Below are 125,173 nucleotides of genomic sequence, written 5' to 3' on the forward strand. Positions count from 1 at the left end.
TCTCAGGAAAAAATGACGTATAGTTTCTACGAATGTTACACGGTATAAGCCTATGGCTTACTGTGTATATGTGAAAGAAAATAAACACGTTTAAACAAAAAGAAAATAACACGGATTTGTGCAAATAGTTAGCAAACTCCTTCCGTCTATAAAGACAAGAGAGCTGTACTCGTTGTGAAATTTAAGAAACGAAGCGTTGGCTATATAGGAAGTTGGAAAATCACTCGGCAGGAATGTGGATGCAGAATACCGTGAGACAGCGGAAATATTGTAGCATCGGTGACAATCACATCTTCCTCTTCGGAAATCGTAAATCGAGAAACAGGAGTAGGTAGCTCCCTGAATCAAATATGACGCTTTTCTAAGCACTGATGTGGAAAATTCCCGTGCTTCCCTTGTTCTTATGATCGTGATTGGTGGCAAGAAACAGAATTGGTAGCCAGAAGCAGTCGTCTGTGCTCTTATATGTCGCCGTACATGAAGTTCGTCGGAGATCTCTGCCATTTTATCAATGTAAACTATGTAAAACTTGGGAAACTTTGCCAGTAACTTTCCGAAGGTGCTTTAGGCACACCGATTTTTTTCCACAAATATAAATGACCGTCATCGTCAAACTGAAAAAGGTTAATGAACACTGCATTGATAAACAATAAAAAAAATCAAATAAATCAGATGTGACACTCATATGATGAGGGCGTGATCTTGCCTGTTTCAACACTGTAGGGTAAAACAGGCCATCACTTCCAATCTTATCCGTATATTTTGTAGACTAACAACTAAAGATTATCACTATTTTTTCAGGTGTATAAGGTAATGAATATTGGTGAGCATGTTACCTAAGGGTGATTGAGAAACCCCTAAGCCCCGGATACGTCATTTCCTGTCACGAGCAGTGAACACTACGTGCCCTGATTGGCTAATATTTATAAGACCTCAGATCTAGTGACTCTCCCAAATGTATTTTTTTTCTGTGATTTATGTCTCGAAACCATGAGTTTCAAAATTCGTTTAGTTTTTGAAAAGTGAACATAAATCATCGCAGCTATTGCATATTCGTGCATATACTTATGAATTCTTTGTTGTACACTGTACACCCTAGGGAACATTTCCTGACTAAAGTGATGAAGGCCAAAGCTGGGTAGCCTGCCGCTCATTTCTCTCTTTGCAATGAACATCTGCTGGCAAACCGGCTCCGTAACAGACTACTCATGGATTACCGGAAAACAATAAGTATTCTGGGTTGGAGCCGAAGCGCCATTGGGCTAGGTATCCATTACCTATACTGCATTCCTTCTAACCAGATGTTTCACGGATGTATGTATCTATGTATAGTTGGGTTTTACGTCATCCTTAACATTTTTTTAGTCATATGACGACAATGAGTCATTAGGTGTGTGTACATATGCTGTGTCTTCTTGTTGCAGGTTGAGTCTAAGCTGCCCGATTGCTGCCGCCATTGAAGTATCGTGCCGAAGACACCAGACATGACACCACAACCAGTCACATTGTACTGACACTGGGACGAACAGTGCTGCTTCCTAATTGTGCTAACCTCTCAGTGCAGAGCGCCATGCCAGGCAGCAACAAGTACCATTTTTATAAAGCCTTTAGCTTGACCGCAGGTCTCCCGACTTCAGTTTATTTCATTGGTATTTTACGCCGTACCCAAGAGCCTCAAAAATGTGTTTTCGCAACAATTTTCTTTAATGTGTTTTTTTTCCTGAAGACAATGGAATTTTAAAAAGAAGTAAAAAACAACAAAAAATGATTCACGAGAAATGGTGACCTTTTCCGGCTAAAGTGACTGATTCTAATTTTCACGTTTGGAAGTCGTGTATACCACACGGAAACCATTAAGAGCCGTTCCCCCTGGATAATCTCAAGACCCATTGCCAAACAACCTAAAGCACCACTTCCCAAAGGAATAACATATGCAATAATAAGTAATCGGCCCCGCGATGTATGTTGTACATTCTCGCTTTTCCGATGAGGCTTTGTGGACAAACTGGTGACGTTTTGTGGGCAAACTGGTGATGTTTTGTGGGCAATCTGGTGACGTTTTACTGCACATTATTCATCCATTGCAAGATAGCAATGGCTAATTCAGCTAGGACCCGAATCGCCATTGTGCAGTAAATGTATATGAGGACATTGTGGAAATAAGACAACTCGTACCGCTCACATATCTAACGACAACGTGGATTTTCATATTGGAAATTCCATATTATTACAGGGATATGTTGAATTAAAAGTGGTAATGCTTCCTCTCTAATGTGATGCTGTGTTATTTATGAGGTGACAAGGACACCTGATGAGTTTACACAAGCCTGATGATGAATTCATGACGAGTGGAAATTGAAAAACTAGTTTTTCTAATGAAGTAATTTGGCCCTGTTACAAGGAGAGGTATTATGTCAGCGTTCAAACCATTCATAATTATCCTCAAATCCTGTGCAAAATGCGGTGTTGAAATCACTGGTCTTCTATAAACTCTGCTTCTAGCTTCTCATGCATCATTAATGATGGATATAGTCGTATCTACAACAAGCCATTATCATGATATTGTACAAAGAAGAACGAATGATATAAAAGATTCTAAACATATAACTGGTTATACAATGTTAACACATAGAATGACCAGAACGGTTATTCTGTGAGGATCCAAAATGAAAAATGGTTTCAACTCTCCTGATGAAACCTCATCCCAGGTAACGATAAGGCCCTCTGGTGTTAATTTACAACACACTTAATCATAACCACACATTACGTAATTTGCGTCAGCCAGGTTTTTAAAACATTCCAGCGAAACAATTTTCTCTCAAAACTGTCCACGTAGAAAACGAGACAAAGGCGCTCCCGCGTGCGTGCAGTAACATTTACTGAAAAACTCTGAGTCAAACATGGTATATAAGAGGAATGCAAAACGCAGACTGAAGCTGTGAGCGAATTCCACATGTACTAAATATAAATACAGAATGTTGAGCCTCTTTGTAAAAAGATTGTTTTCTGGTAATACATGACTACAATCGTCATCGGAAGGGTAGGACTGAACAATAGAAAATACCTAACTTTGACCAGTATTAAATTAGCCAGTAGAGGTACCTTATTATATATACCAGAGAAGGCCGAAGCATCCTTTTTTCGAACATACTACACCAAGTTCGAAGAGTGATATAAAATGTGGGTGTTTAAATATCAGCCAATCAGGACACCGCCGTGCCGAGTTCTTCTGACATGAGGAAATAATGTAACATAAATTCATACTGTATGAAGTAGTTCCTTCGAATTTTCTGACGGGACTTATGCATTTAGACCATTAGTCTTGTCCTTCTGATTAAGATGTATAGAGATTTGTGGGTACTTTAGCCTTAATGTGTACAGTTTAGTTCTGGTATAGGAATCTAATCCCATGCTATAGCCAGCCAGTTCTATATGTATTTTTATAACCGAACACTTATGACCTCATATTACACCCCCCCACCCCGGCTCTGGTTGGCTTCCGTACTTTTCCTTGAGACAGTTGATGATGTAATGATGATGGACACGTTATATAGGATCCGCATCCGCAATTATCATCATTGATCAGTCAACGTTGATCAGAAATGACAGCAAATCAAAGACAAAGGGATTGTTTTATAGGGCGCACAAAATCCACAACGAGTCAGGGGGCGAGTCGGCTTTCTGTACAAGCCTTGTCATATAGGATAGGTATATTAGTCACAGAAACCAATCAATAAATCAATCACCTCGGAACAAGTAGGAACAAGTAGGCAAACCATTCACTCACCTTTTTCTTCCTCACGTCCAGATCAACCAGAGCTTTGTCACAAGTTCCTTTTGCAAATCCAGATAGGCCTGCTTAATTTCGTGTTTATTTAAGTTTTTTGACCCAGTTAAAATAAAAATATCCAATACGTTTTCTGTGGGGTTTCTTTCTGTCGATGTAAAAAATAAAAATAGGAATAAAACTGTAGAATATTTAATCAGATCAAGTGATGATAGTGTGATGTTTGGAATAAATATAGTTTCGTTGTTGACTTGGGCAAACTCTTTTAAATTCAAGGCTGAAAAAATTGTTACGAAAATTGTGAAATTCTCGACTTTGGACTGCAAAATGTCTTTTGGCAAATATGCCGAGTATGGGTAGCTCGGGTAAGTTTCACTCTCCTCTCATAAGATACGTACATGTAGTTTAGTTGAACATTCTTCATTCAACCCCAGCATCTTTCTGTGGACTTACTTCCGGCAAATGCAATCATCCGATGTTCAAAGGATTGTGGAATTAGTGCACACTTTTCTTGTTGTCCATGATACTAAATGGATAACGCTAAATTGTAAAGCGTAAAGAATCAGGGGGCGGCTTCGGGGGTCGCATGGGCTCAAGGAGGCGGAAAAAGTCAGCGTTTTACGGCTGAAGGACGACAAGAAAACCCTCTCTACTAGTGCTGTGTATAGAGTCACCGGAGACCAGACAGGGCTAATCAATACTTTTATAGCTGACTGTCCCTGGTAGCCAAAAGGAGGGCTGTGTGAAAGGGAAAAACACAAGCATGGTCTTTCCAATATACTGCTGACTTATGGAAAAGTCACGTTTTAATAAGAAGATATTGTAGTCTATAGTATTTTTGGCGAACACAGATTTCTATTGGAAAATGTAGGCGTATTTCCCTAACATGTTTATGCACTGAGCTGTACAGGTCAATATCGACCTTAGAAATACACCACTCAATTATTCTTCAGAAAGTAAACACAGAAGGATGTAAAGAGTATTAAGCATGACATCAGCAAAGCTGATTTTTACCTCTCAAAATCTTCGTACAAGATGGTTGGTAGATTAGTTACCGTACACTAGTAACAACGGTTCTGTTTTGTGTGTATATATAGCAAAAAATGTACCATCCACCAACGGAACTAGCTGCTTACTAAGATTGTAAATGTAAGCCGAGTCCATTATTGCTTAATAACCGTGGAACCGAGAGCTCACGTCATTTGAAAATTCTTCTAATAATATATTTCTGAGAAATGTGTATAAAACATACCGTTCCTTGATCTATTTTTACGGCGAAAATGTCATAACGTCTCGACTGGGTTATCGAGATAGTTAACGTGTACAGTGGAATGAACATACAACCTTCAGGTGTGTCATCCTCGGGGATTAAGTATTCGCCATCGAGATTACACAGTCTCTATTATTACTACCCGTGTAACTCTGACGCTAACCTTTCCAACTGTTCTGATGTTTTCTGTTCCTAATGAGATCCAGTGTGAAGAAATTGACCACACGAATCTCTCTGGACACTAAGATATACATTATTATGACAAAGGCCACTTAGATCTCTCCTGGGTGTCTACTAATACGCTATGGGTAAGAGAAGTTCCGAATTAGATATGTTCTTGAGTGACAAGTTATCAGCGCCCATGTTGAAAAGACGCAAAGTATGTTCCAGGTCACTGAATGAAATCAGTATTCAAATCGTCTACCATGGTAGAATAGAAGTTGTCGATAACAAAATATGTATCTCAGTTGCGCTTTGATTTCAACTGTTCATATATTCAATGCGGCACTCTAACTTAACACGATAAACCCTTGTCCCGGGTTTAAGCGGAATTAGACAATCATGAAGCAGAGCGCTAGAGATTCTGGGCGGTCTGTCCATATTTACTAACAAGAGAATTATACTCATTGTAAAACTAAGAAACTTGGAGTGAAGGTGTTTACTGGAATAACCTTGACACACCAGCTTTTGCCGTGATAATTTGTGACGTTGATTGAAATCGTCACACAACACACAGGATCTAACAAATGGTACAAGGCGAGACATGTACACGCCATATGCAGTACTTGGGTATATTGCTATCCAACTTCGAATAATTTACAATGTAAAAAGCGAAACTATCCCTCTTGTAATAAAGTCTAGGAGAGACTAAACCGTTTTGGTCTTTGTACGAATATAGGTCCAGCTAGCATGAAGCATCTGTACAGTCTGTGGTTTCCTTTAACTCCGGCGAAGGTGGGTAAATCTCTTTCACAGCCTTTGGTATATATGGATTGTTTAAAGCCAGCAGATCATCAATTTACCTTTTCGTGGCAGAGAAAGATCGGGCCTGGTGAGGATTACTCCTTAATAGTTTCTGCATATATTATTCATATGAGAACAGGTATAGGTCAACCAAAAGGGGGCAGAATTTCTACCCATCAGAATGCCTATACACTGTTCATATATGGTTTCCACGAATTTCAAATAAATGTTATTGATGAGAAATTCAAGCAACTCAATGAACATGGAAACATCCCGTGAATGGTAACCCTTGTATGTAGTGGAACTCAAGGATTTGTTGTCTCTGACGCAATATAGCGGTGACCGATTTGATTAAACTCCGAAACAATTAGTGACGAAATTCTATCTATTACATCTGTGTGAGGAATCGTAGTATAGAGAGTGGAGAAATTCCAAGTAAATATGTTCATATACTATACTTGTCTTCGAGCGTCTAGTTCTTCAATGAGACGTTTAGAGTTTTTAAGTATCCACATACAGTTGACGTCTTAAATTTTGGCAAGTGCACGACAGTAGCGGTTTCAAAACTACTGTATTTCTTAAAGTGCGTTCGTTATGAGAGTGGATACACGTTTGGTGGTACAGCTTTTTGATCCTGTAATATAGCGAGCTATCCAGGGGACTTGAATCATTTTTGGAATCCAGTGTTATGTTAAGTTGTGGCATGTCAGTGTGTCGGGAAGGCTATTTGAGGAAAGACTCAAAAGTTGAGGAAAGTTTTTACAATAGTTCCTCCAGAGTATACGTCTTTATGGAATATGTCGATATTGCTGCAGTTCTTGTGATATTAAAGGAGAAGAAAACTTAAAAACATGGCACTATAGGCTGAAAAAAGCACATTTTTTGCTATCTGGTGGTGCCTGCTGCATAATTTTGCGATTTTTCCTCGCCATACACGTAAAGTCTGAAAACTGCAAAGCTGGCATAAATCGTCGATCCCGTCCGAGGGCTAGTAATTACTGCACGTGGACGTGGTGTCGGAAAAAGGATCCTAATTACTGCACGTGGACGTGGTGTCGGAAAAAGGATCCTAATTACTGCACGTGGACTAGGTGTCGGAAGAAGGATTCCTCACAGAGCCAACTCTTCAACCGTTTGAACGAGCGAGCCTCCCGGATTTTGGACGTGTAGATACTTGTGTTTTACACAAAGAGGTGCATGTCAAATAACTTGACGTTAAACCGCTGCTTTGTCCAGCAATGTCTGGACTGGAAAACACAACAGCTGTCAAAACAACAACACGTCAAATAACTTGTTAAACCGCTGCTTGGTCCAGTAAGATCTGGACTGGAAAACACAACGGCTGTCAAAACAACAACACGTCAAATAACTTGACGTTAAACCGCTGCTTGGTCCAGTAAGATCTGGACTGGAAAACACAACAGCTGTCAAAACAACAACATGTCATATAACTTGATGTTAAACCGCTGCTTGGTCCAGTAATGTCTCGACTGGAAAACACAACGGCTGTCAAAACAATAACATGTCAAATAACTTGATGTTAAGCCGCTGCTTGATCCAGCAATGTCTGGACTGGAAAACACAACAGCTGTCAACACAACAACATGTCAAATAACTAGACGTTAAACCGCTGTTTGGTCCAGGAAGATCTGGACTGGAAAACACAACAGCTGTCAAAACAATAACATGTCAAATAACCTGGCGTTAAACCGCTGCTTGGTCCGGTAAGATCTGGACTTGAAAACACACCAGCTGTGGTTGTGTGCTTGGGGGGGGGGGGGGGGGGGAGGTACACTGCGAATTTGAAGCATTTACATGAACAGTTAGGGAAAACCCTAACTCAGGTAAACTGACAGTTGTTCGTACAGTTGTTCGTTCGTTTTTTTATGTAGTTTTGGTGCAATACACATTAAATTAAACTAGCTTAAACACTTTTATGTAACACAGCTATCTGTTCTGGGACACCTATTGAAGTTTAAATTTTCATTATTTTTCTTTCGTATTTTTGAAAGCTGTGAAAAGAAAAGTTTTTATTGGATGTTGTTCAAATTTGGTGATTTAAGGAACAAGGTCGCCATGCAAACTTTGGCCGTTTTTGGTTAAGTTTGGTGACGCGACATGTTCGGCCATCTGAATTTTAATCAAAACCTTTAAAATTCTTCCTCTCAAGAACCAACAAACGGACTCTTTTGGAATTTAATATATTTGTAGCGTGATCCCAGATAGACCAAGTTTGACATGCACTGAAAAACTTTGGACGTTTGCCATTGGTTGAGCTTATGATGTCATAAACAGTGTCAAAGTTTGATAATGTTTTAATGTATCCCGAATCTGCTTTCTGATTTTGCCTATCTTTGTAACTTTTTGAGATATGGTCAAAACCTTTTTTTAGTCAGGTAATTTCAATGGCCTCAAAAACTACGAAAGCTACAAATCTGATCTGAGGCTTCACCAAATTGTAACCTAAGACATATAGTTTCTGGTGCATGCCAACGAATTTGAGCCACGATTTATAGTTTTCTCGCTAGAAATATTTAAATGACACCATCCTATTTCCGAAATAGAAATGTAAGCCTGTGCATTTAACATCCACGATGGACGTAACTGTGTACTGTGTGCTGTAGGTAACCTACCGTACAGGTTGGCCACCTCTTGCTCAAACCGAGAAATAAACAACTCTCGCTCCTCTCCACACCAATCAACGGACAACTTTGAATGTTTGCACGCAAAGCCAGCCCTGTTCACAATGCATCATGGGTAATCCTCAACAATCCCGACTGCATTCCCCCATACCCCCTTCTTTCAAAGCCATGGCGAAATATACCAAAAATGTCAATCCACACATGTATCTTGAGTCATGACGAGCCCAAAACATGTTACTCTTATTAGGTCAAATTTAACCGTTAAAGAAATTTCGCGGTTTCCAGTTTCTATTCAGGTCTAGACCTTACGTGCCCGGAAGGAAGAGACGCCGCAAAGAAAAGACCATGCGAAACTGTGCGGCATGGCTTTGGACTGATGATCATTTTCAAAGAAAAGAACACACAATCTTTAACTATTTAGACCAAAATTTCATATCTTTATAGTCTCCTAACATTTCCTGTCACCTACATACACTCTGTCCTCGGCCGCTCTCAAAACTGAATTGAGCCCTTACTCGATGAAGACGTTGTGGTGGTTTTCAACACTAGACGCAGTGTAAATGATATCTGGTAGTGTGAGGTTCAAACCCAGTTGATTATTTTCATTTTGTCATGCTCTTTCTCCATGTTGCATGTTTTGTAAATACTGTTACAATTTGTACATGCAGGCTGAAAGTGTTGAATTGTCCATATTTGTCTGTGAACTTCGACAGTTGAATAAAGCTGTTCGTCGTTACGTGTGTTAACATCTTTTGGTAAAACAGATGTTTTCCAAAGCTTACTTTTTCCGATCATGGCAATTTAGTTCATTGCATTACTTTCATAGCGCTTTCTTATTTGACATTCAATTGGGTCTAAGGAATCTAACAGCTTTAATTATATCTGCTACTGTAAATCACAATTAAATTAAACGGATTGATGAAACTAAATCTTGCTGCTCTTAAGCTGACAACAGATTGTGTCATGCTCCTGGCCTGTCCATGGTCAATGATGGAAAACCCTCAAATACAAATTACTCCCGTTTTACCGGAGGACTGGAGTTGATATCAGGAAATTGACTCTTCCGAAAAAGCAGGGTTACGATTCCGCACATAAGGTGAGATTCTTTCATTTATACACCGAGCCCAGAGACGCTGTAGACTTTCTGAGGATTGGATCCTGAAAGAAACAAGAAAGCAACAGTTGTTCAAAGAATTTGAAGTCCAACTTCCCAGGTGGATGTGGTGTGGTGATCAGCTATACCTTTGACAACACAGAAATGCAAAGGTCACAACCTGCATCACACTTTCCATCAAACTGGCTATTTCTATGTTTTATCCGAGTCTTCGCAAAACTGTAGAATATCTTGAATTAAGAGTAGTTTCCTCGCTGAGGTAATACTGTGTTATTTATGAGTTATCATGGACACCTGATGACTTTACACAAGGTCGATAATGAATTCAAGCCGAGTGGAAATTGAAAAACTAGTTTTCCTAATGAAGTAATTTGGTCCTGTTACAAGGAGAGGTATTATGTCAGCGTTCAAACCATTCATAATTCTCCTCAAATCCTGTGCAAAATGCGGTGTTGAAATCACTGGTCTTCTATAAACTCTACTTCTAGCTTCTCATGCATCATTAATGATGGATATAGTCGTATCTACAACAAGCCATTATCATGATATTGTACAAAGAAGAACGAATGATATAAAAGATTCTAAACATACAATTGGTTATACAATGTTACCCTATATAATGACGCGAACGGTTTGACGATGCGAAACGAAAGATGGTTGATTTCAACTCTCCATCTGACTTCTGTTTAAACAATTTGGAGAGAAAATACCAAGCAAAGTTTCCAGGCGTTAATACACAGGGTGCGCTGTAAGGCTTGTATCCTGCTATAAATGGGGGCCTCATCCGATGTGATGATAATTCCTTCTGGTGATAATTTAAAACACAATCAATCGCAACGACAGTTTCCGTAATAGCACCAGCCGGGGGTTAAAACTCTCCAGCAAAACAATTTTCTCTCAAAAATGTCCACGTGAAAAACAGGACAAACGCGCTCTCGCGGGCGTGCAGTAACATTTAAAGAAATTGAATTTTTGCCTGGTTTGTTATACTCTGACCTAGCTTGCTCTCGTGCCACAGCATTTCGATATAAAAACTATAAAGTTCTGTGTCAAACACAGTATGTAAAGTTGGAAGTGGATAGCCGCAAATCGCGGGCTGAACGTGTGGGCGAGATTTACATGTGCGAAATATAAATACACAATGTTGAACTTCCTTGTGAAAAGATAATACAGTATATAATGTGAGGTCAAGCAAGAGTGCTTTTTGACTGTTGTTTTCTGGTTTATGAAACTTTAAAAAACTAATTAAGAAATCCATGGTTTCGGAATTTAAATTACAAAGTTCGGACAGTCACATGCCTTGTGGCTCTGCAAATATCAGGCAATCAGCCAGGACGCCGCAGTGTCAACAATCTGGTCGTCTTCTGAGAGAAAGCAGTCAATCGGCTCGTGGGGGCCAGCGCAGTCTCTCACCAATGCGGTCGCTGTGAGTTCAAGTCCAGCTCATGCTGTCTTCCTCTCCGGCCGTAAGTAGGAAGGTCTGCCAACAACATGCGGATGGTCGTGGGTTTCCCCCGGGCTCTGCCCGGTTTCCACCCACCATAATGCTGGCCGCCGTCGTATAAGTGAAATATTCTTGTGTATGGCGTAAAACACCAATCAAATAAATAATTAATAAATCTGCTCTTCTAGCTAGATATCCGTATAACTGCATAGGCCTATAAATGGTTACCGAAGATGCTTAACTGAATTATTTACCATGAAGAAATTTCCTTTAATGGATTTTCTTCTCTGTAATAAAACATAAATTCATACTTGGAATGCTTGGTAGACTTGAGTTCTTCAGTTGCATCGTAGAAGCGTGGAGGACATTACTTACCATGCACGTAGTTTTTTCGGATTTTCTAAAGGTACTTATGCCTTTAGACCGTTGGTATTGTCCTTTTGATCAACATGTACACAGATCTGCGGATATTAATAGCTTTAATATTTACTTGTGTTATAGAGATCTTATCCTGCATACTACCGTGAGACAGTTCTATAAGTATTTTTATAACCGAACATAGATCCCCTTATATTTGCTCCCCCGTTTGGCGCTGGTTGGTGTCCGTACTTTTCCTAGGAACAGTTGATAATGTAATGGTGAACACGTTCTATGGGAACCGCTTCAGCAATGAGAGACATGAATCAGGAATTCTCTCAGACTGTCGTCTCGCGTTTCTGTCAACAGTTAATTACCGGTGACTTATAAAGCGCAGTGACTGACTCACAGTATGCAAGGTAAATTATAGGTGACTTACAAAGCACAGTGACTTATTCATAGTGTGCCAGGTAAATTACAGGTGACTTACAAAACGCAGTGACTTATCAACAGTGTACCAGGTAAATTATAGATGACTTATAAAGCGCAGTGACTTATTCACAGTGTGCCAGGTAAATTATAGGTGACTTATAAAGCGCAGGGGCTTGTCAACAGTGTGCCAGGTACATTATAGGTGGCTTACAAACAAACAGGGACTTGTACACAATGTACCAGGTAAATTATAGATGACTTAACATAAAACATAGATTACCTTCTTGTTAATTGGTGTAAAGAGTGGGATGTGCATTGGATAGGTCGTAAGTGGGATCCTAATCACAGCAAAGAGGTGTCGGAAATTGAATCCTAAGTACGGCGCGCAGAGCAGAGGTGTCGGAAGTTGCATTCTAAGTACTGCAAGGGTAGCGGAAATGCCGGAAATGGCATGCTGATCACTGCAAAAGTAGTGCACTTGTCTAAAATGGGCTTCTAACTACTGCATGTGCACACTAGTTGACGCAGGTGGAATCCTAATTACTTAGTGGTGGCGTCGACAGTGGAAAGCTAGTTATACAGAACGCACCTCATAGTCCAAGGAGAGCAGAAACAGAGAAACAAATGGAGAATTCCAGAGAGCTCTGGGTAAGGTTTCTGTGTTCCGCGTTTCCACACAGTAAACACAAAAGAGGCCTGTTGACTGAAGAGCCCTCCAGGGCCCACAACTCTTCGTCTGATGCATTATTTCAGCTCTATCTCTGAAAGCCTGTCTTGCCTCCGGCCCAAATATTAGACAGCCATAAATTCGGATTGTCCTCCCCGGCGCTGGTTCTCGTCACAGCTGTAGGAAAAGAAAATGAGGTTAGCTTAGATTCATGACTTTTATTAGCTACCCGTAACTCAGTGGATGTAATCCTGACGTCATGCGATAATGCTCCCATGAATCTTAATCGCAGAAAAAAATAGCGGCCATATAAAACTTTGTTTTGGCGTTCATTTCATGATGACATAGAAGAGAGAGGGGATAGAAGGAAATACTGTCTTGATTTCTTTGAAATATTGTTATAGACAACGTGAAACACAAACATGCAGAAATAAACACTGACAGACCATATATAAGGGAAGAAATGTGAGTTCGCCTTGGTACCAACATACTGTCCCTTTACACAAATAAATAAACAAGGTCCACGTAAGGTCAAGGCTTTTTGCCCCCCCCCCCCCCCCCCATTAGTTGTGAGGTTCCAGGAACATTAATTTACAATGAGTTCGATTACCACTATTATTTTATGTGGCCTGTATCTGTCTCACGTGTTAATTCAACGATATCACAAATGTACATATTTTCACGAACAGTTATACGTTAGCCTCAAATTTCATATATCAAAGTCGCCCCTATATTATATGGTTGGCCATCATGTAACCTGAGTCTGTCTGGAATATTAATTACGTGTTTTCTGACACCAGGGGCTTTGTGTTCAAGAACTTCTTTATGTATAAGACGGCATTCAGGCTAATACATGAGTGGAGTCCACAAGGTAAATCAACGCCCTTCGACGTAGCAGAACCGGCGAGAGAATAATAAGTAATGGAGCCCGCTATGCGTGTTGTCCATTCTCGCCTTTCCGCTTTGTGGGCAAACTGGTGACGTTTTACCATACATTACTCGTCCATTGTAAGGGAGCAGTGATTTATACAGCTTGGACCCGACTCGCCATTGTGCGGTTAATGTATAGACCTACCTGATTGTGGAAAGGCGACAACTCGTACCGCTCACATATCTAACGACAGCGTTTTTATATTAGAAATTCCACATTTTTACAGTGACCTCTTCAAGTAAAAATGATCAGTTTTCCTGGCTGAGTGATGCTGTGTTATTTATAAGTTATCAAGGTTGATGACTTTACACAAGGCTGATAATAAATTCATGTCGAGTGGAAATTGAAAAACTAGTTTTTCTAATGAAGCAATTTGGTTCTGTTGCAAGGAGAGGTATTATGTTAGCGTTCAAACCATTCATAATTCTCCTCAAATCCTGTGCAAAATGCGGTGTTGAAATCATTGGTCTTCTTCTAGCTTCTCATGCCTCATTAATGGCGGATATAGTCGTATCTATCTCAAGCTATTATCATCATCTCGGACATAGAAGGTCGAATGATATGAAAGATTCTAAACATATAACTGGTTATACAATGTTAACCCATATAATGACCACTACAGGTGATTCTGTGAGGATCCAGAATGATAAATGGTCGATTTTAGCTCTCCATTTGACTTCTGCTCAAACAATTTGGAGAGGAAATGTCAACACAAAAATCCAAGGGTTAATACACAGGTGCGCTGTCAGGTTTGTGACTGCTCCGAAGATTTACTCGCCATTTAGTCGGACCATGTTATAAATTGAGGACCTCAGTTGAGGTAATGATAAGGCCCTCTGGTGTTAATTTAAAACACAATCAATCACAACCGCACAATCCATAATGGCGTCAGCCAGGGTTTTAAAACTTTCCAGCGAAACAATTTTCTCGCAAAATTGCCCAAGTAAAAAACAGGACAAATGCTCTCCCGCAGGCGTGCAGTAACATTTACAGAAAACAATCTATGTCAGACATGGTACATAAGCGGAAATGTGAAACGCAGATTAAAGCTGTATGTGAATTGGGCATGTACTAAATATAAATGTACAATGTTGAACCTCATTGTTAAAAGATAAGGCCATGGGTGTCCTCCGTGCTCTGCTCGGCTTACTCCCACCATAATGCTGGTCACCGTCGTATAAGTGAGATATTTTTGAGTACGGCGTAAAGCATCAATCAAATAAATTGTATAAAGATAATGTATTAAATAATGTGATGTAGTAAATAATGTGTTTTCTGGGAATACATGACTACAATCGTCATCGGAAAAGTAGAGCTGAACAATAGAATGCCTACCTTTGACCAGTATTAAAAATTTGGCAAGAGAGGTACCTTATTATATATACGAGAAAAGACCGAAGCATCCATTTTCGAACATACTATAGCTACGGTATATTTTTACAATTCTGAAAAGTGAAGAAGGAATTATGAAATCTGTGGTTAGAACACCATGTTCGAAGAGTCAACTCTCTGGGTCTGTAAATATCAGCAAGTCAGGGTAACACAGTGTCGAATGTTTCTGACGTGAGGAAACGGGGGTTAGATCACGTGTGCGGGCACATAACTGTTGATCAAGATTTTAGTTGTCTTCTGAGAAAAGGCACACAGTCTGCTCTCCTAGCTACATGTAGACAGCCGTATAACTGCATAGGCCTATAACTGGTAACTGAAAATGTTGCTGAACGCCTGGAAGTTGAAGAAAAATTATTTGCGTGGTAGCCATGAACTCTTCAGAGTTACGCCGTGAATAACAGCAGAATGAATTATTTACGATGAACACATATAACCTTACATTTGCCCCCACCCCCACCCCACCCCCTGTGTTCTGCGCTGGTTGGCTTCTGTACTTTTCCTTGAGACAGTTGATGATGTAATGATGATGGACACGTTATATAGGATCCGCTTCCGCAATTATAAACATGAATCAGGACTGTCGTCTCGAATTTCTGTCAACGCTGATCCGAAATGACAGCGAATCAAAGACAAAGGGATAATTTTACAGGAAGCAGAAAATCCACAACGAATCAGATAAATTATAGGTGACTAACAAACAAACAGTGACTTATCCACAGTGTGACAGGTAAATTATAGGTGACTTACAAATCACGATTACCGCTTTCCTCTCTGAGAATCCCTGATTTAATTTTGAGTTATCACATCGGTGTCAGTTTGAGTCAATAAGGAGAGAGCCGCGGCAGGGGGCGAGTCGGCTTTCTGTACAAGCCTTGTCATATAGTATAGGTATATTAGTCACAGAAACCAATCAATAAATCAATCACCTCGTTCGTCAGGTACAAGTAGGCAAACATTCACTCATATTTGCTATTTTCTTGACATGTTAGGCCTACACTGCCAATCAAAAACCTGACCCACAAAGTATATAAATACTTTTTCTCCTTTCACGTCCAGACCGGCCAAAGCTTTGTCACAAGTTCCTTTTGGAAATCCAGATTAATTTGGCGTTTATTTAGGTTTTTGACCCAGTTAAAATGAAAACTTCAAATACGTTTTCTGTGGGGTTTCTTTCTGTCGATGTAAAGAATAAAAACTTGTAGAAAAGTTAATCAGACAAAGTGAGGACAGTGTGATGTTTGGAAATAAATGTAGTTTCGTTGTTGACTGGGGCACATTCTAAATTGAAGGCAGTAAAATGGCTCTTGGCGAAAACATCGAGATCTGTTTGCCTGGGTGAGTTTTAATCTCCTTTTATAGGATAGGCCTACTCAGTTTGGTTGAGAGACATTCTTCATTCAACCCCAACTTCTTTCAGTCTGTGTTCAAAGGATTTTGAAATTAATGGCGGTGAATTGACAATCGCAGCTTTGACGGCGCGGAAGAATACATTTCCCGCCGTCCATGATATTAACACCCAAGAATGAAGCGTAAAAAGTCAGAGAGCGGCTTCGGGGGTAAGATGAGGTGAAGTAGGCGGAAAAAGTCTCAGTTCTACGGCCGAAGGATAACAAGACAATCCCGTCTATGACTGATGTCTAGTCACTGGAGATCAGACAAGGCTAATCCCGTTTATTGCTGATGTCTAGTCACTGGAGATCAGACAAACCTAATCCCGTCTATGACTGATGTGTAGTCACTGGAGATCAGACAAACCTAATCCCGTCTATGACTGATGTGTAGTCACTGGAGATCAGACAAACCTAATCCCTTTTATGACTGATGTCTAGTCACTGGAGATCAGACAAGGCTAATCCCGTTTATTGCTGATGTGTAGTCACTGGAGATCAGACAAACCTAATCCCGTCTATGACTGATGTGTAGTCACTGGGGATCAGACAAACCTAATCCCGTCTATGACTGATGTGTAGTCACTAGAGATCAGACAAGGCTAATCCCGTCTATGACTGATGTGTAGTCACTGGAGATCAGACAAGGCTAATTCATACCTCTCTAACTCAGTATTCCTCAGTATCACTCAGTATGAAAGAGAATCACTGTGCAATATACTGACTGTTGGCGAGAGGGTTGTGGCTGTTGCATGATGCGGCCGGAGTAAGCAATTATTTTCTCTTGTATGAAAATCTTTTCTTTTTACAGAGATATTGAAATCTGTCGTATTTTGGGAGGACAGAGGTTTCCATTGGAAAGTGCAGATATCTTCTCCCGAAACCGTTATAATTTGATATTGGCCAAACCATTACTCTTCAACACTCATAATGAAGTGAAGAGTAACAAACACGATGTCAAGATGTCTCATAAGCTCCTTACTATCAGACAAACTTCGTATAAGATGGTTGACCGATATTAGTTACTGCACACAAACAATAATCATTCGGTTTTGCGTACGTATGGCATCGTCCGCTGAGGAAGCTTGTGACGGTGAACAAAACAGCTGGTTTTCTCTATAATGATGTAAACGCAAGCGGGCTCCATCAGCAAACTCTACTATTATATTTCTGGGAAAGCTGCAATTAACATCACTACATTTTTTAACCTAATTCTGCTTAAGCCATGGTGCTAGGGAGCGTGTAATTTGCTACTATTTATGCATTTACATGAACAGTAAGAATAAAACCCAGACTGAGGTAAATTCACAAGAGACCATATTTCACCGGTTACGTGTGACCATTTGCCAGCCGTCACACTGCTGTCACTGCTCTGGTTTCACTCTCTTTGCTCTACGTCTTATTATATTCTAAAGCATACAGGTCCTGGAGCTATTTTTACGGCGACAATGTCATAACGTCTCGACTGTACTGGGAGATAGTTAATATTTACAATTTGAGTAAACAGACGACCTTCAGATGTGTCATCCTCGGGGATTAAGCATTCCATAGTCTCAATTACTATGTCCGTGTAACTATAACGCTTTCCTTTTCAGCCGTTGCGATGTTTTCTGTTCATAATGGGGATCCAGTGTGAATAAATCGACGACACGAATCTCTCTGGGCGCTGAGATATACATTATTATGACAAAGGCCACTGAGATCTCTCCTGGGTGTCTGCTAATACGCCAAGGGTAATAGTTCCGAATTAGATATGTTCTAGAGAGACAAACTGTCGGCTTCCAGAGAGGAACAAATCTATGGCTAAGTGTTATCAATTAGTGAGCAAAAAGTGGATTGCGCGTACCCGGAGGAAATAACTCCGCCTTGTAAAATATGCGCTGTAAGCGTGAGTAGACTACGGGTGCCAAATAAATAAACAATTAGCCAGCTTCTCTAAATGCCAAACGGGATTTTGGAGGAGGTATAATTGGAGGAGGTATAATTGAGGTGAATCCGTGACAAGCTAAAGTATTAACACCTTTGATTGAATAAGAATAAAATCACACTGACTGATGTCACAGAAGCGTACATGGGGTTAGGAGTTGTGCTTAATTGGATGTGTCGTAAGTGGAATCCTAATTAGGGCGTAGAAAAGTAGGATATTAGTTACTGCACGTAAAAGAGGATCTTACTAACTGCGTCCGCAGTAGTGGCGTCCAAAGTGAAAGCCTCGCAGCGGAGAATAAGGAGAGATATATCTAGCCCGGAGACGTCAAACAAATCAAAGGATTTCTTTAGTAAGGTTTCTTTGTTAATAAAGACAGACGAGGCCTGCTGACTAAAGAATCTTCCAAGACTTATGTGAGTGAAATTATTTCCCAGTTCCCAGTTCCTGGTTCGACATTCAGATGTGAACATATCTCCCAGTTCCCTTGTCCCGGTTCGACATTCAGATGTGAACATATCTCTCAGTTCCCAGTTCCCGGTTCGACATTCAGATGTGAACATATCTCTCAGTTCCCTTGTCCCGGTTCGATATTCAGATGTGAACATATCTCCCAGTTCCAAGTTCCCGGTTCGACATTCAGAATGAACATATCTCCCAGTTCCCTTGTCCCGGTTCGACATTCAGATGTGAACATATCTCCCAGTTCCCAGTTCCTGGTTCGACATTCAGAGTGAACATATCTCCCAGTTCCCTTGTCCCGGTTCGACATTCAGATGTGAACATATCTCCCAGTTCCCAGTTCCCGGTTCGACATTCAGAGTGAACATATCCCCTCAATTCCCTGTTCCAGGTTCGACATTCTGATGTGAACATATCTCCCAGTTCCCAGTTCCCGGTTCGACATTCAGAGTAAACATGTCCCCTCAATTCCCTGTTCCAGGTTCGACATTCAGATGTGAACATATCTCCCATTTCCCGGATCGACATTCAGATGTAAACACATCTTCCAGTTCCCTGTTGCCTGTTCGACATTCAGATGTGAACATATCTCCCATTTCCCGGTTCGACATTCAGATGTGAACATATCTCCCAGTATCCGGTTCCCGGTTCGACATTCAGATGCGAACATATCTCCCAGTTCCCTTGTCCCGGTTCGACATTCAGATGTGAACATATCTGTCAGTTTCCAGTTCACAGTTCCCAGATCGACATTCAGAGTGAACATATCCCCTCAGTCCCAAGTTCCAGGTTCGACATTCAGATGTGAACATATCTCTCAATTCCAGGTTCGACATTCAGAGTGAACATATCTCCCAGTTCCCGGTTCGACACTCAGATGTGAACATATCTCCCAGTATCCGGTTCCCGGTTCGACATTCAGATGTGAACATGTCTCCCAGTTCCCGGTTCCTGGCTCGACATTCAGATGTGAACATATCTCCCATTTCCCGGTTCGACATTCAGATGTGAACATATCTCCCAGTTCACGTTTCCCGGTTCGACATTCAGATGTGAACATATCTCCCAGTTCCCGGTTGCCGGTTCGATATTAAGATGTGAACATATCTCCCAGTTCCGATTTGCCGGTTCGACATTCAGGTGTGAACATATCTCCCAGTTCCCGGTTGCCGGTTCGATATTAAGATGTGAACATATCTCCCAGTTCCGTTTTGCCGGTTCGACATTCAGATGTGAACATATCTCCCAGTTTCCGGTTCCTGGTTCCATATTCAAAGCTGAATATCGAACTCAGAACTGGGAGCTAACTTCAAACATATTTCTTGTAAAATTTCGCTCTTAATTTTGCATAGTCTAGTCGAGGACTGCAAAATTGTCGAAGCTAACCAGAGCTTTAAATCTCTGAGCCAGCGAGGCTCTTGCATTTTGAACTCGGTACATTTTATAATTAGACGTAGTTGGCAAGTATCTTGACGTACACCGCTTGCTGTTCCAGGAAGAGCTGGACAGGGGTAAATCAAGCAAAGGTAATGATTTTTATATCTGCTATTGTAAATCACAACTTATTCATCAAATTAAATTACGCTGCGTTTAGGTAGACAGCATATACCGGAATTCCAATGTGCTGTTTAATGATGATATATCATCAGATCCAAATTACTCCTGTGTCACCGACGGTTTGATCAAAATTACTCCTGTGTCACCAACGATTTGATCAAAATTACTCCTGTGTCACCGACGGCTTGATCAAATTTACTCCTGTGTCACCGACGGTTTGATCAAAATCACTCCTGTGTCACCGAAGGTTTGGAATTAGTATCAGGAAATTGACACATCTTTTAAAAAAAGAAAGTCTGTTTCCGCAACAAGAGGTGATATTGGCTGATTTATACACCGAGTTCAGAGACAAGGGTGACTACGTGCGGGTGGCTGTGGGTTTCCCCCGGGCTCGAGACTCCACAATGCTCGCCAACCTCTTGTAATGTACACAAATGATGGAGAAGTCTGTCAGCAACATGCGGGTGGGTGTGGGTTTCCCCTGGGCTGGTGACTCCACAATGCTTGCCACCCTTTTATAATGTACACAAATGATGTTAAGGTCTGAAGGCAACATGCGGGTGGTTGTGGGTTTCCCCTGGCACGTGAGTCCACAATGCTTGCCACTCTCTTATAATGTACACAAATGATGGAAAGGCCTATCAGCAACATGCGGGTGGTTGTGGGTTTCCCCTGGTACGTGACTCCACAATGCTTACCACTCTCTTATAACGTACACAAATGATAGAGAAGTCTGTCAGCAACATGCGGGTGGGTGTGGGTTTCCCCCAGGCTGGTGACTCCACAATGCTCGCCACCCTCTTAGAATGTATACAAATGATGTAAACAGATCAGGATGTAGTTTCGGTCAGCGATTTTATTGACCTGTTTTTTTGACGTACAGAACATGTGTGCTGAAAATTGGACGTATTAAAAAGTCTTTTTTTTTGCTTTTTGAAATGACCTTCTTTATTGTGTATGCATCAGTAGTTACCAGCAGATGAGAAGCATTGGGTATTGAGCGTCATTAATTCATAATTAAAATTTATGACTTCGAATTTAGACCGTGATCATGATACACGATACGATTTGCCTCCGTGATATACAGCACGGCATGTGAGTGTGATATCCTGTGCGGCATGTGATCCTGATACACTGTACGACATGTGATCGTGATATACGATCATGGCGGTACGGCATGTGAGTGTGATATACCATCATGGCGGCACGACATGTGATCGTGATATACGATCATGGCGGTACGACATGTGATCGTGATATACGATCATGGCGGTACGGCATGTGAGCGTGATATACGATCATGGCTGTACGACATGTGATCGTGATATACGATCATGGCGGTACGACATGTGATCGTGATATACGATCATGGCGGTTCCGGCATGTGAGCGTGATATACGGAACGGCATGCTATCGTGATATGCAAAGTGTCATATGCAGTGCATGCGAGTGTGATATACTGTACGGTATGCTATCGTCATATACTGTACGGCATGCTATCGTGATATACTCGACGGCATGCTATCGTGATATACTGACATGCGATTGTGATATACTGTATGACATGCAATCGTGATATACTGAACGGCATGAGATCATGATATACGGTCATTACGGTACTGCAAATGAGTGTGATATACAATAGGGCACGCGATCGTGATATACAAAGTGTGCTATATATATATACGACAGGGCATGCGATCGTGATATACAGTATGGCATGTGAGTGTGATATACGGCACGGCATGCGATCGTGATATATACATTACGACATGCGACCATGATATACTGTACGGCATGCTATTGTGATACATTACGTCATACGATTGTGATATACGGTACGGCATGCAATAGTGATATACTGTACGACATGCGATCGTGATATACTGAACGGCATGCGATCGTGATACATTACGGCAAGTGATTGTGATATACGATAGGGCGATCGTGAAATACAAAGTGATATGCATGTACGACAGAGCATGCAATCGTGATATACAGTATGGCATGTGAGTGTGATATACGCTAAAACAAGCAATCGTGATATACAGTACAGCATGCAATCGTGATATATACAGTACGGAATGTGATCGTGATATATACAATACGGAATGTGATCGTGATATAAACGGTACGGCTTGCGATTGTGATCTATACGTTAAGGCATACGAGCTTGATACATACGGTACAGTATGCGGCGTGACATGTGAACAGAATTCAACCATTTTCTGTTCCTTTTGGTTCCTTGGAGAATCACCATTGTGGTCATTATAGGGTAACATTGTATAACCACTTATATCTTTAGGATCTTGCACATCTTTCATGTTTATATGGGATTCTGATAAAAGCTTTCAATGGTGTCGACCGTCATGAAACATGAGAAGTTAGAACTGCATTCATTTCGCGCGGGATTAAAGAAGAAAATATTTTAAACGCTCAGATTTGGGCAAAATTTAGAACTCTTTTACTCTTGACTACTTTTAATTGACGATATTCTAGTAACAATACGCAATTTCTCGGGTCAAACTCCACATTTCTCATGTCAGTTGATATTCAAAGACCGACATGAGTTGCATTGTTTCCACAATGGGCTACTTATATACTGTTATCTGCTGGAAAATATAACAACCATAAGGTTGCGGCAAAGTCGAAATGGGGTAGGTCGTGGGGTAGGTGGTGGGGATATTAAGGGAATGGATTAGACCTACCCCATCCATTCCCCCAATCTCCCCACGACCTACCCCATCTATTCCCTCAATCTCCCCACGACCTACCCCGTCTATTCCCCCAATCTCCCCACGACCTACCCCATCCATTCCCCGAATCTCCCCACGACCTGCCCTGTCCATTCTCTCAATCTCCCCACCATCTACCCCATCTATTCCCCCAATCTCCCGACGACCTACCCCATCCATTCTCCGAATCTCCCCACGACCTGCCCTGTCCATTCTCCCAATCTCCGCATGACCTACCAAATCCATTCCCGCAATCTCCTCACGACCTACCCCAGCCATTCCTCCAATATCCGTGGGGGTCGTGGGGATACACGCGACATATTCAAATTTATGTTATTATATAAATCTAAAGATCATACCATGCACATGCGAAATTGGATAAGTGTTCAAACCTTTTGTCACTTAGATGAATTACATCTGTTTTGCTTTCTTCCATGAGTTTTCGGAAAGTCAGCAGTGTCTCCTGAATCGATGAATCTCACGGGATGTGGTGGGAACTAAAACCCATTTTTTTCACCTGGGTCAATTTCCTGATGTCAACTCCAAACCTCCGGCCAAGAGTAATTTGATCTGATGATATCATACCCGTAAATATGGACAGGACAGGGGAATTCCGGAATATGTTGTCAGCTTAAAAGTAGCATAGTTGAATTTAAGGAATTCGTTTAATTTACTTGTGGATAAAAAATAGAAACTGTGACGTTAACTTACGACAAAAAAGGCTACCTTACTTTTGTTGTTAACCTTTGGGCGTCAAAACATTTGCTCAGGAGGAGAAAAGAAACTTATTTTGATATCCTTGTGCTTAATGTTGGCTTTAGCAATATTTTGTTGACACCACGGCATTGGTTGGTTTTTATCATACCGTCAAATAGACGTCGAATTAGACTTTTTAAAGCCATTATAATTTACCGCGTTACGAACTGTTGAGATCTGTGGAGCACGACGTCCAGATTACATGCAATGGGTTACAGTAAGCCTGTAACGTCACTATGTTCCTGGATTATTGTCAGTGACATTTCTTATACTTGGGACAAATATAAGCGTCATGTCCGACATTCGTATACCATTCATAGTCCGTAAAGAGCGTTCCAAATCGATTATCGCAAGATCCATTTAAAAAAAACCTTTACCACTAGCTCCCAAAGACAAAGGTATGTAAGAAATTATACAAATAGAAAACAAAGCCGGTAACACACAAGAGAGAAGCGGTCATCAGTTTTCAATGGTGCCGGGCAGACAATGAATATTCCAGGCATGAATTCCATATCAACGTTCAAATTCGTAGTCCGTGAATGAGTTCCAGGTCAAATAACAATTAAACAAGTATCTCAGTTGCGCTTTAATTGCAACTGTTCATAAAGGCATCATGCTGATGTAATTAGCATGGCTGCCTGACGAGAAAAATGACGAGCATTACAGACCTAAAGCGAACAGATTGTGATTCAAAAGTCACGGACGATTACGTCTTTCCCGTTAATATGTAAGGATCTCATACTATAAGTGGCGCCATCTATGATGTTACACATGACATGATGGTCTGTATAAATGCTGTCTACAAGATAGACGGTTACACTCGGCAAGCAGCGCCTTCTATGTTGTTGAATACCATGTACGTGATAGATATGATAAGAGCCTGTGTCGGGAAGAATGTTTTTACCCTGAAGTAAGACAGGCTTTCAAAGACAGAGCTGAAATAATACATCAAACGGAAAGCGGTGGGTCCTGAAAGGTTCCTCAGTCAGAATGCCTCATTTGACTTTACGACATGAAGGCGAGTAAAACAGAAACCTTGCTCAATAACTCAGTGAAATCCCGTGGTTTATTTCACCGCATTTGTCCATTTCTTTCTATCTTTTGATTCCACTGCGCGTGTTGTGGTTAGTTTCCATTTCTTATTCCACCATTGCGAATCCGGAACTTGGGACCCCCCTTCCGACGCCTATATTTTGCGTGCAATAATGAGGATCACACTTCTGTCACCACCTCTGCGCGGGCAGAAATCAGGATTCCACCTCTGCTATGTCCTCTGCGCGGGCAGTAATCATGATCCCACTTCTGTCACCACCTCTGCACGGGTAGTAATCAGAATGTCAGGACTCCACCTCTGCCACGTCCTCTGCGCGGGCAGTAATCATGATCCCACTTCTGTCACCACCTCTGCACGGGTAGTAATCAGAATGTCAGGACTCCACCTCTGCCACGTCCTCTGCACGGGCAGTAATCATGATCCCACTTCTGTCACCACCTCTGCACGGGTAGTAATCAGAATGTCAGGATTCCACCTCTGCCACGTCCTCTGCACGGGCAGTAATCATGATCCCACTTCTGTCACCACTTCTGCACGGGTAGTAATCAGAATGTCAGGACTCCACCTCTGCCACGTCCTCTGCGCGGGCAGTAATCATGATCCCACTTCTGTCACCACCTCTGCACGGGTAGTAATCAGAATGTCAGGACTCCACCTCTGCCACGTCCTCTGCGCGGGCAGTAATCATGATCCCACTTCTGTCACCACCTCTGCACGGGTAGTAATCAGAATGTCAGGATTCCACCTCTGCCACGTCCTCTGCGCGGGCAGTAATCATGATCCCACTTCTGTCACCACTTCTGCACGGGTAGTAATCAGAATGTCAGGACTCCACCTCTGCCACGTCCTCTGCGCGGGCAGTAATCATGATCCCACTTCTGTCACCACCTCTGCACGGGTAGTAATCAGAATGTCAGGACTCCACCTCTGCCACGTCCTCTGCACGGGCAGTAATCATGATCCCACTTCTGTCACCACCTCTGCACGGGTAGTAATCAGAATGTCAGGACTCCACCTCTGCCACGTCCTCTGCACGGGCAGTAATCATGATCCCACTTCTGTCACCACCTCTGCACGGGTAGTAATCAGAATGTCAGGATTCCACCTCTGCCACGTCCTCTGCGCGGGCAGTAATCAGGATCCCACTTTCGACATGTCCCTTGCGCAGGCAGTAATCAGGGTCCCATTTCTGACATTACATTTCTTACATCAAGTAACACACAGTTAATCACTGTTAAATATCTTCATTTCCGTGTTGTACGTAACAAGAGTTGTCCAGCGCTACTGGAGAATTAGCTGGTGTAGCGGGGGAATATATACCATCCCGTACCTATACACCTGTACTGTCTTTCAGGATAGCACTTCTGACACCTCCTCTGCCCGTGCAGTAATCAGGTCCCAATTCGGACACATACACTGCGCGAGCAGTAATCAGAGTCCCACTTCTGACATCACACATCTTACATCACGTAGCACTCATTTAATCCCTCTTAAATATCTTATTCCGAATTCTACGTAACAACAGTTGTGCAGCACTACGCGAGAATTAGCGACTTTCTCCTCGCTTAATAAAACGTGTTTTCTCCTCGCTTAATAAAACGTGTTAATATTTTAGCCTCTCACAGATTCACACGTGCACCAGTTATGTCAGCACCAAAATCCTTTTGAACACTGATTGTTTATTTGTTTGGCAGCGGTAGTCTACTCACGCTTACAGGGCATATAGTACTAGAGGGCGTGATTTCCTGCAGGCCCACGGAATCCACTTTCCGCGCACTAATTGAGAACCTTTAGCGATGCCTTTCTCCTCTCTGGCCACTGACAATTTGTCACTCAAGAACATTCTAATTCGGAACTTCTCTTACCCATGCCGTATTAGCAGACACCCAGAAGAGATCTTAGTGGCGTTTGTCATAATAATGTATATCTTAGTGTCCAGAGAGATTCGTGTCGTCAATTTCTTCACACTGGATCCTCATTAGGAACAGAAAACATCTGAACGGTTGGAAAGGTTAGTGTCAGAGTTACAAGGGTAGTAACAGAGAGAGTGGTGAATACTTAATCCCCGAGGATGACATATCTAAAGGTTGCCTGTTCATTCCACTGTACACGTTAACTATCTCGATAACCCATTCGAGACCCTATAAAAAAAACTCAAGGACCAGTGTGTTTTATATACCCTTCCCAGAGTTATATGATCATAAGACTTTACAGATGACAGGGGATCGCGTTTACACTGTTGTTAAGCTTACCAGCTATTTAGTTCACCGGTACAAGTTTCCGAGGCGGATGATTTTTGCACACGAGCCTAAAATATACTCCTCAAGCATGCAGGCGTGCATATATGTCTTTTGTGTTAATTAATGGATCTGTCAGTGTTACTGTACGAAGCTTGTGTGGCAGTTAACAGCTTGTGATGTGTCTTTGTAGATCTACATGTTTATTTCTCTCACTTGATTCTGTGTGCACATTTTATAAACTGAACAATGTTTAGTATCCAAAACTATCATTGCCTTCTGTACAACACCAAATATAAACGTGTTGGGTTATGTAGACCGTATATAAAAAATGCTTAAAATATTAAAATAAAATATTTCCTATCAATGTGTCAGTCAAAAATAACGACAGACAGGCAGAGTTTTTATAAAAGAAAAACATTTTTCCCCAAGAGAAATGAATTGTTTACTCTGGACCGCCAGGTATTAGTGACCGCAACCCTCTCGGCGCCAGCTCATATATTGCAGAAGCCATACTTGTGCTTTTCTCTATCACACGTCGCCCTCTTTGATTACCAGGGATAGCGAGCTAGAGATTAGCCCTGTCTACTCCCCGGTGACTCTATACATCAGCAATAGGCAGGGTTTTCTTGTCATCCTTCAGCCGTAAAGCTGTGACTTTTTTTCCGCCTGCTTGGCCTCATCCAACCCCCGAAGACACTGTCTGATTCTTCACGCTTCATACTTAGGTGTTAATACCGTGAACAGCGGGAAATGTATTCTTCCGCGTCGTTAAGCCTCCGTCTATGTCAATTCCCCGTCATTATTTCCATAATCCTTTGAACGTAGCCTGATCTCATTTGCCTGAAATAAATCCGCAGAGGTACGCTGGGGCTGAAAGAAGGATGTCCCTCAACCGAGCTCAGCTTCCAGTCTAATAAAAGACGATCGAAAACTTACACTAGTGAACAAAACGCCAAGGGTCATTTTCTGGCCTATGTAGAGAAATTTAGAATTTTCTTGATAAAAGTGTTCTCCTTGTATTGAGGCGGATGACCTCCACCAGTCAACAGTCGAACTATATTCATAGCAATCTATGCTTCGAAGCAAACATTCGTATACCAGCCGTCAACCGCTAAGGACGTTCCAGGCCAATAATCGCATGGCCAGTTACCCAAATACCACACTGTCTCCACTGACTGTGACGGAATGTTTTGTACATTTTTGTAATGCCGTGGATGGAGAAAAAGAGAAAAACAAATGCAAAATTATAAACAAGACAAGCACAGAAGGCACAGACGGCTACAGAATGTGTGAGTCGGTCACATTAGCTTTATGGGCTTTGAAGACAGTTCACTGATTCTCTCGATCTCGTCCTAATTTCATACCTTATATACTTTCTTAGTTCTTTGGTGGTTTGTGTGAAAACTTCGTTTCGGAATTGGCCTTGCGATTACTGACCTGGAACGTCCGATTAGGTTGATGGTTCGTTAACGAATGTCTAGATTATGCATCTAGATTGGTCTTGGAAAGCCGTTGCAGGAATGATTTATTGCGAAAATTAAAATTGACAGAAAACGTATTGGATAGCTTTGTCTTGTCTGTGTGAGGAACCTTACCAAGTTTCGAAATTAGGTGGACCCGTCTAAATTTACAGGCGATGGCTGGAGTGGACATGCGTGAAGACAAAAAAGGACTGCTATATCGAACTTTGTGTGCCACTTTTCTGATGGACAATATAGTATGTCAAGAAAACGTATACACTAAGTATGAGTGAATGATCTGGTTTGAGCCTTGCTTGTACCTGGTGGGCGAGGTGACTGATTTATTGATTGGTCTCTGTGTCTGATACACAAACTCAATTTGAGGAGGGTTGTACGGAAAGCCGACCGTGTCTGTGAGACGCCAGCTGCTGCAGCTCTCTTCTTATTCACTTAGAGCGACAACAATGTAATAGCTCAAAATTAAATATAGGATTCTCAGAGGGAGAATCAGTAATCGTGGTTTGCAAGTCACCTGTAATTTACCTGACATGTTGATTTACCCTTCCTATAAAACCATTTCCCTATAGTTAATTCGTTGTCATCTCGTATCAGCATTTGTCACTTCAGTAGAAAGGAGAAAGAGACAGCCGTTAAACACGTCACTTCCTGCCAGAAGCTTTCGACAACTCGGTATCCTCATTGGGTGAGTTTTGCAGGGCCACAGATCATGTGACCCTCTCAGTTGGCGATTCACGTTCTGGAACCATAAATTCCATTGTTTAAGCTTCAGAAAATGCATGCTTCGGCCTTCTTTGGGATATAACAAAGAAATTACCCTGCCTGAAGTAACACGTGTCAAAGGTATATGTTCTGTGCGGTTCAATCCTGCGATGATGATTGCATTTTTGTGCTGCAAGAGGGCAATAAGCAATAAGCAATCTCACTGGCAATCACATTATTAACTGCATTATCTCTCAAGGATTTATTTATTTGATTTTTTTCATTGGTGTTTTATGCCGTACTAAAGAATAGTTCGCTTATACGGCGGCAGCCAGCATTATGGTGGGTGGAAACCGGGCACAACCCGGGGGAAATCCATGACCTTCCGCGGGTTGCTGTTAGACCTTCCCACTTATGGCCGGAGAGGAAGCCAGCATGAACTGGACTTGAACTCACTGCGACCGCATTGGTGAGAGGCTCTTGGGTCATTACGCTGCGCTAGGGCGCTAACCGACTGAGCCACGGAGGCCCCCATCTCTCAAGGAAGTGTTTCAACATTATACATATATTTAGCCATGTCAAACTCACTCACAGCTTCAGTTCGCGATTTGTGACGTTCCACTTCTCTTACCTACCACGTCTGACATAGAATTTTATAGTGTTTATATCGAAATGCCGCGACAGGAGAACAACCTCGGTCAGCGTTTGACAAACCAGAGAACAAATTCAATTTCTGTAAATGTTACTTCACGCCCAAGAGAGCACGTTTGTTCAGTTTTTGACGAAGACAATTTTGAGAGAAAATTGTCCTGCTGAAGATGTTTCAAAGCCTGGCTGGCACTATTACGGAAAGTGTGGTTGTGATTGATTGTGTCTTAAATTAACACACGAGGGCCTTATCATTACTTCTGATGAGGTTCCCATTCATAGCAGGATCCGACTAAATAGCGAGTAAATCTTCGGAGCAGTCACAAGTCTGAGAGCGCACCTATTTATTAACGGTAGGAATCTCTGGGCGGATTGGGAGTATCGGCGGCGTAGGTTGCTGGTGGTTTTGGGTATCACCAGGGTAAGTCATGAGCGAAGTGGGAAAAACGACGGGCGGTGTGTGTGTATGTGTGTGTGGGGGGGGGGGGGGGGGGTGACATATCACATCCAGTGCTTCGTTAACATTAACTTTTATTTTGATCATAATTTTCAGAGTCCACGTGACGAAAAGATTATTCATGAGTAACAATTGACAAGGGTGTGATTGTCGTATCGTGCATCACGGTCGTAGGCTGAAGTCGACTACACCTAAATAACCTGTTCGGTTTGAAGGGGTGATAAATTAAAAAATATATTCAAACGGTCTCATTTCTCCTTTCTACACTTCGTGTGAAGCAACAAGAATAACTAGTCAAAAAATCACCGTATATGCAGAGTTGTTAAATGTCAAGACTGTTTTTGTTAAGCCAAAAAAAAGTTTCAAGTACACCTACACATGTCCTGGGTGGATATTTAAATCTATGCGTCGAAACACACATTCGTATACCAGCCCTCAACCAATAAGGACGTTCCGGGTCAATGATCACAAAGACTGTTATAGGCCTTATGCTACATGTTGTATTTAATAGGTACATTATAGCGGTATTCTTCCACATTCAAAACTCTCCATGCTGCCCAACCCGTTCATGTGACCGACTTGCAATTAGACCTCTTCACTAAGGTGAATGCGTGTTCGAATCCAGATCTCGCACAGTTGACAAAGGCTTTGATCAAAGTGTGTTTTGTCTTTGATTTTTAGTCTGATAAACCTCTTGAGTATGAACATCCAACATATAAATATGAATTTTGGAGCCAAAGAGCAATCTTAATCACACTTAACTTTAGTTTGGTCAATACACAGAAAATAAGGTACCTGCTTCATCAAGCAGGTAAAAACAGCGGTCTTTTGTTGAAAACACATATATCCTGTAGACAACACACAGCAAGGAACAACATGTTCTTGATGCTTGATTTTCTGCACCATTCACTTCTGTCTCATAATCACGGTATAAAGTCAAGTCGACAAGAGGTATGTACGCGTCTGTCTGTGGCATATCCAAATATATGTCAGTACACAAAGTTACAGATCAAATGTACATGAGAAGTAGGACAGGTGTTGAAACTTTTCCTCACTTAAATAAACCCCTGTTGATTTATTTTTTCTTCCAGGTGTTTTTCGACAGTCATCAGTGTCTCAAGGCTATTTGTATAAATCGATAAATCTCACCTGATGCGGCGGAAACTAAAATTACCTTTTTTTGTTCAGATGAGTCAATTTCCTAATGTCAACTGCGAACCTCCGGTGACGCAAGAGGAATTTTGATCTCATCATATCACATCATTAAACATGGACCAGTCGGGGGAGTTCCAGGGTATGTTGTCAGCTTAAAAGCAGCAAAAATAAAAAAAACATTTATTTAATTTTGTTGTGGATTAAAATAACAACTCATTCAAAATTGTATCCTTAATTTACGACCCCAAAAAAACCGCTATTCCCTCTATTCTCTTCTTATCCTTTCGACGTCAGTGTATCTGTCCAAAAGAAAAACAAAATTTTTTGTGTATGTTTGTGTTAAATGTTAGTGTTCTCTGTATTACGACGATGTTACGACTGTGTCTCCTGTTGTTTTCCATCACACCATCAACAGAACTTCAAAAGAAGACTTTCTACATAGCTGTTATATTTGTCAGCGTTGGAGATTAACGAGAGGCTTGGGTTATGGTGTCAGGATGAAAAAGACCGATTACAGGTAGCCGATAATGTCGCCCTACTCCTATATCCTCCTATATATATGTCTTAATGTTAGTGTATTGTCTCATCTTTAGGACCAGAGCCAGTGTCGGAAAGGGAGAATCCGAATTTATGGCTGTCTAACATTTTCCCCTGAAGCAAGACAGGCTTTCAGAGATAGAGCTGAAATAATGCATCAGACGAAGAGTTGTTGCCCTGGGAAGCTCTTCAGTCAACAGGCCTCTTTTGTGTTTAAGGCGTGAAAAAACAGGGAACATAGAAACCTTATGAAAAACCCTCTACAAAAGTAGGATTTGTTTCACTGCTCTGGGCCGGATCTTTCTCTCCTTTGTCTGCACTGCGCATATTGTAATTAGGTTTCCACTTACGAGGCCACCGTTCGGTGGTAGGGTCCCACTTCGGACGCCTATACTGCGTGCGCACCAACTGAGATTACACTTCTGACACCGCCCACTAAATTACGTCTTATCTGCTGGAGTGATTAACATTGTGCTTCTGACATCAGAAAACACGACGTTGATCCGTGTTATCTTCATATTCTTATTCCGAATTGTGCATGCCAGCACCCGCGTAGCTTATATATCACCCCGTACTTATACACCTGCATTGTGAGTCAATGTTTTAACGGGTAGAGCGTCCGCCTCAAAGACCGCAGACCAGCGATCAAAGCCAGGTTGGGTCCTATCAAAGACTTCAAAAATGGTACATGTTATTTCTTCGATTGGCGCTCAACACTGAGAAATTTTTGGGGAGGAAACAGGACTGGTTGGTCCGGTGTCAGTATCATGTGAATGGGTAGGAGATCATGTCTGGTGTCCTCGGCACGATGCTTTAGTGGCAGCAGCACTTCGATGGCATAAACTCGCCCTGTTATAAGGAGAAACAGTATATGTACACACACCTAATATCTCCTACAACGTAATAGCTCAAGCAAACATCCATTTATTAATCAGTGTTGTTTATTCTTGCTATTTGCTTGTTTATTCTCAATACTTCGGTTTCCCACTGAGCCACTCGTGCACCAGTTTTACCTCCTCGAAAATCTTTTTCAGCATTAATTGTTTATTTTTGGGTAACGGCATTCTACTGACGCTTACAGGGCATATTGTACAAGGTAGAGTTATTTCCTCTGGGTACGAGCAATCCACTTTCTGTGGACTAAATGAGAACATCTAGCTAGGAGGAGCTTTTCTCCTCTCTGGACGACGACAATTTGTCACTCAAGAACATATCTAATTCGGAACTTCGTATTAGTGGCATTCAGGAGGAATCGTGGTGGACTTTGTAAAAATAATATATATCTTAGTGTCCAGAGAGATTCGTGTCGTCAATTTCACACTGGATCCCATTAGAAACAGAAAACATCAGAACAGCTGGAAGGTTAGCGTCAGAGTTTCAAGGCTAGTAATAGAGACTGTGTAATCTCGACGGCGAATACTTAATCCACGAGGATGACACATTTGAAGGTTGTCTATTCATTCCACTGTAAATGTTAACTATCTCCCAATCCAGTCGAGACGCCATGACAATTTTCGCAGCAAAAATAACTCAAGGCTGGATATGTTTTATATACCTTTCCCAGAAATATATTATCAGAAGAATTCGCAGATAATAGGCATTAACGTTTACAATAGTATTAAGAAAACCGGCTGTTTAGTTCACCGGATCCAGTTTCCTGGGCGGACGATGGCTTTTTGCACACGAACATAAATATAGTCGTTATACTTTGTGCGTTAATCCCCAAGCATACAGACGTTCACATATATTTTGTGTAAATTAATGAATGTGTCAGTGGCTATGTGTGACAGTTCATAGCTTATGATGTGTCTTTGTAGATCTACACTTTTATTTCTGTCACTTTGTTCTGTGTGCAAATTTTATAAACTGAGCAATGTTTATCGGCTTCCAAAACCATCATTGCCTTCTGTACACGTCCAAATATAAACGTGTTGGGGAAAAATATGTACACCGAATTTAAAAAATGCATTATCCAATCAATTTGTCCGCCAAAAATACGACAGACGGGCAATATTGTTGTACAAAAAAGAGATTTTTTACAAGAGAAATGAATTGTTTACTCCTGCCCGTCAGTTATTAGAGACGGTAACCCTCTCGACGCCAGTCAATATATTGCAGGGCCATACTTGTGCTTTCCCCTTTCACGCGTCCCGCGCTTTGGCTGACAGGTATAGCCAGCTAGTGAAGTATAGGTTCGCCTTGTCTCGTCTCAAGTGACTATACATCAGCAATAGGCAGGGTTTTCTTGTCATCTTTCAGCCGTAAAGCTGTGACTTTTTTTCCGCCTGCTTGGCCTCATCCAACCCCCGAAGACACTGTCTGATTCTTCACGCTTCATACTTAGGTGTTAATATCGTAAACGGCGGAAAATGTACTCTTCCGCGTCTTTAAGCCTCCGTCTCTGTCATTTCACCGCCATTATTTCCACAATAATTTAAACATAGTCTGATCACATTTGCAGGAATAAAATCCGCAAAGTAGACGCTGAGACCGATAGAAGGATGTCCCTCAAGTTGTTTATTCTTACTTGATAAACGTGTCAATACTTCGGCTGCTCACTGAGCCACTCGTGCACCAGTTTTACCTCCTCGAAAATCTTTTTCAGCATTAGTTGTTTATTTTTGGGCAACGGCATTCTACTGACGCTTACAGGGCATATTGTACAAGGAAGAGTTATTTCCTCCGGGTAGGCGCAATCCACTTTCTCCGCATTAATTGAGAACATCTAGCTAGGAGGAGCTTTTCTCCTCTCTGGACGACGACAATTTGTCACTCAAGAACATATCTGACTCGGAACTTCTGCTACTCATGGCGTAGTAGCGGCCATTCAGGAGAGATCGTAATGGCCTTTGTCATAATAATGTATATCGTAATAGTGTCCAGAGAGATTCTTGTCGTCAATTTCTTCACACTGGACCCCATTAGGAACAGAAAACATCAGAACAGTTGGAAAGGCTAAAGTCAGAGTTCCAATGGTAGTAATAGAGACTGTGTAATCTCGATGGCGAATACTTAATCCCCGAGGATGACACACCTGAAGGCTGTATGTTCATTCCACATAAACATAATCAGTATATTTTTTGCCTTAAACTCCAAACATATATATATATATATATATATATATATATATATATATATATATATATATATATATATATATATATATATATATATATATATATATATATATATTGTGTAAATCAATGGATCTGTCAATGTTACTGTACAAAGCTTGCGTGGCAGCTCATAGCTTGTGATGTGTCTTTGTACATTTACATGTTTATTTCTCTCACTTTATTCTGTATGCACGTTTTCTAAACTCACCAATGTTTACAGTGCTTGCAAGACCATGTCCCCCTTCTGTGCACCTCCAAGTATTAACGTGTTGGGAAAAAATAAATAGACGGTATATAAAATAGACATTTTCCAATCAATGTGTCAGTCAAAAATAAAGACAGACACACAGTATTTTTGTAAAAGAAAGACATTTTTCCCCAAGAAAAATGAATTGTTTACTCTGGACCGCCAGGTATTAGTGACCGCAACCCTCTCGGCGCCAGTTCATATATTGTAGAAGCCATACTTGTGCTTTTCTCAATCACACGTCGCCCTCTTTAATTACCAGGGATAGTGAGCTAGAGATTAGCCCTGTCTACTCCCCGGTGACTCTATACATCAGCAATAGGCAGGGTTTTCTTGTCATCCTTCAGCCGTAAAGCTGTGACTTTTTTTCCGCCTGCTTGGTCTCATCCAACCCCCGAAGACACTGTCTGATTCTTCACGCTTCACACTTAGGTGTTAATACCGTGAACGGCGGGAAATGTATTCTTCCGCGTCGTTAAGCCTCCGTCTATGTCAATTCCCCGTCATTATTTCCACAATCCTTTCAACGTAGTCTAATCCCATTTGCCGGAAATAAATCCGCAGAGGTACGCTGGGGCTGAAAGAAGAATATCCCTCAACTGAGCTCAGCTTCCTGTCTACCAAAAGACGATCGAAACTTACCCATGTAAACAAAACGCCAAGGACCATTTTTCTGCCCTTGGTCGAAATTTTTTTAATTTTCTTGATAAAATGTTCCTCCTTGAATTCAGGCGGACTATGACGGAATGTTTTGTATGTTTTTGTACATGTATAGATGGCTGCAGAATGTATGAGTCGATCACATTAGCTACATGGACTTTGGATCGGTACAGTTATGGCCCTGCATAGATAGACACAAAGTTTCCCTCGAGATTCCCGGCGAGTTGGACAAACTACGAAATGTACCTTAAGTGTTTGAAATATGGACAGAGCGTCCAGAATGTCTGGCATTGCTTCATGATTTACAACGCTTAACCCCAGTGCAATATGGACATCATGTTAATCGTGTTGAATTAGATCGCCACATTGGATTTATGACCATTTGCATTCAAACCCCAAATGAAGTACATATTTTATTATATATTGTACACTAACATGGTATCTCAATCGCCTATCACATTCCATGCGCCTTAGTATGAGATCCTTACATATTAACGGGAAAGACGTAATCGTCCGTTACTTTTGAATCACAACCTGTTCGCTTAAGGTCTGTAATGCTCGTCATTTTCGAACTGTATCTAATACCGCTTAACCTGGGGCTAGGGTCCGTAAAGGCAGCCATGCTCGTAATATCTTTATGATGCCTTTATAAACAGTTGGAATCAAAGCGCGACTGAAATACCTTGTTTAATTGTTATTTGACCTGGAGCTCATTCATGGACTAAGAATTTGAACGTCGATATGGAATTCATGCCTGCAATATCAACTGTCTGCTCGGCATTATTGAAAACTGATGACCGCTCCTCTCTTGTGTGTTACCGGCTTTATTTTCTATTTGTATAATTTTTTACATACCTTTGTCTTTGGGAGCTAGTGTTAAACCTTGTTTTGGAAATGGATCTTGCGATTATCGACTTGGAACGCCCTTTACGGACTACGAATGTTATGCGAATGTCGAACATGACGCTTATATTTCCAACATCACTGAAAACAGTGAACTGCTTCTCTCGATCTCGTCCTAGTTTCATACCTTAGATACTTTTTTAGTTCTAAGGTGGTTTGTGTTAAAAACTTCGTTTTGGGAATTGGCCTTGCGATTACAGACCTGGAACGTCCGATGAGGGTGAAGGTTGCTTTGCGCATGTCTGTCTCCACGAATCTAGATTAATCTTGGAAAGCCGTTGCAGCAATGATTTATTGCGAAAATTAAACGTGACAGAAAACGTATTGGATAGCTTTGTCTTGTCTGTGTGAGGAACCTTACCAAGTTTCGAAATTAGGTGCACCCGTCTAAATTTACAGGCGATGGCTGGAGTGGACATGCGTGAAGACAAAAAAGGACTGCTATATCGAACTTTGTGTGCCACTCTTCTGATGGACAGTATAGTATGTCAAGAAAACGTATACACTAAGTATGAGTGAATGATCTGGTTTGAGCCTTGCTTGTACCTGGTGGGTGAGGTGATTGATTTATTGATTGGCCTCTGTGTCTGATACACAAACTCAATTTGAGGAGTGTTGTACGGAAAGCCGACCGTGTCTGTGAGACGCCAGCTGCTGTAGCTCTCTTCTTATTCACTTAGAGCGACAACAATGTAATAACTCAAAATTAAATATAGGGTTCTCAGAGGGAGAATCAGTAACCGTGGTTTGCAAGTCACCTGTAATTTACCTGACATGTTGATTTACCCTTCCTCTAAAACCATTTCCCTATAGTTAATTCGTTGTCATCTCGCATCAGCATTTGTTACTTTAGTAGAAAGGAGAAAGAGACAGCCGTCAAACACGTCACTTACTGGCAGAAGGTTTCGACAATTCGGCGTCCTCATTGGCTGAGTTTTACAGGGCTACAGATCATGTGACCCTCTCAGCTGGCGATTCACCCTCTGGAACCATAAATTTTATTGTTTTAGCTTTAGAAAATGTATGCTTCGGCCTTCTTTGACCGGGAAACTATCTTGGCTGAATAACACGTCTCAAAGGTATATATATTGTGCCGTTTAATCCTACAAGAGGGCAATAAGCAATAAGCAATCTCACTGGGAATCACCTTATTTACTGCATTATCTCTCAAGGAAGTTTTTCAACATTGTACATATATTTAGTCATGCAAAACTCACTCACAGCTTCAGTTCGAGATTTGCGACGTACCACTCCTCTTACCTACCACGTTTGACAGAATTTTATAGTGTTTATGTCGAAATGCCACGGCACGAGAACAACCTCGGTCAGTGTATGATAAACCAGAGAACAAATTCAATTTCTGTAAATGTTACTTCACGCCCGAGGGGGGCGCGTTTGTTCAGAGAGAGAAAATTGTTTTGCTGAAAAGCTTCAAACCCTGGTTGGTGCTATTACGGAAAGTGTGGTTGTGATTGATTGTGTTTTAAATTAAAACCCGAGGGCCTTATCATTACCTCGAATGAGGTCCTCATTTATAGCAGGATCCCAACAAATGGCGAGTAAATCTTCTGAGCAGGCACAAGCCTGACAGCTCACCTGTGTATTCACGACTGGAAACTTTGCTTGACATTTTCTCTCCAAACTGTTTAAGCACAAGCCAGTACGAAACCTCAGATCAGCCGTTTTCTATTCATTTTGGTTCCTTGGAGAATAACCGCTGTAGTCATTATATATGCTAACATTGTATAACCAGTTATATGTTTAGAATCTTACACATCATTATATACTATCCACAGGTATATGAGATGATGGTAATGGATCATGTCCGACTATGACCGCCATTAATGAGGCACGAGGAGCTAGAGCTGCATTCGTTTTACGCAGGGTTTATGGAGAACAAAAAGGGCTTAAACACTTTCGCGCAGGATTTAGGAAGAGTTTTCGAAAGCCTAACATCCCCTTCTTGTAACTGGACTTGATCGCTTCATTAGAAAGACTAGTTTTTCGACTTCCAATCGGCATGAATTCATTATCAACCCCGCGGATTTGAGGAATCTTGGGCGGGTCGCAGAAATCAGAAGGGTAGGTCATAGGGGACATGGAAATCGGCAATATAGGTCGTGGACGAATTGAGGGAATAGGCAGAGTAGATTGTGGGCGTATTGAAGGAATTGGCGGGGTGGGTAAATGGCGGATTGCCGCAATCAGCAGGGTAGATCGTGGGTGGACTTGGGGAATCGGCAGGGTAGGTGTGGGCGGATGAGAGGAATCGGCAAGGTAGGTGTGGGTGTATGAGAGGAATCGACAGGGTAGGTGTGGGTGGATGAGAGGAATCGGCAAGGTAGGTGTGGGTGGATGAGAGGAATCGGCAAGGTAGGTGTGGGTGGATGAGAGGAATCTGCAGGGTAGGTGTGGGTGGATTAGAGGAATCTGCAGGGTAGGTGTTGGTGGATGAGAGGAATCGGTAGGGTAGGTGTGGCTGGATGAGAGGAATAGGCAAGGTAGGTGTGGGTGGATTAGAGGAATCGACAAGGTAGGTGTGGGTGGATTAGAGGAATCGACAGGGTAGGTGTGGGTGGATGAGAGGAATCGGCAAGGTAGGTGTGGGTGGATGAGAGGAATCGGCAAGGTAGGTGTGGGTGGATTAGAGGAATCGGCAAGGTAGGTGTGGGTGGATGAGAGGAATCAGCAGGGTAGGTGTGGGTGGATGAGAGAAATCGGCAAGGTAGGTGTGGGTGGATGAGGGGAATCTGCAAGGTAGGTGTGGGTGGATGAGAGGAATCGACAGGGTAGGTGTGGGTGGATGAGAGGAATCGGCAAGGTAGGTGTGGGTGGATGAGAGGAATCTGCAGAGTAGGTGTGGGTGGATTAGAGGAAACTGCAGGGTAGGTGTTGGTGGATTTGAGGAATCTGCAAGTTAGGTGTGGGTGGATTTGGGGAATCAGCAGGGTAGGTGTGGGTGGATGAGAGAAATCGGCAAGGTAGGTGTGGGTGGATGAGAGGAATCGACAGGGTAGGTGTGGGTGGATGAGAGAAATCGGCAAGGTAGGTGTGGGTGGATGAGAGGAATCGGCAAGGTAGGTGTGGGTGGATTAGAGGAATCAACAGGGTAGGTGTGGGTGGATGAGAGGAATCGGCAAGGTAGGTGTGGGTGGATGAGAGGAATCTGCAGGGTAGGTGTGGGTGGATTAGAGGAATCTGCAGGGTAGGTGTGGGTGGATTTGAGGAATCTGCAAGTTAGGTGTGGGTGGATTTGGGGAATCAGCAGGGTAGGTGTGGGTGGATGAGAGAAATCGGCAAGGTAGGTGTGGGTGGATGAGAGGAATCGACAGGGTAGGTGTGGGTGGATGAGAGGAATCGGCAAGGTAGGTGTGGGTGGATGAGAGGAATCGACAGGGTAGGTGTGGGTGGATTAGAGGAATCTGCAGGGTACGCCTTGGGTGGGTTTGGGGAATCGACAGGGTACGTTGTGGGTGGATTGGAGGAATCGACAGGCTAGGTCGTTGGCGAATTGAGGGAATGTGCAAGGTAGGTCGTGGGTGGATATGGGGGAATCGGCGGGGTAGATGTGGGTGGATCCGAGGGGTAGGACATGAGCGAGGTAGGAAATGGGCAGGTTGCGGGCAATTGGCGGGGTAGGTCATGGGCAGATTGGGAATATGGGCGGGGTAGGTTGTTGGCGGTTTTGGGTATTACCAGGGTAAGTTATGGGCGAAGTGGGAAAAACGGCAGGCGGGTGAGGTGGGGTTGGGTAGGGTGAGGGCGGGGTAGGGGACGGGACACATCACATCCAGAACTAATGTTAACATTTCGTTACTTGACTTGACCATAATTATCAGAGTTCACGTGACGAAAATATTAGCTATGAGTAACAAATGACGCGGGTGTGATTTGTCGTATCGTATATCAAGATCGTAGGCTGAAGTCGACAACACCTAAATAACCTGTTCGGTTTGAAGGGGTGATAAATTAAAAAAACATGTTTAAACGGTCTCATTTTTCCTTTTTACTTGGGTTACAGCGGTATGCTTTCATATCCCAAAATCTCCATGGTGTCCAACATGTTCCTCCCGGTAATGTGACCGACTTTGCAATTAGACCTCTACACTAAGGCGGATGCGAGTTCGAATCCAGATCTCACAAGGTGTGTTTTGTCTTTGATTCTTGGTCTGAAAAACTTCACCGATGTCTTCTACTTGAGTATGGACAACCAATAGATAAATATGAATCACGATTTTTGGAACCAAAGATCCATCTTAATTACTTTCAACTTTACTAGTGTTAATACAAAGAAAAAGAAGCCCATTTCAGCGTTTCTTTCTTGAAAACATATATATCGTGTAGATACCACACAGAGAGAAAAAACATGCCCTCAATACTTGATTGTCTTGCTCGACAAGAGGTATGCTCGCGTCAGTCTGTGGCATATCCAAATATATGTCAGTACACAAAGTTACAGATCAAATGCACATCCGAAGTGGGATAGGTGTTTAAACTTTTCCTCACTTAAATAAACCCCTGTTGATTTATTTTTTCTTCCAGGTGTTTTTCGACAGTCATCAGTGTCTCAAGGCTATTTGTATAAATCGATGAATCTCACCTGATGCGGCGGAAACTAAAATTACCTTTTTTTGTTCAGATGAGTCAATTTCCTAATGTCAACTGCGAACCTCCGGTGACACAAGAGTAATTTTGATCTCATCATATCACATCATTAAACATGGACCAGTCAGGGGAGTTCCAGGGTATGTTGTCAGCTTAAAAGCAGCAAAAATAAAAAAAAACATTTGTTTAATTTTGTTGTGGATTAAAATAACAACTCATTCAAAATTGTATCCTTACTTTACGACCAAAAAACCCCGCTATTCCCTCTATTCTCTTCTTATCCTTTCGGCGTCAATGTATCAGTCCAAAAGAAAAACAAAATTTTTTGTGTATGTTTGTGTTAAATGTTAGTGTTCTCTGTATTACGACGATGTTACGACTGTGTCTCCTGTTGTTTTCCATCACACCATCAACGGAACGTAAAAAGAAGACTTTCTACATAGCTGTTATATTTGTCAACGTTGGGAATTAACGAGAGGCTTGGGTAATTAGGTCAGGATTACGAAGAGCGGCTACAGGTAGCATCTGTCGGAAAGGGAGAATCCAAATTTATGGCTGTCTAACATTTCCCCCTGAAGCAAGAAGGCTTTCAGTGATAGAGCTGAAATAATGCACCAGACGAAGAGTTGTTGTTCTGGAAAGCTCTTCAGTCAACACGTACTTTTTGTGTTTACGGCATGAAAACGGGGAACATAGAAACATTACGAAGAACCATCTACAATCCTAGGATTTGTTTCATTGCTTTGGTCCAGATCTTAGGTTTCCACCTCCGACGCCACGTTTGGGAATGCGAATGGTAGGATCCCACTTCGGACGCCTATATTGCGTGTGCACCAACTGAGATCACACTTCTGACACCGCCCACTAAATTACGTCACATCTGCTGGAGTGATTAACATTGTGCTTCTAACATCAGAAAACACGACGTTGATCCGTGTTATCTTCATTTCCTTATTCCGAATTGTGCATGCCAGCAGCCGCGTAGCTTATATATCACCCCGTACTTACACACCTGCATTGTGAGTCAATGTTTTAACGGGTAGAGCGTCCGCCTCAAAGACCGCAGACCAGAGATCAAAGTTGAGTCCTATCAAAGACTTTAAAGATGGTACTAGTTATTGCTTCGCTTGGCGCTCAACACTGAGAGATAATGTGAATGGGTGGAATGTCAGGTCCGGTGTCTTTTGGCTTGATGCTTCAATGGCGGCAGCACTTCGACGGCATGGACTCATCCTGCAACAAGAAGAAACAGTATATGTACGCACACCTAATAACTCCTCGTCGTCATATGACAGAAAAATTGTTAAGTACAACGTAAAAGAACAAGCAATCATCCATTCAATCAATCAGTGATGTCTTATTCTTCCTTAATAAAAAGTGTTAATACTTCAGGATCTCATGGAGCCACTCGTGCACCAGTTATACCTCCTCGAAAATCTTTTACACATTAATTGTTCATGTTGGAGGGGGAAGCATTCTACTCACGCTTACAGGGCATATTGTACAAGGTGGAGTTATTTCCTCCGGGTACGCGCAATCCACTTTCTGTGGACTAAATGAGAACATCTAGCTAGGAAGAGCTTTTCTCCTCTCTGGACGCCGACAATTTGTCACTCAAGAACATATCTAATTCGGAACTTCTCTTACCCATGGCGTAGTAGCAGACACCCAGGAGAGATCTAAATGGCCTTTGTCATAATAATGTATATCTTAGTGTCCAAAAAAATTCGTGTCGTCGATTCCTTCACACTGGATCCCCATTTGGAGCAGAAAACATCGGAACAGTTGAAAAGGTTATCGTCAGAGTTCCAAGCGTAGTAAGATTGTCCGTTCATTCCATTGTAAATGTTAACTATCTCCCAATCCATTCGAGACGTTATGACATTTTTTCGGCAAAAATAACTCAATGGCGGGTATATATTATTTTGTATACCATTCCCAGAAATATATTATTAGAAGAATTTGCAGATAACAGGGACTAGCGTTTACACTGTTATTAAGAAAACCGGCTATTTAGTTCACCGGATCTAGTTTCCTGGGCGGACGATGGCTTTTTTTAAACATAGTCATTGTAGTTTGTGCGTTAAACTCCAAGCATACATACATACATATGTATTTTGTGTAAATCAATGGATCTGTCAATGTCATTGTACGAAGCTTGTGTGACAGTTCATAGCTTGTGGTGCGTCGTTGTAGATCTACACGTTTATTTCACTTACTTTATTCTTTGTGCACAGGTTATAAACTCAGTAATGTTTAATGTGCTTGCAAGACTATCACCCCCCCCCCCCCCCCCTTCTGTACACCTCCAAATATAAACGTGTTGGGGAAAATATGTAGACAGTATATCAGTGTGCCAATTAAAAATAACGACAGATTTTAGAAATAGATTTTTCTACAAGAGAAATGAATTGTTAACTCTGGCCATTCAGGTATTACAGGCCGCAACTCTATTGGCGCCAGTCAATATATCGCAGAGGCCATACCTGCGCTTCTCTCTATCACACGTCGGCCTCTTTGATTACCAGGGATAGTGAGTTAGAAATATAAGCATCATGTCCGACATTCATATACCATTCGTAGTCCGTAAAAGGCGTTCCAAGTCGATAATCGCAAGAGCCATTTCCAAAACAACGTTTAACACTAACTCCCAAAGACAAAGGTATGTGAGAAATAATACAAATAAGAAACAAAGCCGATAACACACAAGAGAGAAGCGGTCATCAGTTTTCAATGATAAAGGGCAGACAATGAATATTGCAGGCATGAATTCCATATCGACGTTCAAATTCGTAGTCCGTGAATGAGTTCCATGTCAAATAACAATTAAACCAGTATCTCAGTCGCGCTTTAATTGCAACTGTTCATCATGCTGATGTAAAGAGCATGGCTACATTAGCCATATGGTCTCAAGTGACTATAGATTAGAAGTAGACAGGATTTTCTTGCCATCCCTCAGCCGTAAAACTCTGCCTTTTTTACGCTGCTTGGTCATATCCGACCCCCGCAGCCGTTGTCTGACTCTTCATGCTTCATACTCGGGTGTTAATATCGTGAACGGCGGGAAATATATTCTTCCGCGCCGTCAAGCCTCCGACTTCGTCAATTCACCGCCATTAATTCCGCAATCCTTTAAACATCGATTGATTGCATTTGCCGGAAGTATGTCCGCAGAGGGGGGTTAGGGTTTAATGAAGAATGTCCCTCAACTAAACTCATTTGCGTGTCTTATAAAAGGATATAACATAATTAAAGAGGGGCCTCAGTTAGTGATCGCGCTAGCGCAGCGTATTGACCTCTCCTCGTAAGGAGCCTCTCCGTAATACGGTCGCTGTGAGTTCAAATCCACCTCGTGATGTCTTCCTCTCCGGCCGTACGAGGAAAGGTCTTCCAACAGCCTGCGGTAGATCGTGGGTTTCCCCCCGGGCTCTACCCGGTTTCCTCCCACCATAATGCTGGCCGCCGTCGTATAAGTGAAATATTCTTGAGTACGGTGTAAAACACCAATCACATCAATAAATATAATTAAAGAGGTACAGCACAGAGAGTAAGACCAGAGCAGCGACGACAGTGTGATAGCTGACAAATGGTAAAACGGTGAAATACGACCTTTTATCAATTTATCTCAGTTAGGGTTTTATTCTAACTGTTCATGTAAGTGCATAAACAGCAATACCACGCTGTTCGCACTAATTTTGATGAAATGTTCTCTACCTTCTTCCAATGCCGTGGATCGAGAAAAAGAAAGAACACATTCGCTACTATATGATATTAACTCATCAGGTATAATAAAGGTGGCTATAGAATGGTTCCAAATGTCAGTTATTACAAGTGTTACGGGGGCAGCTTTCCAGTGCTTATACCAGCAATATCTGGCAGGAATTTCCATTTAGGTCAGTTGGTAGAGCGCTGGACTTCGGCTGATAGACCCGAGTTCGAATCCTGGTGTGACCCACGTAGTGAAATCCTTTAACCATTATACTAGTACCAGGACCTAACAGGTTCCAAGAAGCGTGGGGCCCTGGGCTTGTGAACGTGGGTGTTTCTTGGGAGAGGGAAAGGATTTAAGTGGGGAGGAGTGTAACAGGAGCAGCTTTCCAGTGGCTTATATTAGCAGTAGCTACCGGAAATTTCCGTTTAGCTCATTTCGGCTGCAGAGACTCGAGTTCGAATCCTGGTGTGTTTAAGTAAATGTACATATGCCTATACAATCATGTGATCATTAATGAATATCATTTCTGAAGCTCATTTCAGCTGACACCGGCCCAGATAGCACAGTTGGTAGATCGTCCGCTTCTGGAGCGATAGATGCAGGGTCAATCCTTGTTCGAGTCACACCTGAGACCTTAAAAGAGGAAGTTATAATAGTGGAATAGTGGAACGACTGGTTGACCCGTGTCAGTATAATGACTCGGGCGGGGCGGCTTACTTGTCTTCGGCATCTCAGTAAAGCAGGGCTAAATAAAAGAGCGGCAGGAAATCCGTCCTGCAACACTCTAAGGATTCCTTCGTCGTCATATGACAGAAAAATTGTTAAGTAGGACGTTAAACCCCAAGCACTCACTCATTCACTCAGTTACTCATTTCTAGGTGTATTGAGAACATAGTAGTATAAGAAATGCCGGGTGTGGACCACCTGGGGCTGGGATCCCATCCCCGTCCCCCCTGGGGGTCCCCAACCCTGTTCACTGTAAACTGACTGGAGGGCTCTGCGTCCCCTAGAAGACCCCACAGCCCGTGTTGATATACGAACGATCAAGTATCTCGTTCAGCTAAATAAATAATCGCCAATCTTTGTGTAAGTCGATGCCGTTCTAGCTACTGGTCTCTAGGCCCCGATAAAAATAGGCAGCCAGCCTTTCCTCAGCGGTGGGGATTGAACCAATCCGGGCACATTTTTTCCTCCCTCGCAGAGCTACCAGAGACGTGAAAAGGACGTATTCTCACCCAGGGCGCCCAAGTTTGGAACGGGTGCCGAATTAGAGAATAATATACAATAGCCAAAAAAATGCTTCAATACTCGAAGCAACATGAAGGGCGAGGGTCGTAATAAGTGCGCATGGCTGAAAGTCGGCTCTGAGAAGCACTTTGTAAGAAACTGCCACTGGGAATACTGTAATATGCACCGCTGACGTATACGTGGGAATTTCACAATCCCAAAACACTGCCGGAGGTGTGACAAAGGGATCCAGTCCCTGGACCTAGCACAACACCAACTCGTTCGGGCCGAAAAGCGGGCGAAGTTCATCTCCCCTTGCGTTATGAGTGACTTTCGAAAGCGAGCGGCATGATGAAAGGGCAATGGTGATGTTGACGGTGCAGGCGGGCCCACAAACCTCCGAGGGACGACCGGGCAGCTACCAGAGCCGGATGCTTCCGCCTGCTGGAGACTTCAAAGGTTGCTGGAATATCTCGCAAGTTTTTATGACGGACCGGCAACTGTCGAGCGTCTACTACAGCCCCAAGGGCTACTGGAAAGGCCTTGTAGCCATACCAAAGATAGCGACCGCAACTAAAGCCTCTGTAGGCACAGGTCGCGACTGGCTCAAGAAGGAGGCCATCTGGCAGATATATTTGCCCCGACCCAAGCAGGTGCAGAAGCCCACAATCGATGTTTCGGTGCCAAATGAAGTCCTTCAGGCCGATCTTCTGTTTTTGCCGTATGATCGATCAGGTCGAGGGCGGAATCTCTACAAATTCCCTCTAACTGTTGTCGACGTGCTTCTCGGTATAAGAAGGCCGAACCCTTGGCAAAGAAGCCAAAGAGGTCGCTGACGCTCTGGCGGGGCCCCCCTTAGATGGCCAGGTCAACCCGGGGCGTAAATTCATGGGCCCGACAAGCCAGTTGCTGGTCAAACAAGGTGTGTCGACCAGGCGTGGGCGAGTGGACGTGCACTGAGACCACGGTGGAGTGTTTCAACTGCACTCTGGCTGATAGGCTCTTCGGTTATCAGTACACCCAGGCTCTTCCTCCCGCTCAACAATGAACAGAGTAGGTGGCCCGACTGCCTTCCGTGGTGTCTGTTCTCAACAATGAAGTTACCCGCCTCACTGGCAAGAAACCTAAGGATGCCATCAAAGCTCGATCTGTGACACAAAAGCCCTCCAATTTTCAGGCCGTCCTGTTGGCCTTCGTGCCAGCCAGGTGTGCTAGAAGGCGGTCGCTGTCGCGCCACAGACAATGTCTGGTCTCTACAGGTGTATCGGCTTGAACGTTCTGTCACTAAGCCTGCTGTTTCTGGAAGCGCGCCACTCTGTACTGCTCGTGTCTGATGTGCTTTTTCACTCCGACCATTCGCAAGCCCTTGACCTTCTTGATGTTCGCCTCGCCGGCCTCCAGGATAGAGTACATTTTCGGACGCTGGCCGATATACTCTGCGATGTGGTGCCCGGCGCACTCGTCCTTCGTCTTCCCCAGGACCTTCTCGTTTGCGGTGCTGTAGATCGGGTGGTCTTAGAGGTAGGTCTGAGGGTAATCGGAGGTGTCGTAGAGGCCTGGCTGCCTGGCCATGTCTTGGTACACGTCTTCAGTCTGGATCTCAAGGAGCAGGCTGTCGGTGGCCGTGTAGAGGAGCTGGCAGCGCTCGTCATACTGGACCTTCATCTGGTTGTAGAAGAAGTCGTACAGGTGTTTGGAGAGGTCCAGGAGGCTCATATCCATATAGACGGGGCGGTTCAGCACTAGACGGCTCTTATGCATCTGGACCCCGGCCATCTCGTCGTCGAAGATATTGGCTCTGGCATAGGCGGGGCTGGCGATCAGCCTGCAGAGCTTCTCTTTCTCATCTCCGCGCACCGCCTTTACATCGAACCGCTTGCGGAGGTTCTCCATCGTCCTCTCTAACAAGGAGTTGTTCATGATTGTGCTGGTACTCCGACATCCACTCCATCTGCACCAGCATGCGCTATGGAGCAAGCGGATAGGAGTTGTGCGCGTTATGCAGGTTGGCTGCGTACTCCAGGTCGTCATCGAGTATGTATCCCTCGGTGCTCTCTGCCGGATGCTCTGCGATGGTTTTTGCGCGCTGATCGCAGCTTTCCACCTACTGGAAGCTACCTGCTGGAAGAGATTGCCTTATTACAACAGCCGTACAGGCTGTTACCGTCCAGGTAGAGGATGTGGGTCTTGATGGGTCGTAACCCTCTACCCGCGGGTTGTTGGTTCTCGCATGCCAAACAGGCCCCAAGAGCAACCGAAATGGCAGCAGAAGCGACTTTCTGGGCTATGTCCGAAAAAGCCGTCGCAAGCCACCTCCTGGTGGAAAACGCCCGCGGAAGCAACCTAGTGCTGGACATAGACCCTTCCACCCACTAGAGAGCCTACTGGTTTTCGTCGTTAACATCTAAGTGTTCGGGTATCTGTGGCCGAGGATTTCGCCTCGTGCCTCAGGCGCTTATCCTGCCCCACAGGGGAGAGTGAGTCCGCCAAGTGCCTGGTCGCGCGGATAGCGACCGCCAACCGCGAGGCCTTTAGACCCAAAAGCTCCAGAGAGCCACAGAGCTAGAGCGCCTAGCCCAGCTCGCAGCCTCCAATGAGAACTACCAGGGAATCTCGAAGGACACCCGTACCAAGGTATACACCGCACTCTCGGATTGGACCTCCAAGGTGGCGGAGCTGGTAGGGGAGCGCCGGTGGGTCCTTCTAGGATACCGCAGCTTGCCTGGCCCAAACAAAAGGGCCCGTGTCATCCTGCAGAACCGATAGGAAGATGGGAGACGTCTGGGCAACACAGGGCCTTGAGCACGTGTCTGGCCGGTCCTGAACATGCTCGTCTTATACTACTACCAACTCAGTGAGAAAATAGATGATGACAAATACCCGGCTTCGGCCTACACAAAAATCAGCGAAGATCTATGTAGTTGAACGCGCTTCGACCTACACAAAGATTGGCGATTATTTATGTAGCTGAACGAGATGCTTGACCGTTCGTATATCAACCTGGGCTGAACATGTGCTGGGGGCCTTCAAGGGCACGGAGAGCCTTCCAGTCCGTTTACAGCGAACATGAACTGGGGGCCTTCAAGAGGAAGGAGAGCCCTCCAGTCCGTTTATAATGACCACCTTGGGCTGGGAGCCCCCACGTCACCTCTGGGGGCTCCCAGCCCAAGGTGGTCTAAACCCGGCATTTCTCATACTACTAACATTGTGCACTCTAATAGTTGAACATGAGTGAGCTCATCATGAATGGCTTGGCTAAAACTCTCTGTAAACAAAAAATGCCACACAAGTGTCAACACTCACACACACACGCGCACAACCCTGCATATCTTGATTGCAAATGTTTCACGACACATTCAATGGTGCACATTTACGTCCGTGAATTAGATATGCAAAATGCAACAGGTACGAACCTGAACACTTGTTGGTATTTGTACATCTGTTATTTAATACTTTATTTACTGATTTATTTATTTCATTGATGTTTTACGCCTTACTCAAAAATACTTCACTTATACAACGGCGGCCAGCATTATGGTGGGAGGAAACCGGGCAGAGCCCTGGGGAACCCACAATCATCCGCAGGTTGATGCAAGGCCTTCCCACTTACGGCCGGAGAGGAAGCCAGCATGAGCTGGACTCACAGCGACCGCATTGGTGACAGGCTCCTGGGTCAATACGCTGCGCTAGCGTGCTAACCAACTGACCCATGGAGGCCCGTTATTCAGTTTAAGTAGCAGTCGTCACAAGAAGCCTATACATGGTGAGACAAGACGCGGCACATCATCCATGAGTTAAATCCCGATTCTTAGAGTAAGAGTGTAGAATTGGTACCGTTTTACATTCCGCAGTCACCCAAAAAACATATTTGTTAAGTTTAATAGAAAGCCTGTTGCCTGAGTGATGCTAGAATGTAGGAATACTATGTGATTGCAGCAGATCATTCTGTTGGATAGTACACATACTTTCTTAATTCAACATGACTGTGTCACACTAATAGGGTATTAGGGTCAAACTAATAGGGTATTAGGGCCAAACTAATAGGTTATTAGGGTCAGATTAAAGGGGTATGAAGGTGAGACTAATAGGGTATTAGGGTCAAACTAATAGGGTATTAGGGCCAAGCTAATAGGTTATTAGGGTCAGATAAATAGGGTATTAAGGTGTGACTAATAAGGTATTAGGGTCAAACTAATAGGGTATTACGGTCAGACTAATAGGTTATTAGGGTCAAACTAATAGGGTATTACGGTCAGACTACTGTTGAACATGACACAATGCTGCATTATAACAAAAGAATATATTCTAGCACATCTCAGATAAAAGTTTTCCACAAATATGACGTGCAAGTCTGTTCGTCACAAGTGGGAATGTACTAGCGGTCCGGATCACTTTCAAACTTTAAAGGAACGGTCCTTAGCCCATTGTCAATTCATTCAGACACGTCCGTGCTTTATTTCCGTAAAGTTGCTGAGAATTAGACAAATTTATGTACTTATTTATATGATTGTTGTTTTACGCCGCACACAAGAATGTTTCCCTTATATATACGAGGGCGGCCAGCATTATGGTGGGAGGTCCAGGTGATATCAACGACCCTCCGCAGGTTGCTGCAATACCTTCCAAACAAACCCTGGCAAAAACATACTTCCTTCACCCGAGGAAATAAGAAGTTCAGATGGCGTCATTTCTTCCAAAAATGAGTCTCCTACAACACAGACATGTGGGAAGAGTCATCATGATTTGCACCTACTGTGAGGGAGGAATTCCAAGCCTTGGACCTAACGACCTCTGTATGCAGATTCTGACCCCAGAGGCCCGGTCCAGCCGGAACTGACATTTCTGTCTCCAATGAATGAACGTGATGAAGTTAAGGAGTATTCCGGCAGGAATCAAACGGTCCAAAGCAACTTCAAAGAGAACGGCAATTGAGATTCCGTGCCTGGCTCAAAGTTGTGTAAACTAAATTACCAGCTTTAACTGCGACTTCAGTCCGACTGGGGGATTCCTGACAGCTCGCGGTGTTCTGTACGTGTTAAATTTCTCATCACAGATGGACACGAGTCTGACAGTTTACGGTTTGTAAGAAAGAACATAAATAATAAAATAAAGAATCATATTTTCTTCACCTCAAGAGGTAGGTTTCACAGGAACGTGTGCACTTCACTGCTAGCAGGATTTGGTCGATTGGGCCCAAACAAATTTTGATACAGACGCTTCCGACCAAAAAATGGGGCGACCAAATGTTAAAAGGTCAAAACGAACCGGTACTAGTATCTTAGGGTCAGAGTTTCTTTGGTCGCCAGAACAGGGTCAAAGTCACAATTTTGTTCATGACCGATATTTAATTATCATAATTTTATGAATACATTTACATTTTTTTTATTCATTTCTTTTTTATTATCATCGTGCATTCTATAAACCACGACGAATCTTCTTCTTGAGGTCTAACTAAATGTTGGTGTTTTGGCAAATAACCTTTACGGTTCCCATGTGAGGGAATACAGTAGTGTCGTGTTTTCGGCCTCCAGCTTTTAGGCCTAAACTTAGTTTACCAGGAGGCAATTACGCAAGACGATTGTTTACTTAAGCCAAAACTTAAAACTTAAGTGGCCCCAGAGATACTCCTTTAGAATGAATGAGTGATTACGGTTACGGCAATATCGTGGCGACATACACATTTTGATATAGGCCTCTTATTTAACATAACCCTTTTTTAAATGCTCCCAATTGAACACATACATGTATTTGGTCTTAATAGGCATATTGAATCTCATTACAAACTTTTGCTGACAGCAAACTGTTGATTCGGTCTCTGCTTTGAGTATCTGTTGATTCGGATTCTGCTTTGCGTCCCGAGAGTAAGAAACCTGGCAAAGGGCAGTGGTTGTGTCAGGCTCGGCGCAACATGACACAGTTGTATCAGCTGGCACGAAACCCCGCCTGCCTATACAATACCGACAATATATTGTGACTGATCAATCTTTCGTGATAACAATGTGTTCCATACTATGTAAAAGACTACCTGTATTATACTGGCAGCATGAAGTTTCAGCAAGGCAATAAACCTTGGGACCTATTCCAAGACGCTGTTTCTTAGTTAAAGTCAAACGTTAAAACGTAGTTAAAACGCAAAGGTTTCGATTTATTCATTTATTTGATTAGTGAATAATTACTCAAGAATATCTCGCTTATACAACGGTGGCCAGCATTATAATGGGAGGAAACCGGGCAGAGCCCGGGGGAAAACCAGCACCATCCCCAAGTTGCTTGCCATACGTGGACCTTCCCACGTATGGCAGGGGAGGAAGCTAGCACGAGCCGGACTTGAACTCACAGGGACTGCATCGGTGAGAAGACTAAGATTTTGGTAGTGGAAGACAAAATTTGGACTATACATACAATTGCTGGATTTTTTGGAGACAGGAGTCAGTGAAATGAGTCAAGGCAATAATGGTTTTGTGATTTAAGTTGATATATACACACTTTATTTACACGTCTGTAACAAATACAAATAAAGTAAACAAGACAAATACAGGCTTTCTCAGTTAACAGTTCTAATTCAGGTACAGAACTATGTGCACGCAGTATCGTAAATGAAAAAAAAAAAAAAGAAAAAAACCGCTGTTCATTTACATTATATAAAGTTTATCACAGATAGAGTAATATTTAGTTTTTAACTCTCAATGCAACTGACTTTTGCATCACACACGTTCCCACGGGTACAATGAACATGAGCTCCCATAGTGTAAATCACTTGCCCATCTTTGCTAAAATGTTTTGTAACATTTCTCATCATCTGTTGTTGTTGTTCATTATTTTGTTAATGGTTTGGTTTACAGAGAAACACGCTGTATTAACAAGTCTGCTGTGAATATACATGGATGTCAACACATAAACCGCTGGATATGAAAAAAAAAACAAAACATTCCATTCACTGGATCATATATTTCAGAACTGTTTAGAAATAAAAAGCAAATCGACATTTATGTTCATATGGCTACTAAAGGTCACAATCTTCATTCTGCCATGGCATAAAATCCCACAGAGTTTCAGGAAAGATGATTTGTTTCAATAACACCAAATCCATTTTACACTTCTGTATTATATTAAATGGTTTAATGTTAACAGTGAACAAGAAAATATGTACACATACATTTTTTGTCAAAGCAGATTGGTTTACTGCATAAGTTGTATTAAAAGAAGGTGTTCAATATGTGGCAGGGTTGGTAGTTTTCAGTAAGCATTCTGTACCTCTGGCCAATGTCTCTGTTTCTACATTCCTATATTACTTGGGCACAAGGTTCTTTGACCTGTGCATACTGTGAATAGTTTCTGTCTTCTCTTGGATCTGGGCACCCAGACGATTGTACTTCTTCCTAATGTAATACTCCAGTTCCTGCTCTCTCTTCTCCCTGATAAACATGACACCCAAAACCAGTCAGTGAACCAAGTGACAGCAAAATACACAATTTAATGCACACTTATCCCTGATAAACATGACACCCAAAACCAGTCAGTGAACCAAGTGACAGCAGAATACACAATTTAATGCACACTTATCCCTAACAAACATGACACCCAAAACCAGCTGATGCAAAACCAATTGGTGAACAATGTTTGACACCAAAATACAGGAAATACTCCACAATTTTCTGTGATAAACACTTACAATGCAAAACCAATTGGTGACTTGACACCAAAAGTACTGGAAATACTCCACAATTCTCTCAGGCAAACACCTAAAACCAATAGGTGAACAATGCTGGATACCAAAATACTGGAAATACCCCACAATTCTCTCAGGCAAACACCTAAAACCAATAGGTGAACAATGCTGGATACCAAAATACTGGAAATAGTCAATATTTCTCTCAAACGCCTAAAACCAATAGGTGAACACTTGACACCAAAATACAGAAAAGAGTCAACATTTGTCTGTGACAAGCAGGACAGCAGGACACCCAAAACCAGCTGAGGAACAATGCTTGACACCAAAACACACGAAATAAGGAAACAGTATTAAGAGCATACCTGCACATCTGTGTATACCAAAAATACAATACAACCTGTGTGAGCTTTTTTATTCATTTATTTATCTGAATATTGCTTAATGTTCAAGTTTAATCTGATTTGGTTCCAAATGTAGACATGATCAAACTACATTAACCTACTAATTACTTTAACAATCAATAACAATAATAACAGAAGAGTAAATATTTTTCTAAATGTATTTATGTTGAAATGAAAGGGAAAAACACAGTGCTGGCTATTTTAGAGTTGTACCCAAGGCAGCTTTCCTGTAGTACATAGCAAAAGTGGGAACACACACCATGTTTAAGTCAAACACATTTGGTGATTGTGTAAATCTACATGTGCTCTGAGTGTGTGTCAAAACCTACATACATATTACAAGCTACATTCTGTATACTTGGTGTTTATGTCTGAAAATCTACATAGACTTGGTTAGGTTAAATCTCCTGTGCGCAAATCATACCTGTACATACTCTAGCCAGTTGTAAATCTACTGTTAATGATAGAATGAAAGAATGGCTACAACCTTATGGCCTTGTTGGCAACATTTTAACCATAACCTGGTGCAACATCTTGGAATCAGGAATCTCACAGCAGATTAATGACAGACAATGAGCAGTTAGACATAGGATAGATGCTTCTATCAGTACATTTAAATTCAGGTCAATTAAACTGTTCAGGACAAGATGCAAATTGTATAAATCTCTACAAACAATTACTAAGAAATTAAATGATTGAACACTGGGAAATTTAGACATGAACTTTGATGATCTATACTGACCAAAAAACTACTAATGCAACTTTACATGCATGATGATGTTTTAAAGACTGAATTAGTTACTTGTAGAATCATTGAGAGTATGAAGGAAACAACTCCTCTTGATTCAGATGTTTAAATTTGTGAAACAATGATTGAACAGAGCTGAAAACTAGAAGGTGCATTAGTCTGTACTAAACTAGAGATAAGAAGATGCTAAAAATTTAAAGAAGACTTCACTCTTAACCTGTTGTTATACCACTTGTTTTCAGCTGGAATAGAAAATACATCAAACGTCTTAAAACATCACACCAATTCCAACCAAAATATCTCTTACAACAACCTGTACAAGTGTGTTTTAGATACACATGTCCATAAACTCCGGGTAATCCTGTCATAACAATAATTCAGCCCAGTAACAGTGACAGCTTCAGACTTATGGAATCATGATTGACAGCAGCATAGTAGGTTAGTCAGTTAGAAGGGGATAGTGTTTTACACATCATCACAGATATGGATGGGGATATCAATACAATACTACTATGCTACATGTATAGCTTGGATTTAGTGATGCAGCACTGAATGCGCTCTGTGGAACAGAGGTCATCAGGTGTACATGTACATGTATCTTTTTTTTTCTTAAATGTTCCGCAATTTTACACATACATGTAGACTGACAATGAGTTCAGATGACATCAATACTATTGATATTATTACTGATGATTCAGCAAGAAAAAACTTCCCCCTGTAAATGCAAGGTGTGAAGTGCAGAGAAATTTGTTAGAAGTGTTGATAGGAACTGTAACATGTACCGTATTGATATCCATATCTGTCAGGACCTCCCAGAGACTCACCTCACAGAGTGAGACCATGGATCTGAGAACTACCTACCTGTCAACAGGTCCATGTTCATTCACAGGTACGTTAGAACGAGGTAGTTTGTTACCAAAGGGGAAGAAATTGTCACTGTAAAGAAGAGGGAGGGTTAGACAGCGAGAGAGAGAGGGTCATGCAGGGAACAACAGAGTTATGAACACACACATGGTAGGTTAACAGTGTCTACATGTTAATTGTTACTGAACTGTGTAATACTGTACATAGATGGGTGGGTGGATGGTTGTTTGGGGCCGGCATAGGAGAGAGTCCAGGTCAGTGCACATGTACTTGTAACTTGTTGCCTGTACATTGGTGTACAAATAAAGGTATACAAACGGTATAACTGGAGAAGCAAGCATCTATTACCAGTATATATATATATATATATATATATATATATATATATATATATATATATATATATATATATACATTGCGGGCACACACATTGCTTACTTTATATTTTATTTATTTGATTGGTGTGCAAATACCATACTCAAGAATATTTCAACTATGCGACAGTGACCAGCATTATTGTGGGAAGAAACCATGCAGAACTTGCGGGAAACCCACAACCATATGTTAACTGATGGTTGACTGGCAAAGGGAGACGAAGCCAGCATGAACTGGACTATTTGTACAGTGAAAAAGGTTGTTTCTTTACCCTAATCTTGAAGGTTTTCATCCACCCATGAAAGAGGCTACTATATTGTATAAGTGAACATTTCTTTAGTATGAATTTTAAGACCAATGAAATCAGAAAATAAATCTATTTATACATACATGTACCAGTAACAGGTAAAACATAATCTATGTTTTGTTTCTATCAATCATCCTGATAGAACCACATTAGTAGTAATCTTAAAACGCACCAACGTGATTTTATTTTGTGGGAAACTCCAGTGGCACACTGTAATGCTGTCTTCATGGCTAGACTGGAGTGAACTGAGCTGCCACATTTAACTAAGGGGAGCCTTAAAACAGGTGTGATTCCAAGCTACACTATTTCCACCGTACTGTCTGCACTCTTCACACTATAAAAAGAGGCCCTCGAGGGAACAGTTAAGAGAGAAAGGCCCCTCATTAAATATAAATACATTTACAATTTTCCTGCATCACTTTAGGAAAAAAAAATAAGTTGCAAGCAGCATAACGTTTTTTTTCTGTTGAGTACAGATGCTTCTACCAACCCCTGGATACCACGCATGCTTGGGGGGATAGAGAATCTTGGTAATCCAAGGGAGGTAATTACTCTACTTAGGGGAGATAATAAAGCCCACACAACTAAAGGGTAAACAGTCTCTCCTAACTAGGCTCCTATATTTACTTGCTAGTTTTTTTTTTATAGACAATTTACAGGCTGTGAAAGGGTTTAAGCTGGAACTTTTACTGCACCAACTTCCTAGCAGCAATAAAATACCCGCACTTTCTGCCTTGATCAGTTCCTCAGAGATAGACACCCAGAGAGGGGCCACTAAATCGGGGATCAAACTAAAACGCCTTCAAATAATACACACTAGAAGAACAATGCTTCTTGTGGAGAAATGTTTCATGCAAGACATTCTTGGGAGAGACAAAAACACACAGAACAGTGTGTAGAAGAGAGGGAAATACCAAGCTAATACAAGCTGGTGTAACTGTTAAGGCAGAGTTCAAAGGTCCATGTGACATTTGAGGCTTTAGTGTTAACTGCCGTAAAGGTTTTCACATGCAGGGACTCGTTTTAATACAGTATAGCATTGCCTGACCACAAGATCATGAAGGTGTCTTAGACTTTAGTCACATTCAGAGTGCTTAACTGGAGGCATTATTTCTGTAGTCAGGCTTCAAACTGAACATCAAGGTCGAAGTCTAAATGCATAAATAATGCCAAAAGTTACAACTAAGTCTGACGTAGCTTAAGACAGCTTCCTGATCCTGGGACCCTGGTAGTAGTAAGCCTTACACATCATACATGTGTTATAGAATTAGGTACCTCTATTATACATGTGTATTTCATGCCATATAATATATCATGTAGTTATCCTGAACTGGGGATTGAGGGAATGACAGAAGGGTTTGGTATATTCAACAAACAGAATGAGCTTTAGAAACACCTGTTTTCAGTCCATTTTGATTATGTCAGAAGCATTTGTGCTACCTTTCACCTGAGTTTTGGCCCCAGTTTCTGATGTCAGGTATGAGAAAGTCAGCTCTCACAGACTATGCATGACATATTTAGAATGTCTAGAAAAAATGCAGCTTATAATGAAACACAAATATCAAAGGTCAACTCACAGTGTCTGTTTCTCATCTGGTGGTATTGGCGTCTGTGACATAATGAACTGAGCATTGACCATCTCTGGGGTTAAACCAATTGCATTCTCCGTCACTTCACCCTCCTCTCTGTGACACACAGTAAAAAGAACCAATCACAAAGGCTGTTTCAAATGAACCACATTGTGGCGGACATTAAAATCCATCAATGTCACATATTAAAGCATGTGGTATATGATGATAAAAGGCAATACAATGTCAAATACATCAGATTGTTTGATTTTTGTTTATAAAGCACATACTAAAAGGACTCTTCACTCGTACAATGGCAGTCAACTTTCCGGGTTATGGACACCGGGGTACCTGAAAGTAAACCACCTGAATGTGGCAAACTATTGACAAACTTTCGCAGATGTGCAGGCCATTTTGGACGTAGACAAATGTTACACCGTTCACATGGTTATTTGGGTGTCATCAACAGCTTTTTGTCACCCAGGTCTCACAAGTAACAGGAAAAATTGGTTGTACACTTGGCTCGTAGTCATGACAGTATAGAAAACACTGGATTGCTTAAGTTCCCCAATGCTAATTTCAACGTTTCAAGGAAAACATGAATGAACGAGACTTTAGGAATTTTTTTCTAAAATAGATACAGAATACTAAAAAAATGCATGTATGTGTTACTGACTCTTCCAGAATGTTGTCTTTGTCATCATCAGGCAGGCCATCCAGTAGCTGGGGCACATCATGGGGCAGAAGATCCTCCCCAAACGGGTCCTCCCTAACAGACAGACAGATGGATATATAATCATATGGATGGATATATAAGTACTCAGTAAACACAAAGACAGACAGACAGACAGACAGATATACAATCAAGTACTCAGTAAACACAAAGACACAAAGACAGACAGATGGATATACAATCAAGTACTCAGTAAACACAAAGACAGACTGACAGACAGACGGATATACAATCAAGTACTCAGTAAATACAAAGACAGACAGACAGACAGATGGATATACAATCAAGTACTCAGTAAACACAAAGACACACAGACAGACAGACAGATATACAATCAAGTGCTCAGTAAACACAAAGACAAACGGATATACAATCAAGTACTCAGTAAACACAAAGACACACAGACAGACAGACAGACAGATGGATATACAATCAAGTACTCAGTAAACACAAAGCGACCACACTTAACTATTAGTGTTTTGGGCTATACATGAGGATTTTCCAACACCAATAGGGGGCCTCTGTGGCTCAGTCGGTTAAAGCGCTAGCGCAGCGTAATGACCCAGGAGTCTCTCACCAATGCGGTCGCTGTGAGTTCAAATCCAGCTCATGCTGGCTTCCTCTCCGGCCGTACGTGAGAAGGTCTGGCTGCAACCTGCGGATGGTCGTGGGTTTCCCCCGGGCTGTGCCCGGTTTCCACCCACCATAATGCTGGCTGCCATCGTATAAGTGAAATATTCTTGAGTACGGCGTAAAACACCAATCAAATAAATAAATAAATCCAACACCAATAGGATTTATAAACTTTAAATGAAGATCTGAATCAACATTTCACACGCTTACAGCCACAGGTGTTTTTCTGAAACATTCAAATCATGTTACGTACATACATTTGTACCGTGAATACAAACATGTCATGAAATGGTTTGCCATGGGAGTTTAATCATTATCCAATCCACATTAGTCGTGTTAGGTAAACTAGCTGAATACTTTAAATGGTGAGCACTTCCCTCATGAGAAATATTTCATAAAAGATAATTTATAAAACAAAATGTTTAAAAATCTATGCAGAGTTACAACATGTACTAGTACTAACAATAATTTTAACCTATGCTTTATTCAAGATATGCCTAATTTCTGTTATATTTTGTTTATTTTATCCACGTTGAACGCCAAACTCAAGAATACATCGTGTCTACAGCAATAGTCAGATTTATGATTAGAGGGAGTCAGGTTGGATAAAACCAGCAGTCTTCACAACCTCATTGGTCAGGGGTAGCCTTGCTGATGTGATGATTTTTCACGAGCCAGTCATACCTTCTGGCACAAAGCATGGACAAAGTCGGAGCTACCAGCTGGGTTCTCAACCTCATAGCCTCTCTGATGTGCTGATTACTATGTGATGATTTTTCACAAGCCAGTCATACCTTCTGTCATAAAAGCATGGACAAAGTCGGAGCTACCAGCAGGGTTCCCAACCTCATAGCCTCGCTGATGTGCTGATTACTATGTGATGATTTTTCACAAGCCAGTCATACCTTCTGGCATAAAAGCATGGACAAAGTCGGAGCTACCAGCAGGGTTCCCAACCTCATAGCCTCGCTGATGTGCTGATTACTATGTGATGATTTTTCACAAGCCAGTCATACCTTCTGGCATAAAAGCATGGACAAAGTCGGAGGTACCGGCTGGGTTCACAACCTCATTGGTCAGGGATAGCCTCACTGATGTGCTGATTACTATGTGATGATTTTTCATGAGCCAGTCATACCTTCTGGCATAAAAGCATGGACAAAGTCGGAGCTACCAGCTGGGTTCTCAACCTCATTCATCAGGGAAAGCCTGGCTGATGTGCTGATTACTATGTGATGATTTTTCACGAGCCAGTCATACCTTCTGGCATAAAAGCATGGACAAAGTCGGAGCTACCAGCTGGGTTCCCAACCTCATTGGTCAGGGATAGCCTCGCTGATGTGCTGATTACTATGTGATGATTTTTCACGAGCCAGTCATACCTTCTGGCATAAAAGCATGGACAAAGTCGGAGCTACCAGCTGGGTTCCCAACCTCATTCGTCAGGGATAGCCTCACTGATGTGCTGATTACTATGTGATGATTTTTCACAAGCCAGTCATACCTTCTGGCATAAAAGCATGGACAAAGTCAGAGCTACCAGCTGGGTTCTCAACCTCATAGCCTCGCTGATGTGCTGATTACTATGTGATGATATTTTACAAGCCAGTCATACCTTCTGGCATAAAAGCATGGACAAAGTCGGAGGTACCAGCTGGGTTCACAACCTTATTGGTCAGGGATAGCCTCCCTGATGTGCTGATTACTATGTGATGATTTTTTACGAGCCAGTCATACCTTCCTGAGTTCAATACCTGCAGTACTTTTTAATATACTACCTCTAACACTTTGTTTAACATTGATTCTAATACATAATACACTAAGTCAGGAATTCAGTAATTTATGGTACATAATACTTACACACAGACTCGACGATGGAATATCCCTCTTGTGCTATTGTGCTCTACACATGTGCAAGCCCTGAGCTCAATACCTGCAGTTCTTTTTAAGATACCACCCGTAACACTTTGTTTAACATTGCTTCCTCTATTATAGGATGCTAATGCAGACACTGACTCTGACTCCGAAGCTGATGGTATGACAGAAGCTATGCCTGTACTTCATGCAGGCCAGCTAAAAATGTGGATTTTCTAGTTTATAATTATTCCATTTCTGGGTTTTTTAGTTTTGGCATGAATACCTTTCACACAACATTACCTCTGTATGTTTTAACATGAAGGGAATGTTTCAGGTGACAACAAGAGTGTCATTTTCACACTTACCAGCGGGGCACCCAGACGCTGGTGAGAGTAGGAGTCTGTTGTAGAGACGTCAGACCCTGGGACGGGAACTTTTTCCAAGACATAATACCCTTGATCACATCCTGAAATACGGTAACATCATATGATATAAAAAGTTGATCGAAATAAATCATGTAACAGGATAAAGACACACATGAAAAAGTAACCTGTTCTGGGAACAAATTCTACGGCAACTTGTACTCTGCCTTTACAGCAGCCACATTTACCAGGTATTTCTGTTGTGTACAGATGTGAGAGTTAGAGGCTATCTGAACATACGTACCAATTTCAGGTTACCTCTCTGTCCACGTACCCTCACACCACAGGTGGGAGGGTTAGAGGTTATGTGTCACATATGTAACTATTGCAGGTTACCTCACTGTCTATGTATTTCTGTTGTGTACAAGTGTGAGGGTTAGAGGCTATGTGTCACACATGTACCTATTTCAGGTTACCTCTCTGTCCAGGTATTTCTGCTGCGTACAGGTGTGGGGGTTGGAACCGCTGTCCTTTCTTTGGTAACATGGTATGGGACACAAGTGGAAGTCTGGGTCCACCTCAGCATATGGCATTGGGGTCTGGAACACCTGGAGGCCTGGGGCAGGGTTCTAAGGACAAGACAAACAAATATCAAGTCAAAAAATCTGTATCCAGAGATAGTTTGCCAATTAGGTTGCTGGTTTTGGTTCGAAACACCAGAATCTGTGCTATATCTACATGTAGGCAGTTTAAATCCAAACACAGATGGCACTATACACTGCTTTAGACTCATCATTGTGTATGGCTTTAAAAAAACATAATGAAGTCAAAGCATCACCACGTAAATGTAAAAGGTTTCAAAGGCTTTCAATCCACATGTCGGGATCATTATTAAGTGACTTAAGCGATTATTATTATCAAAGCTTGTGAAACCTTTACATTTACATGGTGATTCCTTGGCTCCATTATTGTTAAGGGTGGCACTACTTATACTTCAGGCAACTTTTTAAATAACATCCCTCATTCTGAGTCTTCAATGACACAAAATCGCCACTATGATCATGTCACAAAATTTTTTTTTGCAAGCACAATTAAAAGCACAGCTGAAGCCCTGAAAATAAACGTCCTATCAAGATTTAGGGAACTGGTTATCTTGCTAAGGAAACCAATATGGTGAAGAAACAGTTCAGACAAAATGATCATAAGCAGATGAAAATACATGTATGAGGATTAAGTGGAATGAAGACATGGAGAAGACAACTAGTTGAGTATTTGAGGCCATGGCTGCCACGAGTCTCAGAGCCTCAAAACGATGTCCGACATGGAAGAGTGAACATTAATACAAAATCAGATCAGGCTCAGTGATGGTGATCAAAATGGGCAGAATGCTCTGTATCAAGCTGTTAAGTGAAGCCGATCTTCAAACACAGTGATAACATGAAAACCCAATATATCACAGAGTAATTCCATAAAATTAAAAATTGATGTCACTTATTTAGAATAGATTTCTCCTCTGATTGTAGAGAGAGAAAAGGAAAACAAATTTGAATACAACTATACTGAAGTGAAGCAGTTCTATAGGCATTGCTAAAAAGGTCTCCAGATGGACGAACAAGGAATACCAATGTGAGCCGTAATAAAATGGTAATATGAGATACTCACAAAGATGTGCAAGGCTGGGTACTTGATGGGCTTGAAGAGGGCATCAGGAGGTGTGAGGGTCATGGTGGACGAGACCTCAGCTGAGGCCTGGCCGACTACCTCCTCCACCTCTACACCCCCACCCTCTGTAACCTTCTCCATGTACTCCTCTGCCAGCAGCTTCTGTGTTGGCATGGCAACAGGGGCAGGTAAGTTAATTATCTCATCCTGTGTGAACATACAGCATACATATATGTATATCACACTGAGTGAATGACTGACTTGGGTTTACACACATCCAACACACATTCTCTGTAGAACTACATTTGTATGACAACTGGTTTATTAGTTTGATTGGTGTTTTATGCCACAGAAAGTATTCTATCTATATGACGGCAACCTGTATTATGGCGAGAGGAAACCGGGGAGAGTCCATGAGTTACTGACAGACCTTTCCATGTACGACCGGTGAGGAAGCCAGCATAAACTGGACTTGAACTCACAGTGATCCCATTGGTAAAAGCTATTGCATGATAACCACTCAGCCATGATGCCCCCCATGAGACCTGAATTACACACACATGTATATTTCCAGTCAAAGTGGCACCATAATCCATTCACACTTTACAGGTGGTTCGAACTAACAAAAGAGTAAAAAAGGTAAGCTCAAATCTATCAATGGAGAAATTTCCTCTGGGAACATAATCCTTGGACAGAAAAAATAGTTAATTAGGAAAAAAAAATGTCCTGCCGCCTACCTGCAGGGCAGTCAATACTGATTCAAGAACTAAGTTGGTTTCTTTCAATCATGCTGTTGTATCGCATTTGTTGTTGTTGGAACAAAGGATACGGATGAGTAGTTTATGGGGATTATTCAGTTTGCTTTGCTACGTACGGGCTGTACAGCCATGAATACAGAATAAGGGGGACTGAAGAGAGAACAAGACAACCTGAAGAGAGAACAAGAGGACCTGACGAGAGAACAAGAGGACACAAAGAGAGAACAAGATGACCTAAAGAGAGAACAAGAGGACATGAAGAGAGAACAAGATGACCTAAAGAGAGAACAAGAGGACCTGAAAAGAGAACAAGAGGACCTGAAGAGAGAACAAGAGAGCCTGAAGACAGAATAAAGGGGCCTGAAGAGAGAACAAGAGGACACAAAGAGAGAACAAGGGGACCTGAAGAGAGAACAAGAGGACCTGAAGGGAGAACAAGAGGACCTAAAGAGAGAATAAGAGGACCTGAAGACAGAACAAGAGGACCTGAAGAGAGAACAAGAGGATCTAAAGAGAGAACAAGAGGACACAAAGACAGAACAAGAGGACACGAAGAGAGAACAAGAGGACCTGAGAAGAGAACAAAGGAACCTGAAGAGAGAACAAGAGGACCTAAACAGAGAACAAGAGGACACAAAGAGAGAACAACAGGACCTGAGAAGAGAACAAGGGAACCCGAAGAGACAACAAGAGGACCTGACGAAAGAACAAGAGGACCTGAAGAGAGAACAAGAGGACCTAAAGAGAGAACAAGAGGACATAAAGAGAGAACAAGAGGATCTGAGAAGAGAACAAGGGAACCCGAAGAGACAACAAGAGGACCTGAAGAGAGAACAACAGGACGTAAAGAGCGAAAAAGAGGGACCTGAAGAGAGAACAAGAGGACCTGAAGACAGAATAAGGGTGCCTGAAGAGAGAACAAGAGGACCTAAAAAGAGGACAAGAGGACCTAAAAAGAGGACAAGAGGACCCTAAAGAGAGTACAGGAGGACCTGAAGAGAGAACAAGAGGACCTAAAGAGAGAACAAGAGGACCTAAAGAGAGAACAAGAGAGCCTGAAGAGAGAACAACAGGACGTAAAGAGCGAAAAAGAGGGACCTGAAGAAAGAACAAGAGGACCTGAAGACAGAATAAGGGTGCCTGAAGAGATAACAAGAGGACCCAAAAAGAGGACAAGAGGACCCTAAAGAGAGTACAGGAGGACCTGAAGAGAGAACAAGAGGACCTAAACAGAGAACAAGAGGACCTAAACAGAGAACAAGAACAAGACGGCCTGAAGATAGAACAAGAGGGCCTGAAGAGAGAACAAGAGGGCCTGAAGAAACAAGTCCAGATCTAAAAGCTACTACATGTACTGCCTGCTGTCGAAATTAATTGTTGCTGAGGAAACAACCCTAACAAGATGTTCCCTATGATTAAACAAATTCTTGGTAGATACTAACATCGTTATCACTTATCAGTCTATTGGCCTTAAATTACAAACTGAAACCCCTTTCGTTCAAAACTCTCTGATGCCCCTCACCTCAGCTCCTGTCCTTAGTGGACGTATACAGGTGGCTGGGACGTAACCGCTGGAGGCGTCGTGTGTGTTGTGGGGGCGGTAACCTAACAATCGGTACTGTTGAGGTACCTGGAAATCAAAACAATAAATGTCAAAACACCACCAGTGACAAAATTTCAAATGACTATATAGTCTCTACATTTTAAGCCCATCAGTATGTTTTTTTATGCACACATTTACAAAAGTAGATGCCTAATGCCTTAGTAGAAAGATTAAATGGAGGGCATCAATGTTACATTAGAACTTCTACATCACAAAAGTGAATGTGGGCACGGGTGTGGTTGGTGATAGGGGTGTGGTTCTTACCTTGAGGTTGAAGTAGGGGACTTTCTGTTTGACTATTACAGCGGTGGGTGGGACGATGACATTGCCCAGGGCATCAGGAGCCTGTAGGTGGAACACACAAGGCCAGGGAAGCAGAGATTAACCTGAACTATGGATAATTACCAATATACATGGATACTCAAAAATGGCGGTATTAGTATCTCGGCAACTACTGGGTTACCTGAGTCATATCTATACACACATACTTCTTTCTCTTTGGGTATGTTGGAGATAAAAAAAAGAGTTGTCTACCTGTGATTCTCCTTATGGCAAGATAAAAGATTTAGTAGTATTCCAAACAAAAATTAACTTTTGTGAAAAGGTACTACTATCTACAGGGATACATTGCTGGGATATATCGCAGGGATACATTGCTGGGATATATCGCAGGGATACATCGCTGGGATACCTGATTGCAGAATTTTAGGGCTCGATCCTTTTATATTTAGCTTTCTAGACCTCGTCTTTCTTTTCTTTTGTGTTTATGGCTGCAGAACATGTCCGCAAAAAAAATAATTTGGAATCACTTCCTTTGGCAATCATGTCTTGTCAGTCACATTTACACTCACCGCAAATTTTCACACAATTTACACTCACACCAGGAGTATCCTTTGAAGCTGACAAACATGCAAGTCTGGTAAGTCCAGAATGATAGCTAGCTAGCGATGATCTAGAACTACATACAGTGCTGCTCAGTCCTAACCATATATCTGGCAGGGATTTGGGACGGAACATCTGCGTTGGAATGGTGCCATATCACAGGAAGATGTTCACATCATACGCCGATCAGACAGCCTTGGTGGGTTTACCATCTGCATATGATGATGGGCGTAGGATCCGTGTATGATGGGTATAGGATCCGTGTATGATGGGCATAGGATCCGCGTATGATGGGTATAGGATCCGTGTATGATGGGTATAGGATCCGTGTATGATGGGCACAGGATCCGCGTATGATGGGCATAGGATCCGTGTATGATGGGCGTAGGATCCGCGTATGATGGGCGTAGGATCCGAACATCATCCATGTAGGATTTTATGACATACTCTAACATTCACACATAAACTCATCTAACTTATGACAAATGCCATGTTGTTCGACACCAACCTTGTTAAAGAACATTCACAACTTCTAGTGAGAACTTACGTCATCGGTTGTCCTGAAATGCAGTTACGATTTTACATTCCACTGACACAAATTAACTTTGTCCAGAAAAGGGAAAGGCGAAACTCGAAAGTGATGCATTGGGTTAGCGCGCATTTTTACTGTCTTGAATGAGTGAGAGTTACGCAAATGATAAACCATTGACTATTACTTTTCACATCATCATGCCTGCCTTACCAGGTTAGCAAACTGAAGATACATCGTGTTATGTTTACAGCTAGCGTGTAGGCAAAGGCGAAAGTGCCGCAAAATGGCCTACACAAAACTACATGTACCGGTCGATCAAGATCCATGTAACATGCGATCAGGATGGTGCCGCGCATGGGTCGCCCATCATGGCTGTATGATCTGCTTAGCATCCGCCCCACATCCGATCAACATACATGAAGGATGGGTGGATGATATGCATAGTGTATATCGTTATGATTGGGCAGTACTGTACTTTACAAAATAGTAACAATTTTGTTGAAACTGGACAAAAAGGCCTGACATCTGAACTTTAATTATCTGACTTGTCACAGGGTTTACCATGTCATCCTTGACTTGTGGGTCAGCATAGGTGGGGAAGGCGGGCGCCCGGATGTCCTGACGGGAGATGTTAAAATTCTCCACAACATCTTCTTCCTCTTCTTCCACCTTCTCAGTTTCATCATCTGTACAAGAGAAGAATTTAGTTTTGAACTCATTATTTAATCTGAACTGAGAGAGATCTAAACACAGTTTGCTCACATCTGAAGCTTAATGAGTGCCAAATGAGGCAGCAACAAATACCATTTTTACAGTCTTTGGTATGACCTGACCCCAACATCAGGGTTGACCACTGGACCACCATCAGGTCATGAAATGTTATCTGCTTAATCTCCAACAGTCAAAAAATCATTGTGTAATGGAAGCCACTGAGCAAGAATGCACACTGGCCATGCTGGCTGCAATGACCAGTGTGTGCATCTCATTCAATCACTGTGTAATGGAAGCCACTGAGCAAGAATGCACACTGGCCATGCTGGCTGCAATGACCAGTGTGTGCATCTCATTCAATCATTGTGTAATGGAAGCCACTGAGCAAGAATGCACACTGGCCATGCTGGCTGCAATGACCAGTGTGTGCATCTCATTTAATCATTGTGTAATGGAAGCCACTGAGCAAGAATGCACACTGGCCATGCTGGCTGCAATGACCAGTGTGTGCATCTATCTACATGTTCTCTATCTGACAAATGTTTAACATAATTCCTATACTCAATAATTTGTCACTTCCATACAATTATAGTCTTGCTGATCTGCATTTGTAAACTTTCAATAACTCATGTTTTCACCACTACGGTCACAGTATGACCAGAATTTGTATGTCATAATGAAGGTCATACAATAATTTAAGAATGAGATCCATGTGCAGGCAAAAACTGCCGTCTGCACTGTTTATACCATCTACAGAAATATGGAAAATCTCTCCAAATAGAGTGTCATGAGTATTAGTTTATGTGTCTCTATTGAGACTCCTGGGCACGTTTAATGAAGTAAGCGTAGTGCTAGGTAGCCCATGGCTAAAGGCAATTTATATCTCTACAATATACGACGTAGTCTTGGTAGTCAAGGGATTACTTAACTTTTGTTATTATTAAGTCTGCTACAAGGTCCCGGGTTTACTCCTAATATGAAACAAAACTTTGAGCTCGCCAGGGCAAATCGGTGTTCTGTTTGATGAGTCTGTGTCGCTGTCTGGAGCTAACATTGGTTACGTGTACTATACAACCAAATCACATTTTTGTTTTATATCCAGGGTGAACCTTCAACTCAGCATATGAACCTACTGAGTAGGTAGCATATGAACAAAGGCTTTCAAGATCGCTCTGACATTTCTCGGCTGTCACATAAGTGTAGGACCAAGCCTAGAAAACAAGCATATCTGGAAATATGTAAAATAGTTCCCACCACATAATTACCTGTGACTTTTATGGAGTATTTTTTCTGTCTCCAGTCTGTCACAACTTTGGTCAGTGAATGAAGTTTGTCCAGGGCCCGCTTTCGTATAATAATCTGAAGAGTAGACAAATGTAGTCAGAAAAATTACCTGCCAAAAATAGTAGCATAAGAAACCCTAAAAACGGTGAGTTTAAACCATCTTGGCAAAAAACATCTGTACCACCACATATAAAGTTTGAACATGTAACTCTTTACTACAAGACAACCATAGCACAAACACGAATTGTAATACAGCAACTTGAATATGCAAGGACATTTGTTTTTTATGAGGAATTAATTGATATACATAAAATTTCTGTAAATCTCAAAAAAATTCAGTCCTTGACTAAGTAGTTCTTGATTCTTAGAGGTCTTAGTTTGCCGAGTAAACTCACCTTCCTGGCTGCCTGAGCAAATTTGTTACGAACATCTTGTCTGGCTGCCCAGTTGTCATTAGTGTACAGGTCAAACTGGACGCCCTCGGAGGCCAGCTAAAATCATAGGTAGAACTGATGGTCATTCACAATAACTAATCAATCATTACAGCATGATACATATCTTGAACAAATATTATGTGAAAATGTTCTCTCCAAATACATATAAATTCAGTTCCTGTCAAGGGTTTAAATTTGACTGACCATCTCGAAGAAAAATATTCTAAAAAAAAAAAGTCATCATTTCCACCGAATAACAGATTAGACCTACCTCTGTAGCCTTTCGTAAGGTCCTCTGAAATGTGCGTTCCGTCGTCGCTCGTGTATGCTCTTTCTCTGGTACAGGTTCACCCAATCTTTTAAACTACATCAAATATGGAAAAGCAAGTTTTATTTGAGACAACCCTTGACAAATAAAGCTATTATTATTAGTATATATGCAAAGAAAAATCCTGATTTATTACTTTTCATCAGGGTACACTGTATATAAAACACAGCAAAGAACAAACAATATTCTGTATTTGACATACAGTCAGTCAAGACCATATGTTTTACACAGTTTTATTGAGTTTATAAAAGTATTTTGAAGTTTTTTTTAAAGGCAGAATGATACATAGAGAAAAATCTACGATTCAACACCAAAAATGTACATTTGAGAAAAAAAAAAATTTGATGACCTTTAAAATGCATTTTTGTAAAGTTTTGGGATAAACAGAGTAATTGTAAGTATGGCAACCCTACAACACATGCACAGTAAAATTTATTTTGGAAAACTTCTTGTTTATTTGTTGTATTTGTGATAAAAAATGGAAAAAGACATCAAAGACAGCTAGTATCCTCTGCTAGCTGTAAGTTTAGCTACGGTACGCGTGCTAACCCTGTAGTCATGCCAGGCCAGTTTAGCTACGGTACGCGTGCTCACCCTGTAGTCAAGCCAGGCCAGTTCAGCTACAATACGTGTGCTCACCCTATAGTCAAGCCAAGCCAGTTTAGCTACAGTACGCGTGCTAACCCTGTAGTCAAGCCAGGCCAGTTCAGCTACAAATCATGTGCTCACCCTATAGTCAAGCCAAGCCAGTTTAGCTACAGTACGCGTGCTCACCCTGTAGTCATGCCAGGCCAGTTTAGCTACAGTACGCGTGCTCACCCTGTAGTCATGCCAGGCCAGTTTAGCTACAGTACGCGTGCTCACCCTGTAGTCATGCCAGGCCAGTTTAGCTACAGTACGTGTAATCACCCTATAGTCAAGCCAGGCCAGTTTAGCTACAGTACGCATGCTCACCCTGTAGTCATGCCAGGCCAGTTCAGCTACAGTACGCGTGCTCACCCTGTAGTCATGCCAGGCCAGTTTAGCTACAGTACGTGTGCTCACCTTATAGTCAAGCCAAGCCAGTTTAGCTACAGTATGCATGCTCACCCTGTAGTCGTGCCACGCCAGTTTAGCTACAGTGCGCATGCTCACCCTGTAGTCATGCCAGGCCAGTTTAGCTACAGTACGTGTGCTCACACTTTAGTCAAGCCAGGCCAGTTTAGCTACAGTACGTGTGCTCAACCTGTAGTCATGCCAGGCCAGTTTAGCTACAGTACGCGTGCTCACCCTGTAGTCATGCCAGGCCAGCTCTCTGTTATCCATTACTTGTTGTTTGGCGTCCACTGACATCTGATCCTCTCCCAACTTAACCTGCCACCTCAGCTGATTCTGCCTCTCCTCGTACACATTCTGTCTGACGGCCTGTTCAAACACCGTCTCCTGCAATCATAAACACAGACCCATATACACCAGAAGCTAACAAGCGGAGTAATGGCATAATAAATGGCATAAGAAGGACAGGCCCCTTTGGTATAACAATAAAAGTTTTATCTGTCACGCGTTATTCATCTCAAGTAAATAAAATTTGCTTTTCCCGGGAGCCCTTTAACAACAAAACATACCAAAAACATGTTCTATTATATTTAGTATTTTATCATATACTTGAAACAAAATTTTTCTTCACGTGAATTCTTATTAATCCTGTCAGAGTATTACATTATAATATGACTCTTGCAGATATATTTTCAAAAAAGTTTAAGAGAGTGTTTTTTTCCTTAGTTCTGTTAAAAAGGATAACGTCTTTTAAAATGTTCAAATGGAATAATAAATGTAAAAGTGTATTAAAGGGATAGCAATATTGGTATATTAGGACACATTCAACAGGCTGTTCCATTAACCACAAACAGTGATACAAAATACATATTTAGATGCGAAAACTATGGCATACCCTGTAGATTCCATCTGCTGATATCATGGCAACGTATAAACATGTATACGCCAACGCTAAGACCATGATGGACAATCTAATATAACACTTGCTTCTGTCAATGAAATTAGCAAGGCTTATCAGCAACCTGACAGCTTGCTGATTAGTGCTTCTGTGTGAGTGAGCGAGTGAGTCTGTGAGTGAGTCGGTGAGTGCTTTGGGTTTTTAAAGTGCAAGTAATGTAATGTCCTTGTTGCAGCACGTACATGTATATAGAAATCGACCCAAACACAAAACATTACTGTGGGACTACGAGTACATGTTTATAGAAATTGACCCAAACACAAAACATTACTGTGGGACTACACGTTCATGTATATAGAAATCGACCCAAACACAAAACCTTACTGTGGGACTACAAGTACATGTTCATAGAAATCGACCCAAACACAAAACATTACTGTGGGACTACACGTCCATGTTTATAGAAATCGACCCAAACACCAAACCTTACTGTGGGACTACACGTCCATGTATATAGAAATCGACCCAAACACAAAACCTTACTGTGGGACTACACATCCATGTATACAGAAATCGACCCAAACACCAAACCTTACTGTGGGACTACACGTCCATGTATACAGAAATCGACCCAAACACCAAACATTACTGTGGGACTACACGTATCTGTATATAGAAATCGACCCAAACACAAAACCTTACTGTGGGACTACACGTACTTGTATATAGAAATCGACCCAAACACAAAACCTTACTGTGGGACTACACGTCCATGTATATAGAAATTGACTCAAACACAAAACATTACTGTGGGACTACAAGTACATGTTTATAGAAATTGACCCAAACACAAAACCTTACTGTGGGACTACACATCCATGTATACAGAAATTGACCCAAACACCAAACCTTACTGTGGGACTACACGTCCATGTATATAGAAATCGACCCAAACACCAAACCTTACTGTGGGACTACACGTCCATGTATATAGAAATCAACCCAAACACAAAACCTTACTGTGGGACTACTCGTACTTGTATATAGAAATCGACCCAAACACAAAACCTTACTGTGGGACTACACGTACATGTATACAGAAATCCACCCAAACACAAAACCTTACTGTGGGACTACTCGTACTTGTATATAGAAATCGACCCAAACACAAAACATTACTGTGGGACTACACGTCCATATATATAGAAATCGACCCAAACACAAAACCTTAATGTGGGACTACACGTGCATGTTTATAGAAATTGACCCAAACACAAAACATTACTGTGGGACTACACGTCCATGTATATAGAAATCGACCCAAACACAAAACCTTACTGTGGGACTACACGTCCATGTATATAGAAATCGACCCAAACACAAAACATTACTGTGGGACTACACGTCCATGTATATAGAAATCGACCCAAACACAAAACCTTACCATGGGACTACATGTACTTTTATATATCTATCCAAACACAAAGCCTAACTCTGACCTTAACGCACAAAACCTTACCCTGACACTGACAACTACACTGTTTCTCACACCCCAACCCCCTAACAAACAGTACCTGGCCTTCCTTCGTGACAGCAGGCAAAAAGTGCCAAGATATTAATTACCACACAGATATTGTCAAAACAGATGTCTGAAAACACACCTTCATTTGACGAGTAGAAGGCCCGGTCACCTTTTTGGCTGTGATGGCTGAAACAAGAATAGAACTTTACTTCAGAGACTGGCTGACATGCAACAAATGGACAAATCAACATAAGAGGTCAAATTTTGTTTTCACTGTGAGTGAAAGACTGGGATGTGTTCATGGAGACACCTCTGATATGTGTACATAATGAGAAGTCCATTTAAAGCCGTTTGATTAGCCTGTATACTCTCATAGGATGCTAAGTATATTTGTTTTATTTTAATCCTAAAATATGATAGCAATATTAATAAAGGAGGGTGTTAACACTTGTAAACTGGTAAAAAATGACATGCAATACCTATTAAAGCTGATGTAACTGCTTGGATTGATTGCTTCACTTACTTAATGCCTTCCCAAAAGCTTTTCACTACTACTCTGGCAATCAGTTTTATGGGCAAAGAAAACTACCCTAGGTAAACCACTTATCTTACTCAGGTAGTAACTGCTAAGAAAACATGAAATACCTCCTTCTAAAGTGTGTATATTATATCTGATGGTGAGAGCAATTGGTCTTGTAAGCACCATGTCCTGTGTTTATTGGTTTACTAATCTGTTGATTTTCAATGAGGACTGCACCAGGCTATTATACAGACTTGGGACATGGGGAATGTCATGTGTTTCTCCTGGGCTCTGCCTGGTTTCACCATAATGCTGGCTGCCGTTGTATAAGTGAAATATGCATGGATACGGCGTGAAACACCAATCGAATAAAAAAAAAATCAAATAAATTTGGCCAGTTTGTAATTGTGTGCTTACCTTCTTTCAAGTCCTTGCGCCTCAGCCTGCCTTCCTCCTGTAGGAGCACCTGAGTGACAGCGTGGGGACAGTTGATCTGAGGAGGGAACTTTAGACCAGCGTACTCCACATCCTGAGGTTAACAGCAGTAAATGCATGAATAAATAACTATGGTTTAACATCACACCTTCAGCCATATGGTGGTGAGAGCTTGACCAAACCAGAAAACAGTTGACTTATGAAAATGAGAATGATAACATCCAGGATCAGAAGAAAAAAACAAAACAGGAATTTTTTAACAGTTTTTAAAACAGACAATAACTGCAAAACTTAAAAATCATATTCTTATACAACAATAACCTTAATGCTCACATGAAATATAGGGCCTATACAGTACAGCTAAAAATGTCTTTTAAATATTTTACTACAGTATTGCCAGCAACGCTGTCAAACAAATGAAATATACATGCCAAATGTCACTTAGAGGCCTTCATCATGGACAATATTAAACAATGTGGACATATTCTGTTTACCAGGCCCACACTGGAGAGTCCCGTGGAGTAGTCACCTTTAACTACAAGCTTGCCTAGAGGGCTAAGGTCTTCATCTGTTCACTCCAGAGACTCCAAGCGAGACCCACAAATGATACATCTAGGTAGTGCTGCACAACGACTCTATATGTACCTTCACACATCTCATAACTTTCTCATTTTCCCCCTTTCTAAGCTACATATAAATACACAACACCTTCCTATAAAAATTCTACACCAAAACAAAACAAGAAAAACAAGGCAGAATCTCTCAAAAATGAAAGAAAATCTCAAGTGCCGATCAGGGAGTTATTACACAGATGTGTGTAATTCACAGCATAGTTACACAGCACTGAGGGCCCGCAGAGATCCGTGATGTCATATACCAGTTCTTTATGCAACTTGGAATGTGAAATGGTAAAGAATGTTAACAGTTTTTCTGAAACTTACCTGGGGTTGAGTTGCCCCTGGAGGTGAAGGCTTTAACTTCTTCCTGCGATTCCGCCTGGCTCTGTCCAGTGGAGTTAGACATCTTGGGTCTAAAATATCACTGTCAGCAGTTTCTGTCTCGGTTAATGCTGATGTCTCAGTTAGCTCCCTTTTTTGATAAAGCAAAAGGATACCAAAGCACGCATAAATTGCAAGAAGATACACATATATCTCAAAGTAATGAAATAAAACAGTTCATAAATAACACTAAAACTACTGCATCTCACTAATAAGTTCAATTAAAAAAAAAAAAAAAAAATGGCACGGACATTATTGCCAACATCCTACGGGTGGTGGGCATGTCTAATGTCAACCCTACATCTATCCTTCATCATATACCTCAACATTGATCTGTACCCCAGGGCCAGCCGCTCAACTACAAACATGGGGTAATGATGTTAGTGCTGACTTGGCATGTTTTATTATTACAACAGTATGACAGTGTCAGGCTATAGTGAAACCTTAGACACTGTAGGCTTAGAACTGGACATGTTATGTGCCATATGAAATCTGCTTTCACTGAGTGACATGTAAGGTAATACAGGCTATATGTCACTTTAATTTCGAGTTTGAATGGCTGTGTGTGTTTAGGCACAAAAACTAGAGAGAATGAATGAATGAATGCATGAGATTTTATGTCTTACTTAACAATTTTTCAGTCATTTGACAACCAAAAGTCATTACGTGTGTTTAAATATACTTTGTCTTCGTAACAGGGAGAGCCCATGCCGCTAAAATGCTGCTGCCACAAAAATATCATGCCGAAGACAGCAGATATGATACCCCACCCAGTCACATTATACTGGCACTGGGCCATTCAGTCTTGTTTCCTTGCTCTAATCTCTTAGTGCAGAGCACCAAGTGAGGCAGCAACAAGTACCATTTTTAAAGTCTTTGGTATGATCCAGACTTTGAGGTGGACTCTCTAACCATTAGATGTCACTCACTGAAGCGGTCCCAAAACCTAGAGAGTACAAACACTGCGAAAGTTAAACTTTGGGTGTTGAATCTGGCATACCATATCAAATGGAAACAAAACCATGCCACAAAACCATGAAAACGTCAAATTGCAAGCAACTGCGTTATTCACATAGCATCTTACTTGAGAAGTCCAGGGGCTGAGGTGCCAGTAAATGTGCAAAGTAGAGGTTTGGTGTTAAACTGGGAGATGATCAGCAACAACTTCATGTGGGCAGTGAGGAACTCTGTTGGTGCAAATGTCACCTTGATCTGTGTCTCCCCGCAAGCAGGCACAATACCTGTAACACAACAACAACAACATACTGTAGATATTCTCCACCAATCAACAGTGCATGACTAATTCACTACTAATTACAATCCAGACAAGTGTGGATGCAGTGTTCTACAGGATGAGAGAGGTTGCCCACCATTTATTGTTAGCACCCAGTAAAAACAGAGACAGGCCCTGAACTGTCAAATCATAGTATCATTGCTGATAAATCATGACAAAACAAAGGATCACTTAACAATTTTTCAGTCATACGACGACAAAGGAATCCTTAGAGTGCATGTAATCTGCCTCCTTGTTGCAGGACGGACTTCCACCACTCTTTTATCTAGTGCTGCTTCACTGAGATGACTTACCAAAGGCAGGTAAGCCACCCAGCCCGAGTCATTATACTGACACGGGTTAACCAGTTGTTGCACTATCCCCAATGCCAAGTGAGAAAGTTACAACTTTCTCTCTTAAAGTCTTAGGTGTGACTTGACCCAAGATTGACCCTGGATCTACCACTCCCAAAGGGGACACTCTACCAACTGTGCTATCGGGGCCAGCCATTCATTAGAAGATGGCTATACCAGTGACCTGCAGCTTGCTACTTTTGTGAAAAAAAATTGAGCAGGTAGCTGCCTACTTTGACCAAATGTCATATGTTACTTCATTTAATTCTATGTCACTAATCTGGTTACTTTCCCAGGGTAGCCTTCAGCTCAAAAAGATAATGAAAGCCCTGCTAAATGAATATGTACTGTGAAGGAAGCGTAAGGGGAGATAACCCATACACAGCTTACCTGACATAGGTTCTACTGTGAAAGCTGGATGTGGCTGAGCAATGCTAAGCTCAAACTCAAAGTCTGTGGGAGCTTCACATCGTAACGGGATTGACTTTGTTCTCCTAAACAGAAAATGAGACAACATTTATTTCCAAACTTTGTTACAGATTTATCTGTATTTAACTGTCTTGAAATTAGGAACATCAGAATATTTTTTTTACTATAGCAATACGGAATATTAAGAGCCTAGTGTCAAAATTTCAACAGATGTAAAGCTTAGTACAAATCTATAAAATGTTTTAACTACAAGTTATTCATTTGAATCTAAATTTGCTGCTGTGCTGCTTTGACCATGAACGGAATGTAATACACCCAAGGATGATACAATACACATGTATACATGTAAGTATATTTTGTTGGCTCAGTCACTCTGAGGCATAAATAGTGTCTTACGAATGTCCGACTGGTACAGAAGGGAAGTCGACATGTTCAGGGAAGCAGTCTGTGATCATCACAGGGTAGGCATGGATAGGCACAATCAGGTTCTCCTCACCCTACAAACAAAGCAGCCATGCGGGTATATCAGTGGTGGTGAATACTAGCTAATATGAACACCAAACTACAGTACACATGTGCCGCATCAGCCAAATTTCAGTACACTATACTTCACCTAAACTTTGGTCTGTAAAAATGCACTTTCCGAAGCACATAAAGGTCTTATACTTTTGATGCCGAAACTTAAGTTTGTCTGATAAGAAGTTTTACAAAAAACTTTTAAGTGGTTCATTAAGGTGGATGAATCAATTAGAATATTACAAGAAAATGTGTCACTTCTAAAACACTAAACTTAAGTTGCAACACAGTAATTAGTTAATTCAACAAATAGTTGTCCTAATGGGTACATAGGAGTGTACATGTAAGTAACTGTTCTGACATGATATTCTTACACTTAAACCTATACTTCTCAGCCAAAAAGCCACATAATACACACATGGGGCAAATATAACGTACATGAGTATTGTAAATCTTCTCTCAGCATACAGAGCTTACAATGACAAAATTAGTAGACACATGTATACATGTTTATACTGGGAGAAAATCTGACCAATAGATTTCACCTTCTGACCATTCTATAATTTCTTAGCTACAAGACTGAAGGTCCAAGACCAGATTCTGTGAACTTGTGACTTCTTGTACATGTAGCTGAAAGTCTGCCAGAAATCTGACAAACGTGATGCATGTGACAAACAGTACCTTAGTCAATGGTTTCTGTCCTTTAAAGAGACGTAGCCTTGCAGCATGTAGAGGGAATTAAATGACTTACTGGACAATTGAAAGTCTGCCAGAAATCTGACAAACGTGATGCATATGACAAACAGTACCTCAGTCAGTGGTTTCTGTCCTTTAAAGAGACGTAGCCTTGCAGCATGTAGAGGGAATTAAATGACTCACCGGACAGTTGAAAGTCTGCCAGAAATCTGACAAACGTGATGCATATGACAAACAGTACCTCAGTCAGTGGTTTCTGTCCTTTAAAGAGACGTAGCCTTGCAGCATGTAGAGGGAATTAAATGACTTACTGGACAGTTGAAAGTCTGCCAGAAATCTGACAAACGTGATGCATATGACAAACAGTACCTCAGTCAGTGGTTTCTGTCCTTTAAAGAGACGTAGCCTTGCAGCATGTAGAGGGAATTAAATGACTTACTGGACAGTTGAAAGTCTGCCAGCAATCTGACAAACGTGATGCATATGACAAACAGTACCTCAGTCAATGGTTTCTGTCCTTTAAAGAGACGTAGCCTTGCAGCATGTAGAGGGAATTAAATGACTTACTGGACAATTGAAAGTCTGCCAGAAATCTGACAAACGTGATGCATATGACAAACAGTACCTCAGTCAGTGGTTTCTGTCCTTTAAAGAGACGTAGCCTTGCAGCATGTAGAGGGAATTAAATGACTTACTGGACAGTTGAAAGTCTGCCAGCAATCTGACAAACGTGATGCATATGACAAACAGTACCTCAGTCAATGGTTTTTGTCCTTTAAAGAGACGTAGCCTTGCAGCATGTAGAGGGAATTAAATGACTCACCGGACAGTTGATTCGCACAGAATCATAGTAATATCGCCACTCGTCAGGGTAAAACTCTACCTCACATTCCACAGTCAGGCCTGGCACAAACTTTTTCTGAAAAAGGATGCAACAAAGATAAAGACAATATCAGACTGTTTTGTACATACAAGTTAGTAGATAATTTAAATTTATATGCTATGATAATTTCATCAAAATAGCTGGGTACATATTTAGAGGCAAATAAAGGATGAAAGTTACATTTTCTTACTAGGATATCATCCTACATTCCAAACAAACCTCAGAACACATTTCCAATATCATTAGAACACTTTTTACTTTTAAGGAGAAGAAAACATAAACATGATGCCAAAATCAGATGAAAGAGCATCAAAACTTATGTGCAGATATGATCTTTAATATGTTTTTGGATTTATTTTTTCAAGAGAAAAGGGTATTTCTCTTAAAATGACCATTTTAAAAATATAAATATGATCCAAATTGAGGTTTAATACATTTGTTAGATGAAAAGAACAAATTCTAGAGCAAAAATATTTATTAAACCTGTGTTACATCCTCATTTATGACATTAAACAAAGACTATAAATACCAAAATGTGGTCCCAAATACCCACCATTCAAAAATTATTTTCAAGTGTCTTTTTCCCCTTAAGGAAAAATCCTTAATCCTTTATGTTTTCTCCACCTTTAAACGTTTCTAGGTAACTCCTGAAAAGCTTACAGTAGACTTAGAGTAAGTCAAGTGCAGTTTTTTACTTTACGATAGGCTAACTGCCAATATTGTCAGTATCATTCAGTGCACAAAACAAACATAAGCCTGTCCTCACCCCCTTAGTATATGTGATGTTGAAGTATCTTGTCTGTGGAGGGACGATGTGCATCCGTAGCACATCAGAAGAAACATTGACAATAGAAAATGCCAAAGTATGTTTCTTCCCAATCTCAAACCCTCCAAAGTGAACAGCTGCGGGCCGGGCTTGGACCAGGGCATTCTGTGACACTTTGTCGTAGATTTCTACAATAAGGAGAACAGTAATTCTTCACTATAAAATTGTCCCACATCTTTGCATTACAAGAAAACAACTACAAACTGCTATCGCTGGGATATCCCCCCAAAAGTTGATCTTAATTGTCTTGCACTAAAATCATACACTGAATGGCAGATCCTAAAAGACATACTGTATGTAGGGCATCAAATACATGTAACTGACCAACTAACCAACTGGCATACAGACAGATCCACTTGTACAATATAGAAGTGGCATTTAGATGTTGGTGGAGAAGTATACAAACAAGATATTCCTTACATACATGTACAACTTTTTGGTTTATTATCATGACATTTCAAAGTAGATACTAACATTGTAAATATCAGGTGTTAGTATTAACACTGAAGTGTTGTGTTAAGAAACTAAGAAGCTGTATACCAATATAAAGAAACATCTTGTTAGTGTAGAGTCACTTATACTGTCTTGTTACTGGTAAAAACTAAATGTACTGCATTACATATTTTCACACAAAAGGTCCACCTGCCAGTAGAATGCATTTTCTTCTGTGATGTGGCAGTGCAAGTTTACGTCATATATGTTTTATGAGCACGCATACAACAATAACTGTCCCATAATAACGGAAAGAACCACTTGTCACAGGTGAGAAGGAGTTTCACAAGTTCCCCATCCATCGAACATTCTGAAATACCGGGTAAGGCACGGATATTTCACTGGCTTTCAATATTACATGGCACACAGCACCTTGCAGCGATCAGTTTTTCTTCATGTCTTATCAGTTCGTAGATTCCTCTTTTTTTCCTTCTTCTTTGACTTGTACCAGGTGTAAACCACCAATCTTTGGCGCGTTGTGGCAAACTTTCTTCCATGTGACATACAGATATGCACACAGTATTGACCAGTGCAAGACAAGCGGTCATCAATGCACGTTAGACTGTGCCAGCCAAAAAGCCACATGAACTTTGATCACTTTACTGTCAAAAACATGCACAAAACCCAACATGCACTCAGAGTGGGCTGTCAACTTTACTCATGTTGAGTGAGCTAGTGCATGAAAAAGCAAATCAGACATTATTTAAATGTCTGTTTTAGATGTTTCCATGAAATCTTTGAATTCATCTTCCACTTGTCACTGCCACAATTTGAGGATATGGTTACATGTAGGTCTGGTGTGACAAACAGCCACTTTCGTTAGTTACAGGTTCTGGTCATAACAGCCTATATTATTAAACTATTTGATTTATCAAGTTAATTAACAGAGTGAAATATACATATACACTTCAATCTGCAGCCAGGAGACGTTCTTTTAGCTGATGCAGCTAGTATCCACTTAAATATGTTCATTTTGCATGTGTTTTGAAAGTGCCACAGGGCTCATGGGGTTACGTCATCAAATGTAAGGCCAATAAACCCAATTATCATTTCAGGAGTCTCGCAAGTTCACGTAAATATCAGCAAGACAGCTAAAAGACGTGATTTTACCGCCAACGGCCGATTGAGGCGGCAGATAGATGTGTATTTAATCTAGCAACTACTATAAAATAATGCCTTTTATCTACTTTAGTTTGCAAGAGCTTCCACCTGACTCGCCGATATCTGCGTGAACTCGTGAAGAGCCTGAAACAGCTATTGGGTTTATGCTCTCTGCACACATGACTGCTTTTGAATCTGCCACAAAGAATGATCTGGCCATCACACAAAAAGTAAACCAGCAAGGCTTGTGGCCTTACATGCCTTGATTGTTATGGGGATACTTTTACTCCAAAGCTAAGCTGGATGTTCCTACCATAACGCCCAGCTTCGGTCATATGGATTTCCATGTGAACAGTTTCTCTGAAAGAAAAAATGGCTTGAATCCTGACATATTTTTGCTATCCACCAATTCCCTGGTACAAGCAAATCATAAGCATGTCAAAGCCGGCATCGGTTAACCATCTTTCAACAGTAATCCAGCCACTTAAACTTCTGAATCGGGCAAACCAACTAACGTCCAACATGTTTGGATTTTTTTTTAAAAATTTGGGCAGGGTGATGGGCCATGAAAATATTATCTCACTCAACATTCTATTTACAGGGCATTTTTCTATTTGCATTTTTTCAAATGCAGTTTACAAACTAACACTGCAAAAATACTGTGTCTTGGGAAAGGTAAAAAGAATGCTAGGTGGGATCAAATTTTCGCGGACCATCACCCTGCCTGAAGGTGAATGAAATTCCAAACATGACGTAAGTTTCAATTGCCCGATTTAAAACTTTAAAAGTCTGAATTACTGTTGAAGGATGGTTTACTGATTTACTGCTTTGACATGTTTACGGTTTGCACGCATCAGGGAATCCGTGGACAGAAAAAATAATGTAGGTTCGAGGCATTTGTTTAGTGAAATTGTTCACGTGGAAGTCCGTATGACCAAAGCTGGGCGTTCCAGTAGGAACGTCCTGATCAGCTTTGGGCTAAGATACATTAAGTCATTTTTGCAACATGTACATGTAGTGTATGTACGCGATCATTAGTAACAGGTAAATACATGTAGATAATAGTTACTTTCAAACCACTGATAATAACACATCTAAATGTAAGACAGTTAACAAGTAATTGTTCAGAGGTATTCACTCACTTGTCTGAAGGAGATGGTTTGGAGGAGGGTCATATTTCCTGGGTTCCACATATTGAAGAGTCTCCAACAGAATCCCATTTGTTTTGCAGGCTGCATGCCCTGGTGATATTGTCGCTACTGACGGCATTTTAATGAATATTTTTTAATTCTGAAGTTAAACAAATCCAGTCCACGTCCCTCATAATCCCTGATCGTAGCAGTCTTGTCTTACATGTTTTTTTTTCAGCCAGAAAATCAGCGTTACTTTCAACACTACACCACCGTTGTCGCCATGATGTTTGGAACCGCTCCACTCCTGTGAGGTTAAAGAAAATAGTTCTCCATGTATTTCTCTCAAGTATGAGAATAATAAGACAGAACCCCAAATTAAACACATATATTTACATTTCTAATAAATAACCACTACAATTATGAGAAAACACAAACCCTTGAGGAAAATTAATGTGTAAAAAGCCCCAGTGGTAAAATCGACGGGAGCAAAAGTCGTCTGCTGTTGCTATGGGTAACAGGAAGGAAGTAGCTCTCCTGTTGGTGGAGGTGACTTTCTTGGGCACTTTCAACAACGACAACGTGGTCAATTTGACAACTTGTCAGGTGTTTTGGTATGGTTATCTCGCTGCTTTATTATTGTATGTTTCCATAAAATCGGAATTCAGTTTTTTATGTGTTTACGTCATGCACATCATAATTTAAGTTTAGATTTTATCTGTTTCACACAGAAAACTTGGTTTAGCTTACTTGTCGGCAAGTGCGACATGCAAAATATTGTTCGCTGTAGTGTGCCTGTACGTTTATCCGTTTACACAGCTCTGGCGGGCAGGTCTCTTCATCCTAAAGGATTACTGCACTGATGCCAACAAAGCTGTCTGTCATATAACAGTACCTGACTTACATGGTGTCCGTCATACATCGATGTTGAGGCGGATAAAAAGTGTCTACCCGTAGTTGACCGAAATGCTCATCTCGGCAAGATGTCCCCTCTTCCAATCGCAAGTAAATCCAACACAGCCGAGAACTACAAGGCCATCGCTGCTAAGCACATAAGACAACCGCCGTGTTGATCTCAAAGCTCTCGATAACATGCTTTACCTTGTGAAAAAATCATTTGGTTGCTCTTGGGTCCTTCTGAAGTCAACAACAACAAACCCACGAGACATCGGCTCTTTACGTCGGAAGGACCCAAGAGCAACCAAATGATTTTCTCGCGATGTAACATGGTTATGGAGAACTTGCGAGATCAACTTGCTCATCTTACAGTCAGAGACCAGCCATGTTGTATCAATGGTGGGGAACAGGTAGCAGCCCGAATAACCACTCCATTTACCTCTATCCATGTCATAACATCTCCCCCCTTCTCAACTTCTCAAATTTTCATCATGAAAAGGAGATTCTTCAGTGAATTTATGTCACTCTACCACATGACAGCAAAGTAATCTTTGCAACAGCCGGCTGTAGCAATGTAGTGCCACAAATGCTGTGATGGTTACTTTACCATCGTCACAAATGCCTCTCAGTTCATAGCGTGAACGTGACCCTTACACGTTTCAGTTTACTCCAGACGATGCCGTAACTGGATGCTCTGTGTCAAGTAAAAAGCCTATGGATTCTCTTTTCCCACAGTGACTCACTACAAAAAAACATGAAATTCACCACTATGTGTTCATGTTCAAAGTTCAAAATCTGTGATTGAAGACACACACATTGCATTACCTTGAGCTGAATTTAATACGTGAAAATGACAACATGGTGGTGAGTTGCATAGATGGAGTAATAAGGCCTATGGGAATGACGAAATGATGGAATCCCAAAGTTTTTCATTCTGATATTAGATGAAACAGAATGGTTAAGATGAGGGCATCTGTTAATCAACTCACCTGTGGTAGATGCTAACAATTAATTCACCTGTGGCAGATGCTAACAATTAACTCACCTGTGGTGGATGCTAACAATTAACTTACCTGTGGTAGATGTTAACAATTAACTCACCTGTGGTAGATGCTAACAATTAACTCACCTGTGGTGGATGCTAACAATTAACTCACCTGTGATGGATGCTGACGGTCAACAAAAAAACATGGGAAGGTGTAGGGAAGTGAACAAAAACGGATGGTATCCTAAAAAACGTACGTCTGATAACTGCATATTACAGAGTGTTAGACAAAGAAACCATCTGCACAGCATGTGTAAATTTTATACATCAACAAAATGTGGCTTTGCGCTTATGCTGCCATGATGAACAGTTTTGTGTTAACTTTTTATCTTATTTAGACTATATTTTCACCTCAATATGTGCTTGAGTATAAATCCTGCGTGTGTAGGTTCTCTGTAGTTCAAAGTAAAGAAATTTTTGATTCTGGCATTAAACAAGTATCAAATAAATAAATCATCATTGAACATGAATGGATGAATTGATGTGAATCACATTCCTTTATTAGGGCCCATAAGTGTAGTGGATGTGTAACAGCCAGTTTAACTCATGAAACATGGGAGATAACCCTTGCACTCCCAGCTTTATGTATTTTGGCCTCTGTTGGGTATGTGTTTATTTGTGTTAACAGTCCTGTGGAGAGTTTTGGATTTAGTAGCAGTGTTTCTGTTAACACCCAGAGCATGTCTGGAATCTATATGTGTACATCATGAGGAGACATTTGCATTTGCATGCTCTAACATGTAAGCTAAGCATGTCAATTAGAATTTCCACCCTTTGTGTTTACTTAATGTTTTAACTGGTAATTGCAGATGTTTATATATTTTTGGACATCAGTTTATTTATTTTGCATGTCTTTTTAGGATTAAGAACAGGTGTCTAAGTGAATCAACAGTAAGTGTCTTCTCTGTTGGCAGATCTGTTAACATGGTGCTGTATGCCTTGGTTAGTAGGACACAAGATGGTCTCCCCTTGGTAGCATCTACTCATGGATTCCAGGATGGAGTCAAAGAACAAATACAAGAGCCTCAGAAGTTCCTTAAGCTTCTGTCCAGGAAAGCCACTAAATACCCAGACCGGTGTGCCCTAGCTGTCGGGGAACACTACATTTAGTGAGTAACAACTTAAAGTTAAAGATGAATTCCCCAAAATTATTCAACAAATTTTACCAGTAAAGTACATCTATGACTTTAGATGCAATTTGAAGACAAAATTCATTAGATTTTGAAGAGTAAAATATGTTGTTTAGGTAGGGTCACATATATGTATGAACTTATCAGAAATTATAAAGTAACGTGTCCAGATGTGGTAACATTCCCTGATATGCCAAAACATGCAGTATGTGGTCGACTTTGTTGAAGATTTAGGGTAATTAGATTATCGTTAATTTCTGCATTGGGTCATACCATTGTTGATATCAGCTAGGTTGTAAGATGACCATTTATTAGGGGATGCACTACTTACAGATGATTGAGGAGGTTGTCCTGCCTGGTGGCTATAAGTTGTACATGTACATTGGCATCAGGACTGGTCACCATTTCAATATAACCAAGATATATCTTAAATGACCTAAAATTTTGCCCACAACAGTGGATTTTTAGAGGCAAGTAAATGTCACAAAATATTATTTTTGTTGCCAAAACTTACAACTTCCCAGTAGAATATAATGACACTTTTTGTACATGTAGATTATAGATTATTATATATAGAGAATAGATTTGCTTGTGAAAAGGTGTAAAATAGCTTTGGGCAATTTGATATCATATGAGCTTTGTCCAATGTTTGTTTGGAAACAGTGCTATAATTTGATTACAGAATCTGTTCTTCATGTTGAAGACATATTCACATGATATCATATGAGCTTTGTGCAATGTTTGTTTGGATACAGTGCTATAATTTGATTACAGAATCTGTTCTTCATGTCAAAGACATATTCACATGATATCATATGAGCTTTGTGCAATGTTTGCTTGGATACAGTGCTATAATTTGATTACAGAATCTGTTCTTCATGTCAAAGACATATTCACACGACCATAAAGCTTCAAAAACAGGAAATTTGTGAAAACTTCAGAAAGGGACAGGATAAAAAGGTGCATTTTCAGTTTTATTTTTATTACATTTTCAGATTAGTTTTGGCTTTTTGTGAAGTCTTGAAATTGGTCAAATCAAGCAATGTAGTTTTGTCTCTGAAAGTGATTGAAAAGGTGCTAGACTTATCTGAAGCTTCTTCCATCATATGTGAAAAGGTTGAGGAACTTGGGCAGAAGTGAATATTCTGAATTTTCTGAAAATTAAAAATATCCATGTTCTATTTTCAGTTTCATCACAGCTCTTGGGCTCGGTTTTTTTGTCATATGTGATCAGAAGTACCCTCGAGTTCTTGCTTTCTCTTTCCTGGATGAAGTTGAGAAAGAATTTTTGCGGTGTTTTGACCGTCCTGCAGTGGAGTCCGTGGCCAGACCTTATGCCCTCATTGAGTTTGGTGAGTTATTTGCCATGATGGAGAATAAGTATTTCTTCTGAAGTATTTGATTCATTTATTTGATTGATCTTTAACACCATGCTCAGAGGAAGCGAGGAACAGAGGAAGCGAGGTAATCTATAAATGTCCTGCCAAAGGCTTGATTTGAACCCTTGTCTCAAGTGACTGAAGCAGTTTGGCCACTGTGCTTAATTTCCCCCTAGTCTCACCATGCTGACAGATTTAAGTAAGGTGTATGCAATTTTCATTTCGCTGATGTGGTATGAGTGAAAGATTCGTGAATACTGTGTAAAACACTTATCAAAAAGATTTATATAAATAAAAGGTCACAAAAAATTAGAGAATGTGGAAAATAAATCGTGTTTGATGCAATTATCATTTACAATATACAGACATTTTTCAAGGCTATTTTTTTTTGTTTAATATTTGATTTATTTACATGTATTCATTGATTGGTGTTTTACGCCACACAAGAATATTTCATTTATACGACAGGTTGCTGGCAGACCGTTTAATGTTTGAGGATGTGTTTGCTACCTTATGTCACCTTTTATACATGTTGTCTAGAAGTGATGAACGGTGCAAACTACATCATGTTGATGCTGTAAATACAAATGTATTCCTGTATTTCAGATGTGTTTCTGCACAAGACAAAGAACAGGTACAACAACCCAAGGTCACTGACGACTAAAATCAACCTTAGTGATATGAGTCAGGAATTAAAGCTACGGCCTCCATTTGAGATTAGTGCTGAGGACCTGTTTGATGGGGGAGGCTATGGGAACAGCCAGGCAAAAACATACAGAACAGCTGGCAAGTTAAATAAAGTGGCTGTTTTCATGATGTTTAATTGTTCAAACCTAGTAAATCACACAAAGCAGTATGTGTGTGGGGTTTTTTGGGGTTTTTGTTTTAGAATTTCAGTTGAACCTACATCTTTATTGAGGTAAAAAATTAACATGGCATGGTCAGCCAGGTACAAATAATAAATAATAAAAAAGTTACTAATTATCCTGTATTGTCAATTTTAGTAAGGATTTTGAATGATAACTCAGAAGAGGCTGATGATTTGTGATAGTTCATTATTTTTTCAATTATTATTTTCAACGTAGAGCAGAAATTCCATTGAATTTGTGCTGATCAGTTGTTATGACAGAAATGTCTGTTTTAGTCTGTTTTTGATTTTTGTTTTGTATGTGTTACACAGCTTTCTACGGCACAAAGTACCAGTCTCTGGGATTACTAGGTTACCTGTCCATCTGTCTGGATCTGTTCTGTTCTGCTCTCAACCTGACCAGGGGCGTGGCCGTTATCAACGAGGGACACGTTGATGTGAGTACCGAGGCTACATTGTACATATCCTTTAGATGGATAGGCGTACTCTCTAATGAATTACAAGTACATATATACAGTATATAAATACATATATACAGTATGTCAGTATATATGTCTAGAATAAAGTTTAGCTCATGCAGGCTTCCTCTCTGGTCGTACGTGGGAAGGTCTGTCAGCAACCTGTGGATGGTCGTGGGTTTCTACCGGGCTGTGCTTGACAGCTTTCATCTAAGTGAAACATTCACATATAAGTAAATAAATCAAGACTAGAACACCACCGATGTAGTATTATACAGGTAATGCAGGTTGTAGGATTTCTGGGCTCTAAAAAAGTGATGTTCAACGCGCAGAGCACGAGTTCAAAATTACATGTCGAGAGCTGACAATCCCTGATGTCCCATTCCTGATGTCCCATCCCTGATGTTCCATCCCACAGCATCCACAATGTGTTTTATTGAACTGAAAAGAAAAGTATACCTGTCCATTTGATATTTCAAATCGCTGAACTTTCATGTCTATAGCTCAGCAAGCCATCGTTCAGTTGTGTATACACAAGTATATGACAGATAGCACACAAAGGGAAACAACTGCAGTAGAATAAACACAGAAGAGCTCTGGATATTACTGCGAGATCATTGGCTATTGCCTGGCAGATGTGGGATATTACTTTGTGAGCATAACGTTGCTTTGCTTGAGCGCGTCATCATTGTACACATTCTTTTGTGGATCGTGTATTGACCAGTGAAATCCCAGGTGAAATATTTAAGAGCCCAAAGAAAAAGTTACTGAGTTAACTCTGGTCAGTATGTTGACTTTAGAAAACTGGATGATAAATCCAGTCCGCTGTTAGAGAGTTTTTTAGTTAATCATTTGGTTACAGTAATTAGTTACGAAAAAAAAAAAGGTGAAAAAGGTCCTTGTAGGCTGAGGTGCCTGGACTGCTTTGCCAGCTTGCTGTCTCTGCATTGGCAAGGTTGCGAATTCAAATCCACCTGAGGCTGCAGCTTTTTGTCAGGGGGTTTGTAAGTTAATACATGCTGTCTTTTGCCCATTAACCTGACTACTTTGTTTGAAACAAAATGTTCCTAATTACTACATAACTAATTGAAAGAGAGAAAAAAAGACAATACTACTTTCCTTTTTGTGATCTCAGGATTTTGGAAGCGACTTGTTCCAGTATGGATTAACTTTTATACTGCTCTGCTTTCTCTCACTGTTTCAGGTAAGTCTGAGCTAAGAATGTTTCTTCTCCACCCATGAACCTGATTGCCATTGCATTAACAGTTTATCTTGAGACGTTATCTCTGTACATGTGAATACACGGATGCTTACACACACACATACATACACACATACATACACCCATACACACATACACACATACACACATACATACATACATACATACATACATACATACACGCACACATACCTACATACGTACATACATACATACATGCACACATGCATGCATACATACATACATACATACATACATACATACATGCATACATGCATGCATGCATGCATGCATACATACATACATACATACATACATACATACATACACACATACATGCACACATACATACACACATACACACACATACATACTTACATACATACATACATACATGCACACATACATGCACACATACATACACACACATACATACATACATACACACATACACACATACATACACACATACACACATACATACATACTTACATACATACACACATACATACATACATGCATGCATACATGCACACATACATGCATGCATACATACATACATACATACATACATATATACATGCACACATACATGCATACATGCATACATACATACATACATACATGCATACATACATGCATACATACATGCATGCATACATACATACATACATACATACATACACACGTACATGCACACATACATACACACACACACATACATACATACATACACACATACATACATACTTACATACATACATACATACATACATGCACACATACATGCATACATGCATGCATGCATACATATGTACATACATACATATAAACATGCACACATACATACATGCACAAATACATACATACATACGCATGTATGTACGTACATACACACACACACACACACACACATACATACATAATATGTTTACCTGCCTACATATATATGGCATCTTCTACCTATCTATCTCAGTCACAAACTGTGTTCTGTGTTTCTGTTCTGCATCTTTTTTTCAAGTGTGAGTGTTATAATAATATCTTTATTTATCAAAGGTAGCTTGGTTAATATACAATGAAAATTCACAGAGAAAACAAATATATAGGAAACCCGTACTTCAGAGTCCAATCAAAAAGTACTTCAATATATATATATATATATATATATATATATATATATATATAACAAGATAAAGCATCATGTAGTTTGATGCGTACATTCATACATACAAAAAGCAACTACATAACCAATAGTGCTGTCCCTGTCCAAACGGCAGGAAAAGTAGGGTTGTGGTGTGTTGTGTGATTTCAATCCGTGAGATGCCTTCAAACGTTGGGTCACACAAGGTACAGGTTCAAACCCAGCGTTGGCCAAGGAATTTGTAAGCTCCCCCCCAGCATCACACACACACACACACACAACCTACTCTCATTGTCTGTGTGGGATTGATGACAAATAGCCATCGACTATGCTAGGGTCGGCTTTAATGTATTGCAACACTTGCTGAAGTTAAGTTGTATTCCACCAATATGGTGTGTATATGTCACATAAAAGTTGTCAGTAATTTGCCAAAGTTTGGTTTTACCCACGGCAAGTATAAACAATGCTTTTAAGTGAAAACTTTTGATTATGGCATTAAACTAAAGTCATATAAATATACATTCATGTATTACAGGCACCCTCTATTTCCTGGGCATTTCTACACACTCCTGTTTTATCTGCCTGTAATCTCCAAAATAACGCTAGTTTATCGTGTAGCGCTGACCGTGATAGTCAGTGGTATTCAGCCATGTGTTAGAGCAGATTGATTATTTCAGCTGAAAAGCCACTTCAGTACTCCTTCTCAATCTTGTCCTCTCCTTAACATTGCAGGTATATCTACAGGTTATCTACGTGAAGACTCGGCGCGCGCTTGCATGTGGAACCCTGGGAAGCATTTGTCTGTGTCAGCTGTATCTGTGGGAACAGAGGAACAATTACCAGATTGTGTTTCATGTGACAGTCGCATGTGTATCGACTTTTGTCATTTTTACACGGAACATTCAACAAAAGCTTCCGGAATATAGCTTATGATGCTGGAGGGGATGTGAAATCGTTAAAAGTGACAAGAGGGGAAGTATGTTGTGTGGAGCTGAATTCCAGATTTTGTGCTGTATATTTTTTGTACCAAGGATCATGTGGTTTCAAAAGATGTCAAAGTTAATTCAGCAAATGGTCATCTGACTTGATATCAGGTGATACCAAAGTTATTCCCCATAAGGTGATCTGATTGGATATCAAGTGATATCAAAGGTTTTCCCCTTAATGGTGATGTGACGGGATATTAAGTGATATCAGAGCTGTTGCCCATAGTGGTGGCGTGACGGGGTATCCAGAGTTATGAAAATTATCTCTGGTTATCAAATTGTGACCTTTTAGGAAGGAATTCAGATTTGTAGAGGGCATAACTATATAAAACATTATTTTAGATGCTTATTTTAGAGCATGAAAATCAAAACATTCAGCAGCCATGTTGGAGCCAGGGCTAAAGTTGCTCCAAAATGGCTGACAAGCAATTGTCCTTCTAGGTTATTGAGATCCCCTGGAAGTCATCTGTGACCTTGTCAGCAGGAGGACTCCTGCTTGAACTCTGAGAATGGTAACATCTGTGACCTTGTCAGCACGAGGACTCCTGCTTGAACTCTGAGAGTGATAACATCTGTGACCTTGTCAGCAGGAGGACTCCTGCTTGAACTCTGAGAGTGATAACATCTGTGACTTTGTCAGCAGGAGGACTCCTGCTTGAACTCTGAGAGTGATAACATCTGTGACCTTGTCAGCACGAGGACTCCTGCTTGAACTCTGAGAGTGATAACATCTGTGACCTTGTCAGCACGAGGACTCCTGCTTGAACTCTGAGAGTGATAACATCTGTGACCTTGTCAGCACGAGGACTCCTGCTTGAACTCTGAGAGTGATTACATCTGTGACCTTGTCAGCACGAGGTCTCCTGCTTGAACTCTGAGAGTGATAACATCTGTGACCTTGTCAGCACGAGGTCTCCTGCTTGAACTCTGAGAGTGATAACATCTGTGACCTTGTCAGCACGAGGACTCCTGCTTGAACTCTGAGAGTGATAACATCTGTGACTTTGTCAGCAGGAGGACTCCTGCTTGAACTCTGAGAGTGATAACATCTGTGACTTTGTCAGCAGGAGGACTCCTGCTTGAACTCTGAGAGTGATAACATCTGTGACCTTGTCAGCAGGAGGACTCCTGCTTGAACTCTGAGAATGATAACATCTGTGACCTTGTCAGCACGAGGACTCCTGCTTGAACTCTGAGAGTGATAACATCTGTGACTTTGTCAGCAGGAGGACTCCTGCTTGAACTCTGAGAGTGATAACATCTGTGACCTTGTCAGCAGGAGGACTCCTGCTTGAACTCTGAGAGTGATAACATCTGTGACCTTGTCAGCAGGAGGACTCCTGCTTGAACTCTGAGAGTGATAACATCTGTGACGTTGTCAGCAGGAGGACTCCTGCTTGAACTCTGAGAATGATAACATCTGTGACCTTGTCAGCACGAGGACTCCTGCTTGAACTCTGAGAATGATAACATCTGTGACCTTGTCAGCACGAGGACTCCTGCTTGAACTCTGAGAATGATAACATCTGTGACTTTGTCAGCAGGAGGACTCCTGCTTGAACTCTGAGAGTGATAACTTAATTCTTTTTGTGTGATATTTGGCTGTGTATAACTTGGAATTAGGGCTGTGACAGCATCTTGTGGATCTGAGTCATTGATGTTAACATGACGCAAATAATGTCAAAATATCTTTGGGACAGGGTCAAATTAAAAAAAAAAAGGTAAGCAGAGAAATCGTTCATTCAGATTCTATTTTTTGTCTAGCAGGAATGGTTGAAGTGGTGCTGAACTAAAATTTTGCAGCATTTTTATTGCCTAGTCAGTTACAGTCAACATTATTTCACCTCGTGCCAAAATAGAGAGTAATCATTCAGCATGCATCATATATGTTGTAATTTGATGTACATTTGTTTTTAGATCTATAACTGTTTTGGAATTGGGTTTTTTTTCCAGTTCTTAATTATACATGCACATATGGTCCAGGTTTTGGTCATAATTAGTAACCCCTACCCAACTTGTAAAAACTGCCTGACTCATTTTTTTATGTTCAGCTTCCGTGAAAATTGCTTCAAATGATTTAAGTGAGCAAAACTGATCTGAGTAAGGCAACAACAACTTTTTTTTTTGTTTTTCGGGTGAGCCGACACTAAGAAATCAAAAATTGAAATAAAAATAAGACTGAAAATCCAGCCTCTTTATTGTGTCTGAGCTGGATATTTTTTGTGATTATGTTTGAGGCCTATGAATGCCTCAGACATGTCGAAAGCACATAGTTATGATGTACGCTTTTATTCATTCTCTCAAAAATGGCTCTGCTTTTATTTGCTCACAGATTAATTTGATTGGAGGGGCCTCCGTGGCTCATTTGGGTAGCGCGCTAGCGCAGTATAATGACCCAGCAGTCTCTCACCAATGCGGTCGCTGTGAGCTCAAATCCAGCTCATGCTGGCTTCCTCTCCGGCTGTAAGTGGAAGGTCTGCCAGCAACCTGCAGATGGTCATGGGTTTCCCCCAGGCTCTGCCCGGTTTCCACCCACCATAATGCTGACCGCCGTCGTATGAGTGAAATATTCTTGAGTACGCGTAAAACACCAATCAAATAAATAAATAAATTTGATCGGTCTTGAAAATGGAATCTGCTTTAAACAAATTTTCACAAGAAAAATCTGCTCATTTTCTCCATTAATGCTTTCATAACATCTCAATCTCCCCTAGCCCATTACAACGCAGTTGTCTCTCCCCTAGCCCATTACAACGCAGTTGTCTCTCCCCTAGCCCATTACAACGCAGTTTTAAGTGAAGCATGCTGTATGAAATTTGTTACCTATACTGTAAAGGTCTATAATATAGGGGCAGACTTAGATTGAGAACTTCCTGGATATACGCACAAAGCATTGAGAACTGCAGCATCATTTGTGGCTGTTGCTGGCTGTAAATGATGTCATGGTCCTAGCAATTCAGGCTACCTCTGTCCTTATCCACATCATCCTTAATGGCATTTCTCTTAGATTTAAATGTACCTATGAAATAAAAAGTGCCGAAAACTACTCAACCAATGTCAGCAAATCTTTTAGCTGACATGCATGATGGATTTGCTTAATTGGTTTCTTGTTTGATCAGTTTTAGTATTTACTCATGACCTTTGACCTTTATATTTTAGTCAGATTGCAGGTCAAACAGAGGTCACAATTGACTACAAAATATCACTGACCACATGGCCCAGTGTTTAGGTTTAGCGGAAATCTATGCACGACCTCTTCCATATTATTGCTGGTCTTTTAGTTAAATATAGTTTTATGGAAAACATGATAAAACTGTCCTATGAATGACAAAAACTTTTCGTGAATGTTGGTGTGAATTGTAACATAATTAAATGTTGATAAATCTCAGACCAGTCTGACCATTTGCTTGGTCTGCTATACTGGCCTGACCAAACCTCCAGTGCCTTTGACCAGTAGTGATAATTCTGAGCTTGAGCTCTGGTCAAATCTATCCACGGATATGAAATTATTTGCACAGCATGTCAATTAAATTCCTTTTCACATCATTTTGATCATCTTTCACGGATGGATGGTTTATCAAGATTTGCCTTAAAACTTCCTAACGGCACTTGATTATACTGTGGTGATCCTGCATATAGGCCTATATGACCTCTGAATGATATTTCAAGGTCAAAGAGCAAGGTTTCAGGGAAACTAATTTTTTTGGAGGGGGGGGGAGGGGGGGAGGAGAGTGTATGCATGAAGTGTACAACTTTGCATCTCTGAATCTCATTTGTTGGTTAAATACCTTGGTCTTCGTGATGTAATTTCTCACTTGTTCATAAATTTGGCATTTGATGTGTGAACATGGAGAAATGCCCATAGCTATCTGTAGCCTAGCTAAACTGGTTGATTTTGCAGTGCATTTAAGTGATCTGACCTTATTACGTGTATCTTGTGTATGGCATGTCTGTTTAGATAGAGGATAGTCTATAGTCCTATTCAAACATACAATCTGTCCATCATCATACAGCATATCTGAATATATATGTATTTATTTGATTGATGTTTAAGGCCATGTACTCAAGAATATTTCACGTATACCACAGCGGCCAGCATTATGGTGGGAGGAAACTGCTCAGAGAGCCCAATGACTATCCGCAGTTTGCTGACAAACCATCCCATGTACAGCCGGAGAGGAAACCAGGATGAGCTGGACTTAAACTCACAGCGACTGCGTTGGTGATACCTAAATATAAAGCTGTCTCTAAAAGAGAGATGAAACACTCTGATTTGCCAGTACTTATAAAAATTATAAATAGAAGCCCTTTGTCAGTACATGTTTATTTATTTCTCTGATTGTTATTTAGCATCATACTCAAGAATATTTCACCTAAAACCACAGTTACATGTACTATATTTATACTCAGAAGGTGCATAATCTACTCGGATTCCTCCCAACATAATGCTGGCTGCTGGTGTGTAAGTGAAATAGTCTTGAGTAAGGTGTAAAACAACAATGAAATAAAATAAATAAATTTACATGCAAATATCTGCATAAGTTTCCTTACTCTAACCTCTCAGTGCTGAGAGCCAAGAGGGGCAGCAAAATCGTAACATCTTTGGTATGACCCGTCCCGGATTTGATCCCGGGTCTCGTGACTTTGAGGCGATAAAAAAGTGTTATGGTGTTATATGTATTTATTTCACCATCTATGCATGCAGAAAGTGTTTATATATGTACTTTATATACTTCGTGTATATAAGCTGTGGATGTACTTGCGGTCTGGATCGTCATTGAGATAATTTTAAATGTATACATGTATTTTGTTTTAATAATCAATAAACGCATTTTATTAATTATACATAAACACTTTGTCATACTGTTACCAGGTATATACCATTGAGCAAAATGGCAGAGTTGAGAAATCTGTTTTTGAATGAATGATTAGTTTGTGTGTGATTTTATTTCCATGTGGTGATGAGATGAAGATCGATTGCTCAAAGGTTAGGGTTTTGTATGGTTAGACACTTAAAGAAGGAGAAAACATGAAGTAAACCTCATCTGGAAGACCAGGAAAAGCTACCCTAAATACGTACTAATTTTTTAAGCTTTTTTTTTTTGTTTCTTTATGATCCATAACCTAATTCAATCTTCAACCTTTTCAACCAATATTTTGAAACATTCTGAGAGAGCTATGGAGTGTAGAGACTTAATTGGCGCAGTTTTATGAACCTTGCATCTTTAGTGACACAAACATATTTTAGCGTCATTGCAGTGCTAATTGCGTGCTTAAATTCCTCTGTGACTGGAAAACAGTGTTTTATTTGAAAAGGGAGAGGATTTAGAGTAGGTACAAGTATAGACATGTATAACAGTACTGTTGATGTGCAGGCATGGTTTCACCCACAATAGAATTTTTGTGTAATCTGATTTATTTGTCTGATGTACTAAGTACCCTATGTTAATCTGATTTATTTGTCTGATGTACTAAGTACCCTATGTTAATCTGATTTATTTGTCTGATGTACTAAGTACCCTATGTTAATCTGATTTATTTGTCTGATGTACTAAGTACCCTATGTTAATCTGATTTATTTGTCTGATGTACTAAGTACCCTATGTTAATCTGATTTATTTGTCTGATGTACTAAGTACCCTATGTTAATCTGATTTATTTGTCTGATGTACTAAGTACCCTATGTTAATCTGATTTATTTGTCTGATGTACTAAGTACCCTATGTTAATCTGATTTATTTGTCTGATGTACTAAGTACCCTATGTTAATCTGATTTATTTGTCTGATGTACTAAGTACCCTATATGTAACTATTAACAATGATTTGGTTATATTAAACAGCCGCTCTGATATTATACAGACAGCTTTATGTGCCATATATTTTAATTAATGTGATGATTTTTGGATTACCAGGGTAATATTATGATATTTTGTTTATTGTGATCGGAGTACATGTATAACATCAGTCATCTGTCACCAGTTTTCTGATTGACCTCTGTCAAGTCTAGCCAGATTCTTACAGGAATGGTGGCCTCAATGGTAAATGTCAGTTCTTGCTGATGTCGTTCTGATGTCAACAACTTTTAGCCTGATGAATGCCATTTTGTCAGTGAAAGGAAAATGACACTGGCATACCGATAGTTTATTTGTTTGAATACAAAGCTAAATTTCTGGTGTGCCGATCTTTAGTACTTTACATAAAGAAAAACTACTGAGTGTACAATATAAAAGTAACATTTTAACACACCGCTAGGTGTAGTAAGCCTGTATACAAGGTATAGAAGAAATGCAATTTGTTTACTGTATATTTAACATACATTTACCTGCATGTCAGATTTACAGAGTATCAACTTGTCAAGAAAGCTAGGTCATGAAAACACCTCTACTGATTGATTTATGGTGTTTATGACCTGGTCGTACCTGAAAAATGCTGAAACGACACATTTTTAGTAAGGAGCAATGATTTACGATGCCACAGACGCTGTGATATTCTCTACGTCACAAACTACCTGTATGTCATGTTTGACGTGGATGTGCCCATTAGATCCAGCATTGATTAGCCATCATTATTTCTCATGTGGTGGATCCCAACGGGACATCTTCCTGAATAGATTGAATGTTGAATATCCTCTGACACCGTCACTTTTTCAACACGACTCTTTTTGATGGTATGTTTTTGGCATAAATACTTAAGCATATTATAGTGCTAGTCATATAAAAATATTTATTCATTTCTTTGATAGGTGTTTTACGCCGTGCCATACTCAAGATTATTTCACTTATTTGACGGCAGCCAGGATTATCACCATCCGCAGATTACAGTAGTGAGATGTTCCTGTACATATACAGCTAAAAAGGAAGCATGAGCTGGGCTTGAACTCACAACAACTGTTTTGCTGAGAGGCTCCTGGTTCACTGTTCTGCACTAGCATGTTAACCTCCAGGCCAGGGAGGACTCTGTAGGAGTGTTTTTGTTTTCTGTCAGGATTTCCTGTTTAAAAAGTGTACTGGTGTACAGCCCTAATGGCTGTATGGTGGCAGTCTGGCCTGACCATTGGGTTAGGAGTACACCACTGCCCTTGGCTGTATGGTGGCAGTCTGGCCTGACTATGGGTTAGGAGTACACCACTGCCCTTGGCTGTATGGTGGCAGTCTGGTCTGACCATGGGTTAGGAGTACACCACTGCCCCTGGCTGTATGGTGGCAGTCTGGTCTGACCATGGGTTAGGTGTAGACCACTGCCCTTGGCTGTATGGTGGCTGTCTGGCCTGACCATGGGTTAGGTGTAGACCACTGTCCTTGGGTGTATGGTGGCAGTCTGGCCTGACCATGGGTTAGGAGTACACCACTGCCCTTGGCTGTATGGTGGCAGTCTGGCCTGACCATGGGTTAGGAGTACACCACTGCCCTTGGCTGTATGGTGGCAGTCTGGCCTGACCATGGGTTAGGAGTACACCACTGCCCCTGGCTGTATGGTGGCAGTCTGGCCTGACCATGCGTTAGGTGTACACCACTGCCCTAATGGCTGTATGGTGACAGTCTGGCTTGACCATGGGTTAGGAGTACACCACTTCCCTTGGCTGTATGGTGGCAGTCTGGCCTGACCATGGGTTAGGAGTACACCACTGCTCTTGGCTGTATGGTGGCAGTCTGGCCTGACCATGGGTTAGGAGTACACCACTGCCCTTGGCTGTATGGTGGCAGTCTGGCCTGAACATGGGTTAGGAGTACACCACTGCCCTTGGCTGTATGGTGGCAGCCTGGCCTGACCATGGGTTAGGTGTACACCACTGCCCTTGGCTGTATGGTGGCAGTCTGGCCTGACGATGGGTTAGGTGTACACCACTGCCCTAATGGCTGTATGGTGGCAGTCTGGCCTGACCATGGGTTAGGAGTTGGCCACTGCCCTTGGCTGTATGGTGGCAGTGTGGCCTGATCATGGTTTAGGAGTAGACCACTGCCCTAATGGCTGTATGGTGGCAGTCTGGCCTGACCATGGGTTAGGAGTACACCACTGCCCTTGGCTGTATGGTGGCAGTCTGGGCTGACCATTGGGTTAGGAGTTCACCACTGCCCTTGGCTGCAAGGTGGCAGTCTGGCCTGACCATTGGGTTAGGAGTACACCACTGCCCTTGGCTGTATGGTGGCAGCCTGGCCTGACCATGGTTTAGGAGTAGGCCACTGCCCTAATGGCTGTATGGTGGCAGTCTGGCCTGACCATGGGTTAGGAGTACACCACTGCCCTTGGCTGTATGGTGGCAGTCTGGCCTGACCATGGGTTAGGAGTACACCACCGCCCTAATGGCTGTATGGTGGCAGTCTGGCCTGACCATGGGTTAGGAGTAGACCACTGCCCCTGGCTGTATGGTGGCAGTCTGGCCTGACCATTGGGTTAGGAGTACACCACTGCCCTTGGCTGTATGGTGGCAGTCTGGCCTGACCATGGGTTAGGTGTACACCACTGCCCTAATGGCTGTATGGTGGCAGTCTGGCCAGACCATGGGTTAGGAGTACACCGCTGCCCTTGGCTGTATGGTGGCAGTCTGGCCTGACCATGGGTTAGGAGTACACCACTGCCCTAATGGCTGTATGGTGGCAGTCTGGCCTGACCATGGGTTAGGAGTAGGCCGCTGCCCTTGGCTGTATGGTGGCAGTCTGGCCAGACCATGGGTTAGGAGTACACCACTGCCCTTGGCTGTATGGTGGCAGTCTGGCCTGAACATGGGTTAGGAGTAGGCCACTGCCCTTGGCTGTATGGTGGCAGTCTGGCCTGACCATCTGTTAGGAGTACACCACTGCCCTAATGGCTGTATGGTGGCTGTCTGGCCTGAACATGGGTTAGGAGTAGACCACTGCCCTAATGGCTGTATGGTGGCAATCTGGCTTGACCAGTGGGTTAGGAGTACACAACTGCCCTTGGCTGTATGGTGGCCGTCTGGCCTGACAATGGGTTAGGAGTACACCACTGCCCTTGGCTGTATGGTGGCAGTCTGGCCTGACCATGGGTTAGGAGTAGACCACTGCCCTAATGGGTATATGGTGGCAGTCTGGCCTGACCATGGGTTAGTACACCACTGCCCTAATGGCTGTATGGTGGCAGTCTGGCCTGACCATTGGGTTAGGAGTACACCACTGCTCTTGGCTGTATGGTGGCAGTCTGGCTTGCCCATGGGTTAGGAGTAGACCACTGCCCTAATGGGTGTATGGTGGCAGTCTGGCCTGACCATGGGTTAGGTGTACACCACTGCCCTTGGCTGTATGGTGGCAGTCTGGCTTGACCATGGGTTAGGAGTAGACCACTGCTCTTGGCTGTATGGTGGCAGCCTGGCCAGACCATGGTTTAGGAGTTCACCACTGCCCTTGGCTGTATGGTGGCAGTCTGGCCTGACCAGTGGGTTAGGAGTACACCACTGCCCTTGGGTGAATGGTGGCAGTCTGGCCTGACCATGGGTTAGGAGTACACCACTGCCCCTGGCTGTATGGTGGCAGTCTGGCCTGACCATGCGTTAGGTGTACACCACTGCCCTAATGGCTGTATGGTGGCTGTCTGGCCTGACCATGGGTTAGGAGTACACCACTGCCCTAATGGCTGTATGGTGGCCGTCTGGCCTGACCATTGGGTTAGGAGTGGACCACCACTCTTTGCTGTGTGGTGGCAGTCGGGTCCAAACAATGGGTTAGGAGTTGATCACGGCGCTAATAGCTGTACAATTCTGAGTAGAGTCACACCTAAGACTTTAAAAGAGGAAGTTGTAACTTCCTCGCTTGGTGTTCGGCGTGAAGGGGATAATTCACTGACTGGTTGACCCATATCAGTGTATTGGCTCGGGCGGGGCGGCATACTTGCCTTCGGTAAGTCATCTCAGTGAAGCAGCACTAGATAAAAGAGCTGTGGAAATCCGTCCTGCAATAGGGAGGCACATCACATTACATACACCCTAAGGATTCCCTCTCAGTAGACCACCACCCTTTGCTATGTGATGGCAGTATGGTCAGCTGTGACAGCCGTTAATGGCCACCGTGGAAAATACATGAAAAATGTGTATAAATTATAGTTAAGCACTGTGACACCAAAAAAAAAAATGTCTGTTAAAAAAAAATAATTAAAGTGCTGGATTAAAATCTGTTTATAAATACACGGCTATAATAGCTTCCTGCCCCTCGGGCTGTATATCATGTAGTTTCCGTTATTTCTCTTTTTTTCGTTAAATTAAAACAAAAAACGTAGTCGGTTTAGGAGATCTACTCATCCATGGCAGATACACAGATAAATATTGTGCTTTGCCTTGGCATTCCTGCAGACATGGTAGATGTGCTCATCTGACTCATCACAGTGTCCAGTCAGGTAAATCTCTTGAAATGTCTTTAAGTAACATACTGTATTTTACCTACAATTGAGCATTTTTCATGTGACGCATGTTCATTCATACAAATTGTAGGCAAATTAATTAAGAGTTTTTTGGGAAGTTTCATTAATTTCTCATCAGAAAATTTTATGTCCCTCTATCAAGTGAAATGTTTAGCACACTTACACTAAACTTTAGGTGAAATAAGTAGGCCTACCTGTATAATTAACTGCTGGCACCTGGCCATATGCTCTTCCCAGTCGGTATGCCCAACGAAGGGACTCGTGGGGATGTGTAAGCCCCCATGTTGTGTACCGGTACTGAGAAATTGTTTAAGCTAATTTATTTCATAAGTTCAATTGTTGTTTTCTTAAAATCTAACTGATATTTGTGTAGTGTGTCTAAATGGCATATATTATATCAGCCTCCAGCTCAAGATCTTCTTTACATTCTAAATTTCAACAAATACACAGGGACGATATGCTAGTATCAACAGGCCTCTACTGGAATGAATGGTAGTGAAGTTAGATCTGGCAGCCTCTCCTTGTGCAACTCACTTATGTCAGATCTGGTCCTTGGGCAACTCACTAATGTCAGATCTGGCAGCCTTTCCTTGTGCAACTCAGCCTAGTCAGATCTGGTAATTTCCCCTTATCCAACTCACTTATGTCTGATCCAGTATCTTCTCCTTATTCTCCTGTACACAGCTGCTTTAAAAACCAGTCATATGTGCAAATCAATGTTGTTACATATATTCTGTACAGTGCTGCTATATAATATGGTGTAAATCCACAGTATTTTAAAATTCAGTATAATGCTGCTAAACTCTCTGGCTGATGCACAGCCATGTGTAAGCCGACATGTAAAGTACAGTTACTTAAACGTTCCATACAACAGCGCTAAAATCAGGTGTAAACTAATCACGTCATCTATATTTAGGTAAGTACAGATGGGTTAATCATCTTTTAATAGCATTGAAATGGCCTCAAGTATAGGCTGCTATTTCTTTAAAAAAAACATTTTTTTTTGTTTCAAGCCTATGATATAGACTTATAGGCCTATAGGCTGTATTTAGATATAAATACTATAATAATCATGCTGCTATTTGTTAAAAAAAAAACATTTTTTTTTCTTTCGAGCCAACGATATAGACCTACAGGCCTGTAGGCGGTATACTATGATAATCCTCCACAGATCTGTATGGCGTTTTTCACTGTGAAAGTACATAAATGTAAATTATTTACAGATCTATTCTTCGATGCTTGAGGCTCAACGCGCGGTGAAATGTCTAGGAGTAAATACGTAAATATATTCCGCTCATTGTCTGATGTTTTCGACATGAACTGTGTGCCAGCCAGTCGCCTTTGTTATCAATGGAAACACTCCCCCTTCGGGCGGTCGACCCCTGACCTTATTTGGAACCTAACTTATTTTGTCAACCAATCAAAAACTTCTGCTGAAAATGAGCGCGTGCAGTTTAGCGCGTCTTACAAATTTGGAGGGAAATTTAACAAACTGAGGCGAGCGACGAACCTTTGAGGACGTGAGTAAAAACTTTCTTGATTAACCGTATGAATGGATATCACAATTTTTTTTTCACTGGAAATTGAGGTTTAAATCTCCTAGATAACCGAAGACAACTCTTTTTGGGTGGAATAGGGTTTTATCAGGAAACAGGGCCGATTGTTTGTGTGATCGATTGAGCCAGCCACCTTGTCGGCCTGCAAATCCATCTGAGAAACTTGATATCAAACCTAAAACTTAGAAGAGTTGTGACCTCTTCTGTTGAGGCGCAACTAGGACAAATGTCTGACTTAATGTGTGCTAAATACAGCTCGGTGATACGTAAATCGACACATATAACAAAGAATGGAAATTAGTCGTTGTTAAAGGATGTATCAGAGTGGCCTTAATTAGGCCTATCTGGATCTTCGCTAAATTTGATATGTCTGACTGGTGTGATACTTCCGTGAACTGGAGAACCAGTATACTGCGGACTGGGAATGTGGAAACTTCCCAGTAATAGCCTGAACTCGTTTGTAGATTTTCTCTAATTTAATACCATAAGCCATTTGTTTGAAATTTATTTGTGTTTTTGTTTTGTATTATTTATTTGTTTATTTTTGTACGTTAAAAAGGCATGTTATTTAGGCCTCGGCCAGTTTTATTTAGTTCCTTTTGTTTCTTTGTTGGCGATATTTTGGTGCTCGAAGTAGTGTCAGCCTGTAGATCACAAGCAGAATTTACACGTAGAACTTTTCTGGAGCTATTACAAACACACTTATTAGATTATTATCAATGCTACCTGTATCCACTTGTTTTTGTACTTCCCATTCTTGGAGAAATGTTGATCACCAACAGACATATCTAACCATGTTGGATTAACGATGCGTTACTGTGTGCTGTTGAATTCATTGGCTCCCTGCCCTTGGTGCGTAAGCCTCCCCCGCGCAAACAACACAGTTTGACACATATACACTGTACCCAATAGCCTTAGTCTGCGAGATCGATACGGACTGACGCATACATGAATGTGCTAGACGTTTTCTATAGACCATATGGATTGTGATGAAATACAAATTACAATTGTTGAGTGAGCGGTGTAATTTATATCTGTAGTCACGGACATCCAGCTTGTTTATTAAACATGCTAAGACACAGCACAAAAAACAAAAAGACCGCGCACAACATTGGTTGTGCCAGGTTTGAGATACTGACTGACGCAGCCGCGTGCAGAGTAACGCAGTCGGGTGTAGGCTAACCCAGTGCGCAGCTGCCACCGCCAGCGCATGGCATTGTACTAACACGTGGGTTTACTATGAATGGGAGATGTGTGTAGAAAATTCTACGCTAGCTGTTGAATTGTCGAAATATTGAAGGTAAGATTGAGGGTGGTGGTGAACTATGTCACATTGTGGCTTGTGAACTGTCTGACATTCGGATTTTCTGATGTAGAATTCAGGCGAATGGCTGGAGCATGGATATTACCGGTAAAGGAAAATGACCACGACTTATATGGTAAAAGTCTCGTAGAGTCAAGTCTCAGCGGCTACACCCACTCGCGGTTGTTGTAACAACACGCGAACTATACAGAACTTTACTGACACAGGTCCAGACGTAACAGTAATTTTTCCTTCTGCTTAGTTCAATTAAATTAAACGTTGAGATCTGTTTTCAACGATTTCTGATGTTTGAGTCAGGTATATCAGAACTCGTTGAAAATAAACCTCAACGTTTAATTAAATTGAACTACCTTCTGCTCAATTAAATAAATAAATATGAATACTCCTTTTCTGTATGACTGTGGAAATGCAGTAAAAGTGAGGTGTCGTGAAAATGAACGCCACATTGTGTTGTTGCATCTCAAAAATTGTGATCATATTTATTATAATCTTTTTTTTTTTAGTAATTTCAGTAATCAAAAAATAGCTTTTTTTACTCGTCAATAAAATCATTTAAAGAATACTTATTTTTTTTCTTACTGCTTTTTTCTCTTTTTTTATTTTCAAATTTTCACCAGCTGTTTATTCTGTTCCGACAAATGAGACTGCATGTAATTAATTTAAAACAATCATGGCATTCATATTGAATACTTCTGGGGAATTTTATAGTTAAAAATTGTGATGAAGAGAATATGTTTTTTTGAGCTTTCAGTATATTTATATGCTATCTTTCTATTCCATTCTGTCACAAAATGTCGGGAATTTTCTTCTTCCATTCTTCAGCTGTGAATTGTTCTGGTGACACTACAAGACACTAACCCTGCATTCCCCAGACTCTGACCTACGGTTGACACCAGAATGCTTGACACAGTGTCAGGTTTATTTTGTCTGTAAATACAAGGGTGATTTCCTTATCCAAAATTCCTGTCTTCACAAACAACCTTCATTACTGACAACATTGGGATGCCAAACAAAGACTTACATAATTAGGCTGTTATCACAATGAAATTCTCTTAGCAACACTTCTTGCCAAACCCCTCCCCCTACACTCACCCTTACCCCCTACACAACTCTCATTTCCTGGCATGAAAACACCTGGAATATAGTAACACCCATGACCCACCTGACATTTATTACATAATCCCCCCACCCCACCGAAGCTTTCTGTGTAACCCTGATAGTTGGCACTTAAGACAACTCCATATAGCTGACTCTGCCTGAAAGGATCTGATCAATAATCCCTTAAAATCAGTGGAAATATTGTCTTGTATGTTTTTTATTTTTTCTGTAGAAAAAAATCTCAAGTAGAAAATAATTCAAATTGAAAATATTAATATTTTACATATTTTCACTTCTTTAACATGTTATAAAAATGTCTTGAGCTTCATTCTTATATGGAAATGTTTTCAAGTTTGTACCTGCTTTGCGAAATCTTTAAGTTTGCCCCAAAATACTGGATTTTAATGCATGTATGTATAGGTTGTTTGCAATGTCAGCCATCTGCGAGGTAAGCTCGAGTACTGCCCGCTGGGTGCCTATTGTTAGAGGGCATACAGTGGGCAATATACACAAACTTACCTTGAAGATGGCTGCCGTTGCAAACCATCTATGTAATACTATTTCACATGTGGACACTCATGTTTGTCTTAATTTTGATAAGATAAGCCAGTTCTGAAGAAAGGCCATTGACCTTGAGAAGCCTAAGAAAGTCTCGATAGAGAAAGAGACTGTTACTTTGACTGTTTGGTCAGAATTTTTGCAAATCCATTAAATAAAGTCTGTTATCTTGGATCCAGTGCCCTGCTGGCAACATTGCTGAAACGTGAAGCAACACAACTGTTCAGTAGTCGACGAATGACACTTCGCAAACATCAGCACTGTTGGCATTCTGATCTAATTAAGATTCCTGCTAACCTCTTTATTTGACCCCAATCCAGTATGTAAACAAATACAGGTCTTAAGTCAGTGGGGAGTTTCTTAGGTGATAAAGGTGTCAGTTATTGTAAGATAATATGATCTGGGATTGTCGCATTGTATTTAAATCCAGTTGACCAGAAATTGGTGTGGGCTTGCCTCCAGAAAGCAGTGTGTGAGAAGGCCCAAGATGGATTCCATGAAACCAATGTCATCTACTCCCAATGGAAAAATCTGTGGACCCTTCAGTAACGGAGTATTACCCTCTGAGAAATCCACTACACCTATTGCCCCCATCTGGGTTCCTGCTCCCCTTGGGTATCACGCAGGAAAGTCATCTGTATGCAGAAAACTGCCAGAGTCTGACCAAGTAGAGATTGAAGTCACCATGTCCGAAGATAGCAGTAAGTGTTTTTTTTAAAAAGTTCCCCATTTTAGGATGCTTCACCAAGGCGTGTTTCAGAATTGTACGGTGGATTAGCTATATACATAGACTTTTTTTTTTCTTTTCATGTCCACATCAAATGAAGTTGTTGTTTTACCGGCAGAATAAATTTTCTTTCAGTGTTTGAGGCGGGTATCAAAATAAGACTCGAAAACCATGTAAAGCGTGGGGCATATGGACTGTCCCAGCAATGTTTTTGGATGAAGATATATTTACTTGACCAAAAGCCTTAGAAACAAGAAAATCATAAAAATCCAAGATCCAAGGAAATAAAAAAGGCTGGGTTTTAGGTTTTATTTTCATTCCCTTTTTGGATATTTTACTGTCTGTTTGCCTATATAATGCTAAATAAAACTGGAATATCAAAAACTGAATAAAAAAATATTCAACCATTTTAGTTAAATCACAAATATGAAAAAATAGGGTAAGACAGTAATAACAGGTCACACCTGGCATCTGTCGAGCTTTTGAGTTGAAAATGGGGTCAAAGCAACGCTTTACTTTGATGGGAATCAAATTTTCGTTTTAGGTAAGGTCTGGCAGCAAACTTGTGGATGGTCATGGCTTTTCTCCCATGATGATGCTGGCCACCATCTTAGTTAAAGATTAGTCAGTTCAAATAACTAGAAATATCAACCCTTTTGCCTGTGAAAAGCAACTTTCATGGCAATTTATGCACCTTTTCCCTTTGATTTTAGAGACAAAACCACATTGGTTGGATTGACAAATTTCAAGGCTTCACAAAGATTACAGTTTTACAAGTCTACACAGAATAATGTCCTCATAGTTTAGCTGGAATAAATATCTTTCAATAATGCGAAAATGTTCAAGAATTACATAAGTGCTTCAATATGATAATATGAAAGGACAGCTGTAGTGTTATTGCACCACCTGCAAACTGTTTTGTCCAAATAAATTTAGGAGTTGAATTCTTTTGCAATTTTTTTTCATGGTTTTTAGAATGCTATGTTCATCAGTTTTTGAATTCATAACATGATAATATGTAATTCCGTGTTATTTACAATGATATAATGGTATCTCACACATTTCACACCTTTAACTCAAGTTGGATGACCTTAGTATATGTCGAGGTCATGACTCTGAAGAGCTCAAAAAATGAATCGTTTTGATCCATGGCTGTGAATTTATGTTATGTTGAAATTTATTAAGAGTAAATGTGGTAATTTGCAGATAGTAATTCAACTAACCCTTCAGACAGTTCATGGAGTAAATTGTTAGGCCTTCAGCTCAAAGTTGGGAGTTTTGTTGGGGAGAAGTCGTCTGTAATTTTCAAGGTAAGAATAGTATGTGTTTCGAAGAAAAAAATGGTTTGACCTAGATTTTACATTGGGATTAAAACATTTCATTTACATGAAAACAAGTATGTCCTACTGACTTTTGGATCCTTGTAAACTTTGTACCCTGTATGAATATCTGAAGTAGAGGTCAAAAAGTTTTGCTTTGACAAGATTCACTGAAAAAAAGAGCTTTTAAAACTGGAACATCATAAAAACATCTCAACGAAATGAAATGGAAAGGTTCATTTTCAGTTTTATTCCATTTCTGGATTTTTGCCCATAAAGGATAACATACAGTTGGTGTTGCCTAAATAAATAACCCATCTGTTGTAGGTTTGTGTGGTGATATTTCTGGCCTTGTACTGCGCTTATTTTGCCTGGGCGCTCCTCCTGAACCACCGGAGAGCCACACCCCTCATCGTTATGACCAGCTTAATCGTGGTTGGTCTACTGTTCTCCTTGGTAAAGAGGAAGGTTGGCCCGTCCCTGCACAAAACCATGAGAAACCTGAACTTGGCTATTGATCTGAAGTGGCACGTCCTGAAATGGTAGGGTGCAAGATGCCAACTTTTTGTAGGGTACAGTATTTATTGCACGTTTGCTTAATGCTTCGTGGCGAATTATGCATTTTTACCAACAGCCCAGGCCGAGGCATGCTATTGATGTTCTCTAAATGCCTTGTTTGGTTATTTTTTAAAGGTTTTTTTTCATCTGACCTGGCCATTAACTTGGCTCATATGTGCACTCAGTGAAGTGTGAATACCAGGATTATTGTTAGACTGGGAAGAATGATATACTAGTACATGTAATTGGAGGAAGAAAGGGTAATTTTACCCAGCTGTCTTACAATAGACTTGTGACAGAAAAAATCTTAATATTTTGTCCCTTTTTTAGGGAGCCTGAAGTTTAACAAAACAGTTTCTGGGCCTCATGAGCATTGTACATTTTTTCAGTCTTTCGGAAAGAACTAAACTTTTTTCTTACATCTTGGTATTGTCACTGTTTCAGGATCGTGTATCCCATAATATTTCTCTGTGTTGCCGGGGTGATAGCGTACAAGGTTTGGGACCGCCCTGAGAATCTCGTCTCGCTGGGAGGACTTGTTTTCTTCCTGATGATTCTCTTCATCTTCTCTGCCAGGTCCTCTCAGGTAATAGTTGTTTCCCCTTGCTTTCAAGGTTGTCTCCCTTCTACCGCTCGAGCCTTTCCTTTCATAGCCATGAAAAAATATTCTGACAGTATGTCTGTGATCTTTAAGAATGCACAACTTGCTTACAAATGTTGTTTATCTGACAGGTGAAATGGCGTCCAGTTTTATGGGGACTTGGTCTGCAGATGGCTCTAGCTATGTTCATCCAATGGGAGTGTGGCTATGAAGTATTTCGCTTCCTTGGCAGTCAGGTTCAGACATTCCTTAGCTATACAGACGAAGGGTCAAGTTTTGTCTTTGGACAAAAGTTCACAGAACACCCATTTGCGTTTAAGGTAAGTTGTCCTGTAGTATTTGATGTGTTATTTTTGCATGTTTTCACTTGGCTGTGCCTTTGCGTTTGTCTTTGTGACTATTGTAGGCTCTGAGTTCTTATTTTACACTTCATAAAACTTTTGCTGAAATAATCTGATACAGCTGTTTCTTCTCCAACATTTGGAAATGTTTTCTGTTAAGGTTTATTAAGTCACATATTTGAAAATTATTGAAATTATGAATTATTTTATGATTTCTTTGTTTTAATTTTATTATTTTTGTTATTTTCTGTGTTTTGAAAGACGTGTACCCTAATTAAGCTCATCACATATGAAAGAGCAACTTTCAGTGCAATTTACGCACATTTTTAATTTGATTTTAAGGACAAAATTACATTGGTGGGATTGGCCAGTTTTGGGCTTCTCAAACATAATAATTTTATCAGTCAACACAGAATTATGCCTTTATAATATGCTTGAATTAACACTGTGCAAACATGCGTAAAGGTTGAAGAATGAAACAGCTATTTTTTGAGGGAAGACATCCTATAAGAATGTTTCTGTTATTGATCGTGTTATCAGGTGCTGCCAGTAATCATCTTCTTCAGCTGCACTATCTCCGTGCTCTATCATCTCGGGGTCATGCAGATCGTCATCGGGGCCATCGCCTGGGTCATGAGGGTCACCCTGGGCACTACTGCAGCAGAGTCGCTGAGCGCGGCAGGCAATATATTTGTGGGGCAGGTCAGTTGTGTTTGGAAAGAGGGAAAAACCTCCACTTGGGCTTGATCATTCTTTTAAAGGCAAAATAAACACTAACGTGAAGTGTATGTCATATGAAAGACTTTCAAAGAAGGTAGTTAAATTTATTTCTTTAGAATTCAGCCTGGTAAAATATGTTTGAAACTTTGGATTCAGCAGTTGCCATTTCTGCCTATAATGGCACCAGTGACATCAGGTTTTTGTCACAGCACAAAGACATGAAAGACTGCAAGATTACATCAATCAAAGACATGAAAGACTGCAAGATTACATCGATCAAAGACATGAAAGACTGCAAGATTACATCAATAAAAGACATGAAAGACTGCAAGATTACATCAATCAAAGACATGAAAGACTGCAAGATTACATCAATCAAAGACATGAAAGACTGCAAGATTACATCAGTCAAAATGTACAAGACCGGCCCCGAAAGCTCAGTTGGTAGAGCATTCAATTCGGGTCGGTACATTCAGGGTCAGTCTTGGGATATGTCATACCTAAGACCTCGAAAGAGGATTTCTAGCTTGGCATTCAGCATTAAGGGGATAGTGCAATGACTGGTTGACCCGTATCAGTATAATAACTTGGAAGGGCGGCTTACTTGCCTTCTGTAAGGCGTCTAAGTGAAGCAGCACTAGATAAAAGAACGATGGAAATCCGTCCTGCAACAAGGAGGCACATTACATGCACTCTAAGGACCCCTTTATCATATGGTTGAAAAATTGTTTAGTACCGGTACAACGTTAAACCCTATGCATTCACTCACTCACTCAAAATGCACATGCATTTAAAGCTATGGATGCGTCCACAGAGTAGACCTTGACACAAACTATTTGCAAGAAAATTGATACGGATGTGACGTCATTGATCCCCTCTGGTTCCTTACAGACCACCGCAGAATCTATGTTCTAAAGCCTTTTATGTACTTTTGAGAATGCGTTGTTGCATACCAAACTTTAGGTGAAATGCAGTGTATGTATATGTGTATATATGTGTTGTATTGCAGACTGAAGCGCCCATTCTGATTCGACCATATTTGGAACTGATGACCAAATCGGAGCTTCATGCCATCATGACCGGAGGATTTGCTACCATAGCCGGGGGCGTCCTAGCCGCTTACATTCTCTTTGGGGTAAGATATTGTTTGACAGTTGCACATTTACCTACTGTACATATGTATATAATGAAGACATAGTCGACATTGAGGTGATTCATCCATAATAAAATACATATTGTTGTTAAAATATGCATGACCCAGTTACCTCTCCCCTTAATGCTGGCTGTAGTCATATAAGGGAGATATTCCTGAGTATAGCGTTAACCACGAGTCCACTAAATGTGCATAATTCTATCTTTTGACAACAGTCTACGTTAATTGTACATGACCGCATGGTATATATATATTTTCAAAATTTGCCAGCAGTTTGTTGATTTACAGGTGCTCAAATGCCAATCAAAATATATATAAATAAAGTTGTTTTCCTACATTTTTCAGATCCCAGCAGAGCACCTTATCTGCGCGTCAGTTATGAATGCCCCGTGCGCCCTCGCCGTGTCAAAACTCTTCTACCCAGAGACGGAGGAGAGCAAACTGGCCAAGGCCACGGATTTACCCCAGCAAGAAAAGTAAGAGAACTTGTCTTAGTCACGTTAACTGACAATTACATGTTGATGATTACACGTATTGGATTACATGTAGAAGATTACACGTTGACGATTACATGTAGAAGATTACTCGTTGACGATTACACGTTGACGATTACATGTAGACGATTACACGTAGACGATTACACGTTGACGATTACACGTAGATGATTACACGTAGACGATTACACGTTGACGATTGCACGTTGATGATTACACGTAGACGATTACATGTAGACGATTACACGTAGACGATTACACGTTGACGATTACACGTAGACGATTGCACGTAGACGATTGCACGTTGACGATTGCACGTTGACGATTACACATTGATTACATGTAGACAATTACACGTAGTAGTGCTGCACATTTATTATTACCCTAACTACTCATCCTTTTCGCGTATGAAAGAGCAAATTTCAGTGCAATTTTATGCACATTTGTAAAAATTCCACCCAAAAACTGTTTTTTTAAGGCCAGTAAAATATTAGTTTTGGAGCTTGAGCTTTATTCATTAGGATATCGTCCTACCTTCAAAACGAGCCACAAAACACCGTTCTGAAATCAACAGCACTCTCAGAATCAGCCAACATGTACAACTTAGTTATAGTCATTTATTTATGTATTTATTTTGCGCCAGCTGTATGTGATAAGGCCTGTCAGCAATGTGCGTATAGTCATGGGTTTCATCGTGCCTGGTTTCCTCACACCACACTGCCAGGCGCCATCATATAAGGAAAATATTGAGTTGGGTGTAAAGCACCAAATAAGTAAATAAATGTCTATACATGTATTTCTGTTTGACTGTTTTATTGCAGTATACCAGGGTCCATATTGTTTGATATTTCAAGCTCCTTATAATGATAACCTTGACAAATACTAAGGCCACCTTTTATGATTAAAAGGTGTGAAATGTATTAGGTTTCATTTTGACACTTTTGTAGTATGTGGAATTTGACAAATTACAACAAACAATCATTTATTTGTCAGAAATTCAGAATATTTGCATGATTTAAAGTCAAGATTTAAAGACTTTATGTGATGACTTGGACCTGATTTGAGGTCATCATTTTTATTTTGATCTTTAAAATAAAAAAAAAAATAAATGAACAAACACTTTGATGTTAATGCTTTGCCAGACTGTTTTTTAAGGTCAGTTTTGATGCATGAGCTGACGGATGAAAAGTAATACTACTCAACTTACATGTAATATTTCACGAAGTTAAATTATGTTGCTCAGATAATTAAAACTATAATTTTTTTTTTGCATTTTTTTGTTATTTCAGAAAAGAGAGAAATGTGCTGGAAGCTGCTGCGTCTGGGGCTTCCTCGGCAATCATGCTGGTTGCTAACGTAGCAGCTAATCTCATTGCCTTCCTAGCGATGTTAGCGTTCGTGAACGCTATGCTGGGATGGTTTGGCAGCATGGTGGATCACCCAGAACTATCTTTCCAGGTGGGTCACTTTTTGTGCATGAAATATTTATTGATAAAAATGTACTGCTACTTTGTGCAGAAACAGGACATAAACCTGATTTTACTGGTTGATCTTTTGAAATGACCTTGTTCAATTTTTTTTTTATCTGCCCTTATTTGTTTGTCCCATTTCTCTTTGTCCATTTGTTAACATATTCTGACTTTGCTTGTCCTATTTCTCTCCGTACTTTTGTGAACAGATCTGCTGATTTCTTTGTCTAGTTGCTGTGTTGACTTGTTTTAACAGATGTGATCTATTTTTATAGCTGATCTGTTCCTACATCTTCATGCCTGTTGCCTTCCTCATGGGAGTAGACTGGGAGGATGCTGGCATCATAGGAGAACTCATCGGAATCAAAACATTCCTCAATGAATTTGTGGCCTACAAGGATCTCAGTGTGTACATCGCCAACAGGAAGGCCTGTATACAGCCTGCCATATCGGTATGTGCACTCAAAGATAACTCAGGGATCAAAATGTTTGATATTTCGAACTCTGTGTGGCCATCACCTAGGCAAAAACTAAAGTCATGCAATGTAATTTAAAGGGGTTAAATTTATTAGATACCTTTTTAGAGCCATTTCAGCATGGAATAAATCAAGTACGGCACTTGAAAAGCTTTGGAGCTGAACCTGCAGAACCAATTCAAGCTAGTATGCAGACATTCTTTTAAAGAAATTTGTTTCCCAACATCTTTGTAACTGCTTTGTAGACTGCAGTGCTGTGTACATGTATATGTTATAGGCCGAGGGTCCCACTAGTATGATATATGTGATAGGCCAAGGGTCCCACTAGTAATATGTAATAGGCTGAGGGTCCCACTGGTAATGTTATATATGTGATAGGCCGAAGGCCCCACTAGTAATGTTATATATGTGATAGGCTGAGGGTCCCACTGGTAGTGTTATATATGTGATATGCTGAGGGTCCCACTGGTAATGTTATGTATGTGATAGGCTGAGGGTCCCACTGGTAATGTTATATATGTGATAGGCTGAGGGTCCCACTAGTAATGTTATATATGTAATAGGCCGAGGGTCCCACTGGTAATGTTATATATGTGATAGGCCGAGGGTCCCACTAGTAATGTTATTTATGTGATAGGCTGAAGGTCCCACTAGTAATGTTATATATGTGATAGGCTGAGGGTCCCACTGGTAGTGTTATATATGTGATAGGCTGAGGGTCCCACTAGTAATGTTATATATGTGATAGGCTGAGGGTCCCACTGGTAGTGTTATATATGTGATAGGCTGAGGGTCCCACTAGTAATGTTATATATGTGATAGGCCGAGGGTCCCACTGGTAATGTTATTTTACATTACAATAAGCATGGATAAGTGTGGAAAACTGATTTCAAGTGGCCTGGAAAATGAGAATTTTTGGCATGGAAATTTGAAATATGAAGTGCTGTGTTGAATTGAAATTAAGTTAGAAATGAATTGTAGCTTTTTTACCAAATCCTTACTTCACCACACTTCACCGGCCCTGATAGCACAGTTGGTAGAGTGTCCGCTTTGGAAGGCAGAATCCTGGTTCGGGTCACACTTTCCCACTTTGCATTTGGTATTGACCCGTATCAGTATAATGGCTCGGGCACGGCGGCTTACTTGCCTTCTTTAAGTCATCTCAGTGATGCAGCACTAGATAAAAGAGCAGTGGATATCCATCCCGCAACAAGCAGGCACCTTACATGCACTGTAAGGACTCCTCTGTCCTCATATGACTGAAAAATTGTTAAGTAGGACTTTAAACCATAAGCACTCACTCACTCGCTCTATATCTTTCCTCAGATGAGATCCGAGGTGATAGCTACCTATGCCTTGTGTGGCTTTGCTAACCTCAGCTCTATAGGCATCCAACTGGGTGGAATCGGCCCTATGGCACCCAACAGAAAGGGCGACCTGGCCAGTATAGCTCTTAGGGCGTTGACGGCAGGTATCATTACGTCTCTGATTACCTCTTGTGTCGCAGGTGAGTGTTTTAATGAGGCACGCTTCCGTAAACACAGATGTAACTAAGCAAACAAAGTAATATTGAATTGAACAAAATACATTCCAAAAAAGAGTGCTACGCTAAAAATACAGGTGGAAAAAGTGAAATTTGTATGTGAACAACTACCTTGAGTTTAACTGGGTTTATAATGTTTGCATGTACATTGGAAGAACATGGACGTTGGAAGAAAAGACAACTCTGGACCAAATGTATACATCTACTGATAAAGTAACACACATAAAGTTTATAAAGAAAATGTCTTTTTTTTTTGTGATGTTGCATAACTGAGAATCGCAGTTCACAGTAAACAAAATCGTGCGTATTTTATCCATGTGAGCTTGGGGTATAAAGTGAAGTGACATCGCGTTTCCAGTTTCTCGAACATGGCATCTCTCATAGCTTCTATATAAAAAGAATTCCGGGTAAAAAGTTGATTTACAGAGTTACCCAGCTCATCAGAACCAAATTTCTGTGTCCCTTTAGGCATGTTTCCTCCTCTCTTGCGAAATGACTAGTTATATTATTTGTTGTCTTTCCTTTTAAACTTTTACATAACAGACTACTGTAAGTCTTCAACCTTTTCAACCACGGAAGCCCTTTCTTTTGTGGAATTTATGCATACAGTTATTGTGAAAATGGCACCAAACATGATTTGTTTGTGTCATTGAAAATACGCAAGCTTCATAAAACAGGGCAGATTATTTCTTTGCGCACAATAGGTTTCTCGGAATGTTTCAAAACATTGGTGGCAGAGGCAGTTGAAAAAGTTCCAGAATTAGGGTACTTTTGAGCCCCGCCTAATGATGTTTTCTCTCTCTCTTGTATTGTAGGTTTGCTGATTGTAGAAGACCCAGTCACACTGTGTCAAATGCCAGTAAATGTGACAGAAGTTTTGAATGTGACATCGTTTATCAATGGTACAGATCTGATGTTATAACACAGTGTTTCTGTTAGAAAATAGTGCTTATCCCCATCATTAAGTTCATTTTGTGTGCAGTATTTGACATTGATCATATTTAATAGTGATCTGCAACATTTTATGAGATAACCTTGTTTATACAAAGCTCAGACAAGCAGCATTTTGGGGATCAACACAGTTTGTTTTTTTCCTCGTCTTTTTATTGTATATCGCCTTGTTGAAAACCGTTTAATTTTATGTAACTTCACACTTCATGTGAATGGTTTGTTTTGTGTTACTTTTCTGTGCATTTTCTCCTGGTTTTGTTTTTTGCACTAAAGCTGCATTTGTTTGGATAATGAACACTCCCTGAATTACCCAGCAGCCTCACTGCTTGTGCAGTGGCAGTAACCTCTGGGAAGTCCGAGTCATACCTTATTCCTGACACAGAAATGTACTTTAACACTAAATGTAAATGTAACAGCATATAAAAAAAAGGAAGATGACATATTTAGTCAAAAAAGCAGTAAAATTTTAATTTATTTGCGTGTTTTCAGTAAAAAACAGTGTAAAAGAAAGCAAAAGAAAATGTTGACATCATTGTGTAGATATTCATGCTATATTTATATAACCATAATAGAAAAACTTTTCATAAAATGAAGTTTGCCGGCAGCCAAAATAAAAAGGAAAAAAGGCAACAAATGAGAAAATGCGTTGGGGCTTCGGGGCTCAGTTGGCACTAATGTGGTCGCTGTGACTTCAAGTCCAGTTCATGCCTGCTTCCTCTCCTGGCCGCCATGGTATAAGTGAAATATACTGGAGTACGACCAGAGCTTCGGACACATAGCAGCAAAGGAAGACGGTATCCATCCTGTAGTTAGTGTGCATTTCTTGACCAAGCTAGACAAAGAAGTTTCCTCCCAAAACTGGATATCCAAATTTTGGGAAACCTGTATGAATTTCAAATGTGACAAAGAAAAGGCTGATTTGGGAACATATTTAAATAGTACTCTGGTTAAAATAAATTAAAGTAAATTTCTGATCGATTGTGTCTATTCTACATTTGGAAAAATGAAATACAATGAGTTACTACAAGTTATGAGTTAATGTTCTATTAAGAGAAACAATAATCTTTCAGATGACTATACATGGTGATGAATTATGTGGACCTGATGTGTGAATTTGCCAACTTTAGGATGAGTCATAACTCAGTTCTGATCATTTTGCCAATACGTGGAAATACAACAATACGTTTATCTCTTATATGTAAACTTTGGCGAGTGTCAAATGCTCAGTTTAGATTTATCATTCACATATTCAGGGAGGTAAACCCAAAACAGAGTAAACATTAACAAATATACTAAGGCAGAATTGTCTTGCTATATTGTCTTGTGTAAATATAAAAGTGTTGAGTGTACATGAGTATTTTTCATAGTTTCCACTTATTTTGAATATGCAAATTTGTAGCAGACAAGGGAGTAAAAAGGTGCTGTCACAACTTATAGATGAATATTCCCACTTGTTATGACCCTCCCTTAGCAAGTTCGGAGGTTATTAATATTGCTGGTGTAAAACAAAAGTGCCTGGAGGACTTATTGTGAAGAAGTTTTATTGTCCAGTTTTTGTCCTGGTGAACTTCGCAATGATGTAATCATACAAATGACTGATATTCTTTATCATTTCTTATCGTCTGGATTTATCTGTATGTGGTGCTAACACTATGGATGTCACACAGAGACATATGTAAATCAGTCGTTTGGAGTGGGTATACATGTATATGCATATTTTCTTGTTTTTCAGATGAAATTGTTTTTGAGTATTGGCATTTGTAAGAAGGAAGACCGCGTATTTTTTCCTAAATTTTAGAATGAAGCCTTTACAATGCAATGTGAGTGTGGCTGCATGCTCGTAATCTACTAGCGTGAATGACTTGAATTTGTTGGGTGGCGGTCGTACATATGGTGTATATGTTAATACGTTTGTTAAGGTCATAGAGTTTAATACTTTGAGAAAATGTCTCTTTTTTTTTGTTCTGTATATAAAAAGAATGTTGCATGATGTAGTCAAGGTAAAATGAGCAATTGCTCGTGTTAAAATAAATTCTACATGTTGATTCTTTTTTTTTTAATTTTTTAATTTTAAATTTAATTTAAAATTTAAATTTTAAAATTAATTTATAGCACTACGAATTTCTGTTGTTTCTTCTGTGGATGAAATCTGTAAGTAGATCTTATTGTTGTGTCTTTTGTTGATGTTAATTTCCTTAATATCCATTATCGTACTACAGTCCCATTGTTAAGGTCATCTTTTATCAGTATGTACTGAAAGGTCCTATAATCCTGTATGTTTGTACCAAAAAATATTTATACAGATTTAGGCAGCAAAACATAAGATAATTTACATATTTGTAAGTGTGCTAACGCAAGAGTAAGTTTGACAAAGCGCACATAGCTGTACTCCATGTATAATTCGAGACCGCGGACATCCGGGCCGCAAACAGATGACGAGGTGAAGGACAAAATGGGAAGCTGTACGGAAATGAACATTGGACGATATTCGTAAGTACGGCTAATAATAACAAGAAATTATAGTATAAAAGACAACAGATCAATGTGCACAGCATATATAAAATGTGAACGTTCACAAAGCCTGGTTTTGGACTTACGAGGCCTTGAAACAGACTTCGATATTATTTATCTAAAGATGAAATGTCAAGATTTCCTTCACTGATAAGTGATATCTTATTTGCTAGAGTTAGATATCACTTTTGTTGTTACACACCCAGACGCCATGGCGCCATAAAGAAACATTTTGCTTTCAATCTGAGCAGAATGGCGTCATAATTCAAGTTCAGTCAACTTTAACACTTCTTAGGTCACGCAACAAGATACGACGTCCTACAAGATATCATGTGCGACGTCACGCTATATACAAGTCTTTGAAGGCCTACAGCCAAAAACATTGCTGAAACTTGTTCAAATATACAATCACGATATTGTCAAAATGTGAATAGCTCCGTGATCTTGAGAGCGAGTTTTGAGATTCTATTCTGCGCCATTTACGGCGTGAAAATTCATGTAAGGGGAAATTTTAACAGAAAGTCTGTTGTCTGAGCAATGCTAGAAGGTATTCTGTTATTATAACACAATATTGTCAAATTCTAATTTCAGCATATCTAGTTAGCCTAATAAAATATATGTTGAACAAATAGAATGTGTTTGTTACACTTAACAGAACGATCTGCTTCAGTAACTTTCTGTTAAAATTCACAGATTAATATTTTTTAGTGTACTGGGGTGACCATAAACTTACAGTATATTTGTGGAAATGATTTAGAACCTGTGGAAGGATATATGTAGAATTTCCGTACTTTTGGTTCAAATTGTGCTGTTTTCTCTCTGTTGTCAACGTTACCTTATGTTGATTTCAACACCTCCACGAAGGCCATATTTCCTTTTCATTAGCATTTACCAGTACATACAAGAACGTATTCACCTGGAGGAAATTTCCAGCGACGAAACACTGCTTGTAATAAATATTTCAATAGTAAAACCGGGTGCCTTTGTTTTAACTTTCTGCATGTTCCCCAGCATCAGTAAGACTGCCTACACTGTTCGGATGGTGGATGAATGGACACGCCATGGGGAGATCACATTCACTTGAGGCAGGGGCTGTAAGGGGGGTTTTGTATACCCCGAGTAACATGCGCTACACTTGTTTTCACACATCCTGTCGTGCAGATATTTGGGGCTATACAGCTGCATGTATTTAGAGCCTCCTTTAATGGTTACAAATATTAAATGGGTTATTTGCCGAGAGAGCAAAAGCGCTATAACAGTAGTCTGGTATGTGTACAGTTTTGTAGACCTGTTTATGTACTTGGATAAGATCTGTAGCACAGGTACACGTTAGAAGTGTGACTGGCATAAAGATGATGGACACAAGGTGCTCATGAATGTTCCAATGCAAATTTGTTAGTCAAACGAAAAGACTTCTAAAACTCGAAGTATGCATTTCTAAATAGACCAATTATACTTTCATTAATTTTTTTTAAAGATTTTTGTGGAAAAATTTGGAGTCGCAGAAACATTAGGGTTCGAAGGTGAGCTTTATGGACCATACTATTAGAGGTTAGTAACTATGAAATCACAGGAAGTATGTCCAACCCTAATCACGAATCTGAATGTTGGAATATCTCTTTTCTTTACTTGTGCGTAAAAGATTACTGAAATAATCTTCCCAGAATTCCTTCCTGGTGAACATCAGAAAAAGGTGATGTGACGTCAGAGTTCCTAAATAAGGCCAGTATGGCTCATAAAGGCCACCCTTGTATTCAAATATTTGAATACCCATCAACACTCTAAAAACATTTTGAAAAAAATATATGAAAGTATTTATAGGTACGGTTGTCAGTTGTCCTTATGATGAACCTCACCTTGTATTTGAGCTTTCTTTTACTTTAATGTGCGCTTGTGATATACATCTTTTGTATGTATTTCACAAAATCGGACAGTATGTACTTTGTCATTTTGCGACAAATTCATCCAGGGCACATTGGTTTCCTCGACCCATGCATATAAAACCGACTTCACTGATTTATTTATTTATTTATTTGATTGATGTTTTACACTGTACACAAGAATATTCCACATGTTCGACGGCGACCGGAATTGTAGTGGGCGGAAACTGAGCTAACGACCATCCACCAGATGGAGGCAGACCTTCCAGCGTACGGCCGGAGAGGAAGCCAGCACGAGGTGGACTTGAACTCACAGCGACCGCATTGGTGTACATCAATGGTGTACATCAATGGTGTACATCAATGGTATACGTGACCAGTTGTGGAGCTTATGCATGTATATGGCGGCTGTCCGACATTCAGAGTTATAACCCTAGTAAAACTGTGTTAAGAGGTGGATCACCTTTATCAAGACACTGACGCTAACAATGCATGGTTCATGCTACCCAGTAGGTACACTAATAATCTATAAAAGCGATATTCCAAAAAATAAAACCATTTTGCACTCAATATTTCAGCATATTAATGAAACAATAATAAACACAAATTCAGTTAACACTGAACGGACTCTTGTAAAACCAGCTAAAAAAGACCGAAAATTGTAATGAATATAGCTTGTATAAAATATACATACTTGTATATTTCGTAGACGTCTCCAGGTGATCAACTGTCATAGTCGGATGCCAAGTTCCTTTTAGGTAACGGAAGCTCCGAGATCTTGCATGTCTGGAGACGCGTACTGGCCGCCTTTCAGAAAATACGGTGGCCTGTTTGTGCCATTCGAAAGGACCTGGTACGGTAAGGTGGAGAATCGGCCACAGGTACGATAAGAAAGTGCAAATTTCAAAATCCCGACACAATCCTCTAAATTTCCAAGTCGGAAATATAATACTTTGTCGAAGCACCCATAAAAGTGAGACAGCTACAAAAAAAGATGTCGGCTTAGTAATAACCCGCCAAATAGGCATTCTTTCGTTTTATTCAAACGAGGCAGTGTTTTTAATTTACAGTATGATCAACGTTAACCAGAGGAATGTCTTAACTGAAAATTTTAAATGTGTATTTCTACGTGCTGTCAAAATTTCGTTCTGGTTGACGTTGTTCTTCAGACGTTAAACGTACACTTTATAATGTGACCAGCTTTTTCATGTTTTGGCAAGTTTAAAGTTCGTATTTCGGCAATAGTTTGTCCGACATCCTTCATAGTGATCTAATGAAGTCATTGTGGAAAATAGGTTGAACCTCGACAAAGAGTGGTTCTTTTATCTTCTTCGGCTGCATACTTTTGTGTGAGTAAAGATATAGACTGTCTGTATTAAATAAGTGTTTTCATAAATTAGAATGGAGAATTGTTAAGTTATTGTATTACGTAACATACGGCAACTGTACAGCGAACTCGTACGTCCTTCTTACTTGAGAGCACGTGTGGTCCTCTAGCTATCGTTAAATTAACATGTTATGCGTAGCGGAAGCATAAAGCTCAATATGTGTTATATGTGTAATATATTGATTTGGGCATAACGTTGTGCTCAATAATTTTTCAGAAAGTTACATTTGTGGTGCAGTGATTTTCCTCACTCTACAGTGTCTGATGCCAAAAAAAGATATTTCAGTGCGACTGGAGCAGTCTACTATTTTTCAGTTTTATGACCAGTAAATTTTTTCAGTGTATGTTCGGAGCTTTATAAGTTGCATGCTTGCCATATAACGAGAAAAGAACAGTAAAACAGAACTGAAAAAGAAGTAACCGTACCACTGTGACAGCAGCTGTCACTAATAGCTACAGAGAGTTTCGCTTCTTGAGGTGCACAGTTTCTTGCACTTTGGCCGATTCCCGGCCTTATCACACCAGGTCCTTTTCTAATGATTTACTGTTATTCAAGGGTTTTTTTTAATGACAGTTAATTATTAAGAACAAAGAATTTAAAGTAAATGGAAAAGGAATCAATGCAAACACAAAAATGTTTTGGACAAAATTGAAAAACTGTGAGAAACGTTTTCTCCGAGATGTACAGGTTTTCTCCGCGGTGTAAACGTTTTCTCCCCAGTGTAAACATTTTCACCGCTTTCTCCGCAGTGTAAATGTTTTGTCCACAGTGTAAACGTTTTCTCCACGGTGTAAACGTTTTCTCCGCTGTAGAAACGTTTTCTCTACGGCAGAAACTTTTTCTCGCGGTGGAAACCTTTTCCCCAAAATGGCTCAAATATTGTACGGTGATGAACTATGCATGTACTATGCTGAACCCCTGCTCTCGATAACGTCTACTTCAAGCAGTTTCCGTTTCACGTTTTAATGGATGATCTTTATTTGATGCATTGCTTTGTGGATTGCCATTTTCTGACTACGTATTTTGCGATTTAATGTGTTAATTTATTTCGTTAATTGTTTCAAATTCCTAGATGTAACCACATACATGTAACCGATTATATGACCTTTCGGTAAATGAGTATCGGTGCATTATGATGTATGATCGACGAGGTAACAGGTTCGAACCCAGTCCATACTGCTTCGTCCGAAGCTTTTGTTAGGAGGTCTTGGGGGCGGTTCCTTCACCCATAAGTCTGATTGCTGTTTTGCAAGCACAAAATTCTTGATTTCGGTGTTAAACACCAATTCCAAGTGTTTATAATTGATATAGATACTGGTAAAGAATGTGACAAATCTGACAGGAAATAAAATCTGGATTCCTGTTATAGCTGATTGAAAGATTGATTGATGACACCCGTAGGCCTAAGGGCCGTACTATGGAAGTGTCGGTGTTTTATTCTTCCCACCGCTTCGTTGACTTAATGGTTAAAGCGTCCACCTCGAAGTCGGGAGTCCTCGAGATCAAACCCGGGTTGGGTCATATCAAACACAATAAAATTGGTATTTCCTACCACCACACTTAGCGTTCAGCACTCAGAGGTTAGAGCAAGGAAAAACGACTGGTTGGCTGGGTGGGGTGTTATG

At 40.8% G+C, this 125,173-nt stretch overlaps 4 protein-coding genes across 7 annotated transcripts; 3 read left to right on the forward strand and 1 right to left on the reverse strand.

Moving 5' to 3' along the window:
- Window positions 1-53,030: 53,030 nt before the first annotated feature.
- LOC135477495 (cilia- and flagella-associated protein 221-like) lies at window positions 53,031-83,886 on the reverse strand. 2 transcript variants are annotated; one of them, XM_064757614.1, is made up of 24 exons: window positions 83,825-83,886; window positions 83,399-83,693; window positions 80,604-80,791; window positions 79,778-79,873; window positions 78,139-78,239; window positions 77,704-77,807; window positions 76,772-76,928; window positions 75,631-75,778; window positions 74,672-74,783; window positions 73,874-73,920; window positions 71,549-71,701; window positions 70,223-70,315; window positions 69,913-70,008; window positions 69,499-69,592; window positions 68,084-68,208; window positions 66,373-66,453; window positions 66,028-66,135; window positions 63,748-63,954; window positions 62,562-62,714; window positions 62,089-62,189; window positions 59,177-59,269; window positions 58,510-58,617; window positions 56,248-56,322; window positions 53,031-53,980 (listed from the first exon to the last, which is right to left on the reverse strand). In XM_064757614.1, exons 2-24 carry the CDS (start codon window positions 83,523-83,525, stop codon window positions 53,854-53,856), a joined length of 2,694 nt encoding a protein of 897 aa, XP_064613684.1. In that variant the 5' UTR covers window positions 83,526-83,693; window positions 83,825-83,886; the 3' UTR covers window positions 53,031-53,853. The 2 variants fall into 2 exon arrangements, with proteins under 2 accessions (XP_064613684.1, XP_064613685.1); XM_064757615.1 differs by lacking the exon at window positions 56,248-56,322.
- On the forward strand, window positions 64,116-65,692 carry LOC135477715 (golgin subfamily A member 6-like protein 24). Its single transcript, XM_064757908.1, has 4 exons — window positions 64,116-64,128; window positions 64,651-64,842; window positions 64,981-65,408; window positions 65,465-65,692. Exons 1-4 carry the CDS (start codon window positions 64,116-64,118, stop codon window positions 65,690-65,692), a joined length of 861 nt encoding a protein of 286 aa, XP_064613978.1.
- A 727-nt stretch (window positions 83,887-84,613) lies between the features above and the next one.
- LOC135477897 (vesicle-trafficking protein SEC22a-like) lies at window positions 84,614-93,285 on the forward strand. Its single transcript, XM_064758109.1, has 7 exons — window positions 84,614-84,693; window positions 86,243-86,437; window positions 87,647-87,810; window positions 88,444-88,623; window positions 89,018-89,142; window positions 90,299-90,367; window positions 92,259-93,285. The coding sequence occupies exons 1-7, from the start codon at window positions 84,680-84,682 to the stop codon at window positions 92,457-92,459; spliced, it is 948 nt and encodes a 315-aa protein (XP_064614179.1). The 5' UTR covers window positions 84,614-84,679; the 3' UTR covers window positions 92,460-93,285.
- Window positions 93,286-104,367: 11,082 nt separating this feature from the next.
- Window positions 104,368-119,800, forward strand: LOC135477451 (solute carrier family 28 member 3-like). Of its 3 annotated transcripts, none has more exons than XM_064757560.1 (13): window positions 104,368-104,401; window positions 107,848-108,118; window positions 109,351-109,454; window positions 109,791-110,005; window positions 110,466-110,607; window positions 110,754-110,942; window positions 111,504-111,665; window positions 112,693-112,818; window positions 113,182-113,312; window positions 114,620-114,788; window positions 115,075-115,251; window positions 116,602-116,782; window positions 117,634-119,800. In XM_064757560.1, exons 2-13 carry the CDS (start codon window positions 107,905-107,907, stop codon window positions 117,738-117,740), a joined length of 1,917 nt encoding a protein of 638 aa, XP_064613630.1. In that variant the 5' UTR covers window positions 104,368-104,401; window positions 107,848-107,904; the 3' UTR covers window positions 117,741-119,800. The 3 variants fall into 3 exon arrangements, with proteins under 3 accessions (XP_064613630.1, XP_064613628.1, XP_064613627.1); XM_064757558.1 differs by lacking the exon at window positions 104,368-104,401 and adding an exon at window positions 105,640-105,737; XM_064757557.1 differs by lacking the exon at window positions 104,368-104,401 and adding an exon at window positions 105,796-105,876.
- Window positions 119,801-125,173: the final 5,373 nt, after the last annotated feature.

Source organism: Liolophura sinensis, chromosome 11, assembly GCF_032854445.1.
Source record: "Liolophura sinensis isolate JHLJ2023 chromosome 11, CUHK_Ljap_v2, whole genome shotgun sequence".
Classification (NCBI taxonomy): domain Eukaryota; kingdom Metazoa; phylum Mollusca; class Polyplacophora; order Chitonida; family Chitonidae; genus Liolophura; species Liolophura sinensis.

Coding starts and splice junctions, on each gene's coding strand:
- LOC135477715 (XM_064757908.1), top strand. Junction 64,843..64,980: donor CCTGAAGAGAGAACAAGAGA/GCCTGAAGACAG, acceptor ACCTGAAGACAG/AACAAGAGGACCTGAAGAGA. Junction 65,409..65,464: donor GACCTGAAGACAGAATAAGG/GTGCCTGAAGAG, acceptor ACCTAAAAAGAG/GACAAGAGGACCCTAAAGAG.
- LOC135477495 (XM_064757614.1), bottom strand. CDS start 83,525: ATGCCGTCAGTAGCGACAATATCACCAGGGCATGCAGCCTGCAAAACA. Junction 75,779..76,771: donor TCAGCCCCTGGACTTCTCAA/GTAAGATGCTAT, acceptor TTATCAAAAAAG/GGAGCTAACTGAGACATCAG. Junction 66,454..68,083: donor CACAAGTCAAGGATGACATG/GTAAACCCTGTG, acceptor TTCCACCTACAG/GCTCCTGATGCCCTGGGCAA.
- LOC135477897 (XM_064758109.1), top strand. Junction 86,438..87,646: donor GTCGGGGAACACTACATTTA/GTGAGTAACAAC, acceptor TTCTATTTTCAG/TTTCATCACAGCTCTTGGGC. Junction 89,143..90,298: donor TCAACGAGGGACACGTTGAT/GTGAGTACCGAG, acceptor TTGTGATCTCAG/GATTTTGGAAGCGACTTGTT.
- LOC135477451 (XM_064757557.1), top strand. Junction 112,819..113,181: donor CCGCTTACATTCTCTTTGGG/GTAAGATATTGT, acceptor TACATTTTTCAG/ATCCCAGCAGAGCACCTTAT. Junction 116,783..117,633: donor GATTACCTCTTGTGTCGCAG/GTGAGTGTTTTA, acceptor CTTGTATTGTAG/GTTTGCTGATTGTAGAAGAC.